The sequence below is a fragment of the Rhipicephalus sanguineus genome, chromosome 11 (genome assembly GCF_013339695.2).
Source record: "Rhipicephalus sanguineus isolate Rsan-2018 chromosome 11, BIME_Rsan_1.4, whole genome shotgun sequence".
Taxonomy (NCBI): domain Eukaryota; kingdom Metazoa; phylum Arthropoda; class Arachnida; order Ixodida; family Ixodidae; genus Rhipicephalus; species Rhipicephalus sanguineus.
Window position 1 is genome coordinate 69,691,948 of NC_051186.1, and position 123,624 is coordinate 69,815,571.

The 123,624-nt window shown below is 46.5% G+C and overlaps 7 protein-coding genes across 13 annotated transcripts; 4 read left to right on the forward strand and 3 right to left on the reverse strand.

Annotated features, from left to right (window-relative positions):
• Positions 1-8,736: 8,736 nt before the first annotated feature.
• Positions 8,737-33,117, reverse strand: LOC119375116 (delta(14)-sterol reductase TM7SF2; the record flags this gene model as incomplete). Of its 6 annotated transcripts, none has more annotated exon segments than XM_037645312.2 (7): positions 8,737-8,931; positions 13,014-13,288; positions 16,784-17,213; positions 21,082-21,114; positions 21,209-21,250; positions 25,296-25,469; positions 31,394-33,117. In XM_037645312.2, coding segments are annotated over 6 exon segments (1,134 nt in total), but the record flags the coding sequence as incomplete, so codon positions are not given.
• Positions 32,064-87,406, forward strand: LOC119373948 (transcription factor IIIB 90 kDa subunit). 2 transcript variants are annotated; one of them, XM_049411306.1, is made up of 18 exons: positions 32,064-32,191; positions 37,110-37,318; positions 39,123-39,197; positions 39,872-40,045; positions 41,131-41,235; positions 66,081-66,324; positions 67,853-67,953; positions 68,071-68,217; positions 72,517-72,843; positions 73,671-73,732; positions 74,348-74,429; positions 77,109-77,170; positions 77,927-78,094; positions 78,888-79,039; positions 79,589-79,631; positions 80,941-81,028; positions 82,169-82,252; positions 83,441-87,406. In XM_049411306.1, the coding sequence occupies exons 2-18, from the start codon at positions 37,135-37,137 to the stop codon at positions 83,494-83,496; spliced, it is 2,154 nt and encodes a 717-aa protein (XP_049267263.1). In that variant the 5' UTR covers positions 32,064-32,191; positions 37,110-37,134; the 3' UTR covers positions 83,497-87,406. The 2 variants fall into 2 exon arrangements, with proteins under 2 accessions (XP_049267263.1, XP_049267264.1); XM_049411307.1 differs by having other exon boundaries at positions 78,891-79,039.
• On the reverse strand, positions 45,773-56,438 carry LOC119373949 (BTB/POZ domain-containing protein 6-B-like). Its single transcript, XM_037644011.2, is given in 4 exon segments — positions 45,773-51,585; positions 52,066-52,133; positions 52,135-52,589; positions 56,092-56,438. Coding segments are annotated over 4 exon segments (1,659 nt in total). The 5' UTR covers positions 56,168-56,438; the 3' UTR covers positions 45,773-50,525.
• LOC119373947 (splicing factor 3A subunit 1) lies at positions 56,972-61,296 on the forward strand. Its single transcript, XM_037644008.2, has 2 exons — positions 56,972-58,665; positions 59,985-61,296. Exons 1-2 carry the CDS (start codon positions 57,076-57,078, stop codon positions 60,894-60,896), a joined length of 2,502 nt encoding a protein of 833 aa, XP_037499936.1. The 5' UTR covers positions 56,972-57,075; the 3' UTR covers positions 60,897-61,296.
• A 1,280-nt stretch (positions 87,407-88,686) lies between the features above and the next one.
• LOC119375596 (rRNA-processing protein UTP23 homolog) lies at positions 88,687-90,280 on the forward strand. The gene is made up of 2 exons (XM_037645814.2): positions 88,687-88,927; positions 89,665-90,280. Exons 1-2 carry the CDS (start codon positions 88,776-88,778, stop codon positions 90,269-90,271), a joined length of 759 nt encoding a protein of 252 aa, XP_037501742.1. The 5' UTR covers positions 88,687-88,775; the 3' UTR covers positions 90,272-90,280.
• Positions 90,281-94,360: 4,080 nt separating this feature from the next.
• LOC119374208 (AP-2 complex subunit sigma) lies at positions 94,361-100,156 on the reverse strand. The gene is made up of 4 exons (XM_037644264.1): positions 100,049-100,156; positions 99,624-99,773; positions 97,808-97,981; positions 94,361-96,004 (listed from the first exon to the last, which is right to left on the reverse strand). Exons 1-4 carry the CDS (start codon positions 100,049-100,051, stop codon positions 95,903-95,905), a joined length of 429 nt encoding a protein of 142 aa, XP_037500192.1. The 5' UTR covers positions 100,052-100,156; the 3' UTR covers positions 94,361-95,902.
• A 153-nt stretch (positions 100,157-100,309) lies between these two features.
• LOC119374084 (DNA-directed RNA polymerases I and III subunit RPAC1) lies at positions 100,310-118,723 on the forward strand. Its single transcript, XM_037644144.2, has 11 exons — positions 100,310-100,502; positions 100,795-100,866; positions 101,190-101,297; positions 102,980-103,112; positions 105,501-105,617; positions 105,712-105,761; positions 106,479-106,544; positions 108,142-108,208; positions 113,050-113,172; positions 116,448-116,564; positions 118,495-118,723. The coding sequence occupies exons 1-11, from the start codon at positions 100,443-100,445 to the stop codon at positions 118,611-118,613; spliced, it is 1,032 nt and encodes a 343-aa protein (XP_037500072.1). The 5' UTR covers positions 100,310-100,442; the 3' UTR covers positions 118,614-118,723.
• Positions 118,724-123,624: the final 4,901 nt, after the last annotated feature.

Genomic DNA, 123,624 nt, shown 5'->3' on the forward strand with positions numbered 1-123,624 from the left:
ACAAACCTCAGTTCCTCTAACCCGTAGTTACATCCAGTTAGACGGAAAGCCTAACTGCAGTTATTCCATTAAGGGGGGACGTGGCTTTCGGTACCAACTTTCTTATTTCTTCATGGATTTTGATGAAAATTGGCACACTTATTTGAAATGTTGTTTTAATGCTACTGTAGAAATTTCATAAATATATCTTTACAATTTTTTGATTTACAATATATTTCACCTTCTGCTCTGGTTCCGAGTCTGACTCGCTTAAAAAATGCGATAGGAAACTCGTTCAAAGTGCTATGCATTCTAAGATGTCTGATTGCGGGCGTGAAATTCTTAGATTTTTTTATTTGCAACAAAATTTCTTTTAGTTTTCATTTTTCATGAGGTGACTGCGCAACAGGCATCGAGGCTTTGTGCAACTCGTCAAATAGCTAATTATCAAAACACCATACTGAAAAAGCAAGAATGTCACGCCCTGAACTGTGCTTCAAGGAATATAGAACAAAAAACGGAACTGAAATAGACCCAGCGGTCAGTGAGAAATCAGCGGAACAAGCGAAGCAGGAAGCAAGAAAAGTCGTTTTGAGAAAATAGCTTTTAAAGTTGTACCAGCGATATTACTGCATCAAAAGGCACTGGGGTCGTAATCTTTTGAGTCCTTCGTAATGTGCACTTTCTTGAGTGCCCTGTTTTTAGTTTGAGGTGCCTTGCTTCTCTAAAACACAAGAAGATTGTGATCTTTAAGGTGTTTTATAAGGTTGGACCTCCTGCACATGTGGCCTTTCATCGGTTGTGCCTTTGTTTTCTTTCTTTTTTCTTAAAACCCTTTTCTGATATACAAAGAACATGTAGCATGAATTTTAAGGGGAGACACGGGTCTTCTAGAACAAAAAAATCGCCAAAAAATCGACTTTTTGAAATATTTTTTTTCGCAATCTAGACGTCCTAAAGAATCTATTGCTGCGATATTAACGCGTTCCGCCGAGTACAGTCGACGTCCGATTTCCCGGACCCTCAAGGGACCGCGAAAACGTCCGGAAAATCGGGCAGTCCGGAAAAACGAATGCACGTGAAAACGCACCTTTTTGGTAGGTATTTTTCGCTGACGGAGAGGGTCACAGCCGGAATACAAGATTCCCATAGCAATTCAGCCAATGCATCGTTTAGGTGGCTCTGAAAAGAGCCGTTTATAAAAAAAATACGACGTGGCCGGCACTACCTCATAGGTCAGCACTTGGGCGCAAAGAAGTCGCTTATTTTCTTTTGCACGGTCCGCTTGCCCGCGATTATGTCTGCCTCAATTTCAGTCAACGTCATGTTGCCGCTGTACACCAATGACAGTATCATCAGTGCTCGCGTCAACTCCGAGCTCGTTGGCTGTGTAGGAGCTGGCTCTTCGTTCTCGGTGTCGGAGTCATCGGAATCCTCCGTAACTTGATGAATGATTTCGTCATCGGTCAACTCCGCACATAGCTCGAGGTCTTTGTCAGCGTCGGCGAAGCCCTCAAGGGTTATCTCGGCTGGAATCAACACGCCGCCAGCGCGCAGATTGTCGAAGGCAACGTCCGCGGATGGCAGTTCGTCATCGTGAGCCTACGAGGTGGCTTTGTGCGCTTCGAAGGCGCGGACGAAGACGAAGGAGCAGTCGGTGCCATTGCGGTAAACGGCGAATCCGCTCGACGAAAAGCGCAGCACGAAACAGCTAGGAACTCGGTGGATGCTGAAGGTCGGGAAACGTGATCACTGAAGGTAGCGCGCAGCAGCAAACGATCAACCGCAGACACGACCGCAGAGCTGGCACAGCTGACAAAACAACACGTGAACACGTGAACGAACACAGTGAGGTTTGGCTTGGCTAAGCTACGGCTGGCAACGGATTGACACGTGCGGTTTCGAGGTTATGGCAGCCGCGGCGCGGTGCGGCGGTGCTGACCTGCGATGCGAGTATGGTGGGTTCAAGGATATGAAAATGAAAACAACCAAAATGGCGGCGTCGGTGGTGACTTTGGGTCGGCGGTTAACAGTAAAAAGTCCGGGAAATCAGATGGCGAAGGCTATAAGCGTCCGGAATTTCGGACTTTTTAATACATTGACTCTACGGGGAACTTGACGGTGCCACAGATGAGTCCGGGAAATCAGGCATGTCCGGAATATCGGGCGTCCGGGAAATCGGACGTCGACTGTATTTATTTTGTTATTGCGCTCTAAAGAGAGCTTCATGATCGCTTTCGCTCGAAAACGCCCCCCGAAAACAGGCAAATTCAATGCCGTCGCCTGCGGTAACCGTTGGCCGCAGCGCGGCCATTTTGGAATCATTCGAGAGCTGAATTCTTCTACATTCCGTTTTTAGCGAGAAAACACCTCTAGGTCTGGCAACTATGGAGCTGCACGCCACCGAAAAAAAGAAAATACTCGCACGGCATTGGCGCGTTTGTACCATGTGGGGTGAATCCTGCTCTCTGATTGGACGACCGGAGTTTCGTCTGCCCGACAATGCGAGACGCCTTGTCAAAAATTGTTCGGACGCGACGATGGCTGGCGGGCGACGCAAGTTCGCAACGGCTCATGCCTACGGCAAAAAACGCAAGCGTCGGTCTCGGATACCTAAAGCAGCATCGAGTGGATCGACGGCGACGAGCTCTGCGACATGCGCCAGCGGGTGTACGACATCCACCGAAGCTGCAGCCGCGCAAGCGATGCCTGTGGCCGACGACACGTCGAGGACAATGCGCGTTGACACGCTCCTTGTTTCAGAAGCTGAGAAAGTGGCGATTGAGCATCGCGCGGAAGCGCAACGCCAGAAGCTTTCTTCATTATCAGCTACGCGCCGAAAGCAGTCGCTTATCGGAGATTCCCCGGAAGCGGCGGGGTGCGGCACCGAGTTTACGCTGCTAAGCCTACCGCTGCTGAACCAACTGCTTCGGTGCGCGAAATGCGAATTCTGCTCCGGCCCTTTGAACGTTTCAAGAGGTGACCATGAGTACGGAGTGGCAGTTAAAATAGTGGTGAACTGTGCCGTCTGTGGAGATGTCAGCACCAGATGGAGCTCGCCGAGAGCAGGGGGGAATGCGACCTGCAACCCATTCGAAGTGAATGTGCTTGCTGCTCGGGCAGTTATGAGCACGGGAAATGGGCAGACCGTGCTAAACGACATTTTCTCGGCGCTGAACGTTTCTCGTCGCGGTATGCACAACAAAACCTACCAAAACTACGTAAAAACAAAGATGAACCCTGCCGCCGTGAACGCATCCGCGGGCGTCATGAGTGAGTGCGCGACAGCTATGAAGGCCATCTATTCCGAACTGAACTTCGGGAACCCCGGCAATATCGCAGTTTCATTTGACAGGACTTGGCTCACTCGTGGACACCTGTCACACATTTCTGTGGGAACTGTGATCGAACTCTTTTCGGGATACGTGCTGGACTTCAAAGTTCTATCGAACTTCTGTTTGGGTTGCGAAATCGGCCCCAAGGACGGTGACCCACGATACAGTGAGTGGCGAGCTCGTCATAAGTGCCAAAAAAACTCTTTGAGCAAGCCTGGCCAAATGGAGGTGGAGGCTGCCAAAATTCTGTTTGGCCGGTCCCATGAAAAACATGGACTGCGTTACACAACGATGTTGTGCGACGGAGATAGCCGCGCTTTCAACAGCCTTCAGGAGGAGAAAGTGTATGGCTTTGTGCCCATCGAAAAGGAGGATTGTGTTAATCACATTCATAAACGAATGGGTGCTGCATTGAGAAACCTCTTGCAGAAGAGCAAAGGGGAAGGTCGGCCAAGCCTCGGTGGCAAAGGCAAGCTCACTGCTGAGCTTGTTACAAAGCTTACGAATTATTATGGCTGGGCACTCAAGGCACACCAGGGAAACATTGATGAGATGGAGAATGCTGTCCTTGCCACGTACTATCATGTGACTTCCACAGATACAAAGCCACAACATTCACTGTGCCCAAAAGGTGAAGAATCATGGTGTGCACACAACAAGGCAGTGGCAAGGCAGCAGGCTCCTCCCAGGCACCGGTACAACCTCCCTGAATACGTTGCTGAAGCCCTCCTCCCAGTGTACACTCGCCTCTCTGATCGGAAGCTGTTGGAGCGCTGTCAACGAGGCAAAACTCAGAATTCAAATGAGAGCCCTCATTCAGTAATCTGGTCGCTTGTGCCAAAAACCAAACACGCCTCGCTCTTCACAGTCGAAACTGCTGTTGCGGAAGCAGTCGCCCGGTTCAATGCCGGAAAGAAACGTGCCTCTGAGGCCATTTTGAAGGAGCTGCATTTGAGTCAAGGCAGCACAGATGTTGAAAGGTGTCTAGAAAAGGACCAGCGGCGGCTAGCGGCATGTGACAAGAAGCATACCAGAGCAGAAAACTTCAGGAATGCCATGAAGAGGAGGCGTGTGAAAGAAAATGATAGTGATTATGTGCCTGGTGGCTTCTAGAGCGAAAAGGACTTCCATCTGTTGCTTTTTAGTAGCAAGAAGAAACCTATACCAAGTCTTCAAACTTCTTTCCGAGTTTTCTCAAAATCCGTTTTTCGCCTATGTGCTATACTGTTGCCCACAGTATCTTTTGATCTTGTGATCAGATTTGAATGATTCTTTTTGCAATTGAAAGCTTATGAGTTCCTATGCACAATAATACTACTAAATTATGGACTTGGTCAAGAGAAAATTTTTTATATGCTGATAAAACTGATAAAAATTTTCATGTTCCCAACCATTACATTACAGATGGCAATAACTTTTATAAAAATATAGCTAAAATTACAGTAATGGTTTAGTTGTGATCCTTGATTGTTCTAGAATATGGCCATATCAAGTTTTCTAGGATATTCAATGATTAAATTGCAGAACAATTGGGCAATTTGATCATTCATTATTTATTTAATATCTCAAAAACTACTTGAGCTAAGAAAAAATGGATTGCATATCTGTTTATAGCAGGTTAAAATATACATTGCCTGAAAATTTCATTTGAATATGACAATAAACAAAAGTTTTTTTTAGAAGACCAGAGTCTCCCCTTAAACGAAGTTATGAAGTGGTGTAATAGACATGACAAAAAACAAGATATTGTAATTCAAGTAGGTCATGTACTATGATGATTTGCCAGCTTTCTTGTATTCATGCTCTCATTAACATAATTAACAGTCTTGATTGCAATTGATCATTGAATCATTTTTATACGATACTAAAAGCGGCTCTCATCATGGCAACCTATCACTTCCTCCTAAATGACAGGCAGTTATGGCCAAGACATTGGTGGAATAGGAATTCCTTAGCAGTTTATTCAAGACGCGAACTGGGCAGATATGAATTCATCTCCCTGTTTCACTCGTCAAGCTAATTTGTAAACCTCACCTGCGATGCGCTTCATCATTCACCCGGTCGCGGACACGGTTTTCTGCGAGGCTTTTATTTTTTCAGATGATTCATGAGCGCTTACGGCGATACCACGCACGGCTCCAAGCGCGCCTAAATTGCATCAACAGTGCTTTATTTCACCTCTAAGTGCTCGGCCGCATAGTCCGGAAAATCGGCACGCGATGTGCTGGGTGGCGGCATTCGGTGACGATGCGCAATATGCCTAGGTGCGGTGACGAAAAATAGGCGCGCAACGTGTTTGGCCTCGCATTGCGGGACGCCGACGCGCGCCCGCTGCGCGACGAGCTTGGCCGTGGGGTCCGCTGCCGATGCGTAAAATGACCATCCGCTGTACCGAGAACCCGGCGGGGGAAGCGCTTCGTTCCTTGCGAAGAAGCACACTGCCGCGAGTCCGCTTACGCGTTGCTCTTGCCCGCAAAGTTCGAGGTTCGTCTCGTGTGCCGACGCCGTGAGCGGAGTTAGGCCTAGTGACGACTCCGAGCAGTAGACGCGCCGGCCGCGGTGCCCGATGTTTCAAAGTACGTAATGCGTGGTCGCGAGTACAAAGAGTCGTCCTGCGATCATCTTCGTCACGATGTCCGAAGTGCGCATAAGCAGAACCTCCAACCACGGATCCGACGAGTCAACGCTAGAAAGTCGGTCCGAGACGCGCGTTTGCGATGTTCGCTACGAGTGCGGCGTGCCATCGTAATCCCACCGAGCTTCCGCTAGTAGCTCCAAACTAAAACGTAGTTCTTGTTCAAAGTAGACGCCGTGAACACAGAGCGATTGCGAACACGCAACGAAGTAGCGCGACTTTCGACAGCCGTGAGCTCGAGACGCACGAGCTGCAGACGACGATCCCCCGGAGCGAGCATCGGACCAATGGCGAGGCGCGCTGGGGCAACATGGCGGACGCGGCCAATCGGAGGGCTCGAAACGACCTTCGAACATTTGCTTTTTGTGCGCTTGTTTTCGAAGGGAGGAGCCAGCTGCGGCGGGGAATTTGAAGACGGAGAAATGCGCTTTCCGATGAGCCCAAGATATCGGCGCCCGGTGGCGTCGTTGCGGAGCTATGATTTTTTGAAAATCAGTGTTTTTTTACGATTTCCCCAATAATTTCCGCCACCTCGGCAGGAGCAACAATTTTTTTTATAGCACTTCTACGCGGTTTTCGGTGAAGATACAGTCAAACCTCGTTAATACGTACCCGCTTTAAACGTACTAACGGTTAAAACGTAGTTGCGACGAATCCCCGACCGAGCCCCATAGAGCCCAATGCATTCGCTGACCGCTTAAGCCGTAGTGGTTCGCCCTATGCCTACCGGTTAGTGCGTACCCTGCGCCCGAGATAACTTTTTGTGCCATAAAATTTTACTGCACCGCTGAAATTCTCGACGCCACAATGTGCCGCCAAAGGTTTTCCGTGTTTTCTAGAAGTGCGGAGATCGGTCGATCACCGATTCCGACTTCCGCGTGATTGCGGCGACGCCTTTGCACGTAAGCATCGGGAAAGAACGAAGGCTAGGCGGCGGCCACCGACGAACGCGCCAGCATGACTTATCGCCGACAACCTTATCACAATAAGTATCTTCAGCTATGTGCCCGGGCGCGCGTGCAACACAGCGCTACCTTAAGCCTACTGCACGCTTTTACTTGGCGACAACCTCAACGCGCTGGGCTGTGTTCAAGCGCGCACCGCTTTGTAGAAACGAAAGCAGATCGCTGTTGCGGAGTTGAGCATTGCGGGTCGCGGACGCCGCGAAACCTCGCTGCATTGACGCTATCACGCTAAACGCACGCGTACGGTACAGCAAGCGTAGCGCTGTTGTAACCATATTGCACGCTTTTATTAGGCGACCACCGAACGCGCCTCCGTTCGCTGCCAGGACCGCTACAGCGTCGCGGAGGAAGCTCTACATCGCTGCGTTAACCGAACAAGCTACTCGCTTTATTTGTGCACGGTCTGGAACGAAGTGGGCACGAAGAACAATCCCACGACTGATGCGCGCGTGCGGTACAGCAAGCGGCCCGGTAGTGACGGCGTACGTGAGCCGAGCAGGCGACGCGCTGCACGCAACTACCCAGGAGACGATCGGCTCCACGCGGCCGTATCGCGTGTCAGTTTTCGTTTAGTAACAGATCGCGGTACAGACGCATACACATATATTGTGGAATGCAGACACTGTCCGTTTTGTCGCTATGTCGGTCACTGCGTATCCCGGACCCTTTAATAGTTTCGAAATGCTCTTTGGCGTGGCCGCCGCGCGCTATCGGGCGGTCGTGCGAGAGTGCTAGGATATTTTCTCCACTTTGGCAAAAAGAAAGAAAAGGCTTTGCGATGGGTACTTTAGACAATATTTGCTGTGGCACTCTATTTCTCTGCTGGCGGCGATGGCGTACGCCAGGAGAGGCAAATTTGTACTTGGTGGTTAATGCGTACTACCGTTTAGTGCGTAGTTATGCCGCGTTCCCGGCAGGTACGTATTAACGAGGTTTCACTGTATTTTGGAATCGGATATAAAAAGGGCTACAGAAACTGAAAATGTGATTTTCAAGAAATCGATTTTTTTGCCATTTTTCGCGATACGAAAGCCGCGTCCCCCCTTAACTGTGGTTGCTCCAAACTGAGGCAGACCACCTCAGTTTGGAGCTAACTAACAAAACGGTGGCCCCTATGTTGGTGGTCGAAGCAGCGGGCTCTAAAGGAGGCCGAAACGTCTTCCCAAAGCCGAGTCAACTGGCCTTTCTCAACAACAGAGACGCTGACACACGAAACAGTCCGTCAAAACAGGCCATGCACCAAACACGGAGATACCAAACGTATCAAGCAACGGGTTGTCTTGGCTTTCACACCAACCACAAGATGACTTCTCCCGTAGTTGTGAGAGCAGCCTTTACTCATGCCAAGTATTGTCAAAACATACGATGAAATGTGCTCGGGGACTGCAGCTGCAAGCAAGGATTTATTTGAAAGGAAATGCATTGTATTTGCCACTATATTTATGAAAACCAGCTGAACGTTTATTTTTATTCGCAAAACTGAGTGTCACATGTCCCGATACACAGCCTCAAACTAAGGACAACTTTTCCTGTGTTACCCAAGGACCTAAGGACAACTTTTCCTGTGGGCCAACTGCAGTTGGCGCTAACTGTAGTTTACTCCAGTTAACTGAGGTTTTTCGTAACTTAGGTTAATGTGCCCGTGTAACTAGAGTATTAGAGAGAGAGAGACCCAGGTGGTCGAAACAATTCCGAAGTGTCCCCCCCCCCCCCCTCTCTCCAATCGCGACGGTGTGACTGCAGCAACTTTTGCAGCACGCTCCGAGGCATGCACTGAGTGAGAAGACAGGAAGAACGCCAGAAGTGGTGGCAGCCCACTCACCTTCTGGCAGAGCAGGTGGAGTACCAAGGCCAGCGACGGCATCAGGAAGAACCAGAGCAGGGCGTTCAGTGACATGCCCAGGCGGAAGGGCAGCCGCACCTGCGGCATGCGGAGCTGGAAGCGTCCCTTCGGCTCGACAAACTGCACCACGCTCTTCTTGGACGTCGACGGCACCACCTCCTCGTCTTCTTCCAGCTGCGATGAGAACCGTGCAGAACGGGTGAGCTTTTGTTCGGGCAACGTCTTCAAAGACCCTTTTAAAAGACTCGCAGGGGCCCTTATACATTCGCCTAAGACAACTCGAAAGCAAAAGCCGTCTGGTGTAGCTATTTTGCCATTTTATATCGGGCAAATGCCACTTCGCTTTCGTTAACCTTTCTTAGTAATGCGAACACCGCAAAGATGAAGCGAATGTGCAGCTAGCGCAGTCACGTGATTTGAGCTTATAAAAACTTTCATAGTCTACTATGTATTAGGGCAAACTATTGGAAAAAAAAATGTTTACAGCCACGTGAACGCCACTTTCGTTAGTCAAGCGAATGCTGCAAAGACCAAGTGAGTGCGCAGCTTGCGTGGCTCAAGCCATGCTTGAGAGGTCACGAGGTTTTTTTTGTACCCTACACCGGCTTTTCATTGAGGGACCCTCCGCATGAGTTGTCTCGTGCATTCCGCTTAAAAACTGTTTCTTCAAAGGCCCTTTTAAAAGCTTGTGAGGAGTATTGTTTGAAGAGGCAGTAAGTGAAGTAGACGCAGAATGCCAGCATACTCTGATAATCTCGTTTTGATTCACTGAACATCACCATGGCTCCTGCACTTAGAAACATCAGAAAAAAATTCACAGCATATCCACGGGTGAATGATGAAGAGCTTGGGCGAAGCTCCTGAAGCAATCATGGTTACACCGTGAAATCTTCAGTGGTTTCACCCAGCAGTAATCAAAGCGATAGCCCAGTACATCATCAAAGACGTGACAAACACTGTATATATTTATACAAGAAATTTTGTTAATCATAAGTGGTAGCTGGACGTGGCTTCCGTTCCCCCTTCATTACAACGGCTTTATGGTCGGTGAAGTGATGGATTGGTGATGAATCGTAGTGGGATGTTTGCAAAGACGAAGTGGTGGGCAGTTTGCAAAGGATCGGCGATAGGTCGTAGTATACTGCCGGTTACGCCTTACGCGTGACAAGGTTAGACTAAGAGGAGCTTCGCCCTTAAAACATCCTACGCTGTCGATACCTGCAAACCTGCCACAATTGGTGTTAGCAAAGGGAGCATTACATCACTGACATGGGCCAAGCAAGCACAACACTGAAAACACACGCTACACTACCTATTCTTAACACCATGGAGTTTCTTACAATCACCTTAGATGGAAATCTGGAACTGTACACTGTTGTACACACGGGCACGCTAGGACATGTTTGATTAAGAGTGGTGCGATTCCGTGGAGAGCAAACACACCTTTAACGATGTGCCTGGTTAGCAGTGTTCAGTCTGTCACAACAGTTCATTTTGTACTGAAACAGCTGTCTTTCCTTAGTGTTACGCAAAAGCATGTTTAATTTAATTGGGTGTTCTTGCTTGGATGCAAAATTTTATCGAACGCAAAATGCACCGAGTGACCGGTAATGTTGGAGGATGGACTATGAGATAAGCATTGGTTCTGCTACAGTATGTCAACACTTTCTTCCTTTTTTTCTTTTTGCTTGTTTTAACGCATGAATACGTGCTGCAGGTGGGTAAAGTTAGTTCAAGTATGTAACACCGATCAACGAAAGCCTATTTACGAACATCTTAAAGGGACACTAAAGGCAAATAACAATTTATGTCAGAGTGAAAGCCCAATGTATGACAACTTCTAAAACGGCAGTATTATCAACAGCAGTGCCCTACTTACCGAGAAATTAAGCTAAATGTATCACATGATGAGCGCCACGAGTGGGACATTTTCGAAGTGATCCCGATGACGTAGGGAAGTCGGCCTACAATAAATCACTAGTAATCAAACTAGCAGCAGTAAAAAAAGAACATTCCGAGCAACAAAAGGCGTAATAAAATGCTGTTTGTTCGTTTCCGCTTGATTCATGGAAAACAAAACCTCCGTGGCGTTGCCATGGGGAACGGCGCGCGTGGTTCAAACATGGTTCAAAGGTTCCGTTTTCGCCGAACTGTGCCTCGCCCGTCTCAGTGGTAGTTTCGGGATCGCGTACTGCCGTGCGTGTTTTGCGCGCTCGTGAAAGTCGCTCTGACAGAAAGTTCGACAAAATGCCGCATGCGTGTGATATTGCCGGATGCCCGAATGGTGCACAACGCCAGTGCTGCAGCAAGGAAACCGGTGTGTCTTTTCACTGGGTGCCGCGGAATGAACCCTTACGCTCGAAGTGGCTTAGTGTCATGCCATTGCGCCTGTGTGCTGAACAGTCAAAACCTCTGCGTGTGTGTTCGCTGCACTTTCGTACTGAGGATTACGAGACCAACCGCAACTTGGTGACGGCTTTGAATGTGCCCATCCGAGCAAGTCTTTGCCTCAGCTCCCCGTTGTTGCTACTGTGGGTCCCGCTACTTCCGCTCGGCTGCTACTAGTGTTGGCGGCCGCGCAGTAAAAGCGGGCAACGTTGGGCACGGCAGCAGTGACGTATGAGAGTCGTATTTTCAGGCGGTAGATTTGAAGCGCGCTAACGCGATGCGCACCACTAAAAACGTGATTTTATTTCAAAATAAGCACTTCCTTGGCACAAAAGCAGCACTACGAGGTTTCTGGACCGCTATTTCAACAATCAACGTCGATTTAATATTTGCCTTTAGTGTCCCTTTAAGGAACCTCTCATTTGCGCGCATCCATATCTACGTTTCAAGTCGGGCCCCGCTCGACGCCAGTCAACGCAAGTCTCGCAGAAACATGCAGCCCATTCCCATGACGGCACAACACCTGCAGGTAAACTCACACAGATGGTGGCACCAAGTTTACCCCTAGGTATTATTGCGAGAAACTTCAACGTTAACATGCTGGATGGAACTTTAGCAATCGTTATCGTTCTTTCAGGACGTTATGCTAGCCACGGTTATTGGCAAAATCCCTCAAGCATGAAACTGGGAGTGGCCGGGTTATGCGTATGAGAGCAACGATGTACAGGGGTGCATTTTCTTGTGCTCCAAAGCCGTTACCAATGTAAGAAAAAAAAATAAATAAGAAAGGGAACAATAAAATGGACTGGCGAACAAACTTACGCTGCTCTCGCTGTCCTGTAATTAAAAAACAAACAAAAGACAGAAAGAAAAAGAGCAAAAGGTGAATGCAGGAAATAAAATGGCGCTTGAGTCTCTGCGGAGAAACAGAGTAAATGTTGACAGCTTCGTCCTACATGGAAGTTCAGTACATAAATCCTCAAAGCATTTTCATTCAAAGAACAGTCTCTTTAGGTGTACTTACGCTGTAGGTAACAAGCGGATCATCCCAGGATGTGACCTGTGCACGAGTGTGTGTCAAGGTCGTTAGCGATTTCACGCAGGCCAGCAAGAAAGATGGTGACGAGGCCAATTCACACGCTACGATTGCAGAAAAAATGTTCCCATCGCTCTGTTCGCAACCGCCGCTAAAGGCAGTTTCATTTCACATGGGCTGAAATTTTCACTCTGTAACTGCGTGGTGCGCAAGGTTGCTCGCTGCCATTCTTGGTGGTAGACGCCGCATAATTTTTCAAATGCAGCGTAGAAATTTGTGTTTATAATATTAAGTTTTCCTGAACGATACCAAGAAGCACACATGTTTTTTCATTTAAAAACACTTTTACAATATAAATTCAATTTGACGTGCGCAACAGTGGCCATAACCATAACAAACAATTAGTCGCAATTTTGATGGTTCAGCCGAATTGGCGCAATTTCAACAGGACCCAACCAAAATAAATCACTCTGCCGCGACTAGCAGAGCGAATAATTTCCACGTTGGTCGCTAGCAGCCATAGGTCGGCCAAAAATGTGGAGCTCACCCAAGAAATTTATTTTGCGCCTAGGACTGACTAAAAATTTTCTCAAGTGGGCTCACTCGGACTCCAACTCATCAAAATACTACTCACCCACACTCAGACTCCCAGCTCGATTCAAGTGAGTGAGTCAACACATGAGCGAGTTTGCCAACCTGTGCTTGCAGCTGACCGTTGTGAGGAGATAGATTGGTTGCATATTTGTTGTGAGTGAATTCGCAGCCGGAAAATCGCTGCGTTTTAGTGTCACGTGAAACGGCCTAGAGAAAGAATCGTCCAGCCACTACTCACCGAGGTCGAGTGCATGGTGGCGATGCGGGGGGAAGACCGCACGCCGGGCACGCTGTAGACATGTGGCGCCGTGCCCGTTGCGGGCGAGCTCACAACGCGTCGTGTAATCGAGTTGGCGCCAAGGTTCACCACGGGCTGCGAGGCGGAGGTGCCCAGGGGTGTGGAGAGGCTCGCGCGGCTGCGAGCTGGTGGTTGCGAGGCGGTTTCCAGCGATGACGAGGAAGACGAGGAGGACACCGGGATGCGCGAAGGGCCAGCCCGTGGCGAGTCGCCACCTGCGATAGTCAATGGTAGAAGAGAGGACATGAGAGGCCACGCGCTAAGTGCAAGGGCAACGGGAGCGTTTCAGTGCCATGCTGTGTGTGGTAGCTGCACTGGTTCCAGAGACGGAGTCACTTGTAGATATTGAGGTCATAAAACATCCACTGAGTACTAATACTCAAAGGTGTAGTGTGTCCGTAAAGTTACGATGCACTTTTGACCAGTCGAAGAAATCAACGAAGCAAGATAGAAATGTTCAGTGCAGTTCAACGTGGAACCCATTTGTCGCCCTAAACACGTCTAAACTATATTGCCACGCCCACTTCTTGTTTTATTTTGATGTATTCGGGTTTGACCAGAAAGGACGGTTAGCAGCGCTCGACACTGACCATGCCGCAGTGTTCGAGAAGCTTCGCGATTGTAGTAGATCATTTTGTTAAGATTGCGCGCAGGACGCGAATAGTCTAGATTATTCCGGAGCTTGCGCGAGCACCAGTGATAAGACTGGAAAGTTCGATGCGTGATGTATAAAAGACGGCGCGTTCTAGCCATGCGCAGATTATCAACGGCCGACAGTTCGCCGCTATCAGTGTACAGCGTGTATTGCTGTAGTTTTCGTTTTCGTTTTCGTGAGTTTTCGTTTCCCGGCCACAAGTTCGGCCAAATAAACAGTTTCATTTCGACACGCCGACTGCTGTCTTCATCGACGTCACGACCACGTGACAATATTCATGTTTTTCCGATACCCGGTTAAGCCTGGTGTAACAGAGAGAATAACGTCTGGGATTCCCTGTTTGAAATGATTATGGGTCGGTGATAGGTTCACTCCATGTTGCTTCACATAACTGCCCAAGTAAACGTCTAATGGTGACAGAACTTAGCAAGCCACAGCACACACTGAACTTTTATCTGTAACGTCCACATCTTGACTGGCATGGGCCGATCAGCTGCTGTGCTGTTCATGGTGCTGCGTCATCAGCTGTGTGTGCACACCCTTGCAAGTCATACTATGGAAACTAGGAGCGATTTCCTTTGATTTGGTGGAGGTTTCACATTTCTATCCTGCTTTCCTGTGAATGGTCAAAAGTGCACCATGGCTCTACGGACACAGTGTGTACAGTCAACTGCAGATTTTTCGGACTCCCTAGGGACCGCGAAATCGTCCGAAAAATCGGGCAGTCCGAAAAAACAAATTCATGCTTTTTTATTCCGCTTAAGTGGTCAAATCGCCACAGCCACGTCCGAAATAGCTTTAATGCCTCCCAGTACAATTATCAGGCATTTCAGTGCGCGCCCACGCTCTCGCAAATACATTCGGTACCTGCCGCGAACCCCGCTTAACTACGTACGTGCCAACCGCCACTTTTACATCTCGTGATGAGCGCCGCTGATAACAGCAAAGCGCGGAATAGATTACGGCTATCTCGCATGAAGCGTTTCTAAACGATGACGCGGAACACAAAGACTGTGGCGGAAGAGCGGACGACTCGTCCGGCATTCCCCGATGCGTGTGCGCATATGCGCACACACATCGCCGCTGATACGCAGCATTTGCTGCCGTATCAAGCCGATCGTTTCTAGTTGTGTGCAGTACATCGCCAACTAAACTGACACCGTCACTTTACTGTTGCTGTATCGTACGCACGCATTTATCATGAAAGGGTTCGTGATGCGCACTTAGTTCTTGACCGCACACGGGCGCGGCAATGGCGAGCTGGTTTCGTCCGCGAAGGCAACGCGTCTATGCGGCGCACTTAGCGGTCTCGCACAAAGAGGCAGCAGGAATGGCAGCGCGGCGCATTTGGGCTCTCGCCTATTAAATGCGTGCAGTACGCATGCAACTGCGCTAGGCCACGTGCACTACCGAGCAGTTAACTGAAGATGCTTATCGTAAGGGTTGTCAGCGATTAAGTCGTACCGGCGCGTTTGCCAGCTGCCGCCATCACGCCTCCGTGCATTTCCGCTGCTTATCCGTAACATCGCCGCACGGCGCCGCGATAGCGGCCCCTTTGAATTTCTGGTCTGCTTCACCCCATAACGCTCCGGCATTGCGGCAAAGCTGACTTTCGGACTCTGCTACTGTCTCAAACAGATCGACTCGCAATAGCGCTGATTCGAACCTACGAGATGATAGACGCGGCAGAGGTGGGGGCTTCAAATAATGCCTTGCGGACCTGCAATTCGGGCAGAAAGTCCGAAAAATCGGACACCGAAGAGTTTCAGCGTTCGAAATTTAGGACGTTCTTATACACTGACGTCTATGGGGCTGGTGACGGTGCCGCGATAGTGTCCGAATTTTCGAGCATGTCCGGAAAATCGGGCGTCCGAAAAATCGGCAGTTGACTGTAGTTGGAAGATATGAAGACGTGGCACTTTAAAACATTTTGTAAAATTCTTGATCAATTTTGATGAAACTTGCAAAGTTTTTGAATATTTGTGTGCAGATTTCAAATATGCAATTGTTTTTTTTTCTATGAAGTACTTCCCAGGATGTCACAAACACCTACTTCTTTGTTTAAGGCCTAATTAGCTAATTAACTGTAACCTGCACAACAATGTACAATTCACAGAATACACTGAGAATGTTTGTAGTGTGTCGTAAAGTATAAATCATTGCTTTAGGCTATTTCCAAGCAGAGTTGTGGTCTGTCGCACCTGATTTAAAAATGCCCTTATTTAATACTCGAAACAGAAACTTCATTTCGAACATTTTCTTATGAAAGTACTATAACAAAATTTGCCTTACGTCACATTGCATCTGTTTATCTTAGAAGCAAAAAAGAAATCATAATGATAACCCAGAACAAAAGACATTGCTCCTCCATCACAGGAAGGGCATGAAAAATTGCTTGCTTGCCCCTCAATTTAAAGGGCAGGATGCACAGTTTTGGTTTTTTTAAAGTAAGACATGGATAGAAGATGATGGTATGCAGCAATGAAAATTTGTAACTAGTTGCACAATGATGTCGGGAACGTGAAGAGGTGGCCAGCGAAATCTAGATCTTTTGGTTTATTTTCGGTCCCTAAGTGCCACATCCCCTCTTAAAGTGCTTGATCCTTTAATTACTGTGAAAGAAAAATTAATGCCTGAAATGTGCATGCCGGAATGCCTTTTTGCCAGAATCTATCCTATGGGACACACTTTAATTAAAACAGCACATTTCATTTCATACGTGCCTGAGCAGCATTACCACAGGCCAAAACTTGTTTGGCATACACTAAACCTCATTATGACAACATCGCATTTGACACAAAAATAACTTTGTTATATCTGAAAATTCGTTATAAACGTACATTTGCAACACTGTATGATGAGGCTACTCTTCATTTAATTTGTTATAAATGATAAATTATGTCTGGATTCGTTATAATGAGTCAGGTTTGAGTGTATACTGCAGCAAAAGGCAATAAAAACCGCAATGTTGGCTTTTCCTTCAACACTGCTGCAGCAAAGCTTGAGCATACGAGCAAAGCGACAGCCACCAGACCGCAAAATGAACTCCACGCACCTCTCTCTCTCGCAGGACTGACACTCTTCTTCCGCTGGGTAGCGGTGCCTGCCGGTGACTTCGACGGCGCCCTCGTCTTAGCCGGAGTCTTCCTGGCCGGACTCTTGGCCGCCGGCGACTTGCGCGCCGGAGACTTGGGGGCAGGTGATCTGGGCCGCCCTGGACTCTTGGGCCGTGTAGTCTTTGCCGGGCGTCCGGGGCTCTTTGGCGCTGGGCTTTTCCTGGCCGGACTTTTGGCCTTCTTGGTAGGGCTTGGCGACTTGGGCGCGGCGGCCTTCTTCTGCGGCGACCGGGGCGTTCTCGAGGATGTGGCGGCGGCCCGGGATGCGCTGCGGCTCCGGCTGCGGCTCGTGACGCGCTTCTTCTCGGGTGACTTGGACGACGAGCGGCTCCGGGTGGTACGGCTGCGGACCGTCACCGAAGTCTCGGTCTGTGCGGGGCAGGGACACACGAAAAGAAAGAAAGAGAAAAGAAAGAATGAACGACGATAGTTGGGAGAAAAGTGGCAGTCCCTCGAGCGATACGCAGCTAGGGCTGGGATATTGTTAAAAAGACACTAAAGTGAAGCATTAAATCAGTTTACACCCATAGTATTTTTCAAAGATGAAATTGTCGCTCATTTCCCAATCACAGGTTCGTTATTAAAAGAGAAAATTAGGGTCAACACTTCATTTACGAATTTTGCACTGTAAACCCAGCACACGAATAATGGTTCGAAGTCGCAAATTTCAGCCTATCTTCTCGTAATTGGGTCACAATGGCCCAACGAAATTTCCTGAAACGTGTCACGTTAAGCCTGTGGCTCCCTCAGAACACAATTTCATTTGTTGTTACCAGTACAAGGATAATGTAGGCCTCCCTAGCAGATGCCCTAAACATACATCTATGACATCTCAGCAAGTTGTGAAAAACTTCAAAGTGGCATCGGCACTCGTACTTTCATATTTTTCTTTTCGTGCCTTCTCGTTTACCAAACATCTTCCGAAGGCAAGAGCTGCGCTTCCTGCATTGTGGAACAACAACTGACCAATACAGGTTAAATTGGTTTTCAGTGCAGCACACCTTCCAAGAATGCCAGGTCAGTACCAGGGGCCACATTTGACAGCACGACGAAACGGCGCACGTGCAACGCTTGGGTCATGTACCTTCACAAAACGTCCATTACCAGTTGCACCATTTCACGCCGACATGCACAAAGACTATTCCCCTACATCAACGAGGTTTTGGACAGCGGTAATATGTTTTTTATCAACCTGTGTCAGACCAAACGTCATTTCACGACGTGAGGACCGGATTTCATTTACCACCCACATGTCAGTGGTAAATGAAATCCACTTGTTGGTTGCAAGATGCCGACGTAGCGAGCGAAAGCAGTGATTTGCTGCCACGGACGCGCTTGCGCGCGAACAGCGAGGTGACAACGATCTGCGCAGCAGCATTCGCAAGTTACTTAAAGGTGACTAGGTATACGTTCGTCATGCAACGAGTGCGTTATGCGGCTCTGGCACAACGAGGAAAAACGGTTACCGTCCCACTCACTGTGTAACTGGTACGGGTGCTGTACCGTGACGACGAACCGGACTGTGCGAGAAAACAAACGGTAATGTAAGCAGCGGTGTTCACAGCCAGAAGAGTAGCGTCACGTTGCATTGCAACCGGCTTCCGTCCTGCAGGGGGTTACTCTCGTCTCATAAATGTTGCGCTATGCACATTTCACACTCTCTCATGCATAGAACCTTGCTTGATGCGATAGTGTTTTGTCAAAGACGGCGCCAACTCCTTCGAAATGCGCTGGAATTACCTAAAGTACCTGAAACGTCCAAGGGCTTAATTATGCCGAATATACTATAACGAATTTTTTTGTTTCATTGCAGCTGGTTTCTGAAATGCTAAAGCTGACAGACACTGCAGGCACATGCTGCGACAGACGCCACACAGAATCGCCTCGACGACTATTAGTGGTCTGCAAGTTAATTTCTGCAAAAGTTAGCGATTCGGGTCAGATGAACAGTTATACCACAATGGCGATTGAGAGAGTTATGCAAATGTGATGCTGGAACCACATGGTGCACTTGAAGGGCACCCGGTATAATCAGTCAGAAATAGCACAGCCATGAGTTTCCACTCGGAGTAAAAAAAAAAAAGCGTTGCCTGTGCATCTGCCAATGTGAGCTCAAAGCGCAGTCACATGGCATTTTGGTTTATTCCAATGCGAACAGATGGCCCTGCCCTCCGGTCATGGAAATCTTTTGATGAGAACACACCAGTGATCCTAAAGTATGCCCGCACATCGTGTCCACCTTTCGCTTGTCACTGTCACTGTATAGTGTCTATATGAATAAAGCAACATTAAATGATTACACGACAATTTTTCTTGTTGCAGCGTTCAGTAATTTGAAAAGTGTAATGTGTATGCACACAATCCACGGTTTTGGGATTCACATCGTCTGCCAAACCAGCAAACACTGCGCAGGACTGTCACTGCATTTTAGTCACACGAGTGGCGTCGCAACAACGGCGATGTGGGCATTTGCCGCGCGTCGCATTTTTCACTTATGAAAGACATGCCAGGCAGTTCCAACATAAGAAACCAAGAGAGAAGTGAGAATGCTTCCTTCTTGGCTTCAGTCTCGTAGTGTGCTGATCGCCACAACTTCTGCACGCCACAGTGATTTCTGCCAAGAGTGCAGCGTCAGTCGAAGATGTCACTCAAAAATCTTGAAACGATGCTATCACCACTGTTGACATCAGTATACTGGAAATATGCGGAGATCCTTCTGCTGCAGTTAACTTCTAGGTTAATCTGTCCTCAGTATCGGGAATTGTGATAGCTGAGTTCATGAGCTGTCCGAGAAAACTCCGAACAGTATTGGCTGTTCAGTGCTTTGCTGCAACGAAAGAAATCAGTGCCATCACTTACAGATAAGCTGCTCGACGTCCATGGTGAGCGTTGCTGCGCAAGAAAATAGAAGAGGCATGAGCAGTGATATGCAGACGTGATCTGGGGATGTTACGATGCACTTGAGTTTCACGAGACAATAGAAAGAATTGTATCCCGCCACGCCTCTGCTGGCAGATTCCAATGTCGAGCTCGACTGTCCGAGAAGGTTTGAAGGACGCACACATTTCATGCTATCCGAATTTATGTTTGTTTGTCAACCCGGAAAACGCGATGCAGACTGTTGCTGCATTTTTGTCACCTGAGTGTCGTTGCGACGGCGGCAATGCAGGTGTTCGCAGCACGTCATGTTTTCCACTTACGAAAGACAAGCCACGCGGTTCCAGCTTATGAAATCAAGAGGGAAGTGAGAACGCTTCCTTCTTGGTTTCGGTCGTTCACACAGTGTGCTAACCACCACTTCCGCACGCTACAGTGCACGCGACTGTGCAAGAAGGTTTGACTCGCAGCATCAGTCAAAGACGTCGCTCTAAAATCTTGAAACGACGCTATCACCGCTGTTGACGTCAGTCTACTGTGTGGTATGCGGAGATCCTTCTGCTGCTAACTGCTAGGTTGATCCGTACTCAATATCTCAAACCGGTGTTATCAGCCAAGCTGGGGTACTCAGCTGACTGAGAAAACTCCACAACAGAATCGCCTGCTCAGCTAACGCCTCTTCCATTTCTTCAATGCCAGTCAGATGCACCCGATCCAATCATTCACCACCCTCCCCATATTGTCCTTTTGTACCCTACCCCGTCGGCTAGCGTTCGACACCTGCTTTGCGTTCATGGGGGAGAGTGCCCTCTAGGTGGTGCCTCGCGACAGAAGTCAGAGGGGGTAATGTTTTGTTCAGCTGTATTTCTATCCGTGAAGCAGCATCTTGCATCCCTCATGATGACTGTCTTGGCTGTCACGCTGGCTCTCTAAGAGAAATGGTTATTTTAAAATGGCGCATCTCTGTTCGTGGCACTATAAGCACTATCAATGGGGGCGCATCACTGCGACGCTGCTGCATGTGCTGGCGTCAAAATGTGCCACACGAGCGCTGTGAGGCGGCAGTGGTACTGCTTCGAATCACAAAGGAAGGAGTGCGAAGGAACAAATCTAACAGGCGTATGATGTAGGAGAGGGACGTCGCATCTACCGAATCTCCACGGGAACGCGCTCAGACACCCGTGTGACGCAAGCAGTCGTACCCTTTAGGTGGCATTGCACCACGATAATTTCCTGAACTAGTAAGGTGGACCAACGGTTCCCTCGTTGAGGAGAGAGCATTTGCACTGGCATAAAAAAAAAACAGAGGGTGTTGGTTCAGTGCTTCGCCGCAATGAAAGAAATTAGTGCCGTCACTTACAGATAAGCTGCTCGACGTCCACGGTGAGCGTGGCTGCGCAAGGAAGTAGAAGAGGTAAGAGCAGCGATATGTAGATGTTATATGGGGACGTTAAAACGCATTTGCGAGATAATGAGAAGGAATGTACCGTGGCCACGCCTCCGCTGGTTGACTCCAATGTCGAACTCGACTGTGCAAGAAGATTTGAAGAGAAAAAAAAAACAGATGGATGTTACTCAACATATGTATTCGAGAGCTGTGGAAGATGTGCTTCGTAGAGAAGGGGGAGGGGGGGGGGCATTTGCCTGTTCCAGGGATCCCCCTCGTTTCATACCCCAACAGCCCCACGAGGAAAAAAAAAATTCTTTCGTGCTAGATAGTCCTAACTTCCCTACTTGCCCTTCCTACTGTGGTCTAAAACGGTAATTACAAATCCGGGGATTGCTAGGTGCTCAATTCGCCCTCATTTTTGTCCTCCAAAACTAACGGAGGGTGCTGAGAGTGGACGCATTTGCTCCAGAAGCTGCGCTCAATGAGGTGGACTCCACACTGAGAATCTCAGGTGAGGACTCGCACATTAACCACAATTCATGGCTGCCTCTTTCATTAGAGACAAGCAAAGTTCCCAAATAAACGCTTATAGGTCACCTAAGGTGCTATACCTACATGCAGTTCATTTAACTGAATGCATTCTGAAGTTAATAGGTGGTATTTCTTGTTCAAAAGATAATCTTTGGCTAAATAACCCATAGTGGAAAGAACAGAAAAGAAAATCCCTTATGACAATCAAACCTTTTTTTTTTCTCTACACAATCTTGAAACATTCCCTAAGGTATGAGAATATTTACTTGCATTAACATTATTAAACGACAATGCCCTAATGCATTTAATCATTTGTCTGTTTCCAAAAGTAACCCTTTTAGAAGCACTCTAGCAATGGAAACCAAGTCTTAGTGCGAACAGCCACAACGACCAACTCGCACATAATGATACCTTGCTCTGAAACGCAGAACGGCAAAACCTCGCTACTGCGTTGTTTGTTCACATATGTTCAGTTGTAACATTGATGAAATCTGGTTCCTATCAAATAACTATTAGCATGTTTTTCGAAGCTATTTAAGGGTGTGCTTCTGTGGTTTCTTAAAAGGCAGAGTAAATGGGGGTGAGGGAGTGGTTCCAGTGAACCACAGCTGCAGAAAGCTGCGATATTGTAATGTGCGCAATGAGCAAACAACACGCATTTCATCGTGGAATGACACAAGGTGCGCAAACACGGACATGAGAGAAATTGCGCTGCACTGATGGAAAAAAAAAGACCCAAAACTTACTGCACACGCTCAGGAACGCCAGCACCGCCTCTCAATCACGCACATGTGCACATATATGTGAGAGGTAGCCAGTTCTTCTTTATGCAAGTTAATGAATGTTGTGTGCACTCACAGTCACAATGACGCAATGATTAGATAGTGATCCTCCGGATAACGACGTTTCACGCTCAATAAATCTCTCCAGTCCGCGCTTGCACACCTTGCTTTCTGTCATTCCATAATGTACGGTAGTTGTCCAACAAGGCCATTAAAAACATGCACGCTAAGTGCTGCTTGCCTGCAGGCACAAAGCAGGCCACTGCGCTTGGAGGTGCCCGTCATGCGATACCACGCATCAGTCGACGTGGTGTAGTGAAATGTGCGCCACACCGCGAGGCATGCTGCCAGAATGTGAAGTGCGTCAAGCCCTCATACGACTAAGAGGCAGAGAAAAAAGGCGAGACAGGCTAGGGTAGGGTGTCGATTCTGTGTCGAATGAGAAGATGTGCAAATTATGTTGTATGTAGACGCGATGCCACATGCATCTCTAGCATGAAATGCAACTTTCCTGTCACAACTTAAAGAAATAAATTAAAGCCGGTTCCATGCCTGTGAAATCTGAGTGAACAGTGAACCTGGCAAGCAAGCGCCACCGCCTGGCGAATGCAGACTCAGTTCTTTCTTCATCTTTATCTCCTTTGTCATTTTTATTTCACTGTCGTTCTATGTTGCCCTCTCTCCTCCTCACCCTCTTTCACACCCTTTGTTATACTATACACAGCTATGCTATGGTTTACCTCTCACTTCCCTTTCTCATCCCCTTGCTAAAATATACAAGGCCATGCCATGCTTAACCCTCTCCCCTCATCCTTTTCTTCCTCCTCACTTCCCCTTCTCATCCCCTTGATAAATATACAAGGCTATGCCATGCTTTACTCTCATCCTTCCTCCTCACTTCCCTTTCTTATCCCCTTGATAAAATATACAAGGCTATGCCATGCATTACCCTCTCCCCTCATCCTTTTCTTCCTCCTCACTTCCCCTTCTCATCCCCTTGATAAATATACAAGGCTATGCCATGCTTTACTCTCATCCTTCCTCCTCACTTCCCTCTCTTATCCCCTTGCTAAAATATACAAGGCTATGCCATGCATTACCCTCTCCCCTCATCCTTTTCTTCCTCCTCACTTCCCTTTCTCATCCCCTTGCTAATATATACAAGGCTATGCCATGCTTTACCATCCCCCTTCTTCCTTTTCTTCCTCCTCACTTCCCTTTCTAATCCCCTTGCTAAAATATAAAGGCTATGCCATGCTTTACCCTCATCCTCCCTCCTCACTTCCCTTTCTTATCCCCTTGCTAAAATATACAAGGCTATGCCATGCATTACCCTCTCCCCCTCATCCTTCCCCCTCACTTCCCTTTCTCATCCCCTTGCTAATATATACAAGGCTATGCCATGCTTTACCATCCCCCCTCTTCCTTTTCTTCCTCCTCACTTCCCTTTCTCATCGCCTTGCTAAAATATACAAGGCTATGCCATGCTTTACCCTCTCCCCTCATCCTTTTCTTCCTCCTCACTTCCCTTTCTAATCCCCTTGCTAAAATATACAAGGCTATGCCATGCTTTACCCTCTCCCCTCATCCTTTTCTTCCTCACTTCCCTTTCTCATCCCCTTGATAAATATACAAGGATATGCCATGCTTTACCCTCACCCTTCCCTTTCTTATCCCCTTGCTAAAATATACAAGGCTATGCCATGCTTTACCTTCTCCCCTCATCCCCTTGCTAAAATATACAAGGCTATGCCATACTTTACCCTCTCCCCTCATCCTTTTTTCCTCCTCACTTCCCTTTCTCATCCCCTTGCTGCTGAAGTGTACAAGGCTATGCCATGCTTTACCATCCCCCTCTTCCTTTTCTTCCTCCTCACTTCCCTTTCTCATCCCCTTGCTAAAATATACAAGGCTATGACATGCTTTACCCTCTCCCCTCATCCTTTTCTTCCTCCTCACTTCCCTTTCTCATCCCCTTGCTAAAGTGTACAAGGCTATGCCATGCTTTACCATCCCCCTCTTCATTTTCTTCCTCCTCACTTCCCTTTCTCATCCCCTTGCTAATATATAAGGCTATGACATGCTTTACCCTCTCCCCTCATCCTTTTCTTCCTCCTCACTTCCCTTTCTCACCCCCTTGATAAATATACAAGGCTATGCCATGCTTTACCCTCCTCACTTCCCTTTCTTATCCCCTTGCTAAAATATACAAGGCTATGCCATGCTTTACCCTCTTCCCTCATCCTTTTCTCTCTCATGCTTACTACACTACACATGGCTATGCTACGCTAGGAGCTACTTGGCACACACCCACTGTCTAATTATACTGTTCAAGGCTATGCCATGCTTTCTTTACCCTCTCCCCTCTTCCTCCTCACTTCCCTTAGCATTCCCTTGCTATACATGAGCTGCTTGGTACACACCCATCGAGTTTTTGCATCAGACGCCGGCCCAACCCCAAACAATAGTGCCCCACTTAACAGTTTGAGATAATTGTGAAGCATTCAAGAAGGTACTCATCTTTACGAATAGCGGCTGTTTGATCTCAAGACCGGATCAAATAAGACAGAATTCGATACTGGAATATTTGTAAATGCCCCTAACGATTAGATACATCCAAAAGTTGTTATCAGAGTAGCTGTACAATCGCAATGCGGAACGTTTCTCCAATAATTTTGGGGCGAAAATTTACAACACGAATGATGACGACGAAAGGGCAGACCTGATGCACGGATCTTGGATTTTGGTCCAACGGATTGTACGTGTGATAGAGGAGGCCCGGACAAGCAGCACTATACACATTTTTCTATCCTCTTCCACTCCGCAACCACCGCACAGCCATCACCTTCGGGGCATGCCGCGCAGTTTTACCTTCGTGACGGACGACAGGTGCACGACGGCGATCGAGTCGTCGACAAATTGGATTTGGCATTGGTTGCCCTGGATGTGGATCACTCGCGCAGGCAGCGGGTGATCCTTAACAACCACCTGGGAACCTACCTCAACGTTGCTCTTCCTCGGGGGAGCCATCCTCGCGTGCTACGCCTGCGACAACGGAAAACGGAGAGAGTCAGTCAGGTTGCCAGAGACAGTGCACCACTGGACGTACAATGCCCACAGAACAAAATGCATCAATCTATAGTCGGACACAACTTAAGTCCGGAGACGACCCGCCCATACAGCCGAAGCGCGGCAGCCGATCACTTCCGTGACTAAAGAAATAGTCCCGCTCCTGCACTTGGCAATGTTCTCCAAATGCGGGGTCACCGGCAGTCTGGTTCATGACGTCAGTCCACAGTGGACACCCATTGGTGCAGGCTTACGAGCATTCGCCCTTGAGGAGGAAATGCCTCGGACTTCTAAAGTTGTATCCGATTATAGGGCTAAGTAATGCATGTACCGGAACACAAAATGACGCGTAACCACCATAGGAAGGACACCAAATAGAATAGGGCACATTCTTGCTTGTGTCCTTCAAATGGTGGTTACGCGTCTTCGCACTCCCGTAAGCATGTATCAACCAGGGCTGGGCAGAGATACTCGGAAAAGTATTCCGGAATACAGATATCGAAATACATAGACCGGAAGCCTAAAATACAGATACTGAGATACATTTGCCTTTAGCGTAACGGGATATTCCGGAGATACTTTTGCAATATGACGAAAAAAGTATTCCGGAATTCAGATACTGCGATACAGATACTAGAATACTTTTTTATTTCAAAGATTCTCGTACTCCGCAAAGACATTTATAAGTGCAGGATAATGGTGTAAATAAAGTTGCAGTGCACTGAAACTTTTAGTTTATTTGTTTATTACAGTACCCTCAGCGCCATTAAGACATCACAGAGGGGCGGCAGCTTACAAAGTACATAATTAGTAATAATGACATAATTACACATATAAATCACAATAAAAATACACTATTTGACAGCAACAGTAACAAGCATTGGGTACCGAAATCGACATGCTTGGTGATAACTAAATGAGCCATGCTAGAAATAGCATAGTTTAAGCAAATAACTCGAATCACTAATGAACATCAGTGAATTGAGAAAAAGTATACATTTACTTTGCACATAAGATCGACTTTGCTGAGTAGGTTGCTGTGTGAACTTCTGAAGCAGGCTCTCTTCTAGACAGCGTCGATTCGGCCTCAGCACAAGACTCACGAAAGAAAAAAGTCTATGTAGCGTTGCAGAGAGGCACAAATTCGTGTTATAGTGAATAAATACCGCCTTCATAGCCGAATAGCCCTGGAGCGCGGCGAGACCTCTTCTCGGGCCATCTAGATACCGAAACACTTCCTCCCTCATGTGGGTTGTTCTGACCGCTCAGAAGCCCAAGTCAGTCCCCATCTTCGGAATCCTCAGCAGTCTGGCCCGGTCGGCGCCGGGTCAGACGACTGAGGATTCCGCTGCCTATATAGGCCGGTCATAATTACATACGCGCATTGGAGCCCAATACAGTGATGCTACTGGCTTAGGCCACTTTGGAGCAGCAAAACTAGCTTTTGGAGCAGGTGCTCCGCCTTCAACAATTCATTCTGAGCCGAAGAATTCTTTAAAAAGTAATAAACATAGACCAAAACCGCGGGCAATTGAGTTGTGCACTTTGTGCAAGCAGGTTGTAGCAGCCAGGGCACATTGGCGCAGCGGTAGCATCGCTGCCAATATGTCGAAACTGCACAATCCAAAAATTGGCTTCCTAAAATCACGTTCCTTGGGGGTGAGAGGGTGTAAGCCCTCCCAAGTCGCTCTTGCAAGCTCTCTAAACAAACGTGGAATCAGGGAGAGCTGCTCAGAGCGCCCCATCAGAAACTACAGCAAGTACTCGTCGCCTGGGCCGAAAGGGTCATTCTTCAATAAAGGTGTCACCAACACAGACGCTACCAGCACCCATTTCAGCAAGCCACAACACGCGAAGTCGCCTCTGGCGGTGGGGGAGCCTGGTACCATTTCACGCTTGTGATCAATTAGGAACGCACCCTGACACGCTGGAGAGGTGGCTGAAAGCGCGACAAAGATAGCCATCTGCTAGTCACTTCCGCCCTGGCTATGGGAACTGCTTTTAGAAGTGCCGCCGTTTTGAGAACTGAACGCACGCGAAGCATTGCAAAGCCTCTGTTCCAAGGCGGTATCCGTGCGGGGGGTCACGAAGTAATGGTTTGCCACCAGGAAAAAACTAGGCAAGCTGCACTGCCATTGAGAGACATCGACTTTTGTTGGCAGAAGCAGACAACACTGCCTGCGCGATTCTGCTGTCTGCGGCGTCGCGTGCTTTACCACATGGGCCATTCTGTGCTTGAGGGGAAAGCATCGCCGCCCTTTCTGTCGGCGACCGGCGGTGCGCCTTTGCTTGTTTTGGCACAAAAACAAATTAAAAAAAAAAAGTCATACCCCCTTATAAACACGCGTAAACTCATTTCTGACAAAAAGAAAATGTAAAAAGATACCCGTGTCCTGCATTGTATCACGATACAAGCTATACACAGTAAAAGTATTTCACTACCGAAATACAAATACATTTTGCAAATGTATCTCGATACAGAAATACAGATACTCAAAAGTATCTCTGAAATACTATCGCGATACTGCCCAGCCCTGGTATCAACTACTCCAGCAACAAGTGTTACCAAGTAATGCATGCACTTTCATTTCCACTGTCTTTCGTTCTTGTCACATCGGAGATAACACCACCTTCAGTGGCTCCAATCGCAACGACACGGTGTGGTTATCTTGAGCAATTGTGCGTCCCACTTGTTATACAAGTTTTTCATGGAGCATTTCATTCCACGAGTGCTGTACATACACACACACACACACTGGACTTTTAGTACATTTCCAAGTATCCAAGCATGCGTCATGACCTTGAGCGCTTTCCTTAGTTTTTTTTTTTTAACGGACGGCTTATTTTCAGTGCAATCACGAGTGTGCATAGGCATGCCGCGGCATCTCTTGGCAGCTGTGCAATAACCATGCAGCTAACAACGCTCAAGTCAGCCAATGGCCGTGGACTTTGGGTTTATGGTGCGGTCATTTTGGTTTAAGGCATCATTTGTTGAGAGAAGAGGGAAATGTTTCTAGCTTACTCTCAGAATTAATTGTAAATTCCAGGCCGTGTACTGCACTATAATGTTTGGCTCACGTGTTCTCAGGAGCCTCGACTATCGATCAGCAGCGTTTTCTGAACGTGTTTAAAAAGTGTTGCGAGGCCCTCTTAAATATGCTTGTGAGACAATGTTTTAGCCAATCATGATGTTGCACATATCGTTAGTGAAGGAAGACAGCCAACGGGGATAAACACTTATGAGCGAAAGCCTTCGACAATACAGCCCCCCCCCCCGATGTTTGCGCACACTCTTGCAAGATTTTCTTACATGAATAAATGACAATGACTTGATCTGGGGATTGAACTCAAGACCTTTTGTGAGATGGCCAGGTTACCACATCTCCTTCAGGCATAGTGTGCACATATGTGGATGCATTCTGCTTTGGAAGAGTTCAAGCTGCCTCGTAATCAATTTGTCTTAAATTTATTTTGATGCGTACTGCTGCAGACAATCACATTGCTACTGCAATGTTCAGTGAGTTGTTCGACCTGAAGCGTTTCAGGAGTCAAAAGTATAATTTGTATTTCCTATAAATGAAATGAGTGCTGTGGGAAGTGTGCACTTGGGTAGCAGACTACCCAAGTGTACGCTTGTTTATATGTCGTCTTTAATGCCAGACGCAAGCATCCCTCTTCCCACAATGCGTGTACAAAACGGCCGCACCAATAGCAGAATCCAAATGACCATCATGGTACGCATGCCTTGTCTTCATAATTACAACTATCTATGAATAAATGTCTCTTATATACGACGTGCTATACAACAAAAATTAACTAAATGTTTGTTTCAAAAAGATGCACTGTCTGTTATGCTGGCAGCCTTCTGATGGAAAAAAAGAAAAAAGGAAAGAAGAAAAATTAATTGCGTTGGTCAAGGTAACTGAACCTGGTAGTGAACACCTTACGAGACTGTTTCGACTTGTTCTCCATGCCCGAATGGTTTATGCAAATGGTTTTGGTTAGCAAAGGATTGCCTTTACATTTAGTGCTGTGCATAACTTTTTCCTTCTTGAGTTGGAACATATAAAAATATGCCGCATCTCCATTTGAAGGCACCGTGACCGAGAGGTATATACACATGTACAACAAAATCATCATCTATCTAGCCTGACCTTCCTTTCAATAATGCTGCACACATGGCAATTCCAGGTCACAGATGCCAGGCGTGCTGTCAGCGGGAGAGGGCAGCCTTGACAGCGGAGCAGCGATCGCAGAGTTTTTGAGAGGATGTGGAAGAAAGACTGACGAGGAGCATTGTTTGCAAAAAGAGATATGCTTCAAAGAGCGTAAGCTTTGTTCAGAATATGACAATCGGTATCATCATTGCTTGCCTGTAGTTCTTCATTTAAAAATAAACGGAAAGTAACTATAGTATCACTGCAAGCATGCAGCTACACGGTGTGGTGCTGCGCCCTGCAGACAACTAAAAGAAATAATGAGCACTTTTACTATAAAGGGGATACATCCATATCGCGGCAAAGGTCTATGCTGCACCGTTCTAGTTGTAGTTTATGAAATACAGCGTGAGGTATGTAGTGCTTTATGGTCCTAAATATGTTCACCCCCCTCCCCTCCATACACACACACATAAACACACAGGGAATGAACCGGGTGAATTGTTGAACCTGCATTAAGCCTGTTAAATAGATGCTATGATGAGAGAGTAAAGATGTCATCGTTTCATTTAAGACTTAAAATGAAGGCTAGCAAGTGAAGCTAATGGATTACGCCAAAGCGCAACACTATTCTGTCGTCGCTGTTATCAACGGTACCGCGTCAGTCGAGGTACCGTTACCACAACAACGCTGCTTTTTCAAAAGCGCCGCTAAGAAGCGACGGTGTCGATAGTCGCGAGTCGGACGATTTTTTTTTCCGAAAACGGCGCAGTTTTCGCGGTAACGATCTACACAGCGGGACTATTAGCGTGGCTCGTGGACTGGTCAACACGCTTTTAGCGAACGTTTTTTGTTTACAAGCTTAACTGAACGGTACACAACGGAAAAGGCTACGCCCACCGCGCAACGGCCCAAACTCGGGAACGCCACTACCGCCATCTACACCAGATTCGGCGAAGTTACGATTAGGCCTAGCGATGCAACGACGCCGCCGCTACACAAGGCAACGATCATGCATGCAACGGAACAAATTGGCGCTAACGCGGTTCACTCCTCGTAGGCGATCGCCTTGCGAATGCATACGCACGACTGTCGGCCCACCCCACCACAAGAAACGGTTAAATTGCGCCAAGTGAAAAGCGTAATCGAGGGGGGTAGCCCCGATAAGTTGACCGACGCCGCTAGCAATAAAAAAAAGAGACGCTCGGTCACTGAACTTGACCTCGAGAGTTGCATGTGCGCCGCAAACCGGCCGAAACATCGTTCAAACGCGTTGCAAATGCATTGTCCATTAGCGCCGTAAGGACGAACACCTGCTTATGCAACGAGTTGAAGAAAGCGACCGAGCGGCAAGGGGTTTGGGATGGTCGCTCCGGCTCCGAGCGCGCTAGTTCGGGACACCGCACGATATCGCAAGTCTCTCGCGTCTCAAACGAAGTCGTCGGTATCGCGCACACTGTGTTGCTGTTGCGTGTACGCTGCCGTAATCGCGCGTAGTCGGCAAAATTTCGCGCAGCTCGACTTACCTACTGCCGGTGCCGATCCGTTCAAAAGCCCCCTCGACGCTCGTGAACGCGCGCACACGGCTTCCAAGCTGATCGCCGATTGCGCGCGAAATGCAACGTTAAAGGCACGTGTTGCGGCGATCAGAAATCGCGGCTTGCGTTAGCGACGATCGGGACAAACAATGTGGTTAGAAAAAGAGCGAAAAATAACATTATAAACATTGAAGCGTGGACTTACCCGGTTCAAAAGGCTCGACTCAACCGACGCCTTGTCAACGACAAAGGTGCCGCCAGACGCCATTGGCCGAGTGGACGTAACGTGCCCCGCTATTGGTGTTTTTTTGCGACGACTTTTAAAACGTCGCGTTTCATTGGGCGTACTTTCCGTGACGTCACGCACGCATGACTGCGTTTGCGGAGCCTTCCCGAGAAGCCGCGAGGGCAAACGGAGGAGGCGGTCCACTTTCTTTTATTTTTAGCAGAACGCATTTGGAGTCAACAATGCCGTGCGTTTGTAACAACCACATGCGGTTTGAAAAGCGGCAGGCTCGCACGCATCTTTGCGGGTCAAAATGGCGCGCTTCGCGTTGCGAACCGCCTCAACTAGATGGCGCAGTGAGACATTAAGCCATTTGTACACGCCTCGAAGCACCGGAGTTGGAGTAAAATCATCTGTCTATTTGAGCTCTAGTAGCATGTTGCAATTTGCAGCCCCCCTTGGCCGTATGTTGGAAAGGCGGCTGCCGTCCCCTCACATGGCTTTGAATGGCGATAGCTTACGTGGTTGCGCAGATACATAGGCACACGGGCGTTTAACGCAGTTTCCCCTTCTTTAAGACCTCTGCAGGAAGCGCGATTCATACTCCCTGTCACGCGCAAGGCGCATCACATTGCCGGTGGTGAAGACGTGAAAAGAAGAAAAAAACTTCTCTGCAGGCTTCACTAAAGGCTCGCGCCGCCTGTGCCTCGCTAATTTGGCGTAGGCCCCAGTCTACCTGAGACGTCGTATCCTTCAACAGGCCCCACTGCCAGACTGGTAAGCTTATTTTTGTATCAGTTCGAGATTTGATCCCTAGCATAACCATATCTTTGAGCACCTACGTTCGATTCTGCGCTTGTGGCCGTGTTCGTTGAGGCGCCATGCCTTTTGCATCGAACCTCCGTGCCGCAAGTCCCAGGTTCGATTCGCACCGGGTGAAAACTTCGATGTCAAATTTTTTTTCTTTTTTTTTCTTTAAGGTACACGCAGCGCTCGGAGTGTTTACACACGCAAATAGGAAATTCGGACCACATTACTTTTCGGCATTTCGGTCGAATCTGGGACATCACTCGCGGCACTTGCAAACGAGGGCACCTCTTGATACACGTTCTTGTTTTCCGTACAGGGAGAGAAAACACGCTCTCATATCGGGCACTAATAAATCATCTAAGATGCTGCAAATCACACTCATCAGCATTTCACGGAACAACTTTTCAACTCGTTAGAAAAAGTTCCACGTGGGTACACGTTGCGGCGGTCACTTCGTGTGCTGCTCTTGCGAATTTTTTTCTTCATGTTCCGTGCATCAGGTTTCGGAGGTGAACAAGACAGGAGGGGTCCCTTTTTCTCGTAGTCTCTTCCACCGTAACGCGATCGCGACTTTTTGCCGACACGAAGCGATTAAAAGCAGAACAAAACGCCTACTTTTTTTTTTCTTCACGTAGTCCGCTTCCGTCAAACCGGATCCGCTATTCCGCGTCGAAGTTTCTTCGCTGATGCAACATATTGTTCGCGCTTGCGCGCCTTTGCGCTGTAGATCGTCGTGTTTTGAGTTTGTCAGCAGGTAGATGCGGGCAGGTGGGGTCTCCGAAGTAAAACTTTCCAGCGGTCATCGTTTTCCAGTGCGGCGCAGTACTTTTCATTCATCGCCCTCGAGATCACGTGTGGAAAAGCGCCGCGGTCGTTTCGTGTTTCACCTTCTCAGTGTTGCCTCCTTGCGACCTCTAGTTTCTTTTAACAGTTTGCGAGGAAAGCCTTCGCTCGACTACGTGCGCGTACTTTGATGAGTCGTTAACGCACGTCTTCGCTGTGATATCGATTTAAACTTAATATTGTAGAGCTAAGCTCGATGTTGTGGGGACGTGTCATTGAACTCCCATGTTGGGATTTTCGCAAGGGTGGGATATGCTTCATTCACGCTGCAGTCGAACCTGAAAGGGATCACAAAACGGTTCTGTATGTTTAGGTAATTCGATATCTAAAATGTGTTATATATCGAAAATATATTCGAGGGATATTACAACTATTCGATATACGCAATAATTCGTTATATGCGTGTTCGACGGTATCTCAAATGAATGTATGAGGATTTACAGACTATGACTCATACGTACCTGAAAGATACACGAGATGCATGCAACATACATGTGCACTGTGACATGCTTCTCCGTATCTTGACACTTTTCCAAAGATTGTTCGGTGAATGTACATTGATTCAGTGCGTTCCATTCTCTTATTCACTGGGGACCAGAAAAATGGAAGATACTGTTATGGCAAAAATGCTCTTGAAGTTTTCAGTTGTGCTCACGACACACCTTTCTAGCATGAAAGGTTTACCCTTGAACACGGAAGAAAATTTTATTTATGTTACGTGAAGAAATATAAACATCGCCATCCGATTTTTTTAATGGGTCATGCGAAAGTTTTCCTTGAATCTGTGCATTGCAGTTAACGCCAGTCTGCCATACAAAACTCAAGTTCTAAACTGTAGCACGCAAGTGAAGAGCGGTGAATGTGCAGTATGTATAATGTCATTTGGCTCACAATAGCGTAAAGGTGAGATGAAACCTCGCCATCAAGTTTCATCAGGTGTCGTACTTACCAATACAGTCAAACCCGGATATATCGAATCTGAAGGGGATCACAGAAGAGTTCTGTATATAGGTAATTTGGTATATAAAATATTTTATATCCCCTTCAGGCAGGAATTATGATGGACTGTCTGAAAAATGCGTCAAACTCGCATAACATAATTCCAACGCACTCAATATTAGATCCCGAGAAAGAAAATGACATAATATGTTTTGTGTGAGTTTCAGTAATTAATCATAATTAGCACGTAATTAAATATCTAATTTATTCTGCAACCAGTCAGGTTTAATTCTTGCATAAAAAGAATCAAATGTTTGGCTCAAAATGAATGCTCTGTTTGTTTTATGGTTGTATTCGTTTCGAGCAAAATATTACTCTGGACGTTGAACATGGTAGTGTTTCTAGCAAAGGGATCCTCAGCAGCAATAAGCAGCCCAATGAAGTTAAATGAGTGCTAGTTGTCCACCCAGGAAGCCAGTACAAATGTGTACACTGCGTTTCAAGCCATTTGAAGAAACACGCAGTGCGTGACGCCCCTCCGGAGTTGATGCATACAATTGTACAGACCGCCGCTGAAGGGGATATATTGATTGAAAATATATTCAAGTGGATATTAATCTATTCAATATACACAGTAATTTGTCATATGTGGGTTCATCTGTACTCCTTGTATATATGTGCATCACATAGACAACATTTCTCAGTGTTTAACTTAGCATCATTCAGTCCACAATCATCGAAGCTTTCAACACCTGTTCGCTTGAACAAATGCTTTTAATACATTCGCTTTGCCCCATGCCATATCATGCTGGAAACGTCTTCTAAATACAGAGTTGTGTGCAACCCTGATGCATTCCAATAGGAACTGCACTTCTTGTTTTTATATTGTTTCTAACTTTTTATTTCTTTTGACGTTCAAATAGTGACGAATATATAGCCATTGCATAACATTGTTTTGATATGTATTAATGGTCTTGTTTGAGCACTTGTTGAGTGAGGTCTTGTATATAAAAGCTGCCATTTACTGCTAAATTCCTCTATTTTTTTTGTTGCCTAATCAATAATAACCCAGCATGACCAGTGCATTTAATAGATTTGTTGTTTGCTTTGATGGTGTACTGACTACTTGTATGGCAAGCTCGTAAAACATTCACTCCGTGTTCTTGTTAAATTCTGTATAACCCGCTTCAGATAATGCTTCAATGGGAACCTAGGTTGTACTTGAATAAATAAATAAACATGCTGGACTCTATAGCTTCTGTAGTAATTGAACGCTCTAAACTTTTGAAAGACAGGCACAACTTTATCGCGCACACATGCATGGAAAAGACACAAGGGATCAGATAAGAGACCCAGTGCTGCTGATATTAAAGATGGGAATCAAGACGACAAATTTCTACGAACCAGGAACAGTGAAACAGCAGCAAGAAGGCCATCAGTAGCAGTGAATACCGAGTGTCAAAGGTAACTGTCAGGTGCGAACGAGTCACTGACGATACGAAGTGACACTGGGATGCACGAACACTGTTGGATCTTCTTTACGCACAGGTTCTTCTTTAGGCTCACCTAGTCATTTGCCTATTGCCTGAGGAATACCATCCCATGCTTGGGCTACCTTGTTTTGTCTTATCTAACCTTGGCTTTGAATAGAAGTACACGTTGCTGGGCTAATCGGTTCATGTTCAAGTACAAGCTACAAAAGTATGGCTGCTTTTGCGCAAGGAAACAACGACGGAAGGGGTCCAGGACCCCTTCCCTCGTTATTTCCTTGCGCAAAAGCCGCCATACTTTTGTGGCTTGTACTTGGCTATGAATGAAGGAGAATTGTTCAAGGGGCCCATTTCTTTGTTCGACGTAACCAAATATAAATCCAAAAGAAAAGCCAAGTAAATCATAGGGGGACACTATTTGTTGTTTTTAACTGTAGTGTAATAGTTTTGACAAATTAAGAGGAACTAAAGTGGACGAAAAAGCACCCTTTCCGCCGGTGGGATCCGAACCTACAAACTTCGAATTATGCATCCGATGCTCTACGAATTGAGCTATGACGGAAGACGCTTCTCTCATTTTATTTTGTTGGGTGTTTACGGGTTTGTATTCCCTGGGAGCGTTAACCAGCACCACTAGTAGCCATGGCGGCGTGCGCGGAACACTCTTTTTGCTAGGAGGCGTTGCGTTACGCATGATCTTTGCACAATGTGGCAGCTGACTAATAAACACTCGCATGCCACCTGAAGGCATTAAAGGGGTACTGACACAAAAATTTTGGCCTCGCACTTTTTTGCTGCATTGTGTTGCTGGGGGCCTGTTAGTCATAACACGGCACATCGTTTGCTGCAGCGCGTGACAGACAATTAATCACAGGCTCCTCATTAGCGACCAGTGTCAGTTTCGGTTTCAAAAACGACAAGCCTCCGGGTGCTACTATCACCACCCAGCGGGTGCAGCGTTCAATCACGTCGGCACACAAAACTGTGACGCAGTTCCACGCGATTCGCGAGCAGCCGCCGAGAAGTAGGCTGCTGGAGCGAACGTGGCAAAAAAAGAAAATGGCGGCTATGACGTCATCATAACTTGTTTCAGCGTGGTCACGTGAGGGAAGTAGGGGGTCACCGAGGGTCTCCTTTGAGGGTGTCAATAGCCCGAGGGTGTCGATTGCTCACGCATACTTCAAAATTCATTTAAAATACCTTCCAAGCTATATTCACCGTTGATATTTTGCAGATGATATACGCATGTTCACGGGACTCGATCCCGCAGGCTATCTCGGCCACGAAATTTTGTGTCAGTACCCCTCTAAGTCTGCCAGGATGAGGCTCTGTCTAGTGACCCATGGGCAACAGAACCTATCCTCCAAAGATGTTAGATGTGCTTGCCGGAAATATAATGGAGCTAAACGCATAAAAAGTGGGTACGCGCCAGGGCTGGCGTTTTATAACTTTCTGCTTTCATCAGTCATTTCAGTTTCCATCAACTTGTCAGCTTTCAGTTTCCACGACATTCTTTTCTTATCATGCTTTGTGCTTGCAGTGGCTGAAGCTATGCTGCGGCATAGGGTGATATGACTGTGTTTGATCCTTATTTCATCATCATTTCATTGCAGCTAAGCAGCACAGTGCCGGGCAGCCATGTCGTCGGCCAAGTCGTGCGCCAACTGCGGCTGCAGCGAGATTGACATCGATCCGAGCCGTGGCGATGCCGTCTGCACAGGTTGTGGCTCGGTGCTCGAGAACAGCATCATCGTCTCGGACATCCAGTTCGAGGAAAACGCACATGGTGGCTCGCGAGCTATCGGCCAGCTTGTCCTGGATGGTATGCAGCTTACTCCCCTAAACTGCAAACGCGTGAACAGAGTACTGAAACTGAAATTTCGTGTGCAGCTCACCGTTTTTTTTTTTTTGCTTCACTTTATTAGAACTATGGAACCATTTTACGAAGTTCTTCGAATGCAGGAAAGAAATAATAGATTAAACTTTTGGTTAACACTTACCAAACAGTCAAATATGTATGCTAAGTGCAGCAAGGGGCCACCTCTTGGTGTAGGACGTTTAAAATTTAACAAATTTTCTCTACGTGCAACGAATATAGACAATTACTGGTCTAATAGTATCATGAACCACTAAAGCATGCATTGATAAGCCTGGTGTAATGTTAGAAAGGCACACAGGTGTCAGCAGAAATGTGACGTGAAACCACCGCAACCATTCTTTCTTCTATCGCTTTTGGGCTTCTCTACATCCAACTTTTGTGCCGGGATAATTTAAGTCCATTACCATCGCTTTTTTCAAACCACACAATGCTGTTATTCTTACTCAGGCGAATTCAGCGCGACATAGGCGAAGACAGGAGACACAGATGGACAAAAACGAATGCCGTGTCTCCTGTCTTTGTCTACGTCACGCTGCGTTCGTTCGAGTATGTAGCAACTCACTCAAGTCAAGGTATTGCTGTTATTCTTGCCTTCTCTTGGTTATCACACTGGCCTTTAAAGCTCTTGACAAGACTGTGACAACGCAGCTTTGACCAAAACACTAACACTTGCAATGGCACGTGATATCACGTCACCCCTGTCCCTCAGTTTTTGTGACAAGCCGACGTAGTGAAATACGCCCTATACCAAGGTGCCGCACTCCATGTGGCACACATTTTGGCTTGCTTTCACTTTGTTTGAATAGCCATTTAAATAATCATTCATTGTGCTTTTAAGGAAACCCAGCTTGATGCTGCGTTTTATGAGGTATACTCGGTAGCATACTCCTACAACATGGGCAGCATTGCTGTACTTTTGAACTACAGCATGCCACCCGTGTAGTTTAGCAGTTTGTAGAAATAAACATCCTGCGAACTCCTACAGAGGTGATATAGCATAACTTTCAAAACCGATTGCTTTTACAGTACCGCCCAGGAAGACATGTACGCACTGTGAACAACACAAACTTACGAGCACACGTACCTTTCACAATGATGGTGGCGGTGGTGGTGGCGATTTTGACACAGGCAGGGTTAGCCTGGCCTACATAGCCGGCAATTGCTCTGCCTGAGCGACTCTTTCCACGCAGCATGTCTAGCCATACATCACTTAAACCTTCATTATCTGCTGGTTTTCATTAAGGTTGTGCCATCACTTAAACCTGTCTCTCGCAGAAAACGTGAAATAATAGCATCCGCTTCCTTGCGAATAATCCGGACACCTTCCGGAAACAATCTCTTCGCAGCATCCATGGGGAAACCCTCCTTTCTTCATCTTGTCTATTCATCTCTCCCTTTCGGAGCATGAGCACTTGCAGCACCAGATGTAGTGGTCTTCATTGCAACTTCATTGCACTCAGTACACAATGGGGAAGTAGCGCCCCCTTACTTTAAACCACCGTGCAGGAGTGTAGGCCGATCATGTTCTAACTCTATACAGCAAGGTTGTGACTCAGCCCTGTGTCATGAGCGGACTTCGTTGTACCTTTCACATTGACTCATGTGTCTGTTACAGAAAGTGTACGCGTACAAACTACTATTTTTTTTTCCAGTTTTGTTAAAGGTGCAGCGAGCTTTATTTTCTTCCATAGTGACCCCTTTGAAGTGACCACTCATTGATTGTTTTTTCATTCTTTTATTGTCTCAGGGACCAGCAACATCCATCTGAGCGGATTCCGCCACGGCACGGGGAAAGAGTCCAGGGAGCTGACGCTCATGAAAGGTTAGTGGGCCCACAGTTCTTTTGTGCGCGCTGCATTGCTTCCGTGTGTTGTGCGCACCTATTGGACAACGAATACCTCAGTTCCTGAACTTCAAAAAAGAAGGAAGAAAAGGCGTACTGTTTGGGACGCCTTTCTGTTGCGCAGTGATAATCGACGTCCAACCTGCTTGCGTTTCCAGTCCTGAAATATGTGTGTTCGCTAGTTTCCCACCAGGGAATGCTGCGTCGCAGAGATGACACGCATGCCATTAGTGACCTGAAAGTACCAAGCGTGCGCATTACTTAAAGCAAAAAAGAAAGAAAAGGTACACAAGATAAACGAAGATTATTTTTGTGTAACAGAAGGGTGCGCCCTTCCTTTTTAGTGTGCGTTTGTGCCAGAGTAAAAGAAGTTCCACGACTAGCACTCGTATAGCCCAACTACTTGCAGCACGCATCAGTCAGCGTGGTTTCAGCGTACACATCTTGCGAGAATAGCCTTTCAATCCTTAGCCGGGGAATTAAAGTGCACACAGTGCAATTTCAAGAGCATTGGTGTGCGATATATCATCTTTCACAGCTGCGACGTTCTTTCTAGATGGTCAATTCGTATCTGCCACGCTGGCCAAGTGCTGTGGGATTGTTCGATTCGCATCCTCTTAATGCAGTGTTTCCCCTCGTTTCTCGATCCGCAGCGAAAAGGAAGATCATACAGGTTTCAGAGCGCCTGCGTCTCAACCAGCACTGCATTGACATGGCCTTCAACTTCTACAAGATGGCGCTGCAGAAGCACCTGACGCGGGGCCGGCGAAGCTCCCACGTGATTGCGGCGTGTGTCTACATGGTCTGCCGCATCGAGAACTCGTCCCGTATCCTTTAAAAACAAAAATTATCGAGGGGTTTCACGTAGACCGCGATATGATTATATGCCTGAGGCAGGCCGTAGTGGGAGACTCTGTATTAATTGCGACTGCCCGGTGCTCTTCGACATGCAGCTATATATAAAGTACAATGCTGTCATCGCATTTCGTGTCCCCACTGAAATGTCACCTCGTATCTGGGGATTGAACCGGCAGCCTCATCTAAGCAGTGCAGCACCACACAACTGATCCATATCCTTTCTCCCTGCCCACTCGATGGCTTACGAGTTGTCTGCAGTTGCTGGTGGAATCTAATAATAGCTCACTTGTTAAGTGGTTGGGATTAAAGGGGCCCTTGCAACACTTTCTTTAGCATGGTCAGAAAACGCTGCCAATCGGTAGTCGAGGCTCCCGAGAACACATGAGCCAAACATTATAGCGCACCACACGGCCTGGAATTTACAATGAATTCTCGAAGTTAGCTGGAAATCACTCCCTCTTCTCTCGACAAATGATGCCATAAATTCAAATGGCCGCGCTATAGACACAAAGTCCACGGTCATTGGCCTGATCTGAGCATCGGGAGCTGCATAGTTCTCGCGGTCGTCAGCGGGATGCCACCACGTGCCTGCACACGCGCTTGTGAACAGACTTAAACTAAGCCGCAGCGTTCGAAGAAAAAAACAAAACGGAAAGAAAGTACTCAAGCTCATGACATGTGCTGACAAACGGACGTAGCTTCTTGCCCCCTTGTCATCCATCCCCTGCGTAGCTTTCAGCGCGCTGGTATAAAAGGAGAGAGAGAAAGTGCTTAAAGTGTGCGAGAAATCCGTGTAACTCCACTCGTGCTTGACGGCAGTCGATTTGTAATGCAATAAACTCCTTTAATGAAAACCATTCAATGATTACATGGAAAAGTGTTGTGGGGCCCCTTTAAGACAGCACAAGGTGTTGGTGATGAAAGATATGAGAACAAGTCTTGCTATCTTGCTTGCAATCTTGGCCCTGCCGACATCTAACCCTTAAAGGTAACTTTGCAGTTTATATAATTATGGAAAAAAGTTATGTGCTTCTTGACAAAACTGGTACTTCAGACATGCTCCTCGACCTGAGTGACGTCGTCCAAGTCAACGTCTACGAACTGGGCAAGACATTCCTCAAGCTGACGTCAGCCCTCTGCATCAACATTCCAGCAATAGGTGAGCTTTTACTGCCTCTACTGAGGACGAACCATTTGTGTGTTGAGGAAGGTGCATGAAACAAGCACGTCATTGTCATAAGGTTCATTTTTCCATCAGTATGTTCACGTCTACAAGAAAAATGCAGCTGGCGATTAGTAGCTGCTAGGGTGTGTGGTCCAGGAGGGGGTAGCAGGTGGGATGAGCATGCCACCCCTATCCGACGCCTCTGTTCACATAGTACGCCTCAGTGGTATGGCCGGTTTGTTTATACCACTGTTAGTGTACACCACAGTACACACGGCTGTGCTGTTATTACGCAGCGCACATGAGACACTTGCTGCGCGAGCAGTCCACGTTTTCCAGACATGCGCTTCGCTCATCTTCTCCCTCCGTGGTACACAGTTTCCTTCCGATTCAATGCCTCGCACGACAGCGGATGCCAACAGAGTGTTGTTTTTTCACCGACACGAATATTTGCTATGATGGAAGGGATCATAGTTACCATTAGGAGAAACGCACATGCACGAACGTACCATTCAGCATATTGAAAGTGTCAGTGAGCGTTTCTTTTTCCACATATGTGTAATACTGTCGTATAGTACTTTTGCGTGGGATTTTCTAGTGGATGTTACGACTATTCAACATATATAATATGTGGGTCTATCAATAATTTGATATACCTACCTTATACCAGGGTTGAACTGTATAGCAATCATATGGACGCTCCGGACACATCCACATCGCAAATGATGTCGTTGCTGTTGTGCTGTTACACTGCAATGTTGCACAAATGGCTCGCATGTGGAGTCCTAGAGGGTCTCCAGAGTTGCGGATCGTGGTTAACTGTAAAGCCCAACACGAGAAAGTGGACGTATTATAAAGCGATATGCTCAACTGCCAAGGTGTGGCGCAAAGGCAGCATTGTGCCTTCCCCTGCTGGAGTTAGCATTGCGCATACGCTGTCAAGACACTAGCGTTCCTGCTGGGCTGCCGTGTGTGTGCTGTGGGTGTTGAGCCTTGTGAACCACTCTGTGAATAAACCTTCCATTCTGTATCTCTTTCTTTATACTTTTGTGAATACTCACTAGTTAAATAAGAAATGAGCAGAATATTTGTGCTTGTTTCAGCTTGTGAGCTGTTATTAATATTTATTTACAAATGTGCACATTTCACGGTACGTTTAGATAATTTTCGACCGTGCTAATCTGCACTAGTTGGAGCTTAAACTAAGGAAACTGTACAAAACTGGTATTTTCTTCAGCTGCATAAAACTTATCGTACTATCAGTATGGTTGTTTCTATACCTGTCTGACAACGAGATATAGAAGTGGTAGAACCCCTCTTATACGTTCCTCACTTACATGTTTGCCTGCATGTAACGTTTCTGCCATCTGGTCCCAGCAAAATATCTACATACACCTATGTACTAGAATCTCCTTTTCAAATGTCGTTGCCACAAGGTTCCTGCCTAATGCATTGTGAACTGTCGCTGCACTGGATTGTGCTGAGGAGGAACATCAATGAGTTTAAGGCTGTATGTTATGGGAATACTGCCAGAGGGAACGCGGCAGAGAAGGGACAGACGATGACGGTGTGTGATTTGTGGTGCGTGCCGTGGTTGGTGCTTGGGGCTGGGCGCTGCCTGTACGCTGCTGGGGTGCTATCGCGTAGTGGTGCCTTATGCCTTATTCTATGCTGTTCTTATCATCCACCACTCGCGGCAGGCTGACCCCGGTGATAACGAGAGGCCAAGGGGCAGCCACACTGAGCGCACGTAGTATGACATTAGTAATGACCTGAGTACTCCTCGGTAAAAGCTTTCTCGCTCTGGGCGTTCTTGACGTCCAGAGCGTCATTGTCGTCCCGGCTCACGCGGATGTTGTACTCAAGCGAGCGCCGCCGGAAAAGGCCTCGAAAAATGCCGCTCGTGTACCACACCTTGCTTTCAATCGAGTTGCCCGTGTGATACGCCCCCTGTGAGCTCGACTTGGGGCGTTCTGCTCGTCGGTTATGTGCTTCTACAGCGAAAGCTGTTATGACATCATTTCACCGGCCGTTTTTGGCACCGTAGTTGTCCGCCGCTGCCGCCGGTATCCGTAACCAGTATCGCTCAAAATAAGAAAAGAAAACGAAATAAGAAAAAAATTCCAGGATGGAACGAGGTTCGAACCTGGGTCCTCTGCGTGGGAGCCCAGTATTCAACCTCTGAGCCATGCCGGTGCTTGAAACTGCTTTGCAAAAGGGTCCTATACAGGCTTCATGTCGGGAAGGAACCACATTAGCATATGCAATATAGCGTGGTAGAAGAGTAAAATAAGCACCAAGCGTCGCACAATGCGAATTCTGTAACCAGGCGTCACACAATGCGAATTGTGCAACGAGTAGCTTGTTGAATGCTTCCAACCCATTACAAAGGGCTCTGTCATAATTCTTCGTCGTCATCAGGCACAGCATCAACAAAGTGCGCATAATGCCTTTCATGCGTTTAGCAGGTACCACGGCTCTTCGTAGAATGACGAAAAATGGCACAGTGCCTGCTGCCCTACTTCTAAAAAATTACAATGATTTATAGCGTAGTGGGTTCCTCGCAAGTGCATTTGTATTGGTTGCCAAGGAAGCCCATAAGCGCGAGATCCATTTCCTCGGGGTCTCAGTAAAGTTCTTCCCGCCCCCCCCGTCTCTCTCCCACGCCAACGTATGTTATACAGCATGATGGGAGAGGGAAATAGCGACCGGGCGTCACCCAATGCAAATTACATAACTGGTGGGCCGTTTAAAGCTTCCAGCCCATTACATAGGGCTAAGCCATAATTCTTCATCGCCATCAGTCGTCGCGTCAACAAAGTGCGCATAATGCGTTACAGACGTGTAGCGGGTGCTTCGCTTCTCCGCAGAATGACGAATAATGGCTTAGTAGGTGCTTCCCAACTTCACAAAAATTGTGATTTATGTAGTGGGTATCTTTCTAGTATACTTGTATTGTAGCCCCAAGAGAGCTTACGATTGGCTCTAGAAACGCGGCTCTTCCAGCTTTCGCTGTGACTGTGCTGCGGTTTCAGCGCAGGCCTGGCGTTTTTTGGCAGTCTGGTGCCGTTGCCCCGGCTGGCGCGGTTGCCATACTCGTGCGACCACTGCCAGCAAACACCTAGAAAAACTGCGATTCTGCACTGGATCTCGTTCCTCGTGTGCCACCAGTTGCTCAGCTTCGCTGGTCATTGCTGTTTGCAATAATAAAGCCACGCCTAACTTTCTTTTTCTTTTTTTATGGTCTTGTGAAAAGCATACTAGAGGGGCTTTACTGTACATAGTAGCACTGTTGCTAGTGTGCCGAGTGCTCAAGTTTCCCCTAAAGTCTTCTGTCATGGAAGAAGAAAAAAAACGCACGCAGAATCTTGTTTTGGAGTTGTCTGAGTGCTGCATAAGTGCAGAGTTTTATCACAGGTTGTGGCCGTTCTTAGAATGCTGTTTCCAGGTGGCACCGGCATGGAGTCTTTTGCATTTATTCCTGTGTTCGTCAGCATCTGGAATGGCCGCCTCTGAAGGAACATCTTGCGACCACTGAAACGCAAGTTTGGCATTAAATTTTCACAAAGCATAAAGTTTTCTGATGTGTGTCGGCAAAACGTGCGTCATCACAGAATTCAATGAAGCCTTCTTAGAAAGTGTTCTCCTCCTACGTTTGTTTTGCACCACGAGTATAACGCAATTTATGGCGATGATCGTCTTACTTGACAGAGGGACAGATGGCTGGACGGACAATTGTCTTGTTGAGTCAGCATCGAAATGCTTGCGCACTTGAAGGAACAATAGCGCACAAATTTTACATCGTTTTTTTTTTCTGTTGCAATAAGTAGCTAACGACCCACTTATCATGGCTGGAAACCTCGTTTTCAAGCACGCGATGGTTGTTTGTCAACAGTTTTATAGCGCCCAGTCGCCGTTTTGGTTTCAGAGAGCACTGGGACAGGTGGGACCCAGTGGGGTTGTTGTGTAAACGCTACTGGCCACATGAGCACACAAAATAGTGAGCACCGCGTTCACAACTCTTTTCAATGAAGGCTTCCTGGGTGCTGCCATAATCCCCTCTGGGCAGTTCTAAATATGCGTGATGCCCCAAAACTGCACTGCCTTGGCAAGGACGTCAGCCTCATTCCCGTGCCAGTCCATAAAGAAGGTGCTCCCTCTTTCCGTTGAAAAAGTCTGCTAGGAGGGAGAGCGCTCGCAAGGAGCATAGCTGCCAATGCAAACATGTGGTGTAGGTGGTTGATGGTTGTTCACATTGGTACCAAGGTGTCGATGTCGCAAGGTGGTGCGTTTCACGTGCAGTTGCACGACACGTGCTTCAAATTTATCTTAATTACGTTCTAGGCTGTATTAGCCACTGGTATTTTGTAGATGACTGGCGTGTCCATCCAAATCTATCCCTTAAGTTATCTTGGCTTCAAAACTTTGGTTTCAGTACTCCTTTAAAAGGTTTTTGGCCTCCGACTGTACGTTAGTCGTGCACAAGAGGGGAAAAAACACAGTAAGAAAGTTCTGCAGGCTGTACAGAGCATTTATTATTGCATTCTTTTGGAACGGCTCGGTTCAGTCTTGGCCTTTTCATTACAGCGGGCGTCTTACTCAGGGGAAAAACAGTCAACGGTGCATAGTTGAAACACGTGGACAGCCGAACAGTTGGGGCCGCTGCCACAGGCGTCCACCGAGAACCTTTGCTCGTTTCACACACTGAACATGAGGTTCGGGGCTCTTTAAAAAAACAAACAAGAAGAAGCGTTCCGTCGAAAAATGCAAAAACAACCCTGATCACTACTGCAGCTTTTGCATTTCCGCAGAGTTTTCGAAAAGCCTCTGGTAGCTTTATTGCAAAAAAGGCATCGTTTTAGATGCTGCAGTGTCGAAGTCGGTGCATTGCCGGAGGCATCCACCCCTTCCATCAGGAACTACGTCTGGGTATTCTCAAGGACTCTTACATTTTACGCGTTTTTATGGCATAAAAAAAACTGGAGGAAGAAGTTTTCGGGCTTATAGCACGAATACTTGAGTTGCGTCCTATGAAACACCACAGTCACAGAAATCACTCACAGGTGTTTGGTCTCTTAGAGACAAGAAATATAGAAAGGTCTGAAGTTTTTGTTGCGAGTGGATGTACTGGGGGGGCTGTGATCGAGCTGAGGGACTTCCGGTGTGGGAGACGACACCAGTTAGCAGCAGTAAAGCAAAGCTAATGTGTCGAATTTCCTTGTAAGACCTGGTAATTAAATTAACTTTGTCTTTAGTTACGTTCTGCGCTAAGGTGACCCTCTGGCATTCTTTTCAGTTAGGACGTCTTTTGTCCTCGTTTCATAGTATCCAGTGCATGAAGTAAAACAGCCACCAACTAGCTCAGTTCATCACTCTCTTGATCTTGTCACCACTAACTGGAACTTCCAAAAGTAAATCATCGCCTCGTGAAGACGATCGTCTGAAAAGGACTGTATTTTCCCTGTCAACAATGAGTCTCCTGTCAACTCCGACGGCTCGTGGAAAAACCGGCCAACTGTCATTCGGGGTCAGTGTCCCGGATAACATATTTTTTTTAGGAATGGGTTTGAGACAACAATTTCACCACACACCCCATTGCGGGCAAACAGAAATATTGCAATTCGGCACACAGACATGTAAAAAAAAGAAAACCGACACTTCGCCACAAAAAACAAGGATGGTCACAACCTTTGTGGACATTTTCCTCAATGCGTTGCTTCACATATTAAAAGGAGCCCTGCAGCACCTGCCGAAGTTGCCATAGAATGAGCTTACCGTTGGACTCTTGTGGCCACGTGAATTTCCCCATCCACCTATCCATCTAGTATAGGTGGAGTTATTGCACGCGTGCTTTCTCTCTCTGATGTGACGTTGAGGTGAAGAAAAGACGCTATTCCTGCAGCCCCAGTTGCGAGTGCAGCTCGGCGTCTCGCGTCAGGGTTTAGAGCATTCTCTCTTCTTTTCTTCTTGACCGTATTGGTTGTTACTTCTCGCTCAGACATTCGCAGTGCTGGCAAGTTGACGCCCCATGGGCGGCCGTGGCACCTAGACAACACAGCACATGGCCCACGAGATTGTTTGGGCGTTCGTGAAATAGGCCACTAGCGGTCGGTTTTGCTTGCCGCGTTGTTGCAGGCATTTGCCAATGAGAGAAGTTTTGAACGTGAAATTGTAAAAAACTTTCTCACTGCGTATTGTGCAATGATGTCTGGCTCGCACGTTCACAGGAGCCTTAACTGCACATCAGCGTTTACAGACCACGTTCAAAAAGTGTTGCAGGACCCCTTTGAAAAAAATCGACATGTTCCAAGAGCGATCATTAGAGGTAAATATCTGTTGAGCTTGCAGGAGCGGTCGAAAATAGAAACAAGGTTTGGTTATCTTGTGGCGACCTTCTCACCACTGGTCTTTTAAAAGTGTTCAACATTTTATACACAGCTGCCCGTGTTCACTACCAGAGATGAAATGATGTTCTGCAGTTTAAAGCGTGAAAACAGTGCCGTGGATTTTTTTTAAACATATATTATTCAAACAGAGCAATGAGTACCAAAGTGTTTTTTTTAAATGAATCTTTCATGATGCCCACACCGATAAGTATGTTATGTGCATAAAGACACCACGCATTCTTATCTTCATCCTCTTTCTTCACTGCCCACCTGTACAATTTCACATAGCTCTTTTTCGGCCGAAAACACATCGAAGCAGTGATAGCCGCAATGTTATTTATAAAGATTTGACGATGTTCCTGCATAATCTTATTGCATTAGGATGGATGGTGATAGTGCCAATGTCTTTAGTAAGCATTGGTTTCTAGGTGTTACGGCATACAGTGCAGACCGGCACACAATGCTACAATGGAGGATCAAGTTATGAAGACCGTCGCGCTCATGTTCGGAGAATGTTCATTCGGGCGAGATGTGCGTTCATTAGGGGCCAGAAGAGATGAGACGCTTTCTTTAAAATACAATGTAGAAAAACATCTGGGTAAACATATTTTTGTACCCCTATACTAGGATAAAAGGGAGCTCAAAAAGTTTTAAAAGTTATTCTTAAGAGTCATGTAACGTCACTTGACTTATACGAGTCAATATCGTTGTGAACGAATCGCTAGCCGCTGAACACACCGGTACACGTTGGAAGAGGTTCCGTTCTGCAGCTTCTCTTCAATATTCTTGCATCCTGCTAGCAGTGGCTTTCTTTATCTAGTACGTGCTACCCTTTGCGATTGGAAAATTAATGCAAAACTTGTTAATCTGACATCGTTAAACAATGCATGCAGTAAGTAGCGTAGAAAGCCTGCCTCCTAGCTGCACTACGTCCTACTCGGTATGTACGCTTACACGAGGTTATTAAAAATAGCTACGAATTTCGTGACGGATCACTCGAAAACTACGGGTTATACAAGCGGCAGTGAGCAAAAAGGCGGTGTGTGAGTCGCAAAGCACAGCTAGCTGCAACGTCTTGCGGCCCTCGCGAGACTAACGTGGCGCGCCCGGGGTCGAAAAGAACGGCCGGCGCTCGTTTTGAGCACTGTTCTCAGCAACGCGTGAACGCGCGAGGTATTGCGCGCTTGCAAAACGATCTGGACATGGTAACGAGTGTGGCGTTTCTACAGAATACTTTGACTGTTTAGGTTGCTACAAGCTCTCTTATTGGATCTACTTTGTTGCCAGGGCATTTTTATTATTTTTCTTTTTTTCTGAGGGTGGGGGAAGGGTGTTGATGCAAACTGAAGAGCGTGGCGCATATAATGTAACTGGCGTTAACGTTAACAGTCGTAAGCGGAGCGTCAGTTCTTCGGAGCATTCAGAGACTCTCTTTCCAACATCCACTAGACGTAGCGATCGGAAGTATTTTCACTCTACTTGCATGCGAAATAAATATCTGCTCCGTTAAAAAAGAAACTCCGTAACAATGCAACCGTTGCCAGATTGCTTGCACGATGCCTTTAGGGCAGCCTGAGGCATCGACCAAAAGGCCTCCCGTCACATCACGTTCATCCTTTCCTCGCGAGCATTTGGAAACTGGCTAATGCGAAGTCTTTTGTACCCGGATAAACGCGAGATAATATCGCTCGACATTGTCGTGGCGGAGCAGTTTCCGTTACCCGAGTCTAACCGGCTTTGCCGAGCAAAGTGGAGACACCGCGGCGACATTGGGCTGCACGGGAGGACACTGTGGCAGCTAGACACTTTTCGTAACAATCCTTTCGCCACATAGCTGCCCATGGGACATCACATGCAGTAAATCAGCTGCGCCTTTTTTTTTTTTAAGTTGCATCCGTAAAGGAAACATCGTGCGGAGATATTTTAAGACAGAGTATGAAGGGGAACGCCACGACTCGTCCGTCATGGCCGTTTTTCCCGTCGAAAACTGTGCTGCACGATGGTAACAGGCTCCTGCAACCCCTTACATCGTCAGAGAATTAAGACAAGAAAGAGTGCTGCGCGTAGTAGATGCCAAAAATGGAACACTTTAGGGCAGTTTTACATTTCTGGACAAGTATGTATGAAACCAGCATCGCTAGGAGCAGGTGCGGTTCTTCCACGTCTTGGAAAAGAATGAGAAGGGCACACTTCAACAGTGGGAGCATTGGCTGCTGTGCTTTACAGCATGGATTCAGTGGCACCAAGTTCTCACTTGAATGTTCTGTGACTTGCTTTTTTTTATGTGAAGTAAAGGGAAATCAATCCTCTGTGTCATTATTGCATCATCAACCATCTTGCGAGTAGGTGTGCACTCGTGTCCAAAATTTAAGTGCGCAACGAAAAACTGTAATCTTCAAAAAACTTGGTTTTCGCTCCTCGCTTCTTGGTTCGATCTGTCGTTAGCTGCCCCATTACCACAAAACACGACATTTACCACACACAAACACACACAGGTTAAAAAGAAAAGTAAAAGAAATCCGTATAGAATTGGGCCCCGATGCAAACTCGTTTCGCAGCACAATGCAACTCTAGCCAAGGGACTATCTGTGGGTTGCAAAGGTCGCTACAACTTTTGGGCAGTGGTCCAGAGGAGTCCAGAGAAGCACCTTGGAGTTTGGCAGGGCAAGTTCTGTGCGGGCACACTGATTCAGCCCACTTTGAAAGAGAGAAGTGGGCACTTGTATTCCTCCTCAGTGGTGCACCTTCTGTGAACGTCCACTCAGCTGGGGATACAACGAAGTGGGGTGGTCCGGTTTGCCACGAGAATGTTGGTCGCTTAGGTCACACGTGGAGAAAACGGACAGGTGTAGAGTCGCTCGTCGACCTCGCGCACCATGAACACCACCACCGGCGTAGCTACGAGCCGTGTTCCGGCGGATTGGCCGCCCCGTAGAAAACAAGCTCGGGGATCTGCCCGCCCTGGACTCCCGTGCCGTTGGTCGAGTCCGAGGAGCTCTGGAACTGGAACGTGACGCTGCCCACTGACACCTCGCTCATGCCCTCCTGGCCAAAGTAGCTGAGCTCCGAGCCCTCCAGCACGGCCGAGGCGGTGTAGTAGGTGTCGGCCTCGATCTGGACTGGGTGGTCGAAGTACACCCGAAAGGTGCTGCTGGACCCGTCTGAGTGGAAGCGGGTGTCGCACTGCGCCAGCGCCTTGCCACCCCGCTTGAGCTCGATGCGCGAGCGGTATTCGCACGCGCCACTGCTCGAGCCGTACAGGCCGAACCCGGCCAGGAAAATGCGCTGGTCTGCGCAGAACTGGACGCTGTCGCACCGGCCCCGGTAGCGCCACTGGTTGCTGCGATAGGCACACGACTGGAACCGGCGGCAGACGCGTGTCGGCAGGCCAAGACGTGGCTGGATCGGGAACGGCACGGCAGGCTTGCGGCTCGCCGCGAAGTGCAGGAACATGTCGGCGGTTTCGCGGAGAGTCAGGACGCCGGACTGAGCCGCGCCGTCAGCAAACTCTTGAAGGGACATGGAAGGGAAGCGGACGAGGTACAGCGCTTCCCCTAGGCATTCGCGCCGGTTCTCAGGGGTCGGTTCTATGCCACGCCGACTGCACTCTGCACCGGCCCAGGCGAGGGCCGCATCAAAGATGACTGCCTCGCGAGTGTTCAGCGATTCACGCGACAGCACGGCCTCCAGCGTGGGTCGATCGACATCGGGAAAGCCGTCGGAAGAGAGGGCGAGGGCCGCCTGGGCGTCGATGATCTCCCAACAGCGTTGGGCCAGCACTGGTTCTTCGAAAAGGCGGCTCTGACTGAGAAGGACGCAGGCATTTCGAGCGGTCAGGCTGGTCTCCAAGTAGGCAACGCAGGCCCTAGCAAGGTGGGGGACCAAATACTTTTTGGCCGCGTACAGTGTGGCAAGCACGGTGTCTGCCTCTAGCGTGATGTCATCGCAGTAGAGGTACCTGCAGGAGTGAAAGACCCCGTGAGGAAAGCCCATCGACACGTGATGTGATAAGGTTGAAAGTCTCTTGGAGCGTATAAAGAAAGCTTGCTGTTCAATTTTGATGTACAACAGACAACTCTAAGAAATTTGTAAATCCTGCGTTTGCTTCAATATCAAGCGTCATAGCTTTTGTTGAGACAGTATAAAATATTCTGATAATCACTTGTGCAGGAAGCAGCAATACTAGCTTGGTCTACTGATCTGTTGGTTGAATGATCAAACATTTGGCTGACCGATTATTTAAATAAGGGCCACCATTAACGAAGAGTACATTTAGCATGTACAGACATCTCAACACGTTCACGCATTGCTCACTACACCGCTCCCTTGAAAAATTAATACTGTGGCCCTTCAGTTGCTACGGTGGCTCTCATTACTTTAGCATGACCTGAAAGTCTAGAGCAGCAAGTCATCTTCCACGTAAGAAAAGAACACTGACCTGAGGAGTACGAGGAAGGCAGCCGGCTCCACGTCAGGTATTTCAATATCCTGACCAGGCGGTGCAGCCTAGTCCGCCGTAGAACATGGCGTGGAACACCGAGCTCCCCGTGGCGAGGACGTACCGGTGGGCCGGCACCACCTGCTGCTGCGGCCCCTTGGGCCCGACCAGAAAGCGCACGTCGCTCATGAGTTCGTTGCGAAACATGGCTGCGTTGCGCTCCCGCACACTCGCCCGCGATGCCTGCCAGTTGGGGTCCCGGGTCTGGCCGGGTCCGAGCCGGAGCGGCGCGCTCAGCGAGTCTCCAATCGCTCCGCCACACGCAGAAGACGATGATGCGGATCCATTGCTGGAGCCGCCAGGAGACCGCAGCGGTCCCGGCGGCGGGCTAGGGCACTGCAGGTAGGCGGGCGGCGGGGACACCGAGTACGGAGGCGGAGAGACCGACTGCTGCGGAGGCTGCTGCGGCGGCAGCGTGGGGCTGGTGGGTGACTGTGCGCCGCCCCCACCACCCAGCTGCTGGCCTGCTGATAAAATGAGATAGAGGGAGGGGGGAGTATGGGACGCTTATAAACCCACAATGGAGCGTGGAATGTTAGAAGTGCCCATGCTTGGTGCAATACAACTCTATGTCAAACAAACGTGCAGTCCAATAATTGTAATACTTAACCAGAGAGCATACTTAAGCATAGATGGCAACACTAGAGCTCTCTCTAGTGTTGCCACAGTATTGGTGCAAAGTGTATCCACTTGGAAACAGTTATGCAAGCGAAAAATAACATTACTTGAAATGAAGAAATTATATTTGTGAAGGAATGCGTTTTTCACGTCATTCTTCAGTACTGTACATCTGTATGAGAGGGGCATGCAGTGGAAGTTGAGCTTGGAGATTTTTCCTTTTGTGTAGACCTTACGGACATGCAGCTGACATCGGGAGTTTGTGGATTGTGGAATCTGAGATGAAGTTGAAAAACCTCTACAGGCTAAGGCATTGCAGGCTGGTATTTATATAGTTCCTGGCCTGTGTACTAGCGTGCGCACTGAGCATATTGAAAGGTCACAGAAGGCTTCTTATGGTGGCTGTGCATCTTGGGCTGCTTCAGATTTGATGTCATTGTGTTCACCCGCAGTGGTGTAAACCCATAAAAATCACAAGGGGGACAACAAAGACCTTGCTACGGTAGCCATTTTGTTTTTATAAATATAGGCATTTATTTTTAACGATATAAAAAATTCGAATCATGCTTTGAAATAAAGAACGAGGCTGGGTTCACATCTCATGGAATTGTATTGTGCTATTGAGTCTTCTTGGAAACAGGTCGAACGGCAGTTTCAGTTTCGATGCGGTCTTACAGAGCTGAAGGTATTGAACACATTAGGAAAATTTTTGCAGCGCAAAATTACACAGGGACGAGAAGGGAGGACACGACACATGCGCACGTGTTGTGTCCTCCCTTCTCGTCCCTGTGTAATTTTGCGCTGCAAAAATTTTCCTAATGTCTTACCAACAAGGCCGAATTTCTCCCCTTGTATTGAACACAGTTGCCACTACAAAATAGGCACACATTAAAAAAACTTCAATACGAAATGTTTTGTACAGTATGTGTAGTGACCACCTGGAAGATCAAAATATGCATTCCACTAGCATAGTCAGGCTGTACGATGTTTGAAACATAAATCTCAAAGGGGGGACACTTGCAAGGCTGTTCCCCTTCCCCGCCCACCGAGCCTGAATACAAGGGAGGTCAGGACCCCACTGAACCCCCTCATACGTTTTCATACATAGGTGGTCACCTGTTTAGGTGAAACACTACTGACGAGTTTGGAGTCTTTCATGTGGCCATTAGCAAGTTTGTGAGTACCGTACTCTTGAAAGATGGCATGGAGGTATTACCATACAACGCAGTGTATGCTTTGGCATCGTCAGCGGTGATGATTTCGCGCAGCAGAAAAAAAAAAAAACCCCACCTCGATACTCCTGCACGCGGTACGTCCGCCTTGCGCGAACCATATCTCTTCTTTTCACTCTGTTGTTGTTGTTGGCCTAAATCCTCGCGTGCCGTTCCTGATGTCGATGTCCCGAAGGTTCATCTTGCGCGATGACCGATGGCTGATTGGCGAAGAGGCGGGCGCGGTTTTGCAAATCCTCGCAACAGGTTCGCAATCGCGGGATTAAGCTTGGATTAGCGTGGTTTCGAGAGAGAAAACTTTCACACTTTCACTTTTCATATCGGGGTCAAATTTCTTCACACGCGTGTGACACGTGAGGAAGAAGCAGCAGCTGAGCTTCTCACGCCGACGAAAAGCGAAAACTGGCGCGTGGAGAAAACAGTTTTCGCTGGAGGCGTCGCAAGTTAGGGAGGTCGTCTTCACGCACGCTTTTTCGTGGTCTTCGTTCTGACCGAGTCGTACGTCGCTCGGGGTCGTCACGAAAACCACTACAACCACTCTCGAAAACACTGATAACAACAACACATAGGAGGAAGAGATAGCACGGAGATTTCTTCGCAGCGCGTTTTTTTCTCAACGCTTTCCGCGGACTTATCGGCAGCACCGATCGAACTACGTCGCGAAGGCAACTTTCGTGTAACGCACTAGGCACGTGTGTCACCTCTGCGAGCTGCTATCTCGCAATCTCCCGGCGCGTCCGTAGGTGTGCTTACGGAGACACCCGTCGAAAAAACACGTTTCCATTTTAGATAGCTGCTGCTGCGTCCGACGCCTCTTCGTACGCACGTCTATGCGTCGTAGGTTGCCACCGCGCCATCGACACCTGCACGGATTAGCCGTTTGAAGAGTCCACTGCACGTACGGCACACAACTCGCACCATTGCGTAGTGTTTACTCAAGCAAACCCGGCCTAGACGAGACACGTCCGGACTCCGGGGTGGCGTTCTTCGTTGTTTAAGCGATCAAGGTCGCGAATAGATGAGTCGACGCGATGTGCGACCGCGGGTGGGCGCGTCGCGTCAGCGCGTACAGCGTGAGTGAGCTCATTGCGAAAGGGAACTAGGAAAGCCAAAAGGCAGTATTGCGGTCTCCGTACGACACAGTGGACGGTGTGTCACCGGCAATTTACCCGACGTTGTAACGTCTGCGTACGCTTGCAAGCCAGCAACCATGTATGCAATACCGTTTATGTAGCATGAAAAGTTTGTCCCGTGCAACGCAATATCTACTACAACAGAATGACGTCCCGCCAATTTTCTCAAATGTACTACGAGAGCATGCATTTGGACCGTGCATACGAATGTCGCCGTATCCGACGTTTGAAACATATCCATGTGTACGCGTTACACAAATGCGAGTCTGTAGGTTTGCCTTTGGAATCCTAGCGACGTTGCAACTACGGACGATATAACGACGCTCGCAAATGGATCACGCGCGCGAGTACGCTGGCTCCCGAAAAAAAAAAAATGTAAATTTGCGAGAGCGTATGCACCGTGGGTGAAACGTGTACGCACGCTGATGCGTTTGCGTTGAACTCGTACAAGTGCTCGCCAACGCGTCTCATAGCTAGTGGAGGGCAAACAACTTCTGACACTTTTCGGAACTGTTTTACTTCCTCCTGCAACGCGTCGCCGCCATTTAGACGTTGGTTTCAGAATAGTGCGGAGAAGCAATGCCTCAAAAAGGATTGGATCGAGACGCGTACTAAGTATTTTTTTTTTCTTTCATGGGAGGGTATCGTGAACTGACGTGAGAGATTTTAAAAGGAGACATCGTATACCCGAGGGCTACATCTCCCGACGTTTTAAAGACTCTGGAGTCTCCGTGGTGGAACATACTACGGGATATAAAATATGACGAATAGAGAACTGAGGTGTAGCGTAGTGTACGCGGTTAACAGGACGTAAGAGCATTTAAAAGGCGGCGGCGTCTACTAGAGGGTGTAGTGGTGCGTCTCCCGAGGTTTTATGAGACCTGGGAGTCTTCGGGGGCGAAACAACTACGAGAAATAAAGAAAATTACGAATAGGGAACCGAGGTGTAGTGTAGTGTACGCAGCACGAGTGTTAGCACTCACCGTGGAAGGTCCACTGCTTTGCCGTCGTGACGCTGTTGTTGGACTCTTCGCGTCGTCGCGTCGCCCTTGCCGACATTTCTCGGCGAGACCACGACGCGATTCCTTCCTTCGCGTCGTTGTAGGACACCACACGTCTTCAGCGATAACGTAGTAGATCCATGGGAAACGTCCCGATGCCCGAGACTTCGACGTCTAGAGAAGAAGGGGAGCGGGCTAGAGCGGCGGTGTTGTCGAGCTGGTTTTGGTTTTCTTTTTTGCCCTGCGCACGGCTGCGGAGGCCTCCTCCTCTCGCGGCCTTTGCGTTGTTGCGGCTGTTATCGCTGTGTTGTTTCTTTTTGTTGTTTATCGCTTACACGCCCGGAAACCAGAACCAAAACCCACAATGCAGCGCGGCCGTATCCTCTCCGTGCGCCCGTGCCCTCCTCGCCCGCTAAACTCCCGTGTTTGGTGCCGTGCTCGTTATATCGCTAATTTTGTGGCTTGCAGCGCGTTGACGTTGAGTTTTGTCTTGCGTTAAAATTTTCACTCGCGATGATGCAGTAAATGTTCTCCTGAAAGCGCTATTTGAATAGGCTACGTGACTGCGGCTTCTGTATCTGTCTCTGTGAGAATAGTAACCATGATAGAGGAATAAGGACACTTTTGTCCGAGTGACGTGAATTTGGCTCCCGCAGTAAAAATTGTGATCCTTTGGCTGTCTTCACATAAACAGCAGGGGTTTTTCCCTGGCTGAACGTATCTCCGCGATCATCTGCGAACGCTGAAGTGATCTCGAAGGCCGTGATTTCAATAAGACAAAGTGCGTGGCGGCGCTGCTTACCACGCCGTTACGCGACGTGTGTGTAGTGCAGCGTAGCGGGCGTCTATTTTGTAGCATAAACAGTCTTGACGACGCCATTTTGCTGTAGCGTGTGTTGTTTGGTGCGCTTCGCATAGAGAATCGCGAAATAACGGCGTGAAAGGCGATCAGAGCTCGCAAAAGTCATGCCTCCCACCGTGGAGGACGCCGTCGTGCTTCCTCCAATGGAGGAGCAGGCGCCCAAAGAGGACGCGGCGCCATCGACGGCGTCGGACACCGCAGCCGTCGACTCGGCGGCGCCACCGAAAGAACCGGCCGCCGCTCCAGCAGCTCCCGAACAACCAACACCACCGCCGGCACCGGCACCACCAGCCCCCGCTAAAGCACCGACGATTGGCATCATCTACCCGCCTCCCGAGCTTCGCAACATCGTCGACAAAACCGCCGCTTTCGTAGCGCGCAACGGACCCGAGTTCGAGGCTCGCATCAGACAGAACGAGATCAACAACTCCAAGTTCAACTTCTTGAACTCCGGTGATCCGTACAATGCCTACTACCAGCACAAGGTTAAGGAAGCCAAGGAGGGCAAGATACAGCCCGAGCTGGCGCTCGCTCCGACCCCGACTAAGCCAGGTCAGCAACAACAGTCAGGCGCTCCCGCCTCTAAGCAGGACCTCATCTCTAAGGTCGTGGAACAACCAATCGTGCCTAAGGAGCCTCCGCCGGACTTCGAATTCGTCGCCGACCCGCCCTCAATCTCTGCTCTAGACTTGGACATCGTCAAGTTGACGGCGCAGTTCGTGGCTCGCAACGGTCGCCAGTTCCTGACCAATCTGATGAACCGGGAACAGCGAAACTACCAGTTCGACTTCCTGCGTCCGCAGCACAGCCTCTTCAACTACTTCATGAAGCTGCTCGAGCAGTACACCAAGATCCTGGTGCCGGGCAAGGACCTGATGCCGAGGCTCAAGCGCGAGTCCGAGGACCCCAAGTCGATCCTGGACCAGGTACGCTACCGCGTCGAGTGGACCAAGCTGCAGGAGGCGCAGAAGCGGCGGGAAGAAGAGGAGGCTGAACGCGAGCGAGTCCAATACGCGCAGATCGATTGGCACGACTTCGTCGTTGTAGAGACGGTCGACTACCAGCCCAACGAGCAGGGACTCTTTCCGCCTCCCACGACTCCGGACGAAGTCGGCTCCCGCGTGCTGGCGCAACAGAGGATGGAGGAAGAAGGGGAGGAGGTCGAGATGGAGGTCGAGTCCGACGAAGAGGGCGGAGGAGCGAGCGACAAGGAAGACGAGGACACCACGCCGACATCGACGGCGACCTCAACGACCAACACGTCGTCGAGTCTTCCGGCCCGGGCTCCGAGCCCGCCGCCGCAACCTCCGAAGGAGGCGCCCCCTCAGCTCCCGCCCCTACCTCCGAACCCCGAACAAGTCGTCGTGCGTAAGGACTACAACCCGAAGGGCGGCAAGCCCTCGAAGCCCTCTTCGGAGCAGTACCTCATCTCTCCCATCACGGGCGAGAAGATTCCCGCGGACAAGATGCAGGAGCATATGCGCATCGGACTCCTGGATCCGCGCTGGGTGGAGCAGCGCGACCGCGCCATCCAGGAGAAGATGCAGCAGGACGAAGTGTTCGCTCCCGGATCGGCCATCGAGAGCAGCCTGAAGCAGTTCGCCGAGCGCCGTACGGATATCTTCGGATTTGGTGACGAGGAGACAGCCATCGGAAAGAAGATTGGCGAGGAGGACAGACGCCCCCAAGAGAAGGTGAGGAAACCCTTATTTTTAGTTTCATAAGCGTGAGTTTTTGGGCGAGTTGATGCGACATTTGACACAGCGCAGTAGAAGACTGGGACAAGGTGTGTGTGTCGCCCTTTCTTGTCCCTGTGGTCCTTCCAACATTTCGCCAATGCACCCAAGTTTCTGCACTAAATATAAAGGTAGACGATTGCTGATGCTAAAAAATAGATAACAGATGCTCATTTGCATCTTTCCTGTCTGCGTCTGTTTTCCTTTGCTCAGTCTCGGCACTCATCTACCTTGAAACTGTACACTTTTGTTTGTCTTGGCTGCTTGGTTTACAGAGGCCGTAAAGTAGGAATAATGCACTTTGGGATGGGTAACGACTGCCACGAATGACAGCTACTGTTAGTGAGAACCTAAGAATTGCATATGAGGCTTTGCCACTGTCAGTGACAGCCAGAGACTATGATGGCTTAGTTAATTACATTCGCCCCGTTTCAATGACGTCAGTAGCTCTTGTGTATCTTGAGACTGTTAACGTTGCCGTATAGATGAATCTGTGTTTCTCCTTATGGGTTGAAGTTTGAATGCCCTGGAAAATATTGCAGAAGATTCTGAGGTCGTTGTTCATCCAGATATATTATGTCCGTTAGGTTTGCCTGCACCACTTCAAACCGGTTCACGGCAGTGTACAAGAAGCTCACAAATTTTGCAGCTGAAGTTCAGTGGTGCAAGAACAACGAGACACTAGAAACGAATGGAGAGCCTGATGCTGTGAAGGTCTTAATTTTGTTTTAGGTTGTCGCCTTTTGCTGAATATAGTGAGTCGGCCCATAACGGTTGCAAGTGACGTGTGGTTCTTGCAAATGGAAAAGTTTTTAAAGTGGTAACACTGAGCTGATTTATTTCTGAAGTTGACGGACTCTGTGGTGTAACTGCGCCTTGAGTTGCTTCAGATGACTAGAGCATGGCACTAGTGGTAGTCGGTCATACATATTAAGCGTACGCCTGAAAAGTTAGGTGCAGTCGTGCTCTTCGTGTTGACTAATGGGACCTGCTACGTTGAATCGGTGCCTCAGATAAATTAGCTGTCCAGCTATGGTGAGGTTTTTCTGGATGTTGCTCAAGAGTTCAAAGCATTTGCGGACTTGTTTTCTTTTTTTGTAATTGCGCTTGCACCACACTTAATCTGCAGCCTCTTGTGTAAACACTGCCGACCTTGTGCATTGCCCATTCACATTGTTGAGGCGTTCGAGGATTACTGTTTACATTTACATGCAGTTTACTGTTTACATTTAACTCGCCCCTGTGTGACCAAGTTTTCTCTGTTTCTTCTTTTAAAGGTGACTTGGGATGGCCACACAGCCAGCATGGAGGCGGCCACACGCGCCGCTCGTGCCAACATCACTATCGAAGAGCAAATCCAGCAGATCCACAAGATAAAGGGTCTCCTTCCCGACGAGGAGAAGGAACGGATCGGCCCAGCCAAGCCACAGCACGGCTCCCAGCAGCAACATTTGCCACCGCTTCCGCCGTCCAACCTCCCACCCCTGCCTCCGCCGCCCGTTTCGGCCGCCCCGCCGGTGAGTGCGCCAAAGCCACCACCACCGAAGCCCCCTCCGCCGCCGCAGGCTCCGCCTCCGAAGTCGACGGCACCGCCGACGCTGCTCCCGCCTGCGGCGCTGCGGACCCAGATGGCGCCCGTCATCGCGCACCCGCCCGTGCCGACGCCTCCGCGTCCGATGATGGCCGCCCCGCAGGGCCTGCTGATGTCCGCCCACCTGCGTCCTCCGCCGGGCATGCTGGGCATGCCGCAGGGAGCTCATCCGCCAATGGCGTTCGCGCCGATGCCTCCGGCCATGGCGCCACTGCCGCCGGAGATGCCTCCGAGCCTGCCGGCAGACGACGAACCACCGAGCAAGAAGAGCAAGACGGAGGAGAACCTGATTCCAGAGGCAGAGTTTCTGGCAAAGAACAAAGGGCCCGTCACGGTGCGGGTTCAGGTGCCGGGGGCCCAGGAGAAGGTGGAATGGAAGCTGAACGGCCAGGTTCTGACCATGACTCTGCCGCTGACAGACACAGTGTCGGTGCTGAAGGCGAAGCTTCACGAGGAGCTCGGCATGCCGCCCGGAAAGCAGAAGCTCCAGTACGAGGGCATGTTCGTCAAGGACTCGAATACGCTGGCCTATTACAACCTCGGCCCGAATTCGACCATCGTGCTTCAAGTCAAGGAGCGTGGTGGCAGGAAGAAGTAGTGAATTGTCATTTTGTTTTCGTTTTTCTGTTCGAGGCATAAGATAGCTGTTATAAAGGATTCCAACAGCTGGCCCCCTTTCATCTCGGCCAGAGTAGCCACCATTGTGCCATGACTGAGGGAACAAGGTGGTCAAAAGAACCAGTGAGGAAACGGATCCCACTTTTATTGTCCTGCATTTGGCTTTTTATGTTAGCCCATGCGTAAAGTTGTCTTGAACTGCCTTGTCAATTGAAGGTGGGTGGAATGTGAATGCCTGCATTGATGCTGAAATATGTGGCATAATGAAATAAAAGGACAGTTGGTCTGTCAGAAAATGCGTACCTTTGCCCCGTTTTGCTGCTGTACTGTTTGTATCTTTCCTTTCTTTGTGAAATTAAAGTGTAGCACATCTATATGTACTCAATTCGGTGTTCATGTATTTCACTTAGGTGTTCTGATGCACAACACAAATGAGCATGCTTACATGAACATACATGAACAGTCTGTTCATGTCTTACGTGGCACTACTGTGGACAGGTGCATCTGTTTTTTAGTTTTTGTTACCCGGATTTCTTGCAAATAAATTTGCCGTCAAGTGCTGCACATAGCAAGGACCAGTGCTACAGATTTCTGCATCTTCACCTCGACGCATCAAAACTTCAAGCTTGCGAGCTCACGTGGCTTGGGGGCACATTTTGTTATGACTAGGCCTCCATGTTTTCGGATAAATCCGAAAAAATCCGGTAAACACTCACCGGTAAAATGTTTGACAATTCAGATTTATCCGATAGACTCTGATTTTAACGGCCAATATGAACCCCCCTTCCCCCCCCTTTTTCTTGTGCTTCACTCTGTCTTTTACAAGATGGGTTATTCTGTCAATAAATCCGGTTGTCAGTCAGCGCTGGTTAGTACACGTCGTTTTTCTTGTGGGTGTGTGTTCACGCTGGTACTTCCTTGCTCCATAATGAACCAACTCGCCCAAAAAGAAGCGTTGATCACTATTACCCTGTTCCGTTCTTTATCAAAGGAGTATGTTCTGAGCGGTAATTCATACATCGGCCAGTTTGGCCGATATGAACTTCACCTCACGTCAGCAGTATCTCGCAGACCGCATCCATCGCACATTTATCAAAGGGCTTGTCGCACACGGAGCGAGAGACGTCAAGGTACGTAGGGCCCCCGGGAGCGCGACACGGCATTGAATATACAGACCTCGAAAAGTATGCTTGCTTCTATTACTACTAGCTTTAAGGTTGTAATGTGCACAAACGTAGGTGTTTTGTATTCAAGTATTTATGCTTGTGTGTATATGTGTTTGTGCATTCAAACCTTCCAGACAACTAAAATATGTGTCGTGTTTTCTGATGTTTTCGTGCTCAGATATCATTTCATTTCAGATATTGGAGTATTAAGAATAATGCATAATTAAACTCCAAATTTCGGAGAATTGGGGATTTACGAGAAATAAACTCTGATAAATGCCGGATTTCCATCAAAAATATAAACTCCGAAAAACACCCTCCGAATTTCAAGAAAAATAAACTCCAAAAACACTGAGCCCTAGTTATGACATGCAGCCAGACCTGTAAACCTTACAGGAAAAAATAAATGATCACTATTCCTTAAAGGGACACTAAAGGCAAATATTAAGTAAACGTTGATTGTTGAAATAGCGGTCCAGAAACCTCGTAGTGCTACTTTTATGCCAAGGAAGTGCTTATTTTGAAATAAAATCTCCTATTAGTGGTCCGCATCGCGTTAGCGCACTTCAAATCACCCGCCTGATGGCGGTCTTTCTCACGTCACTGTTGCCGTGCCCAACGTTGCCCGCCTTTACTGCGCAGCGGCGTGCACTGGCGGCGTGCACCATTCAGGCATCCAGCAATATCACATGCATGCGGCATTTTGTCGAACTTTCTGTCAGAGCGACTTTCACGAGCGTGCAAAACACACGCGGCAGTACGCGATACCGAAACTACCACTGAGACGCGACCGCGAGAGCGAAGCAGGGCGCCGGGCAAAGCGCAGTTCGGCGAAAACGGAACTTTTGAACCACGTGCGCCCTTCCCCATGGCAACGCCAAAGAGGTTCTTTTTTTCCATGAATCAAACGGAAACGAACAAGCAGCATTTTATTACGTCTCTTGATGCACGGAAGGTTCTTTTTTTATTGCAGCTGGTTTGATTACGACTGATTAATTGTAGTCGGGCTGTCTCACGTCATTGGGATCACTTCCAAAATGTCCCACTCGTGGCGCTCATCGTGTGATACATTTAGCTTAATTTCTCGGTAAGTAGGGCGCTGCTGTTGATAATATTGCCGTTTTAGACGTCGTACATTGAGCTTTCACTCTGACATAAATTGTTATTTGCCTTTAGTGTCCCTTTAAGAAAAGTAATGCATTTCGGTTGGCATTTACTGCCAGAAAAAAGTAATTTGGGAATAACTAAATAATTCATTACTTCTGCCTTACTTCATTCCAGTCCTTATTAAAGGGGTCCTGAACTGCTCTTCTAAGTATTCATTGATTGACTTCAGTAACTTTGCTTAGTGCCTCACAAATAGATCATTGCAAAGATTTCTCTTGTCTTTTGTCCTGACGAGCATGCTGTAAGCCACATGGGGGGGAATAACAAAGGGGAAAGAAGCTATGTCATACGAGCATTGTGACCAGGAATGTGTGTCATGAAACTCACTTTCTCCTGGTGTGATTCTTGTGTGCGCTGGGGGAGGGTACTGTGTAATTTTAGCGCATTATAGGGTGTGGTGGCAGCACCCTGTCACCAGAAACACAAACACCACTCTTGATCTATGTTGGCTATCGGCCAATAGCAGCAATCTTTTGTTCCAATGAAACATCTATGGTATGACAGCACTTTGAAGATTGTAAGTACGGGCCTCTTTTTGTAAAGAAGCCGCTTCAGAAAGTGGCAACTTTGTGCTCCACTTGCGTCCTATCCTCGCCACACACAACCACAGGATTTGGCTGAGCTGTTCACAGCGTCTGCTCTCCGCTGTATGTGTTTTTTCACCAAGTGCCAAGTGTGGCTCAGGAACCCTTCAACATAGCTGTACAAACACACCCAGTAGACCTGGCTGCTTTATGGTATCCTTTGCAGCGCTTCACACCTTGTAAACTTCATTGACAACTTTTCATTAGTCATCTTCCCTCTTGTATTTTTGAAAGCAATTGGCAAAAACACTGAAAACACACTAGGTGTGCATGTGTGCTGGAGGGAAGGACTCGTGGCATGCTGTTATGGGTATTGTGACATTTGTGCACCCAACCGCGTTGTTGCAAATCATGATTTCCTATGAAACGTAGAGCTTTACAGTTTTATTATCTCGCACTCCCTTGGAGGAGCGGCTCCCGATATTGCCACTGAAAACGTGAGGTGTCATTGCTGTTGGACCACATTAGCTTTGGTTAAACTATAGACTCAAGATGAAGTAGCACCTTTTGGGGCTTATTTTTGTCTCGCAGCTATAATGATTGGCTATCCTGCATGCCATGCTGAGCCACTGACCGAAAGGTCACAGTTTCAATCCCGGCTGGCAGCATTTGAATTTCAAAGGAGGCGAAACGCTGAGGGCTGTGTACTGTACTATGTCAGTGTACGTTAAAGAACGCCACATGATCGGAATTTCCAGAGCCCCTCCACTATGGTGTACCTCATAACCATATTGTGGTTTTGCACGTAAAACACTGCAAATTATCATCTTGCATGCCTTTCATTTGCTTTACCATTCCTGTGCCTGGTACTTCCAGATAACAATTTGATAGGAAAGTGGCGAACGCCAAGTTTTTAGGGAAGGCAACGAAAATCAAGTCGGATGACGGTTATTCTTATGGGACAAACTGACTCCCCCGGCTCAGGGTGCAAACTATTGCTGGAGTGTAGTCAGTCAACATCTGGTTGGGCATTGAGACAAAGAGTGAAACAACTGCAGAGACTCTGCGTGGGTTTGCTTGATTTAAACATGTGCAACCACGAAGCTGCTTGCACCACTGCCGGGGCCATGCCGTTGTGGTTCCCACCAAGTTCGGGTACACAAAGATGTGTTTTTCATCGTGCTTTCTTGTCAACAGAGCAACTGGTTACGTTTAATTGAATGACAGTGATAATTAGCACAGAGAGAAAAGAAGGTAACTGAATTAATTACAAAACAGTGAGAAACGTAACTACGTGTTATTCGTACAATTCTGCATACAGTTTTCGCAAAGTGTGCGCAGCATGCGTTGTAGAATAGTGTGAAAAACACTGGGACACAGGCTGCACAGACGATACACGACTGTGTCCCTGTGTTTTTCGTGCTATTGTACAATGCATTCATAGCAACTAGCTTGGCTTTCCTAACTAGTGCATAGCATGACTGTGGTAGTCTGGGCGCAGCTTGGTCAGGTGCTACTATCCACAAAAGGGTGCCACTGAAACCTTTTTGGGGTATTATATGGGGTGGCTGTGACACTTGTATCATGTTGGTTTCACTTTTCCAAGCATAGTGGTTGGCTACGAGCGATTACTTTTGATGTTTCTAACTTTGCCCCATCGCACAATTCTTGCCTGTCATCCTTGTCTTCTGCCTGTGCTGCTTCCAGTTCCGGACATTGCTAACACAGCAGCACCGCCTTGACGCCTGTAAATAGGAACTTGGTTAAAACGTAGTTTCGTGATGCTTCTTAGGAGAAGCTGAAAGCGAGAAACATTTATATTGCTAAATAGCTCTGTTATGTTTATCGGAGTCCAGCTGGGTTGCGAGTCTGTTTAAAGGTCTTTGCATGGTTGTTTTGCTCATCACAATAAAGCGGAGGCTTACACCAGCGTCACATGGCAGATGTCATGGAGTTTACTACAAATGACGTCCCTTGTTAGCGTAATTAGTTTGCTGTCACACAGGTAAGCAAAATGGCATCTGTATGACAACAGTTGCCAATCGCAGTTCGAGGAACTCATTTGCATTCAACTTGGGTGTCTGAATGCGTCTTGCCGCATTCAAACAACAACAAATAATGCTTTCTTTGGCTTGATTGTTTGTTGGATTCATTTGTTGCTTATGAGTGATGTCATAACGGAAAATGGATCGTCCACGCATCGTAATCTATCGCGCTAGCCAAAGAAATGCTGTTTGCAATCAGAAGCACGAAACGCAGCGCAACTGTTTCGTTCTGGTCACTGTGAGCCGTACCACTTTCACGCAGACCCGTGCTTGTACATCACACGCTTCGCCCACCACTTGGAGTTCGGAGACAAGACGCACGAGGTGTCGATGACGGCACTGCGCATGGTGCAGCGCATGAAGCGCGACTGGATGCACACGGGACGTCGGCCGTCGGGACTGTGCGGCGCCGCACTCCTTGTCGCCTCCCGGCTGCACGACTTCAACCGCAGCATACGCGACCTTGTCCGCATCGTCAAGGTGTGCGAGACCACCATTCGCAAGAGGTGAGTGACCACCCCCCCTGACCCGAATTGTTGCGAAGGGTCGATTGAATGAGCTTGTTCTTGGGCAAGTCGATTCATGCCCCTTTCCCATTTCAAACAAGTGCAGCACGTCCTTGCCAAGCTGTCCCAAATCTGTTTTGGACGAGTGTAGCTTGTCTGCTTGGCGGAAAAGGTTTCCGTCGTTTTCGGAATGATTAAAATTGTCAGATTGATGTAACTGTTTTCAGAATGCTGAAATTTTTAACAGCATTGTTGTGCTTGTTTTCTTCTTTGTTGTTAATTATTAGCAGGTATCCGGCCTTTTTTCTAAGTAATTGAAATTAAACTCCTTTAAGCTAATTTGACTTCATATATGCTTTTATTATTTTTTTTTCTTTCATTAGCAAGAACTTGCTATTAGAAGAGAAATATTCAATACCGGTACTTAAAAAAATTTTTTTAAGGAGTGAACTTATCAAAATATCAAAGTGGTTATGGGGTTAAAGAAAACCGGTCACAATTGGAGGATAAGCAAGTGCATGCACTTGTGATCCTCGGCTTTATGAGATTAAGATTATCAGTAGAAGTGGCAGTACGAATGCACATTTGGTACTTGAAGCTTACGCTTTATCAAAGAAGGCAAATGTTTTGTGTTAGTGAGCCTTCCGTCAGCCTCTGCAGTAGAGGGGAGGTGTTTCTGGCTCCACACGTGTAATTACGCATCTCATTCTTGTATGTGCCTGTGCTGTGTATTTAGGTATGTGTATGTGCATATCTTTTCCTATTCATTCAGTGCCTTCGCACATGAATAAGCAGTGTGAGTTTTGCACTTGTCCCAGTAACCGCTCTTGTGAAAGTGCCTCTCTTTCGCGCAGCGTCTTACTTCCAAGTATGCATAGCACACTAGGCCGTCAACGAGTTCTGCTAGTTTCTGAGTATTGGACAGCTGTTTTAGCTACACTCAAACCTCGATATAACGAACATGAATATAACGAATTATCGGTTATAACGAAGTAAATGAAGAATAGTCTTGTAATAGATACAGTGTTACAAATAAATGTTTATAACGAAATTTCGGATATAACGAATTTCTTTCCGTGGCAGGTGTGACTTTGTTATAATGAGGTTTGAGTGTATTATTATAAAAATACGTCTACGCCCTAGTTTTTATAATTTTAGCATTAAAGGGAGAAAAGGAGCATCGGGAACAAATAAGCCGGTTCTATTCGCATGCGCAGAACTCTTCAGAGTGTGAATTATTGTTGTACAGTTGGCAAAATATAGATCCTCGAGCGACACCAACAGCTGCACTACACAAAAGCTCTCGTGTCTTACGCCCACAGGGATGAAATCTGTCATACTTCACGTGGCGTTTATTTCATTGCAGATTACATTCTGAAATATTCTTAAACTATTCTAAACATATTCACTCTTATGAATCAGTGGCTGTTCGTTTATAAAACTGACTTGAAGGAGGCACCGTTCAATTCAATATTTGGCATTTTTTGGGATATTTGCAAACCCGTATTAATATGCAAGTTTTGCGCAGGTTGACTGAGTTTGGGGAGACGCCATCGAGCAAACTGACGCTCGATGAGTTCATGTCGATAGACCTGGAAGAAGAGCAAGACCCTCCCTGTTTCAAGGCAAGTGTGTACTTATTGGACCTGGTTTTTGCCTGTTGATTTTTTTTTGTCGCGAACAAGGCGTCAACCTCGTAGGATTGAAAAACCAATCTCCCCTTCTGTCGTGATGGTGTGCAGGCAGCACGGAAGAAGCAGAAGCAGAGCGCGGAAGAGCAGGGCCGTATCGAAAAGGTGTCCGAGGAGATCTCGAAACTGCAGAAAAAGATCGAGGCTGAGCTGGAGGAACGGCGGCGAAAGGTTCGCGGTCGCTTTGCCTCATCCACCAGAGGTGAGACCGACATTCTCAATTCCGCTACAGTGGAGCGCCAAAGCGGCACCAAAGCACCATGGATAAATTGTTCATTGAGAAATCTATTGTCGTTATTTTTGAGCACATGGTTAATAGAACAGGAAATGAAGGTTAAAAATTAGGGATGGGCGAATATTCGGGCGTTTCGAATATTCGAACGAATATTAAAGAATTCGAATTTGCTTCGATACGAATTTATATTGTTCGAAATTTCGAAGTATTCGAAATGAACGAATATATGTATATATTTGACTGCACATAACCTCCTGTAAAGCTGGTTTCACTGCAGCGTATAGTTGCCGTGCCGTGAAACCACCCATCCAGGGGAAATCTGCACTGCCGCGAAGCCGCACTTCAAGGTTAAATGTACATTTTTTTTTAAGTTTAAAAGCATGTTATATGTGCTTATATGCTGCCAAGTATAGTTACTTTTAAATTGTAACGTATTGTACCACTTGAACTTGAACCCTACTGCTATTCAAATCTTGATGCCTGTCGTTGCGAGGAGATCCTACACCGCATCCTGTGCGACCGTCCGGTATAAAATGTTCAGAGACAGTCGCGGGCATCCGTTATAGCGCGCCTTGACGATAGACAAATGTCTATTGAAACTATTCTTACATGTCGTCAACAGAAGACATCGCAGCTGAAGGCGACGAAGGCACTTCTCAGGTTTTTAAGAGAAACGGACTTGGACAAATGGCTGTGACCGTAATGACACGTACCACGCAAGAGTGACGGACTGTGACTGACTCTGTGTGAGCTGTGTCATGTGCTATCTTTCTCTCTCTCTTTCCTCTCCATCTTTAAATCTCCCCCACCTTGTTCCCATGTGTAGGGTAGCAAACCGGTTTTCTTGAACTGGTTGACCTCCCTGCCTTTCCTTCTCTACTCTTTCTTCTCATTGATACTGTACAAGGTTGCTTCCACTTCATTTCAAACCAAAAAAGTGACATTAACTCGTACCTAGTTCCAATTCTTAAAAATATTGTACAAGGGTCGTGACAAAAATGCTCATTTTTCATATTAATATGTGGTACATGCTATTCGAACTATTCGATTCGAAATTATTCGACCAAATCACTATTCGCTTCGGATTTGCTTCGAAACTCAAATTTACTATTCGCCCATCCCTATTAAAAATGTTTCATTGTTTGAACTTAACGCCAAAACACCAGTTTTGAATGCGAGTGTGATGTCACAAGCTTCAGCTTTTATTTTTCTGTGCTTTCGCCACATAGGTGCAATAGAATTTAACGAAACTCACTGTGTTAAGGGGAGATGCTACTCGAAGACACTTTTTCTTTAATATTCACCCTAGAGCAATGAAACTTGAGCTGCTTATAGAACTTTTTATGCTGATTTCAAATATATAATTAGTTTTCTTGCAAGTTGCATACTTTTAGTTCTGCAACATGACAAAGTGAAAAACTTAAGCCTTTTGCCCCCCCTCTTTTCAGACCTAAACTTCAATAATTTTTTACAATTGATAGTTCATAATGTTTCAAATAAAGTGTGGAATGCAAATAACTAATTAGGAAGTCCATACAAAATATGTACTAGACGTGAAAAATTTTAACGTGGGAAGTTCATATTTCTCCTACCCTAGTAAAAGCTTACATAACTTTTTTTTATTATATAATAAGAATATTGAAACTTAAACAAGATAATTGCATTTAACGTACTTTGGAAAAAATTTGGGAAAAATTTCATGCAGATCTGAGCACCAGAAGTACCCGAAAAAGGAGGGGCACATTGACAAAAATGGCAAAATTTGTGTTTTGAGAAAAACGAGTTTTAAAGTCAAAATTGCGTGTTTATTTATCAAAGATGTCATTGAATGCGACTAAATTTGTACACAAGAAAGAGCAATCCTCCTTGTAGTGGCCACTGCCATTAAAATGCGCCAGCACCATAGGTTTGGCCCTCACAGCTCTTTCGAGCTGACTCCTCGACAAGAGATTTTTTCTTCAGCGCACGGCGACGAGCCCTTGCTTCTCTTGTTAGTTTTTGAGACATTTTTTTCTGGCGTGTGCTGTCCCGTGATGTGCCAAGAGTAACCAGATCATGAGGCGGGAGCACGCCAAGCTCTTCCAGAACACGTTCAAAACTTGAGTGCCCTCCATTAAACCAACATGTTCAGTGCTGTCATATCAGCAATCAACGAAGACTCGTCGTCCTGTGATTTTTCTTCGTCTTCGAAGAGTCCGATCTTTTTCTGGGAGGCACTCACACATTCGAATGCCGCGGCAAACTCGCCGGACGCATCGGTGTCACTGCCACTATGCCTTGCGGCAGCAGACGCTCTTTTCGTGGTTTGAGTGTTCGGCTTCGATTTGCGCCGGCGTCCTCGAAATTTGTGCGCCGCGTGAAACTTAACAGGCCGGTGACCGCGCTTCCTACGGCTTTCTTCATCCATAATGGATAAGCGCTCGAGAAAAGCGTTGTTCAGCTGTGCTGCTCAACGAGACACGGATCCTGCAAGTAGGCTTCACAGCACACACAGGCGCGCAGCGGCCAATGGCGGCTCCCGATCCGTACCACGTGATTTAAAGCCAGTCGCCGCGCTCGAAAAAGGCGGCAAACACGTGCGTCTCTATTATTTCTTGCGCTGCAGCAGCGCGGGAAACCGTCGTTATTTGAACAGTGAGGCTCGGCTCTTCGCCTCATGCGGTCGACAATGGCGAGCGGCGGCGCATTATCGGCGGCAAGGTGCTCGAAGATGACACACTTTCGGCCTTTTGACAGCCACCTTGTGCTCTTTAGACGCAATTTTAAAGCGTTTCCAGTTGAGTCTCGGCATTGATTTCTTTTTTTTCAGAACAGTAGAGGTACTAATCTTAACAAAACAGGTGAAAACAAAAAATCGATAATTTTTTAGAAAACTCGCGTTTTTCGACCCGCATCTCCCCTTAAGTGTATGACTCCCTTAGAACACAATGTAATTATTATTTAGCCATAAAGACTTATGCCTAAGTAGACGCACTGAAAAAAATCTATGACGTCACGATAAGTTGGCGTGGCAACTTCAGCGGTGGCGTCACCACAAGGTACAGTGACCGCGGATTGAAACGCGACATCCCAATTTTTAGTATAACAACTGGTATGCACGACTGCTTGAAATAACCGTGTCATGTTGCTCGGAATCTGGCCACTAAAGTTGATATTGGCTCTGACATAAGTGTACGAGCCAATATTACGCAAATATGTCACAAACAGAAGACAATGCAACGTAGTGCATTACGAAGCCCTAAATTATTCGTACTTCAATCTGTGAGCACTGTACTTTCTTTGTATTTTCTGACTGACCAAGCATCTTCTTGTGGTAACACGCAAGTTTAGCCAGACTTAAGTGAAACTTTATTGCCGTTGGCATTAGAGAATGCACAATGGTAGCTTATGAATGCCCAGCACGTCATTTGGTGGTGCGAAGATGTATGCGCAGCTGAAGGAGCGTCCACGATAGCTGACTTTAGAGGCAATGGAAATGATTGTTGCATGCCACTGGGGAGGGAAGCTTCCGACCACATTATGCATTGAGCAGTTCCTGAACGCCGCCCAGCTCTTCTAACACCCTGGAAAGCATAATTGCAAGATTATACGGCCCGAAGACTAAAGATAGTTGCACCGTTGCTACTATTTTGGGCAAGAACTTAAGCGTTTGCAAGAACTTCAGCAAGAACACCACTGCAAGAACTTGAAGGGCCAGTAAACAACCCCGTGGTCCAAAATGTGTGATGAAGCGATAACTGCACACTTGTACGATGTGAACATGCTGCCTCAAGGATTTTGTGAATAAGTGCTGTAATAAGGAAGTTACAGGTTATAGAACAACCCGCTTCGGCTGGTTTCGGTTTCTCGCTCGTCCTTTCCACCCTTCTCGGCAGCCAAGCACGGTGAATGTGTGGCCAGAACCACATCACCGCAGGGCCAAGGTGCGGTTTCGTAGTGCAGAGGACCAATCGACGAAGTCGGTGCTACGTAATGTTGCCCATGGCCAAGTTTACGTTACTTTCGCATACAGGGAGGATTGTTCAGGCACTAAAGAGGGGCACAGTAATTGTTTTTTGAAATGGTGCATCTGCAGAGTGCTGTGATATTATAAAATGGGATTGCTGTGGCTGTCTGCACAAATTGGCGAGCTCGTTTGTAAAGAAAAGAAGTCTGAGCCTATTCACTGTTAAGCGTTTGGCAGCTTGAGTGTTGCTTTGTTGCTGCGTCATCCCTTCCTCCGATGACAGCTGACTGTTTGCTTGTTTGTTTTTTTTCCATTAAAAGATGAGCATCTGAGTGAAGACGAGGAAAATAGAATATCGAGCGAGTTCATCATGGGCAACACCATGGAGACCATCAATGCGTGCCTGGACGACTCTCGGCAGAGCAACGAGGGTTCCGCCGCGTCGGGATCGGCTGCGGAGGATTCGTTGACCGATCGGTTGGCGCCGCGGGAAGATGAGGACAGGTCTGAAGACGGTGAAGTCGAGTGCATCGACGTAGACAAGCCCAAGCAGTCGAGCGGCATCGTTAGCTCTTTACGACCGACGGCCGCCACGTTGGGGCTGAAGGAAAGCATCGAGGAGTGCATGAGGGTCAGAGACGCTGTCGGTGAGTTCGGTTGGTTCGCTTGTTTATTTGACCACGTGCATTCATGGGAATGTTGGCAAGCCAGAAGCTGCCCACCAGAAAACTGAATTGCTTTTGTCGTTTCCCATTTCGAAATGGCCTTTGAAAAAGACTGTCTTATCAAGTTACGGCATCTAACCTGACCTTTTCAAAACAGTGAAGCGTAATAAACAGGAAGCACGAAACAAGACAACAAGGACGAGCACTGTTTCATCCTTGTTTCGCCTTTGTCTGTTTATTGTGCTGCTGTATTTTGAAAAGATGTACCAACTCACGACTTTAATCATACCTGACTCCACCACTACATCTTTCCCTCTTCGTACCCACCCCTCATGTAATGCCCCATCCGACACACGCAAGTTGTGCAAACATGTTGGGAGGAAATATGTGTAGAATGGTCGCTATGACAACTGAGCAAGTCCACGTCGAACATTTCAGGTATTATGAATAAATAAACATAAATAAGCTTCAGTAGCCTTTTTTCGTGGCAGTCTAGAAAAAGGTTCTGGTCTTCACTGAAATGCATTACCATGGAAAAAAAAAGGAAAAAAATTAAATAGTTCCTTGACTTGTATGAAGCTAATAACAAAGCTAGAAAACTAAGTTGTAAAATGCATGCTTGGTCACTTGAATTAGGCATTGCAGAAACATGAACTGTACGGAAAGTACTGTATATGGTAGGCTCTGCAGAGTACCAAAGTTGAAGAATTGTGTGTAACTGATGCCCATTCGACCTTCTTTTTCCTTGCAAGTTTTTCTTTTTTACATCTTCATGGCCCAGTCTTCAGTGCTGCGTTTTTTTATTATAGAAACAACAGCGGAGTCAGGTGTCCTGGACTTGGAAGGACTTGATGATGAGGAGCTTGACGGGGTGAGCAGGGTCTCTTGCAGTTGGCTTCTTTTTTTAATGCTGCACGGGAACACTGCAGATTGAAACAGAACCTGCAGTCTGTTACAACCTACGAAAAAATATAAGCTGATGAATTAAATATGAATAAAAGATGACTATTGAACTGCTATAAAAAGAATTAAAGGCAACGGTTCTACCTGAAATGTGTTTGGAGCTTAGTGGCTTGTCTAACCAACGTGAGGTGCACTGACGTTATCCAAGAGGCAGCGTGGAATGATTTGCACTGCAGACATTAATAGACACATTTTCATCAATGTAGACAACAGAGTGTAGTAAAATTAGTGGGCAACAGAGTGTAGTAACAATTGTAGTAACAAATTAGTGGGCAACAAACTGTGGACAACAGAGTGTAGTAAAAAACGATGTTCAATGGAGCTATTCGGTTCATAGCTAACGCTGTGTTGTTAGTACAGCGATATCCTTGTCTGTCTTCTCTCTGTCTCTCGTTTTCACTTTTGTTGCTCAAACCAGCATTAACCTTATCGCTTGCGTAGCTTGTGTTGCAGTGTTGCACTGCGATTGTTGTCTTGTCATGTGCTGGTGCTTGTAGCTTACTTTCGGCATTTGTGTGTGCAGTACATCATGACAGATGCCGAGGTTCGACTGAAGACCAAGTTCTGGATGCAAACCCACGCAGAGTACCTCAAGGAGATGGAGGGTATGCATGTTGAAAATTTTCAAAAAACGCTTTTGTGATATGCTTTACAGATGAGTTTTAAGTAGGGGTGTGCGAATATTCGAAATTTCGAATATTTTTCGAATAGTGTTTGCTATTCGATTCGCACTGGAATTTTACTATTCGAACTATTCGAACTTCCCAAAAACAAATACAGTCAACGTCCGATTGAAAGTGACCCCTTCAGATTTTCAATATGCTTCACCTCATTACACTCTCGTATTGCGGCAAAGCTGCCTTTCAAGCTCCGTTGCTGTCGAACTTAGCCAAGACACAGTCAACGTCCGATTGGAAGTGGTCCCTAGATTTTCAATATGCTTCACCTCATCACAACCCCGTATTGCGGCAAAGCTGCCTTTCAAGCCCCGTTACGGTCGAACTTGGCCAAGACACAACGTCCGATTGGCAGTGGTCCCTAGAATTTCAATATGCTTCACCTCATCACATCCCCGTATTGCGGCAAAGCTGCCTTTCAAGCTCCGTTACGGTCGAACTTGGCCAAGAGGCAGTCAACGTCCCTTTGGAAGTGGTCCCTAGAGTTTCAATATGCTTCACCTCATCACACCCCCGTATTGCGGCAAAGCTGCCTTTCAAGCTCCGCTACGGTCGCAAATGTATTAACTCAAGAAAACGCTGGCTCCAACATGGAGATGAAAGATGTGGCAGAGTTGGGGGCTCAATTAATGCTGTTTTGGGCCTGAAATTTGGGCAGGAAGTCCGTAAAGTTGGACGCCGAAGCTTTTTAGCATTCAAAATTTCAGATGTTCTTATATATCAACGTCTACGAGGCAGATTTGGAACTCCGGACTTGAAGGGAGCACACCCTTGTCCGCCACATCAGTTGGGCTTCCACAGAAGTTGAAAGAGGAGGAGAGGCTGAGGAAATGGCATCTTTGCCTATCACGTGTAAAGTGTTGTCGGCAACACATTGGTTGCACCAAATCATGTACATAAATACAATTCGTCCTCTGAATTGCCTCATTATTGATAAGACAACTATGAAACACCACCCCATGCCAGCGCTTCATCAACCCAGCAAAAAGAAACACTTTCATGTTGCTATCTGATGAGAACATACTTGGGGATTCTCTACAACTTTTCTCTGTATTTCACTTCGAAGTATTCGAAAAATGTTTGAGAAATATTCGAAAATTATTCAAAAATTATTCGATTCGATTCGCACTCAATCTTTATTATTCGAATTCGCTTCGCACTCAAAATTTTGCTATTCGCACAGCTCTAGTTTTAAGTAAAGGCACCATGTTTATTTATTCGTTTATTTCTAACGTCGCAGAGTCATTGGCATTACAGGTGGGAGTGCAATTGGAAAAAGAAATGATGCTTACGAGAACGGATAACTGGGCTAGTTTGTGGGAACTCATGTTAAGGCAGCTAGCGCAAAGAGACACGGACACAAGCGAAGAATAAGTGCACAAAGTTGAAGTTGGCGCTTGTCCTGTACACTTATTGTTCGCTTGTGTCCGTGTCTCTTTGCGCTACCTGCCTTATCATGGAAAAAGAATTAGAAGAAAATAATTGTTCAAAATAATTTATTCAGAGCACCAAGAATTATAAAGTCCAGTAATACATAGCACTGCATACATAGGCCAGACAGGAGGGTGTGTAAATGTTAGAATAAGAGAGCACGATGCAGGTTTACGTATCGATGGCCTATTGCATATTGCTGCGCATTGTCAAGAGTGTGGCTGTGAACCTCATTTAAGCGAAACCAGCATTGTTTCAAGGCATCCTAACCAGACAACTCGAGAGATAATCGAGGCTTGGCATATACATAATCAAAAAGTCATACATCAACTTCCCATCTATCGCCTTGCAATGGGTAGAGGCTGTTTCTTTTTTTTTTTTTTAACTTGTGTGTAGCCACATGCTGGTATGTATGTTCTGCGCATGTGAATAAAAGTTCAATTGATAGCTCAGCGCTTGTGTTTTATGTGCTCTTTTGCGATTTTGTCTAACTTTGTGGCAGCGTTTCGTGATCATGTAATTACGAGTAATAACGAATCGCACAATGCAGAACAATAATGTATTAATAATATGTAATATGTGGGTATTATTACTGAACAATAAAGTAATATATTTATAAATAGAATATTGCAAGACGAAAATGAGTGCAACCGTGGAACAACTTAATAAACACATTGGAAAATAAAGTTGTGTAAAGTGTCTTTAAACTTTTACCTTGAACTGTAAGAGCAGTAGAGATGGGAAGGCAGTTCCAGCCTTCGGGTGTTTGCAGAACGAAAGAATGTGAAAAGGTGATGATTTTGCATGACTGAATGCCGACTTTGCTATGGCAATTAAAGCAAGACGACCTGTAATGGGGCGCGTATAACGGCTTGTGCCACCGTATCGGAGGATGAAATTGTTTATGAAAGACAGAGACGTATAAATTTATGGCGCGGCGTTAGGGGTGGCAACCGAAGATCAGATTTCATTTTGCTGATTCTTGCCGTCCAGTTGTAGTTTTAGGGCATAGAATGAGGGGTATTGTTTTGTACCATTTCTACCACACATATTCAATCACGCATGTATGAAAAGATTTAAATTCGGAAGTGCATCAGTGAGCGTTGAAACGCTTAGGTGTGTGAGCTGCATAAGCACGTTTGTGATGTGCACTATCTCATTTCCACACATTTTCAGAAAAAGAAGCAAGAAAAGCATTAGAAGCAGAGGAGAACGCCAACAAGCCGGAGGCCAAGAAGGTTGGTTTTAAATTAAAATTTTTTTTTCTTTTGTCAAGATAAGATTCAGCTGTGAATGACAGCCTTACGCCACTTGTAGTAGATTTCCTTTCAGAATTGCTTCCAAATTTGTCTTCTTGAAGCCACTAAGCGAAATAAAACCATCACTCTACTGCCAAGCCAACTAGCTGGAATGTCGCAGTCAATCATTATGGAGTGCTCCAGTGGCTAAGTGCCTTCAGTGGCTAAGCACTCGCCTTTACACACTAGGTTACTATAGAATCTCTAGTGGCCCCTGTGTTACTGCAGGATGCCCAGTCCAATGAATGAATGAACGGATCAATCAATCAATCAATCAATCAATCAATCAATCAATCAATCAATCAATCAATCAATCAATCAATCAATCAATCAATCAATCAATCAATCAATTCAAGCATCCACGTGGCTTACTTGTTCCTTCACAGCCAACCCACTTGTGTCAACTACGCACCACTTTTGTCTGCAACAAATGCTTATCAGTGTCACAGTATTGTATGTTTCTCTAGTGCCCAATTACAGGAAGCTAACAAAACGTTAATAGACACTGAACTAAGGCACCAATGTGACTTCCAAAGATTTTTGTTCTTTCCTGGACTGTCACACTTCGCAGAACTTGTCAAGCAAGAAACATTGGGAAATGCACAGCGACGCGCATTTGCTGATCGTTGACCCAAACCATACTGGCGTTTCTTTCTTGCTTAGTGATCTCTACCGTCTCGCTCATTTTTCACTCAGCGCAAGCGCAGGAAGAGGGCGCCGATACATGCCAACACCGCCGGCGAGGCTATTGAGAAGATGCTCCAGGAAAAGCGCATCTCCAACAAGATCAACTACGATGTCCTCAAGAGCCTCAACAGTGAACTGGGCTTCCCCTCCAGCGAGCCGCAGCAGGAGAGCTCCGAGGTGAAGCAGGCAGCACTGTTTTCTAAAACAGCCAAAAATGGCGTGTAGTTCTTATCAGATGGATAGGATGTCTCTGTCCTTGCTTGTCATCCCGTTTCTGTGGTGTTGCTCTTGGGCGTTTTAGCCACGCGGTGTGAGCTTGAGTACGCGCCGGTTTGAAGCTACTGGCTAACAAAGCTGGACTGCCCTGTATCTGACGGGCGCACGAATAGACGATGATTTGGGAAGGGGGGCATAGGCTTTGAGCACACCACATGGGTGCTCAGTTGTTTGTACGCCTGCATTATGCATACTGCTGATTTCCATCTCGTTTTTGCGCTGTTTCCACTATTATGTCTTCTTACCGATAAGCTTGGCTAAACACCATTTTGAAGATTATTACAGTCCATTCGTTTTTTCCTCAAAAGGCAGTACTTAATTATAACTCATTATAACCTCATTATAACAGTCACATCTGACACGAAAATAACTTCGTTATATCCGAAAATTCGTTATAAAGGTTTATTTTTAACACGGTATCTATTACAAGACTGTTCTTCATTTATTTTGTTATAATCGATAATTCGTTATATCCATGTTCGTTATATCGAGGTTTGAGAGTACTTCGTTATAACCGATAATTTGTTATATCCGTGTTCGTTATATCGAGGTTTGAGTGTCGTGCCATGTTCTGTGTTTTAGAATAACTAATGACAATGATGATAATGCCTCTATAGTCCACAACAAGTGGGAGGCTGTTTTTCTTGCCAGTGTAGGCTTTACTCTTTTTTTTTTTTTCTTTCTGCATTTGCAGCAGCAGCAGCAGCCTTCTGCCAGCGAGGCTGACAAAAGCGAAACGCAGTCGGTCGTTTCCGAACCGCCGAAGAAGAAGAGCCGCAGAGAGCCGCCACCCATCCCGGCTAGCGCATTCAGCTCTTTGATGTCGACGGTCAAGTCGATTGCCCTGTACGTTTGTGCACCACTTCTAGCATTGAAACCATCTCTAGCATTGAGGCAGGGCTCAGATTCTTCCCTGAATAACAGAAACCTGATGCAGAACGAGATCTGTGTCTATCTGTGGTTGTAAGGTGCTTTGGCATGCATGCTACGGATGGTGTCATGGGCATCGGTCAGTGGGGGGGGGGGGGGTGGAGGAAAAGGGGCATTTGCACCAACACCAACACTTGCCCCCCACCCAAACCACACCAGCGCTCCTCCCTTCCACCCCACGATGGAACACGGGTTTGCACACACACCCCTTCTGAGACAAAATCCTGCCAATGCGCATGGATGGTGTTAAGACCTAATTTACTTCAATCCTTTTCACCTCGCTTCTATCTGAAGGCTTGACCGCGGTGGTGTCTCTTAAAGTTGCTAGTGTTTTCCGACCTGCTTTTCGGTAGGGACTTAGGTGCAAATGCAGGAAATAAATAATTAGGAACATATTGAAGATAAGTAATTCTAGGCCTCGTTCTTGATTCATTGCTCGTTTTTCGTTTGTTTGTTTCTTTACAGTAGTCAACAGAAGGCCAAGTCTGATGTGATCTCTGATGACGAGGTGAGTACGGTTGCCAGTGACATCTGGCATGCTTTTTGGCAAAAATTAATCCTGCCACTAATGGCTCTTTTGTTTGAGTAGCTAATGTTCATAATTGGCTTGTTGTATCTCTTGCATTGACATAGATGATACATCCTGTAACATTGACGTGTTGCCATGTGGCAGGTTTTTCTTTATATGACATACGGTGAACACAGTCTGGCAAATGTGGAATATTGACCGTAATGGCAATCATGGAAAATTCTTTCCGGAATCACGGAACAGTCATGAAACATATAGAAAACAAAAGGACTTGACGAAAGGAATGTGCCGACCTGTAGTGCTGTTCTTATCACCGAAGGAAAGAATATGACTTTTAAGGGCTTGTTTCTTAGTTGGACACAATATTAATGAGAACTAACAGACAATAATGCCAAAGAAAGTATAGGGGATGTTATTAATTGTAATTAGGATAAAGTGTAAAGAAAGTAAAGTGGATGAAAAGATAACTTGCCGCCGGCAGGGACAGAACCTGCGACCTTCGAATTACGCGTCCGATGCTCTACCACTGAGCTACGGCGGCGGTCATCCTCCCGTCCACTCTATGGGGTTTATATGTGCATTTAAACCTAGGAGTGTTAGTCAGTGCCAGTCACAGCCATGGCTGCGACTTTGCTCCTCCTTTGCATCGCTCCTTTTCATCGTGCATTAGCGGTGCTTGGAGCACCCTGAGGATCCTCTGAATAAACCGGGTTGCGGCCAAATATGACCAGATTAATGAGTCATGCCATTGAACGATACATATGCTTGCTGGGACCAGAAGTCTGGAAACCTTCCAGATTGTTTTAGAATCTTCTGATGAGTTGAGCACACAATGCAATCAGTACAGTTTATTCTGGAACTAACTCAGCCATCAGTGATAACTCTGGAACCTTGTATGTCACGTGTATAAATGACTGCTGATCAGATACTCACGTGTATAAATGACTGCTGATCAGATTACTCGTCGGCCGACGACTGTTCTCGCCACTAGTGTACAGCATGAATTGCTTGTACTTTGACCATTCATTTTTGGGTACAAGTTCGCCCAATAAAGAGTGCCGTATTTCCGAGTCTTGCTGGAGCCTTCTTCACCGTCGCAACCACGTGACAGTATCGTTACCTTACACCGTTAGGTGCAGGCAGCTGTGGCATGCCTCTGTGTCCGAGCTGACCTGCTGTTATCTGTACAACCAATGCTTTTTTTTTGTCGCTCGTGCTTCTTTTACTTAAATGTGTTTAAAAGTTTGTTTTACACTTCTAATTGTGCATGATTTTGTTGGTCAAACAGGACGACATCGGCAGTCCAGCTGCTAAGCCTGCTGCTGCTGATGACAGGGCTGCCATGAAAGAACTGGAAGAGGAGATTGAGTACCAAGGTATGTGGTACCTCTTCAACTGTTACTACTGTGTTTCGCTTGTGACCTTTTCAACTAGGCCTTTTTTCTTGTTGGCCCCATCTGTTAAGACAGAACCACCAAATGTGAAGGATTCAAAGATATTGTTTAGTTCTGCTTGTTCAGTAAACTAACCACTCGGTGCAAGGTCAACGGCTGAGTATTCAGAATTTTAGCTTCCTCAACTTTGCAGTGGTAACTGCCGTGCTTTCCTTCAGTCGTCGATGTACCCGCATGCCCATTCAAATTTCATACGTAAGCAAAGCGGTTAGTGATAATTGCAGCGAAACGAAAGCAAGTACTACATCACTGGACTTTGCACTCGGCACACTCGCCTACAAAATTCACATCAAACACATGTACGTGGGACTTCAGCAACAAGTAAATTGAATTATGTTGATCAGAGACAACGCTTGAAGAGACGACATAAAATTGCAAGTGAATTGAACGTCGCACATACGTCTCATGCTTCACATCTGCACATATGAGGCTGCACGTATGAGGTATGACTGCACATATGAGGCACGTATGCACGTGCAAGTCTGAGGCTTAGCATGCTGTGTAACCTGAGGCACATCGAAGAATAACGTAATTTCAAAATGCGTATTTGAACTGCTAGTAAAAGAAGAGTCTGAGTTAATAATAGGTTCATTCAAAAGCACCGGCACCTGGCAAAATAATTTGTTAAGCATAATTTGTCCGTTCTACCATACACTCAAACCTCGATATAAGAAATTATTGGTTATTATGAACTAAATGCAGAATAGTCTTGTCATCGATACAGTACTACAAATGTACATTTATCAATCATGAATTTTTCGATATTAACAAAGTTATTTTCATGTCAATTCGCGACTTCGTTATAAGGAGTTCTGAGTGTATTGCTATTTCTTTTCGCAAATGTGTGTATATGATCTGCTAATAGAGGAAACGTTTGAGTTAAGTTCATTAAAAGAGCACCGGTAAGTGGTAAATGATTCAATACTAAATTTAGTTTGTCCATACTGCCCGTGATTTTTTCATTTCTTTTGTCCGCAACGGCTTACATGCAAGGGCTGCCCAGTCCATGGAGCGAACAGACCCCTTACAGTTTTTTTTTCTCTTCGTAAACGTTCACTGCAGAAGAAGACGAGGAGGAAGAAGAGGAAGAGGATGCTGACGACGAGTTCCACCTGGGCGCGGGCCAACTTTTGAACAAGCTTCGAGGTAGGCAAATGGGGAATTTTCCATGCTTGTACTCGTTCATTCTCCGTCGACATTTCTTGTCGGATTGGCCTGGCTACTCCTCTAGGCGGCTGCTCGAGGAAGAAAGCTACTGTCAGATTGTGTCCAGCCAGCTGAAAGGTGCTTTCTTGGCACGTAAAGCAACCAGGAGAGCGCTTCACCTAGCCTAACCCAACTCAACCAAGCCTAACCATACCTAGCCTATCGAGCAGCGTGCGAGGTTGGGCTAGCCGGTAATCTGTTGTGAGGAAAACAGCACGACAGTGAACGATTTGCTAAAGAAAGTGAACGATTCGCTAATGGATAGGAGTGCTTTTCACACGTTATTACTGGTACCAGCGAATCCAGTCTTGCTCGTTCCTTCAGTGCAATTCTACGTCGTTGCTCTCCATTAATTGTGTTCACCACTTGTCTCCATCCTCCTCCCTTAGTCTTATCTTTCACAGTCATGCTTTTTCAACCGAAGCTTGTTACATGTCGCAGATTTCGGTGGCAGCATCGCACACAAAAAACCCGGTGCGAGCGATCATAAAGAAATGCGGCCCCTGAAGGTGTGCCGGTCACATGCGTATTTGCTTGCGCCGTTTTCCAGTGACCGATGCTCTCTCGATCGTGGGCTTGTCGGTGATCAGCCGTTTCTGATACGGCAGTCTGATTTTTTGTCGAGGCCACTTGTCATTTCACGTTGCCACATTTGATTGTTGCCTGGACACGAATGCGTGACCGTCGTTGTTGCCTGTAGTAACCGAAGCGTTGCACTGCTGAGCTCATGGACGAAGGTCCAATTCCTAACATGGAGGAAGGAAAAAGTTTAGAGGGAGGGAGCATTGCGCAACGCAATAGAAAGGAAGAAAAGCAGTGCGTCAGGCACGTACGTACACGCCAAGCTTCGCTTGCCCCCATTTTCCCGATAGGGGAAGGGCTCACAATTTTGGAGGGAAACAGCGCGAAAGACGAAAGACCGGGCCGAGAAGGACACAAACAACAGCGCTGACTTACAACAAAAGTTTTATTCGTCAAACCACGCATTATATACCTGCACAGTTGAAAACGAAAAGAAGACTTTAGCTCATAATTTTCTTAGTTCCCTTTTTTTGTTTCTTCATAGTGTGCCAGCTACATCTCGGAAGCTTCGCTAATTGTCCTGGGCATCTTTTGTTCGCATTGCAGGAGAAGAGCAAGACGAGTTTGCGTATCACGAGGAGTACGACGACTACGGAGACTGACGGCAACCGCAGCTGCATTTTAGGATTTTCAAATTCTCATTGCTTTCGCGGGCCCGCTCTTCAAATTCTTGTTGGTTGGACATCCGCAACTTCGCAAGCGTGTATGTGAAACCGTGGCTACTTTGGTTAACGTACAGTGTGCTGCGAACAGCATTGTTTTCCCTAACCTGGACTCTCGGCACGATCCATTCCGAGAACTCGCCCAGTGTCAAACCTGAAGCGGCGGTGACGCGGAGAGGCAAAGCAAATGTTTTGTTGCAGGCACAACAGTATAAAACCATGCCAAATTGTGGAGACCTTTTTCCTTGTAAAAAGTTAAAAGTGTGTGTTTGTGGTTGTTTTGCTTATGAATGCTCTAAAGCAATTTCTGATGTGAGAATGGTGAACATGCTTTCCTTGTAGCATGCATTGTTGCCATAACGTTGAAGCAACGTTTGCGACATTAGTATTCACAACGTTGCGGCAGTGTTACATCAACAATTGGTGCTGCTAGGGTTGTTACACACTATATGCACATAGTGCAAGCGTATGTAATCGTGTTTAGTGTGTTGGGAACCAACTTTTTTTTATTGCCATTATTTTACAGTTTAGATATTAAGGGCAAGTGTGACATTTACGGAATACTGACAAAAATGTGTATGTGTGCCTTTGAGGTATGTGCTTTATTAGGTTCATTAAAACATATGCAAGTCATTTTAAATAGTGCTTAGCATTCTACATGACTAAGCAATTTTGTCAAGTACTTCTACTGTACCAAAATGTAATGCCGTTTAAGCCAGCTGCAGTATATTGGTGAAGCGAACTATATTATTAAGTAGATTTCACATAAAACACAAAAGCATGTCCAGACATTGCTTTTGTTTTGGTTTTGTAATCGTGTCTGCCAGCACCAAAACTTTTGTTAAACATGTGCGGTAAGGTTTCTTTAACCTGAGCTGGGATGTGTCAAAAATTGTGTTGTTTTGTTTTTCAGCGCTGACATGGCATGCTTTTCGTCCATGATGACATGGTTATAGCAGATCGCAAAATCAAGGTTCTATTGCTATGCAACATAAACCAAAAATACGTTGTAAACACGTTATGTGCGTAAAATCTTCCGCACCACTTTCTCTCTATCTGAGAGTAGACTCCAGTAACATTTTTTAAATCTTTTGTCTTTAGTGGTTGAGATTTGTTGCAGATGGGAATGTAATTATGGTAATCTTTACGTTTTTTTTCCTAGTGGGAAACGTTTCTTAAAACTAACGGTTTGAAAGATGAGTTTTGAGAGCACAAACAAAGCTCATTTCTGTTCCAGATGCAATCCCAGATTTCTGCGAGACCAAACATTTCGTTTAAGTCATCTTTAAGTTAGAATTGGATTAGCTGATTTATCCGTAGCTTTTTGGAACTGTTAATGAAATGCATTGGATTTGAGTGTACACAATGTCCGTGATGACAGCAGCACTTGTGTCAGTTTCGCATCTCCTGAGACTGGTTGAATGTTTTTCTGCAACAGTTTATATAGTCATTATTTATTATTAGTTATCTCTAGTTCGTTATTTTCACGAGATTCGGCTAACACCTGTAACATGCCGGGGAGTCTTTATTCATTGCAAGTATTTCTCCCAATCAGGCCTTCACAGAGCAACTGTAGCGCATAAACACTGTGATATTTAAATCTAGCATGATGGATCGTGCATGGTTGAATTATATGCGTGCTTTGTAATGGGAGTTGCACAAAAAAAAAATCTTTAAACATACTCGCTCATGAGTATTGGTATTACTACAGGGGTATTACTCAGGGCTTCAGTAGCGTTTTCTATTTGTTTGTTAATTGCTAAACGAGTGGGTGTCACTATGTATTGTTATCTATTTATTACTTTGTTACGCTCCTGTACAAATGTATATGTCATTAGGTACGGATATTTCTTTTTATACGGCTTTCTTTGCACACGCGTAACCTGATATTTGGGAACATACTGTCGTCTATGTGTGTATGATGGTGTGTTTTGAGGAGCACGTATTGATTGTGGATGCATGGGGGAGCAAGTGTTTAAAGGTACCACATTTGTTATGTTACCCGTCCCCATCTTGTTTTCTTTTCTTTTTATTTTTCTCATGTAATAGGGAACTCTGAAAAACCAAAGTATGCTGAAATCATGTACTGTACTGCTGCCTATTCTGAAATAAGATAAGAAAAATATAAATGGGTGCTTTGAATTGAAAAGTTGCAAATTTCAATAAGTATGGTATATCTAAAGTGCTCCGGCGAGGAAAAATTGCACAAATTCGCTACATTATATTTCTATTGTCTCCACTGTTCCCTTAAAAGAAGGCAGTGTTGCTGTGTTCACTAACGCATAATGTTGCTCCTGAGTATGGAGAACCTTGCTTTTAAGCTTTTTCTGCCAGTAGCACTTGAAACTGTTGGTCTTCAGACACTTGGCACCATATTTCAAAGTTGCAGCAGCACCTGAAGGTCAAAACAAATGGGATTAAGGTTTTCTTTATAATTTTTTGCTACATACTTTAAATTAATGTAGATAGGAAAGTTAATGCATGCATCAGTCGTGATATTGCGATTAATTTTGCACAAGTTCAGTAAACAGACAGCTTGTTTTGAGTTAGACAGATGAATGCTGCACAGAAAAAAAGAAGTCTCTTGCACTACTATATACGTATATATGTACGTGCACAATGCAAATACTACCAGTTTGGATGAGGAGGACAAGCATTCCTTGTAGACAATGCAGTGGAGTTGAAAATATTTCTCCTGACAATGCATCATTAGTAGCAGTAGACATCAGCGTGCAGGATTGTGATAATCAGTGAATCATTAACTAACAATCACTATTTCAACTTTTAATTGATTGTATCTAAGCTCGAGCGTAAATCGAAGAATAGGAGGTACTATTTGGTGTTCACGACACGTTCACTTGTGACCCCAAGATGAAAACTAGTAGTTTCAGTTCTGTATCTTCAAGAAAACGTTGTGGATTATGTACATTTATGTAGGCTTCGCCCTTCAGAAACAGAAGGAGTTAAAGAGTTTGCGTGGAACGTTGACGCATTTCTCCATATATTGCAGAAGGAATGTCTCGATTCTGGAGTGATTCGGAACTCTTATTAAGTATAGACTTGTCTCAAAAACTTAATAGCTTCGATTAGTAATCATTAGACTTAAATGTTTACACCAAAGTGAGCGAGTAGAAGGATTGAGGCTGGTACTAATTTATTGTTATCCGCGCTTGTTGGCATAGCAACATGATACTGCAAACAGCGTTACCACAACATACGCCTGAGTAAACTTACAACACAGTTGTCCACATTATCTGGTTTCTCCGTTTCTCTAGTCTTCCTTGTTTTCACGTTTGTGCCAGTTGCCGTACTGTATGAATGAAGGATGTCGGGATTGGCAGTTATCACATACCTGCTGACGTCTGTGACTGCTATATTATTCGTGCATTATCTTGTAAAGATGGGCTATATTATTTCACTCCACTGTTAATGCTAAAAGGAATTGGCTGCTGCTCTGCCTTGAAGCAGCTGATGTATGGTACTACTATTGTATATGCACGTACAGAATGTTAATATGTACAGCTGAGTGCGCTTTCACTTACTAACTCATATTTATAGGTAAAACGGGATGTTGATTGAGTGATGCATGTATGATTACGAGTATTTAAAGTGAGTTATGATTGTCGTCGTGTGAAGAGCGTATAGATTTTGTTCTCGAAGCTGTCGGCAGCGTGAATCTATTTTACAGCATTCAGACATGATTGGAAGCTTGCCACGCATGTGTCTGTTTATACATGTGTGTGTACTTATGTGTGTGTGAGGGTAACATGGGCCTCTGGGTGAATGTTGCGGAAAAGATGAAAATAATTTTTGTGTGTGTTTCTACAAGCACAATAAACAGCTTTTTCAAAACAAGTTGTTGGGCCAGTCGGTTCATTCTTGATCCAAACGATTGATCCGAGATCCTCACATAATCAGAGCTCGGTTGTCTCTGTACATATATTTTCCAGCTCCCTTCAACGCTTGATTCTACGCACTGAGTGAAGATATGAGAAGCTCACTTTGGTTGGATGTGCGAATGCATTGCCTCATTGACGATGTGTTTCCAACCAGAACGTGCCAGTACCTTTATTAAAAAAATTACACCATTTTCCGCTAAAGGGGACCATGAGGCGATGCGAAGCCGGTGCACTTGCACGATCGCGTTCCGTTGGCGTTCTTTGGGCATGCTACCGACCTCGCGTCGTGGAACGCGAAGAGGAACGCTACGCGCGTCTTCCCTCTAGCCTGGCCGTTCTCACAGGGCGAGCGGGGAACGCAGTCGGCAGGCATGCGAGAGGGGGGCAGCGTAGGAGAGGAGAGAGAGGGGGAGGGGACGCGCATGCGCTGGTGCTCATCGCGGCGTTGCGCGGGAGAGAATTTCGGCATGTCTAGCCCGCGTTTCAGAGGAAGAGTGGAGAGGGGGAAAGGGGAGAGTGGGAAATGAGAAGCGGAGAGGGTATGCGCATGCGCAGTAAGGGTGGTCACGCCGCACACCACCACCACCGGATTGAACTCCGCCCTAAGATACTTCGCATCTAAAAACAATTTATAGAATGTATGGGAACCACATCAAAAGTGATGGAGCAAAATCTTCATGGGCGTGATTGTGGAAGAGGCATTTCAATTGAGTGTTAATGCCTGAATTGATTGACACTTTGCAGAATAGTGAGCACCCCTTAGCTTACACATTGCAAGCATCTGTAACTTGGCCTTCCTGGAAGAATATTTTCCACACGAAACCTTTTGTTCTCAGACTCACTGTAAGCTCCATAGCGTGCAGAGAGAAAGGAAAGGCAGGGCAGTGTTGAATGAAAAGCAAAACTTTTCTTTTTGTTCTGCTAGCCTGTGGCAGAGGCTACTTGTTTGGAAAACATACTTGCTGGCACATGCGCAGCAACTATTTTGCAAATTGTCAATTGACTGTAGCTAGACACGCATTAACTTGCTCTGGAGGTCTCAGTGATGTGCGCAGGATTCGAAATTCTGAGATTAAGCGCTAGTTTTTTCATTCTTTTTTTTTTCTTCGTAGCCAAGGTCTTTCGTTGTTCTCGTTGCTAAAACCTCGTAAACGCCACTAGCATCGGCATTAGCGTTGTTTCGACGTCGATATTCGCGCGTTTGCTATGCTCACGTCTTGTTTTCCTGCGCTGTGTCGACACGTGTGTTTGACGACGAAACCGACGAAACTTCTCGTGTGGTTGACGATGCCGTAGCGCACGCTTTGAAAACGGGACAGAATGAGGATAAACCGTTACAGACGTGTCCAGAGGAACCTCACCTTCTACAAAAATGCCTTCGGATTCCGACCGCCGTACCAGATCCTCGTGGACGGCACCTTCTGTGCGGCTGCGCTCAAGTACAAGGTGAACATCAGAGATCAGATGCCGAAGTGAGTTCTAGGTTTCTCTATGCTTCTCTGTTGTACGCGAAGTCTTCTCCCTATGAGACATAGCAAGAAGTGTTACATTGGGTATTCAGAACGACAAGCCTATGCGATGTTGATAAATTGTGCACAACACTCCAAGCGCGTCTCACACCGCGCCGTCACATGGCCACTTTCGATCGCGATCGTGTCCGATACGGATCGAAGAGATGATGAGGATGTTGTAGGTTGCCTGCGCATCTAGCCTTGCGACGGATTGAAGTTTAGGACCCCGATTGGCTTCTTTCTGTAGCTTGTGCAAATGAACCGATCGCGATCTGCTAATTCGATCCCGAACGGGCTCGATTGCGATCAAAACTGCACCGTGTGACAACAGTGAAAAATGCCTTGTGTCCGCCTGTCATAACATACAGCAATATATCAAATTCTGGCTGCTGTGTTCCATTCAAACGTGGAAGACAGTAAATCCGCTGCTTGGCAGCTGTCGTACTGTGGGATCTTGTGATAGTGTTCCATCGACGTAGTATGCCTTACATCATAGCCAACATCAGCGTTAGTTGTCAGATTGGTGGTGACATGGCGCGGGTATCTCGAGCAAGCGCGCGTACCTTCTAGTTTTGATGTCGCGTTTGAATCCGATTCGTGAGCACTACATTTATTTGGCATAAAGTGCTGATGCACCACGCCACAACTTGCGTGCAAGTTTGCATTTTGCATCCCATCATATTTTACTTCCCTCGCAGGTACCTCGGGGAAGAGGTCAAACTCTGCACCACGGTCTGCGCCGTGACCGAGACGGAGAGCCTGGGCCCGCAGCTGTACGGGGCCACGCTGGTCATCAAGCAGTTTCCCGTGCGCCGCTGCGGCCACGAGAAGCAGCCAATCACGGCCGCAAACTGCTTCCACAGCATGGTGCGCAAGCGCAACCAGGACCACTACATGGTCGCCACGCAGGACCACGACCTGAGCGAGAGGCTGCGCGCCCTCGTCGGCGTGCCGCTCCTGTACCTCTTCAACGCCATCACCCTCGAAAAGCCGTCGGAGAAGAGCGAGAAAAAGGGCATGGAGGCGCTGCAGGCGCAGTCCCAGGCCCCCGAGCGTCAGATGGAGGTCATCAAGCAGCTCAAAAAGAAAGAAAACCTCCTGGAGGAAACGACGCCCAAGAGGAAGCGGAGGAAACCCGGCGGACCCAACCCGCTGTCGTGCAAGAAGCCGAAGAAGGCCACGAAGAGGCCGTCGGCGGAGGCAGAACGGGAAAGCTCGGAGGCCGGCAGGAAGCGGAAGAGGCACAAGCGTGTCAAGCTCGCCAAGCATGTTGTGTCGGAACTTTCGAAGTCCTCTGCCGAGTAAAGTGTTGCACGCCACTCTTTCTGCTCGAAGTTGCTGCTCGTTGCCACATGCAGCGCACTGGTGATGCGATGGCATTGAAGGGTTCCTGAACCACTTTTCCATGTAATCATCAAATTACCTAGGTATATGAGTTTATTGCATTACAAATCGATTGATGCAAAAATTGGGGGGAGAGTGACAAACTTAAACCCTTTGCGGTCCGAAACCTTTTCCCACCTTCCGTCCGTTCTGGTCCAAAAGTACAAGACTGAAAGCTCAAGTAAAAGAAGTTTACTTACTCTTTTACAGATGGTGCATAATGTAGTGAGAAAACGCATGCGTGAATCAATCGTGATAGAACTTGTCCAGCAGTGTCCGACCACGGACCACTGCAGCCATGTTGCGTTGTCGGGTAGGGGCCGTCAATGGACCGCAAAAGGTTAACACACAGTGTAATATTAGCACACTATGGAGCATGGTGCTGGAATGTGGCAGCACCCCGTAGCAAGAAGCGCATCAGATCCAAGCGCCACTCTCGATTTATGTCAGCTATCAGCAAATAGCAGCAGTCTGCTAAATGACAAAATCTGGCAGCTGCCGGCAGCTTCGAAGAGAGTGAGAACGGGTCTCTGTATGAAGACAGCGCACTTGAGAAAGTGGCAAACTCGCGCTCTGCTTGTAACTATGCACCATGCAAACCACAAAATTTGGATGAGCTGCTCATAGCAGTGTTTTTGCTGTTCGTGGAATGTGTTTTTTTACCAAGCCCGAGGATTGTTCCAGGACCCCTTTAAAGGGTTTCTAAACCACCCAGAGGTCGAAATTTAGTTGTGTTGCAGTTGTGCACAAGTAATAAACACGTAGCAGCGAGAATTTTTCAAAATGGTGCCATAGTAGCGAAGTTATGTACGTTTTATGGTCAAAATGCGGCCCTCACTCGGTAGCTACATTCCCTGCTTGACGGCTTAACACTTCATGTCCCTTGCAGTTAAGCATTGTGCACAAGAGGACGCAGGTCAAGCAGCACACAAAGCCATTAATTAATTCGTATCGCTTTTAAATATGAAGCATTTTTTAGCGAACCTTTGGCACTTTGAGCGTTTCTATCTACGTATCTATCTAGCTGCCTACGCCTGGGTGCTCTCATGATCGACTTCTTAACTTGGTGTAGACCAAAATTGGCATGGGAGGGCAAGAGGTTTTGATGAATATGACTGTCTGGTCATCACATAAGGCGAAAATCCTGTAGCGTACGTCGTCAATACCTTTCCTCCAGACACGTGTGGCACATACCCATTTACCATGGGCCGCGGTGTATGGGTATGCGCTACAGGTGATTGACAGTTTATATCTACCCAGGAACAGCGAGAACAGCCGTTGGTAATGTAAATGCGAGAGTGTTAAGGAAAGTCGACATTGGCAGCATTGACCCGGCAAATGGAGAGAAAAATTAGGATCCAGCAGGAATCGAACCTAAGCATTCTGCATGGCAATCGGGTATTCTACCACAATGCCACGCCAGGTCTATTAACTTGTTTGGAAAAACAGCCTATGCAGGCGTAATGTCGGTGCAACGTCAGTTGTTGTGGTACTGGCTATCTAAGCCAGGTCTATAAACTGGTTTGGAAAAACAGCCTATACAGGCGTAATGTCGGTGCAACATCACTTGTGGTTGTGGTGCTGGCTATCTAATTTTATAAGAAAGCAATAAGCACTACATATGTACTTTTACGATACAGGCGTCATAGCAGATTAACATCTGTGATTCCAGTGTTGGCTCCGCATTTATAGCAGTCTATTAACATTACATTTGTATTCCTATGATTCAGCAAGCTATATTGAAGCATTGCTCGACCCCAGAGGAATACATTAACGAAAGTTACGCATGATATCCACACCAGACTGACGCCATCGTGCGGCACCACAACAGACAGAACCTCACGCTCACCGCTCTTAACATCCAGTCTCTGCACGCGCATATTCATGACCGTGACAAAGACACTGTGCTCCAACAAACTTGCATACTGGTCCTCTCTGAAAGCTGGAGCGATGAGCCCATTTACATCAGGGGATTCCAGTGCGTCGCCCACAGCAAGCGGCCTCATTGCAGATGGCCATATATAAGAACACAGCAGTGTGCAACTTCAACATTGCCGCCATCGCACTGTGCCAACCTCCAGACCACGAAGACACAGATGCAACCAGCCGAATTGGCGACTTATGTCGCGCACATGAATTAACGACAGCAACATCACGCTCGCCTGCCATTTAGCTGAGCCCCGGAGCGCAAAAGGATTCCGTGAAAAGCTTCTCATCAACGTTTCTTGGAAATTACGCCACAACCGCGGTGACTACTCGCAACAACTCTGCCGAGAGGATAATTCCGCTCATTACCAGTGACTACAATGTGGATGTGTCAAAACCCAACAACACCTGGCTCACACAGTACATGAAAGACGCTTTCGATGTGGACAGGGCCTGCCAAGACCTCGTGCCCACTACGAGGAGCAGAGGTGTCATTGATCATTTCTTAATAAGAGGCATCCACAAATTTCAACAGCTCAACTATACATCATACTTCAGTGTACATAGGCCCCTCGTCGCCGCAATAACAGACGGATAACTCTTGCTCTGCTGGTGGCACTGACTGATCACATTGATGGTGCCCAGGTTAACAATGCGCTCCACACATGGACGTGTATTCGCGACACGTGTGCGTGTTAAACCACCACCACGGACGAATTCAAGAATAACATTTGAGCCTACCATTGCTGGTGCTGGTAGTGCCCATGTTAGTCGTGGCATCGTTACGCAACTATGAAAACCACTTCTACACCCTTGCGTTGTTTCTAGATACGTCAGTGCGTATAAAATATGTAAATATATTTACTGAGTACTACACCCGTCTGCCTGAAATACACGATAAGTGGCTGATGTGGTGATGCTGATATTAAAAGAGCCACATAGAAAACTTCCTCATGCATGCTTCGCATATCATTGATTCCCACGGTGCGTGGGATCTGCCAATTTTTTAACAATAGCCCATATTCGACTGACTCAGCAATGTAAAAAAAAATAGTTTTGCCGGAATGGTGAAGCAGTGATTGGGGTAGCATTGCATCCAACAGCTACAGAAAGGTTCACAATTTTCTCAACACTACATATTACAGTAAATGTTCAGGTACTAACTAAATTAATGCACATGGTGCTTACATTGTGTAGGCAAACCCAGCACATATTACTCGGATGACTGAGAAGGCAGCCTTTCACAATGCTGGCATTGTGAACGTGACAAAGACAAGTGAGCAAACGCATAAAGTTGCTCCTTGCTTCTTTGAGACGCGAGCTGCAACAATAGGCGTGCAGAGACAAGTCGCATGAATCTGCCAGCTACCTCGGCTTGCTAATCCTTGGGACCACCAGTGGTTGCTTGCAAAATCTGGCACGTGCACCACTCCGACCTGTGCAACAAGGAGGGGCAATGACTCTCGACTTTGACCTCCCCATGCCAGGCCAACGAAAGGAGAGACGCCTGCACTCCTCCTGGCGTGCTCGAGCGTTTTCTCTTGGTTCCACAGTGTACTATCACGCCTAGCATAAGCTGCACTAGACGAGTGCGTGGCCAAGCGCACTGCAAGGTTGTACAGTGCCACCAATTGTGGCATATTTTAGAGTTATCGGGAGATAGTTTGGCTGTTCCTGCGAGTGTGCATCACACCCACTTGCTTGCTTTCACCCTTGAAGTTATTTTGTAGCCGATATCGCCACAGGGCAAAACGACGGTGAGCGTAACAGCAAGTGAAAGCAATGCATACTCGCAGGAACAGCCAAGCCATCCCGCGATAACATGTCATGATCAGCGATACTGTACAACATTGCATTGCGTATGGCCACACGCTCCCGTGGTGTAGCTCATACTGAGTGCAACAGCGCTACACGCTAGGCGAGATGTGATTTTCTTGCACTCTGACCTCGGACGAACCACAACGGCAATGCTGTCGGCAGATCTTCACTTATAGTGTCCCTACAATTGGGATCGCAACGAAATGTTCTGTGGACTACGCGATCACTTGTGCCTTGGAAAATGCAAGGAAGAAAACACGAACAAGGTTATCGGTAAGGATAGGCATTTTATGTACACATTTGTTATACAGGTTATGACTTTACATAATACTACACACCACTGGTACAGCTTCCCACAACCCCCCTTCCCCCGAGTCCCTCCACAAAAACCATCACAGTGCCACACGCAAGCCGTACGAGTTGACCTGCGGTGCACTCCATAACCAAGCAGTCAACATTACCTTGGATCGATGTACACGAACAGCGAGCGACACAGAAAGATACACGTTAACTCTTGTGCAGCTTAAACTATTACAAGTGAAGAGGGAGAAAGCTAGTTAAACTGTCGATAACAGCATTCGTGCAGCGGGTTAGTGTGTCAAAAGAGGCAATGCTCTCTGTACAACTGCCTTATTTCACTCAACAGAAGATACAAGCTAGACGTGTTTACGGAAAAGCAATGTTTGCAATTAAGTACACACTTTCGTTTGCGGCAACCGCCGTGCCGTAGACGTTAAGTTAACGTTGTGCTCGTGAAAGTGGTCACTGACACGCGTTCTTTGAGCTTCGGCTGTGCTGCTATGCAACAAGCGTCGCTGTGTCCTGAACTGCACCAACCTGAAAAGAAAGAACTGCTAACTTGAAAAGAAAACCGACAAACTCCTAAAGAAAAAAAGGTTTGATAAAAAGAGAAAAAAAAAAAGCAGGGCAGCCAGTCTTGCACTCTAATAACAGTTGCATGCTTTGGAGAACCTTTGTCACACAACAATAATCGTTTTCAAGCTCTCTTGTGTTTGCTTCGAAAAACCTCGCCACTTACCTCTAAAGAAAGCTGTCGCAATGATAGCCTGTGTGACGCCCGAGACATGGCAGTACCGGAAGTGACGGTGAAACAAGACCGCAGATGATCATTGCTGTGTGACAGAAAGGTACCCCCCAAAGATCACAGCCGTTTTCAGAGTGCGGTTTTGACGCTTGCGCCGACCAAAAACAAATTTGTCATCGTCGAGCTAACAAAACGTCGGCATAGCTGCACTCGCGCTGGCATTTCGAATGCGGCTCCCCATTGCAGCTTTTTAGTGACCGCAAAAGAAGTCTGACGGGCCCGACAATCCGTACCGAGAACCTAACCCTTCTGAAACAGATCGGCAAAGAGAAGAAAGCATGCATCGCACTTCAGAGCATCGAGGTTGTGAGGGGGACGGGCACCTAGAGTTTGGGAAGGAGACGAGTATTGCTGGTGCCGTTGGCGCGCGAGTGCTAGTGAGTAAAACGGAGAGGCGCGTGCAGCGGCCAGGCAACTGCAGAACGAAAAGAAAGGAGGGATGTACTCAAAAGGCGGAAGACTCGGCATGCCAGAGAGTCTCTTCCGCAAACAAACGCGCGACGTGGAAGCAGTTCAAAGGGGAATGTGGTTGTTTTGTCGACGTGCGCGCCGTCACTGGTGCCGCCGGCCTGCCGCTGCCTCTCTTCTCTCCCGGTCGAACCTGTCCGTTTTCCCTTCTGCATGCATGTCAGTGCGTGGTGAGGTGGAAGGAGAAGCGAGCTTTTTTTTTTTTTCCGTGTGTGTGTGTTTGCGCCCAGCCCGCTTCACTCCAGCGAGTTGTAGACCAGCAGCTGTTTGAGGACTTTAGTCTGGCTCGTCTCTCGGATCTCGCCGGCTAGGAACATCTCGTCCACGACACTGTACACCTGCGTGGTGAAAGAAACAGAGGGTGGGGGTCACGGACAACTATATTCGATTACAACCCGAAGTGCCAGCTCTGCCCACAGAACCGAGGCACGCCCGCCCTTTACCCGTGAAAAGACAGTCGTGCTAGCCGCCTAGTGTGTTGAAGTGGGCTTGTTGTTGCATGTTGAATGGCCGGTTTTCTGAGCGCAAGGAACGACAAGGATACAAGACGGACACACGGACGCTACTCACATAAATAAGTTTAATTCCTCGATGTGAATTCCTTGTCCCGTGTGTTTTTCTTGCGCCCTTGTCATTCCTCGCACTCAGAAAACCTGTGCTAGCTGATTTCTACTCGCACTTTAGGTACTTCTGCTCTGCTAGTATAAGTACCTAAAACCAGCCAAGTGAATCCAACAGACAGTTAGGTCAAGGTAAGCATAGGGGACACCTAATTGTTGTCTTTAACTGTATCGTGCTAATTACGATATAAATTGAAGTGAATTAAAGCGGACAAAAGATCACCTTACTGGGGGTGGGATCCAAACCCACAACCTTTGGATTACGCCTCCGATTCTCTACCAAATGAGTTACGATGGAAGGCACTTCCCAGTCCAATTCGTTGATATTTCTGTATGTGCAATCCCTGGGAGTGTTAGCCAGTGCCGCTTGTAGTCGAGGCAGTCTTTGCAAAAAGAGTGTTCCACACTCACCACCTTGGCTACGAGCAGAGCGATTCACCCTATCTTGCGCGAGCTAATTCCATTTTATTTCTGCGAATTTAATTTTGTTGCAGCAGTAGTAGCTACAGTAGAACCTGTAGACACGAAAAGACACAAAATATCAGTGTCTTTCGGGTCTCTTGTGGGCCAGGAGCCGAGTACCTAAGCATTAAAACACCGCGATGGCTACAACATTAAAGGGCCCCTTCACCAGGTATGGCTATTTTTGAGCTGACAAGCACAATGCTTATACTGCGAGCTCACGATCATGTCTGGCAAGAGTTACATTGCTACGTGCCACGGAAAAAGCTTAAATTTCAATCTTAACGTCGTCTGCTCTTCTCCTCACGGGCACCGCGTTCCAAGATGGGACGATGACGTACGACACCGAGTATAACATAGTTAAAGGTTCTGCACCGCGCAGCAAAGAGAATCTCGATGTCCTCCTTGCCCGCTGCATGAAGCGGTGGGTGAGGTGGACATCGAGGCACTCCAGCACAGCATAACCTGTGGAGAAAGAAGGAAGGTGCGTCTCGCCCACACACTGAGACGCGATCCTCCGGCTCTGGTATGGGAGAATGCAGGCAAGGAGTTTGGCTTGCGAAGGCTAGAAAGGGCAAGTGTGTGAAGCTTGCCTTTTCACATCATGGTTGCGTGCCGCTTCAAAATATTTTTTTTTATCGCTGCTTGTACTGAACCAACTTGAAAAATTCTTGCTGTAGAATGCTCCCTAGTGGGCACGTAATTAAATCCAGTCAGTGAATTAACTAAAATCTGCTACGTGGCCTGGTGAGGGACCACGCGTGAAATACTACAGAAAACAACTCCTAAACCTATGTTAAGAAATCGCAAAAGTGTAGTTAGCTGGGCCAGTTGGTATGGATCCATGGTAGTAAGCAGCGCAAAAAACAAGAAAACGCACACAGGAAGGAATGACAAGAACACTGTCTTGACATTCCTTCCTGTGTGCATCATCCTGCTTTTCGCACTGTTTACTACCAGGGGTATGTTAAGAAAATCTGGGACTGCAAGACACAAATTTTTCTTTTTCTTCCCCTGAAACCAGCAGCGCAAACGTCATGAGGGTGCCCTCCGTAATACCTTGTAGAAGTTGAAGACGAGGTCCAGCTCACAAACGTTGTGGAAGTACTCGTTCAGCACTTCCACAAAATTGTGGATGGCCTCGAGGTAGGCCAGGTTGTTGTCGTGCACGTCCACACAGATGCAGAAGTAGAGGCCAGCGTAGCGCCGGTACACTATCTTGAAGTTGCGGAACTGCACAGACAGGAGGATGGCAGAACGACCGTGACAATGTGAGACGGTTAGCGAGAAACATGTCAGTTTGCACCAGGAATGTGTCAAAACCATAAACAAAGATAAATGCCTCTGCTTAGATGTAAACGGCATGTTATCCGAAGTGGATTTCGGGTAAATCTGTTTATTGTAAAGGCTTTCTAACTGTGCCAACAAACATGGACTAAGAGGTCCTTACGATGAACGTCAACCAACCAGATAGACTCTGTGCTTAAAGCTGTTTATGCCTGATCGTAGACTCAATGAAGCCAACTACGACAGAGAGAGTGCAAACCTTAAAATCCTTGTCTTTCTACCGGAGCAGTAGACCCTGTTCCCTAGATTCCTTTTTTTTTAAATTCAAGGCATTTGCTGCATGGCACAATGCTACGAGTGGTGCACATCTTTTCTGAAGAAGATAATATCTGGCGTTTTACGTCCGAAAACCATGATACGATTGGGGCACACCGTAGTGGAGGGCTCCGGGAATTTCCACTGCTTGGTGGTCTTTAAACGTGCGCAGTACATGCGCCTCTAGCCTTTCGCCGTCCCCATCGAAACGCGACCACCACATTTTCAGAAAAATAGCCACCTTGCTTACACAGTAGGGCTTGAGCTGTTTCGACCCACAGTTCTGTGCCCCACGCAGCACTGCTCGACGTCCTGTGCAATCCATTGATTACGTCACATAGTCCATACAACTAAAATGAAAAAGGTTTTGACCGGCACCAAAGATGGAGTGCATAACCTATCACACTTTGCTTTTGCCGTTATCAGACCAGCTTGAGTTATGCATTGTTTCGGCAATACGCCAAGCGATGCATCTTTTCTCTTTGTGCATTTAATTCTGACTCTTAGTGCTACTAACGAATGTTTCAATGTTGAAGGACAATTTCAACATGTTTAGTTTTCGAGCAGTTAAAAATTTTTTTTTCAATTTTTTTGTTACTCAATTAAAACTCGGAGGAGGTTTATAAAACTGTTGTGTATTACAACACAGCACTGCGGTAAACCAAGAAAGAAAAAGTGGCTAGCCAACTGATAACACGCACTGCTCATTGCAACACAATTGATGGATACACCAAGCACATACAAAAAAAAGTTACCTTTAAGACTTATCTCTACGTGGCGCTTTGAATACCAGACGAACGTTTACATCACTTCGCCGTAACTTAAATCTCTGGCTAAAACCAGCTGCAGTCAATCAAATCATTTCAATTCTGAGTTTCGCAAACGCCGCGATGTGATTATGTAGCACGTACAGGGTTCTTTAACGTGCACCTAAGTCAAAGTATGCGGGCGTTCTTGCACATCGACCCCCATCGTTTCGCAATGCGACCTCCGTGGCGGCGGGAATCGAACCCGCGCCCTCGCGTCGCAACGCCCTCTCCGCCAAGCACGCAACGGCGTGTTTTACATCACTTCGGCGTAACCCAAGCCACAGGCTAAACATCCGACGAAGTGAAGCGCGCAAATCAACAAACTGCCGGAGGGCAATCCGATCAACGTCAAAGAAAAACAAGCATTTATATGCCGGGTGTGAGGATGGTTTGACGTCATCTGAAGCGCAAGCAAAACGAAGAGTCGCATAGATAAAAGCCACGATGATAAGGAAGGAGCTTACCTCGACGAAATTCGTGTGCTTGGCATCTCGGACCGTGACGACGGCGTGAACTTCTTCGATCAGCTTTTGCTTCTCATCGTCGTCAAAGTTCATGTACCACTTGGCTAACCTCGTCTTGCCGGCCCGGTTTTGAATCAGAATGAAGCGTATCTGAAAAAACAGAGACGCGCAAAACGTTGAACAGCAACGCTAAAATAACGAAGCGTCCCGAGATGAACCAGAGAGCTCTTGTTGGTTTTTATTTTTCTCCGAAGAAAGGCGGATCATTGCCATCCTATGGGTGACATAACACCCGTCGGCGAAAGCCGAGCAAAAAATGCGACTCGCAGGCAATCGCCGATGGTCGTATAACCACTCTAAGAGCTGCGTTTTAAACGTGTCCCTCGCCTGAAAGCGCGTAAACAGCGAAATTACCGGCCACTCACCATATTTCCTGAGTAATAGAAGATTTGCCCAGCGGCTACCGCACCAAACCAACTACTCCGCCTCCCTACTCGCTGGCCGCCCCAAAACCGGAAACGCAAAACGCCGCCTTCACGTGCGGATATGGAATAGACGGCGCTTGTCAACTACCTACTTCTAGACATTTTTACCTACTTACCACTTGTCTAGGCGGTTTGCTAGTCTTTGTTTACACAGTTCATCTGTCCACTGGGTCCACTGCCTCTCTAGCCTCTCCTTCATATGCTCTCCTTGCGGCATCTGCGTGCACGTGCTTTTGCAAATGCATCGTGCTTACGAACTTCGTGTTTTCTGCAGACTACCCGTCCCTTAGTTACGGCGCTTCGCACCTGCCGATCAAGATAAACGACGCGAATCATGGCTCATGTGGAGCGAATGCGAACGCATGTTCACCTGCGTGAACATGACTTGCTTCACGTAAGTAGGCGCGCTATGCTTACTTTAGTTTGACGAATGCACGCGCTAGCGTTTGCATTCGGGTAACACGCCGACTGCTTGCCATGTTGTCGGGGAATCCATAGATCTGATTAAGATAAGCGTTGCTAATCATGACGCGCTCTCGGAGGGAACGCGACTGCCTCGTCACATGTTGCATGACAGCATTTTACCTTCGTGTTGCCTGTCACAGTGCTCGCGTTTCGCGTCATTTTTTCGCACTTGCGAACATCGCGGCGATGTATATATTTTCATCTTTTGCGCAACTTTGCAGACTGAAACTGTTGACCATTGCGGTGCCAGACCTGGCGTAGATGACAGCTGGGATTTCGATAAGTTTGTTAAGGTAAGTCAATTCAGTTATTCGCCAATACTGCAGGTCTTAGCAAAACTTTTCTAGGACATTGTATTTTCCAGACATAACGAACGCAAACCAGAACTTTGCTGCACCGAAGACAAGAACAACAAAGCATATGCTTGTCCGTTGCTCACGAAGCTGTCTAAGGTTCCAAAAATGTGATACTTAGCTAGGAAACAAAATTCTTTTATATTAATCTTCTTAGCAAAAGTGCTTTGTATGACGTTCTCCACAATGCCATTTGTTTAGTAGTTTGTTGTCTTTTAACAACGAAAATGCACTGACAGCTATCTTTGGCCCCTGTTCTTTAGAAGTTCCGTGTTGGAATCATCTCCTTGGACGACACGACCATAGAGTTTGACTTGGTTGGCCTCAACCCGGCAATTGCCAATGCCATTCGCAGGATACTGCTCGCAGAGGTACGTAGCTGCGTTATTGCCGTTCAGCGTGTAAAAAAATGTGGGCAAGCCATTTCACACGGGGCCCGTGGAAGCATGCACTCTTCGAATTGCGTGGTGTAACTGCAGCCACAGTGTAATTTCCCTCTAGCGGTAGCTAGTGTGGAGTTCCCATTTTCCATGCACTGGTTGCATCCTCATTTGTTGGAAAATATCACGTGGTTCCATAAGAAACCATGCAAAGTGGAGAAGCTGCGGCTAAGCGCGCAGACAAATCATGCTGGCTATGGTGGATTCTACACGCTACCGCTGTTTAGCGCCACTTTGCCTCAATAACCAACATCCCGACAATGTGCCTTCGAAATTACTCAGACTTATTCCTACTTATCAAAGAAGTTGTGCGACGAAAACACGGGCATAAGAAGACAAGTACAAAGACAGCGCATGTGTTTTGCGCTGTGTTTGTACCTGCCTTCTTATGTCCGTGTTTTCGTCACGCAATTTCTATGATGACATGGATCACCCAGCTACCCAAAAACGGTGCTCTCATTTATCCCTACTATTTACACCATTATTATTAAAAATTGCACGGTAAACACTTTCTTTTTTTGTATTGTGAACTCGTTTAGGTGTGGCCTCTGCAATCCATTTCGACGGGGTGCCACTGCTTCGGCCATTCTATTCACATGAGGAGAGCGCAGTCAGAGAAAGAAGTGCTGTGAGAGTCAGAAGAGAGTTGCTGACCTCGGGCTGAGGACGCCACCTTGCGGCTTGTTATACAGTTTATAAAAAAGAAAAAGGAAGAAAACATGGCCGGGCTAGAGGTGAGACGCGGCACTCGTCGCGTTTCTCCTCTAGCCTGGCCGTGATTACTCATAGTAAGAGCGTAAGTGGAAAATGTGATGCGACAGCCAGGCGAGTGTCGCAGAGCCATTTTTTAGATGGATGGATGCTATTAGTAAGCTTTGGGCTATGGTCGCCACCTCGTGGCATCTTAAGGTGCTAACAAAATCGCACTTCTTCGCTTGGAAACATGCTGAATGAGACGGCTGTACCGACGGCACGCTGTGGGAGCTAATTGCGGAGACCACGGTTCAGGGCTGCTTATTGGCATGCTTTTCAGCAGATGGCACCACTAGGTTGTGCACAACAAAAAGTTCAGTGTACTGGTTGACAAGTCAGTACAGACAGGGGGATACTTCTCTTTGTTTAGATGAAACTGAACACTTGTGGCAGATGACATGCGAGATTATAATAAGTGGTTGTTAACTGTACCCAATAAAGATGGTAATACGTGGTGGTAGTGCTGGTCGACCACGATCGTTTGTGTCACGACGAGCTTGCCTCCTGCAAACGTGACACCTTGCTTTCCCTCAGAACCTTGGCTTGTCTCGCACGCAGGGCAGTGTGCCTTTTTGCGAATCTGCTCCCGTAGGGAGCATACACAGTCGTTCTAGCAATAACGTTCAGGGAGCTCCAGTTGAAAGATTAGCCATACACTGATTGGTTAGGTATGCTTGATTGTGGTGCAAAATACATTCCAGAAAATGTATTTTGCACCACAGTAAAGCATACCTAACCAATGTAAGCACCAACTTGCCCAACAAAAAGTCCTTTTGTGATACAGTGATTGGCCTGTCTAGTTTTGGCAATGACCGCACAGTTTGTGGGCTTTGAAGAACTCCTTTCGTCGTGTCTTGCAGGTGCCGACAATGGCGCCCGACAAAGTGTACCTGTACAACAACACGGGCATCATTCAGGACGAGGTGCTGGCCCACCGGATTGGCCTGGTGCCTTTCAACATTGATCCCCGGATGTTTGAATACAGAGAAAGCGGTAAGATGCTGGACTTATGGTTTAACCTCGGGTGGTCATTGCACACATTGAGTTTCTTGTGTCCTGTGTGCTCTGTGCAGACCCTCACAAACGCGAAACTCTTGCTGGAAAAAGTGCTCTAGGGTTAAGATTGGCTTGAGTGGCAGAACTGAAAATGAGGGACAAAGGGTGGACAGACAAGGGCTTCATTTAGCCGCGCGCATAGAGATAAATTTAAAATTTTTTTTGTATTGTGACGTCTCTGTCAGTCTTCTCTTTGCTCCTCGTTTTCAGTTCCGCTGTTCAAACCAGTGTTATACCCCTGTCACACAGGCCAACTTAGCCCATATATGCCCAAACTCAGAAAAAATGACACAACAAATATTTATTTTCACAAAATGTGTACTTCTACCCTCAAAAGAAAGCACAAGTTCTTTATTTACTGCCAGGTAAACGCAACACTGTTTTTCAAGTCGTCCTATACATATAGGACGCTGGGCATTAGGGGTGCTATGTGCGGGTGTGGTAAGCCTGTAAACATTTCACGTGCACACCGACATTGCACTTCTTCCTCTCCATGACGTCTTTCATACAAAGCACGCGTTTGCCCTGAGAAACCGGTCGGCATTTCACGTGCACTTCCTCTCCATGGCGTCTTTCACATAAAGCACGCGTTTGCCCGCAGAAAGCAGTCGGCACGTGGCAGCATGAAAAGCCAGCAATGTCTAGGCTTGCACACGTTGAGAATGAGGCCTGCTTGATGCGCTGTAGGTGGCGCTAGTCATCATCTAAAGAAATAGCGATGTTAGAGTGCATCAAAGAAGCGTCCTATATGTAGGACACTGGGCATATATGGGTTAAGGGCACTTTGAGGGAGTGCACTTTGCCACTAGTGTCATTTGCACGCTGTCACTCAGGAACACTTAGTGACACTAGCTGCAAAGCGCATTTGCCTACTAGTGCGTTCGCCTAACTCACTTTGCTGCGATGGAGTGTCTAGCCTTGGTTGCAGGGGCTCGAAAATAAACAAGTTATTATCGGAAGCTGAGTTCATAATATCTTTTAAGCTATCGTTATTGCTTTATAAATATTCTTATGCATTAAAACATACCGTACCATTAGAAACTACTTTCCTATTCTTGCTCTTGGGCAGTTTACAGCCACGGCCACAGGGGCATGCCCAGCGCACGCTGCGCAATAGTCGCATTCGCCGCGTTTGTACTTAAAGTTTATTTCAATGGCTGCTTATAGATGTAACATATGATTACTTAAGAAACATTGCCTTAAATAACGAATATCTGTTGTGCTACTTAAGTGCCCATCGCCATTACGATAATTTCCAAAGTACACTTCCCTTTCTCGTGTAGCAGCTCGCCACTCAAAATGACACTAAATTTGCCAGTGTGACTGGGATATTAGCCACGAGGCAACTAGCTCCGATGAATGCCGTTTTGACGTTACTGTAAGGTTTATGTTCGTTATAGACCGGCGCACAACTGCCACTATGTAGCATTCTTGAGCTCACAGCATTTCTGGGGGAGGTCTTTAAGATTTCATTAAGGCTGGTAGAAGTTGTGTCACAATATTACTGAAGTCATATGTACTCTGACACGTTGGCAGCATGTTAGTTTTCTAGCCACGTCGTCTGCGGAGAGACACACTATGACATGTCTTTCTGTGGAATAGTTCATTGAGTTTCATAGTAGTAAACTAGAGGGAAATCTGGTGCTAGTGTCTCTATGGGAGCTGCAACGCATGGCGCTTCGGCCAGTATGGGAATGATGGGTAGTCCGTGTATTTACCCTAAGCTTCATTCTATCGGCCCAGTGTGGCCTGCGGCCGCTTCGTTGCAAGACGATGTCCAGCTAAAGTTCGGCAGTGCCACTTCACCACCTTGACCCTTTTAAGGTTCACCAATTCGAATCAGCTCACGAGGTTCACGACAAGCCATTATTTTATCCGAAACAAAAGCCAAAACACAACAATAAATAATGCCACAAGTGCGTTTGAAGATGCAAGCACGAAGACTAGGCAAATCCATGTACTGCCCATCATTCCCATGGTGGCTGAACAATCCCAGCACCACAGTTCCCTCTAGCAAATACTGTAGGAAACTCTATGGAATAGTTGAGCGTTGGTGTAAATTTCTCATTTGCAACACAAGCTGTGAAAAAGCTGAAGCACTCTATTTAGCCTAGCTTCGTTTTGATCAATTCTAAGTTTGTGCCAAGCAGGATAGGATTTTAGTGGCTAAAAGTGAGTGTCTGACTTAGATTTGTATCACCGTTACATTGTGACTTTACGACTGTGAGTGTTGCTACATATGAAGTGTGCAGTGCGGTCATAGTCTTCTTGGAAGAGATCCAAGCAAGCTGAATTTTCTTGAATTTGCGTATATTCATTTTTCAGAAAGCGATGGTTCTCCCGAGGACACAGTCGAGTTTGAGCTGAAAGTCAAGTGCACCAAAAATCCGCAAGCTCCAAAGGATGCGACCACACCCGACGAACTCTACAGGGATCACCTCGGTAAGGGACGACAGTCCGCCTTCATGTTCGCGTCTTGCAGCAGAACACGCAAGAACGACCGACGTTATCCGTTAACGGCTTTCGCTTGTTGCAGTGTACACAAAGCACCTCACCTGGGTACCCCTTGGATCGCAAGCAGAAATTGTGAGTCAGATTTTTTGGCACTTGAACGTTTCTGTGACTGCTGGAGTAATGTGAAATTTCATATAGTATATCCCCTTTTGGCACAAATCATAGCGGAATGACTGCAGATGTGTCAAAATTACCCAAATTTATTCCAAAGCACTTAATACTATTCAATTGCAAGTAATCTGTTGATTTGCCTTCTTTAGTGACCCATCACATTGGAGTGTAACGAAATATCTGTTTATTCTGAAGCCACTCATGCTGCACTTTTGCTTTTAAGACTCAGGTTTGGGCTCAAAGTGTATGTACAGTTTATATTGTTTGTATCCATTTAAAGCAAATTAAAGTTATATACTTTTGACATAGCTGCCAGAACGCAGCACATTCGAACGACTTGTTGAACATGGTAATGCCTTCAGCAAAGTGATAGTTTGCAGCAATATGCAACACACTGAAGTTAAATGAAGACACATTGAATATGCAGCTAGTTGAATTAATCTGTAGAAGGATTGAAAGCTGGGCTAGTTGGTGCGCTGTTTCAAAAATGTTCAATTAATCTGTAGCCCAACATTTCTTGCTTTTTCTTGACCACCAGTCGATGGAACCGCGAAAAACAAGTTGCTTCCACAAATGTGGATGCCGCACCCCTAGGGAATGTCAAACTGTATGCTTGTCTTTGCTCTTTGTACTAGCTGCATTGTTTTGTTCTTTTCATTTCTTGTCGCCATGGCGCAGTTTGGGAACAAGCCACCGAAGCCCGTGCACGACGACATCATCCTAGCAAAGCTTAGACCTGGCCAGGTAAGGATCAAGTTTGTGACCCTTGCGTCAGCAACAAAGAGAAGGAGAGAACAGCCTGCTTCAAATTGAGCCTGTAAATTGGCCCTTAAGCGGTTGTAAAAGTTTGTAATCCTATTTCGCATGGCACAAACCTAGCCTTATAACTGACTATGCCCTTGAAAACTGTTTTACTGCTATATTTATTCCTTACTTCAGGTTTAAACACATTATCTAGCCTAATTTAAGGAACACAGTTTACATGTGTAGTATGGTCCATCGTTAAAAAGAGAACCTATAATTGCATAATGAAGTTAGTAGAACTGGAACACTACCTAGCCTGTATTGGGGAAAAAGGTAGCTATGGTACTACATAATGAACTGCTTCTACATTGATGTGTAAAATTAGTCTCTAGGCCTTGGTGCTACATCTTGGCTATAACTAGTGCCATATTACAGACTGTGTCATCTTTAGATTACTAACTGTATGATTGCCAACAGTTATCGACATTCCTCAGCCTGCCATGTCACATGCAGTGAATGTAAGGCATTGTGCCTTCGTGTTCCTAGGAAGTTGAGTCTGAACCATGTTTTAGACGAGAGTTGTTTGAAGAAAATGAAGTGCAACTTTTTGGTGTCGAACTGTGAAGAAGGTCACTTTCAGTCACTCTCTGGGACTGCAAATGCACGACTTCCAAACTGTTTGGTGACTTCACTTCGAAAACTAAAAGAAAATGGTGCAAATGGGTGTGCAGTGCAAGAGGATTTTGCAGCATGGCCTCGGGGATGATGGTAGCATGTGTCGCTTGTCGAAGTTAGAATGCAAATGTCTTGTCTGTGCGTAGACAAGTATGAAAGAATGGGAATGGATCAAGGGCTTGTTTCTTTGTTAGACGCGAAGGTTGCATAGGCAAGGATACGACACTTATCTAACCATATTTGAAGGACGCTACACAAAGAGCTTCTTGATGAAAAATTTGTCCTGGCCTGGTTTTCTTTTTCTTCTTAAATTGATTATTTTTTGCAACCACGGTGCTTCCTTTCTGAAAGATTTGTAGGATTTTCTTTGTATTTGTAGCTTCATGCTACAAATGGCTGGATGACAATTTTTTTTTTCATTTTGCAAAACTTGCATTACCTTTTGGTGTTTCGACAGAACTGATTCACTATAGAAAAGCAAAACAAGACAGAAAGTTGTGGGCAACATAGGGGCTTGAAAAGCTGAGAATTCATTGAACGGGAAGTGTCGCTGGAGACAACATTTTGGCAAGTGGACTTGCCTTCATCGAGCTGATGATCAGCCTGATGAAGAAGCATCTTTAAAAATGTTGGCTTCAGCGTCATACCTTGTTGAACAAATTGTCATCACTTGTCATAAAGAGACATGTCGTTGCAACATCCTCAACGCTGCGTGGGAGATCGGACATTGCCCCCAAGCTGGGTGTTTCCCTGCTAATGTTTGGCTAGCGGTTTTTATCTTCTGGCAAAGACGAGCAAAAAAAATGTATTGAGGGTGTGAGATTCTTCGGTTGAATCCGAGCGTTGCCGAGTCAACCAAGCTATGTAATGTTACATGGGGTGCATTGCTTCGGCCTTTTCTTTGCTTACATGGTCTATGCAGGAGATTGACTTGAAGCTGCACTGCGTCAAAGGTACAGGCCAGGTTCATGCGAAGTTCTCCCCTGTCGGTGAGTGGCATTGTTTGTGGACAGACAGGACGGTGCTTAGTGTCTCTTGTAGACACTATATTTTCGACTCTTCATTTCTTGCACTGCATGAAAATTGCTGATTTTTAAACCACGAATAAGAAACACTGGCAAGCCTCAGAATGCTCTAAATGATTTAATGCAGCCAATTTTGGTTTTGCTTCCCAGGAGGTGACACTTATGACGTTTACGCAGGAGGCGGTCCGATAGGAGAAGGGCGTTTTTGCACTTGCTCCAGTTCCATTGGTTTTCTATTATGCGGCTACTTGTTTTGAGGACTGATGTAGCAGCGTAGAAGGTGACCAAAAGTGCTGAAACAATTGCCAAAACGTCATGCTGTCCTGCTTCCGTGTGACCGCTTTCCGTGTCACGTCACGAGTTTCATCCCCTGAGAAGCAAAATTGAAACTGGCTGCAGAACAGATTACAATGAATTTATTTGAGTGTTTACTGTCTATTGAAACTGTCTAACGTGATGTACATTGTATTCAGTGTCGCCCCGCCACGGTGGTCTAGTGGTTAAGGTGCTCGACTGCTGACCCCAAGGTCGCAGGATCGAATCCCGGCCGCGGCGGCTGCATTTTCGATGGAGGCGAAAATGTTTGAGGCCCGTGCACTTAGATTTAGGTGCACGTTAAAGAACCCCAGGTGGTCGAAATTTCCGGAGTCCTCCACTACGGCGTCTTTCATAATCGGATCGTGGTTTTGGGACGTTAAACCCCAGATAATATTATTGTATTCAGTGTCAATTCAACAAAATTACCGTATTTACTCGAATCTAACGCGCACCTTTTTTCCGGAAAAACGAGTCCAAAAATCGCATGCGCGTTAGAATCGAGTACCGAAAAAAAAAAAGAAACTCGGTTATCGTATTGCCATCGACATTTCAAAATGGCCGCCTCCTACGCGCCTTGGCATTTCTGCCATTTTTTCAGTTCGTACGTGTGCTGAGGAGATTGTCCATCCCGTTCTGCGTTCGCATCGACGGCATGGAAGTGCCGACTCCAAATACTCGACGAGTGTACCACGATGCCGCATTTAAAATAGTTATTACATGTGCAGAGAGACGGACGGAAATCGGGCCGCATCGCGGTCGTTCGGATATAGTTCTGGAGTTCCCGAAACGTGCGTGCGAGACTGGCGGCAAACAGAAGCAGAAGATTTTTTACAGCAAAGCTTCACGAAAAGGTTTCAGTGGACCAAAGCAGGGCCGGTTTCCCGAAATCGAAGAGTGTTGACAGCGACAAGGAGTTGTCCGACAGCGACGAGGACTGATCCATTACGCGACTCGTATAGACGTCAGACTCTGGAGTTTCCAAGACGTGTGGCGCCACCTGTCGGAGAAGTATTGAGTAGTGCATAGACCGACTCTCCGCACAGTTTGCTATGGGACAGGTGCAACTAGCGAGTGCGAAACAACGATTGAGCTTAATATCGCGTGTGTTTGCGCATTTAACACAGAACGAAAGCTGTGAATTGCTCTCCGCTAGTCGGACGCGCCACCGTACCGTCGTGAAGTGCTTGCTGGATCACTCGCCAGACGACGGCGAAAACAGCAGCAGACGAGACCCCTCCGCACGCTACGAAGAAACGCTGCAAAAGACGCACTGTTGCGTTGTGAATTGCCACGGACGTAAAAAACTGAATAACAACGTTCAGTTTTACCGATTTCCATAGTTGTCGTACGAAGAAGAAAGGCGAGAGCGCTGGATGTGGGATTGCTGCGAGCGTGTTCGGTAAGCGAAGTATCCGCGTTCTCCACAGCCGGTCGCATGAGAAAGTGTGATAAAGTGGCTGTGCTGTTTTGCGTAGCCCTGATGGAGAACCATGGTAACCTTGACTATGAAGCTCAGCAGAGGCTCTGACAGCGGTGCTTGTCGTGTAACACGAAAGTGGGCAGCTAGAGGCAGTCATACGCACACCGCAACGAGTTGGTCGTCACAACACGTCATCGCGGACGTACGTTTTGAAGGCTCGGAGTTCTGGTTCTAAACTAGCTAACCCGTGCGTCATACAAATAAATCGCAGAATGTTGGTCGTGACCACCTACAGGTTGTTTTCGCCCGTGCCCTCTGCGGTTGCCGTAGCTATCTCGGAGGCCACGGTTTTGCCTTTCGTTGTATCCCGCGAAAGTGGACGCAGGTATCCCCATTTACAGTACACACAGCGGAAGACGACCATCAAGAGACCATTTCATGATGCGTAATAAAACAGTCCAATGCAGAGGAAGCGAGAGATGAATTAACGGAGAACGCAACTGCAAGGCGAAATTCACCGGGCCCATTCGTCCCTGATGAACGGAGTTTTGTACCACTGATCGTAGATGTATAGCTAAGTAAATGATCGTGTATGTACTTTATCGCTGTGGCAACGTATATACCCGATTTTAACGCATTTAGGCGCCAGAGAACGGATGTCGGAGGGCTTGCCTCGAATTCGATGTCGTGTGATGCTCGCTTGTACTTGCGAGTTGCAGCGCGCGGGAATAACTAAAACTTATTTTGCATTGTACTCGCAGTTCGCTTTGATCAGTTTCCTTTGTTTCTGAAGCGTGGATTGGCGGAAGAAGCTTTCCAGGTCCTTGATTTTCAGGAAACAGCGCCTCGACACCAACGAAAGAGGAGGGATATATTGTGGCCTATGCACATTCGCTTGCGGACGGCTCTCTTTGCACTACCCAGTTAGTGCCAGGGCTGCGATGAGGGCGCTGGTGGCGGTGTTTTTCGTAGCGCCGCCTGGGCAGAGTCTGACGTCTATCGCCGCCGTAGTGGTGACAGTTTTAGCGGCAAGGCCCGCTTTTTGACTTTGTGTTTTACTTTTTTGAAACTTCAGTTCTTTAAAACCCAAATACTTGTTCTTCTGAATGTGCGAAGTTTGACTCCTACGGACTTTTTTTGTTCTTTTCTCTCACGAAAAATGGTGCGCGTTACAATCGATGTATTACTTTTTTTTTTTTTTTTGGTCGCGGAAAACGGGTGCGCGTTACAATCGAGGGCGCGGTAGAATCGAGTAAATACGGTATATGGCGTTTGCAGATATATTAGAAGCAGGGTTGCCAGGTGCCACAGAGCTAACAAGCAAATGGTCATCCCAAAAGAAGCCCACAAACAGTGGCACAAAATTTTGTGAAGAAGCCCAAAAGAAGCGAAACTTTAATAAATTTTCTCATTCTTGAGAATATTTTTTTATTATACTGTAAAAGTCACTCAAATACAAAGTGAAGGTAAAAGAATAACTTTAATTATTTTGTGCAGCAAAAATATGCGCAACTTTGAACAAAAGCACATATTTACGGTAGTCTCTGCTCTGTTCATTGCATGTTTGGCAATGCATGAATAACATTACTTGTTAACTCTACCAACGTATGTTTCATTTCAGTGCTCAACGACACAAAGTCACCGACAAACTAGCAATTAGGGAATGACAAACACGCTATTAGTGAACGTGACAAGCACTAAAATACACTCAAACCTCATTATAACAAAGTCACATCTGCCAAGAAAATAACTTTGTTATACTCAAAAATTTGTTATAAACGTTTATTTGTAACACTGTATCTATGACAAGACTATTCTTCATTTACATTGTTATAACCGATAATTCGTTATATCCGAGTTCGTTATATTGAGGTTTGAGCGTAACTATATTTGCAGAAAAAAGTGAATAAGCCCGAAAAGTGCGACAGGCGACTCTGTAAAAAAAAGAAGCCCAAATCTGCTTATTATAAGCGAAACTGGAAACTGATTAGACCTGTCATATGTCATGAATCATTTAAAATATGCTAGTGTAAGCCCTTTCACGCAATGGATGAGCTGGGTGCATCCGCATGTTCCTTGCAAAAATGGCCCACGAGTAGTGGAAATTATCCTCTGTAATCTTCAGTTTCATGCATTTGAATTTACCTTATGTCAGTGATATTTTTTAATTTTTGTGAAATGCTTCTTATAATGCTGTTTCGCTGTGCTACTCTTGCCATAACTAGTGTGGATTTCACATAATTTCACGTATGATTTCAAAGGCCTAATATTGTCTGCATAGTTAATGTCGATGTATTCATCGTATTCATCAGTCAAAATAAATACTGGTCATAATAAGACAGAGTCCAGGATAATTGCGTTATGATGATATCATGATGCAGAATTGGTCAGCCAGGGACGCAATCTTATACACATTCTGTGATGGGACATAACGCAACGTCACGAGAGAATGAGAGGGAACAGCCAATAGGCGAAGGGCAAGAGCACTGGAAGAATGCATCACGTTTTGATCATCTGCTGAGGGAATTCAGAAATGTTTTCAATGCATGCAGAAATGTAGAATTTTTTTGACTGAATATCAGTATTTGTTGGCACTGTTTTCAAAGCATAAAATTGAAGAGTGCTATGAATTTTTTGTGTTAATGTCTTGATTGGGCGCTAGGTGGTGTCGCAATTTCACGAGACATTTGGTGGGGTGCTTGTTGTCATCTTAGCAAACCGTCGGCGCAAGATTGGATTAAACCAGACAAAAAGCAGGCTAATTCGCTTCTCTGGCCTGAGTCCTTACGTTTCTATCCAATCCAAGTCGTCTGGAGAACAATCTGCGTCCATTCTTGCCTAGCAGACGACAAAATTATCGACAGCACTGCCTTTTCCGGTTGCTGTTCGCACGTCTGACCGCCAGACGAGCCTCGATCAATGCCGCGCGACGTGATAGAACGTTTTATCACAGAACGTTTACACGATTGTGCCTCAGCATTCTCGTCGCTATAAAGTATGTGATTGCTGCAACGCTACTCGTCACGTAGATTTAACAACCAATTCTTGCCCCCTCCTTGCCATGCAGCCACGGCGTCTTACCGCCTCCTTCCGGAGATACGACTTCTACGGCCAGTGCGGGATGAACAGGCAGAGCGGCTTCAGGGCTGCTTCTCCAAAGGAGTCATCGAGTTGGACGACGACACGGACGGTGAGTTGCGTGAAGCTGTGTCGTTTCCTCCAATTAATACGAGCACTATAATGGCTTGGCGCTTGAATTTTCACTTGAATGCTCACAACAAAATTATGGCAGTTTTGCACTGGTGGTTCCAAACCTGAAGGAAATGCAGAGCTGGGCGGCCTTCCTGGTTTCTCTTTGTTTTCTCTTCCTTTCTCGCTCTCTTTTTTCCATTTTCTTTCTCTATATCTTCTCCTTCATACTGTTTTTGTGTTCCCTTTCTTTCTGTCTGTTTCTAGTTTCCCCTTTCTCTCTCTTTCTGTCTTGCTCTCTGTTTTTTCTATCTCTGGGAGCAAAGCAGAAGATGAAGAGGATGAAGAGAGTGCTCCGGCCGGGTTAGTGCATTGCATGCGCTAGCTGCAGCTGTGCCAGGCAGGGTTGCCACTCACTTTCGAGTAAATGTCGCCAAATGACGAGCAAAAAGTCGCCAAAAGTCGCCCATTTTTTACAAACCTCGCCAAAAAAGTCGCCATTCTAGATATGTGCGTCATACCTAGTAATAAAAATTTCCTCTCACGTATAGCCCCATAGAATACAGTACCATCCAAGACCCTTGAATTATATCGACGTTTCTCAATGCCAGTCGCATCGCCCACTTCACCATGGGAGTGCATGGTGCTGCTTCTTCGACTAGACGCAAGATAGATGCGCGTGGTGGCGCAAGGGTGAATGAATGAAACGCTCATGATATCCTTCCATCCCTGTCCGCTCGTTTCAAAGGTAAAAGTGTCGTAAACCTTGGGCGAAAACCTTGAAAGGGTTGTTTGTAGACAGCGTTACATACCCTTATATGAATTAAAAGGATTATAAAAGGTTTATTGAAGGTAACACGACAGAAGTCTTAGAGGAACCGATCATTAGTGAGTCTTACACCTTTTCAGTGCGAACTAATATGATACCGGACGCTACCAACCCTTTCTTACAGTCACTTATATCTACACGCGTCAATCCGATGCGTTATTAATGAACAGGTAGGCAATGTAAAATGTTGTATAGCAATTGTTGTCATTGCACACGCTCACCGAGAACAGTGGAAAATGCCTCAATGAATATTTTTTTATTGCACAAATAGCCGCGTATCCTCCTCTCTTCGCTATTCTAAAACAGTCTTTACCAGCTGTATTGGGGGTACTGCAACAGTGAATAAGTCGCCAAGCTATTCAGAACAGTTGGAGCTTTGGTGGAAGAAATGGTCGGAACACGCGGCCAACCCGTCATCTAGCCCCTTCAGAAGCAAAACTTTAGCTTAAAGCGCCGAAAGCTATAAACTTATAGTCAAACACTGCCCCCTCGCGGTTTACATTCTGCTAGAATGTCTCTGGTGGACATTCCCGTGTCTCCTGCCTCTAGATGAATTGAGGAGATACACACGAGTTGCAGGACGGACATACAGAATGACGCGTAATGTGCACACTCTACTCTTAGGTCTAAAACCAAGAAAAATACAGTGAATGTTGCCGCTCATTCGTTGCGAAGACACTGAGCTTAGGATGTATAACTCGGTGGAGACCAAAGCCTAAAATCGCCAAAAATTCGCCATGTCGCCATTCATAATTTTAGGTCGCCACGGGCCCCCCAAATTCGCCAATTTGGCGAAAAGTAGCCACCATTGGCAACCCTGGTGCCAGGTGCTAGGCGACGCGAGATGCTATATAAGGCAGACTCTGTTCATGATGATGATAGTTTCTGTTCGCATGAAACGGACAAACGAAAAGCTTAACAGCTTCCCTGTGAAATGATCTGTGTTTTGTCTTTAATGAAGCGTTTACAGTGACAGCAACGTACTCCTGTCAAACTTTGTTGTAATAAAGTCCCACCTGACACGAGGAAATAGATTTGTTATATATTTGATACTCATGATAACAGGTACACTTCACACTATTGTTGCAGGAGACGCCTTTTTGTTTGATTTGGCACACCAGTCTTCACTGTGTTGAAAATTGAGCGTGTTAGAATATTACACTAAGTGAGGTTCTTGGTTTTATGGACAACATAAACGGTCGTAAACGTTCCCTTGTAAACTAAACAGGCGTGGTGTCACGCACCCAAATATGCACATGAAGATGTACACTCGATGACTGCGAGCCTTCACTGTCAAAACAATGGTGTGATGAGGGGCGCTCGTAGTTGGGAGTGTGTTTGCTCATTGGGGGGTGAAAGTTTTGTGATGCCAGTCCCTTTGCCATTTCGTCGTGCTGCAGCACCTCAGGAACTCTGAAGGTCATGTGATCTTCAGGCTTGGCTCGTCCTTGCATGCCTGCTCTTGCACCCATGACATATCACGCCAATCACATGCAGATATGCCTTCACCATCTCTTCGATTGTTATTGAAATGAAACCCAAGTTTGACGTGGCTGGTGCTGCACCGGTCAGTAAAGGCCACACTGAAACTGCATTTTGATTGATCGAACAAGTGTTTTATTTTGCAAAAGGATGGCCTAATGCAGGGAACAGGAATGAAAAGAATGTATAGATTTATGAGTTGCGAGGTGAAGTAAGCACCCTAAGGCACATTTTTTGTGAATCTGAGCACGTATCCCTAGAGGTGATCAGCAGACGGTTCATAGCTTTATACGTCTTGTGCTCTCATCACAAAGTTTGCATTGAAGCCATGACAGCATGACGGTCACTTGGCTTATTGCAGCGGTCGCGTTCCCAAAAGGAGTGAGCTGCTAGCCTTACTTTGTATAACATTCGAATTTGTTGCCGTCACATTCATTGCTTCGCCCTGGCAGCAAAACTGTGACTTTTTATTTTTATTCTTTCAAACTTTTGGGCATTTTTTGTCATGCACATTATGTGAAGAGTGGTGCTGCATATTCCTATCTGCACTGAATGTCTTGTTGGTTGGGTTAGGTTACACACATTTTCATTTACCTCATCTAAGATTGCTGCTGAGTTCTGTTAATCAACCACTAACCATTTTTTATTTGTGTAATAAAGGAATGAGACAGTCAGTGAACTTTGAGGGACTCCCCACTTTGTGTCTATTACCACTGAGCTTGAAGGTCATGGGTTCGATTTCCCTGTGGCTTCATTCTGATGTGTTTTTGTTTGTAGCTTTATGAGTGCTTTCAAGAAGCCACAGATGGTTAAAAAAAAAAAAAATCTGGAGCCCCTTGATTATGGCATGCTTTGTAGTGTACATGCTGGTTTGCGACATTCAGTTGTAGTTGGGCTGTCAACTTCTTCTTTTCTTCTTATTTTTTGAAGTAACGCTTGGTTGCTGCATTTTATTGTCGCTTCAGGTCACAAAGTGGCCAGGGTTGCCAACGCGAGGGCTGACACCTGCAGCCGCAACGTGTTTCGATTCGACGACCTCAAGGATGCTGTCGAACTGTCACGGGTCAAGGACCACTACATCTGTGAGTGGATTTTGTTTCTCTTACTCTGAAGACGCGTCTCAAGTGGGAACATACACTCACAGGGTTACTTTTATTTATTCTTTTTGTGTTTGAAGGATTTTTGAGGTATTATCGGTTCTGCCACAGGTGGAAGTGATGGCTGTTGACACAAGCTCTGTACTTGGTGACCAGCACCAAATACTCTGTACACTGTGCCAGCATCACTTGGTGGCTACAGTGTTCGACAAAATTAAAGCTTCGGGCTTTCTACACTTTAGTTCAACCACGGCTGTGGCTAGTAGGAGGATTCTCACAGTATTTTGTGTTCCGCATCAGAAGGGTCGACTTCGCTGCCCGCGCTGGCTGTCAAGGAGACATTTGAACGTGTTTCGCGCAAGCGTCATCAATACTACAGCGTTTTGGGTACAGACGCCCGCAAGTGCGCTAGTACCTATTGACAGCAGATCATTGTCGTAGGAAGTCGTTTTAGAGTGCAATGCTTAAAGCCGCCGTAGCAAATGTCTGCAAATGCTATATTTTCTCGTGTATAACCCGCCCCCGCATAAAACCCGCATCCCCAACTACAAAAGCGTGAAAAAAAAAAATAAATAAAGAAAAACTAACGCGTATCGCTGTGAAGGCAACCACCAAGCAGTGCTATGAAGCCAACTTAACTTGCACACCGAAATTCGCGTATAAACTGCGCTCCAGCTTTAGCTCCAAATTTTTTGTATGTTTCATGCGGGTTATAGCGCGAATATGATACATTATATGTGCGAGGAAATACGGTACATTAATGTAAGTCTTGCGAACAACTAACTTGCATGACTGACTGGAGTGCTAACAAAATGTCATCCTGTGCTGTGAAAGCAGGGATATGTATGCATGTTCTCCATTTCTATCTTTCCTTCTTATTTTTCTAGTCCCTTCCTCCAACCCCCCAGTATAGGGTAGCAAACATGATGTCCTTGTTACCCCCTACCTCTCCATTTTTTCATTTCTCTCTCTCAGGAACTCTATTGGAGCTTGTTTGCAGAGCTCACAGTGCATGGAACCGGTATATGAATTTTCGTTTTGGCAGTTTTTCTTCTGTACTGTTGTTGCCCTATTTACATTTCGCCTTCACTTGTAGTTGTATGCTGAGTTTAGTTATGCAATTCAAATTAACTGGGCAGCTATTACCTGTCTCGCTGTTGGTTTTTTGGTTGAAAAACTCTATTTGGGTCCTGCAAGGCGCGCGTCAGCGCGCAGCGGTGTCTGAAAACATTCCTGTCGACATTACAATACACTGTAACCTCGATATAACGAACACGGATATAACGAAGTATCGGTTATAACGAAGTAATTAAAGAATAGTCTTGCAATGTATACAGTGTTAGGATATACATTTATAACGAATTTTCTGATATAACGAAGTTATTTTCGTGTAAGATGTAACTTCGTTATAATGAGGTTTGAGTGTAGCACGTACTCTATTTGCTCTAATCAAACTTGCATTTTAAAAAGCAAAATTTATAAAAGTGTGACCTGCACATTAGAATAAAGTGCAAAAGCAAAACTGCGATAAGCAGCTAATACCAAAAATCTCGAATTCTGTCTTCTAATCTCGAAAACTGTGTTGTTTACCGTGCCTAGTGGGATCTCGCACAAATGGCGGAATTTTCTCATCATTGAACACTACTGGATGGTTGGTGTCCAGTTGTTTCACTTCCAGTAAATTCAGATTTTTCTTTTTTCTTTTGAGAAATAACAAATTGCTACTTCTTTCCGGTATCGTAAAATTATGAGAAGGAAACTCCACACATTGCCATTTTGCCTTTCATGGGTTACAATAATTGAGCTGTGGGTTTAGAGTCGTGTAGATGTGGTGGCTTTTACATCAGGTTGTACTTCGGCTTACTCGTGTTTCTGAGAAAAAAAAACAAAGGTCTCCATCTTGTGTTATTTTCAGTTTCTGTGGAATCAACGGGTGCCTATGCACCCGACACTCTCGTCACGGAGGCCATCAAAGTGCTCATGGCCAAGTGCCAGATGTTCTTGGATGAACTGGAACATGTGCAGGACTCATGACTGACTGTTTGTGGATCACATTACAGCTGGGGATGTTTGTCCCTATCTATCATCGAGGGTCGTTGGTTGTAATAAACAAGGACTGGTACCCAATGCCTAAAAAATGTCTGTTTTTTTTTAATGGCAGAGCTGTTTGAAGCTGAGGTAAATCTCCGTGGATCCTTCGTCCTTACTTTCTAGCACAGCTGCGAGAGCGAAGCCTCACAGCTGGGCTAGAAAAAAAGGAGAGCATGGATAAAGCGAAGTGGGTGAGAGGGAAGCCTGGTGTAGCGGGTTGAGCCTGGTAGAGAAAGGGTAGCGACGTGGAGAGGGTGAAGCTTGGTAGAGAGGAGGAGAGCACAGGCGGAGCTATGGTGGGAGATGAGCAGCTGGTGTGGAGAGAAGTGTGATTGGCTGTGCTGTTGAAAGAAGTCGACTAAAGCCCCTCCACGCGTTTTTTGCCGGCTAGGTTAAGTAGCGCCAACTTGTCCTCCCCCTTTACACCAGTTCCCCTCCCAGCGGAAGCCGAAGCACTGCCATGATGTTTCTACTACTTTTCCGGTTGATGCACCCGCCCTGTGCCCTCGCGACGCAGAAACACCGAGCGAAAACTCACTCAGCGACAGGCAGTTTACAATGAACCTCAAAATAACAACACTTGCAAAACGGAGAAGGAAATATTTGCTTTCTCGTGTGTGCAGAAACAAGATGGAAGGAAAAAGTGGAAAGAAGTGGCTCAAGGACTTCCTTCCGGAAGCTCCAGAACTGGAAATGGGCGTTGTCGTCGAAACAATAGATGGCGCTACTTAAAAAAGCGGCAGCAAACGTGATGGAGGGACTTTAGAGTCGACCAATGGTAGCATGCATTCAAGCTCAGGTGGTGCTGGTGAGAGAGAAGGAAGGGTGCGCTTATGCCATCGGCTCCACTGTTTGGTCACCCTTCGTGACGTTAAGTCAGTTGTAGCTGTGCATAATTTTTTCTTTTTCCTCAGAAAAGGAACTGTGGCAGCACCAGCAGTCTACTGAATGGTTAGTGGGAAAGCGAACGAGTGGCACAAGTTATTCTGCTGGGAACTGCAGGGAACACCTGCATGGCAATTAAGACCGTGCACGAAGCACCAAGTGCATGAAGCAAGCCAGATAAGATGCGTGCTGCTCAAATGGAAAAATTTAAGGAAGCATACATTAAATTCAAAAGGGGCTTTCTGGACAAACATTCCGGATTTAATTGCAGGGTGTGTGAGTGGCTATGGTTTGAAATTCAGTGTTGCCTCTGTGCAGTGTGCTACACAGCTTTGCTGGTTATCTGCCTTGACAGAGTGGTATGGCTCCTAAATTTTCAAAAATTTCCAACCAATCCATCGTTCTGTGCTTTCCTTCAGAATATTCCAAATTGCTTGGTTGCAAGATCGCGTTTTTTAAATGCTGGAGCATTGTTTTAATGTGATTATGTTTCGGGCTACATGGAAGCCAACCAGAAATTACGTCTTCCCCAATTTGTGTCGAGGCCCCTCCCCCCCCTGACTCGCTACTTAACACTTCCAAAGCTTCTTTCCGACAATAAGTTTGAGCTGTGTGGATTTACAGAACTGAGATTTGTATTCTGGTAAAGAAGAGTTAAGTAAAAAAAAAACACGGATGATCCCTCTGTCATAGGAATCGGTATAACACGAAAGTGAAACGTGTCTTCACAGACGTAGTTGAGCGTTTGTTGCACATTCTTTCGCCCCAAGGGCGAAGGAATGAATGCTACAGCAACAAAAATGTAATGTCACGCGAAGAACGGCAAGCAGCTCGAAACTTGCAACGCGCTGCTCAAGCAGAAAGGACGCACGGAACGAACATACACAGGATGAGAGCGAACTAACTGTCACATTTGTAACTTATTTCTGCGTGAGCACCGCGCTCCTTTCGCAAAAGCAGCCGCTGCAGTGGGCCAAGTGACCTTCGTGCTCTCAACGCGAGACGTACAAACCACCGCGATCACGAGATAAGCGCCCGCACAAGCGACCACGCCCTGCAGACGCGGTCGCTCGTCGCAGCGGCGACCTTTCGAGAGCGCTCTTCTACGCTCTTCTAGCCCGTCGCGCCATCTCGCCAGTGATAACGAAAACACTGTAACACAGATCTCTGAGTACAGGCGACCACGCCCTGTAGACGTGGGCGCTCGTCGCAACAAGTGCGCTCTTCTAAAGTCACTGGAACGGGAAAAGTACCGCGACCGTCGTGCGCGCCGCCATATTTGGTCCAGCGCCGCCGAAGCTGCGGCGGTGTGGTGTTGATTTCACGTGGAGTAACGCATGTTTTGCGCATTGCGTGCGCTTTTGCAGCCCCGAATGAAGCATACCGTTGTTCTCTGACTGATTAGGAAAGAAATAGCGGCAATTTTCACTTGCCTACATGCGCACGCACGCGTACTAACGCGATAAGAATGCGAACTGCGCGGCCATTTACGCGCTCGGCTGTCTGGATTTATTAAATGCGAAGCATTTCTTAGCGAATTTCTGTGACTATCTATCTATCTATCTATCCTATCTATCTATCTATCTATCTATCTATCTATCTATCTATCTATCTATCTATCTATCTATCTATCTATCTATCTATCGATCCATCGATCCATCGATCCATCCATCCATCCATCCATCCGCTCCCGACTTTGTGCTGTCCTGGCCGCTTCGTTAATGGGAAGTACACCAAATTTGGCATGGCATAACATGACTGTATGACAAATTTAAATTAAGCTGATAACATGAAAATAATTAATGCATGCCATGTACGGCATGATTTACATGCCACGTTCATGGTGCGCTCGCGACCGCTTCGATAGCTTGATACACAACAAAGTTGGTATGGCGTGACAAGAGTATGACGAACATAACTGACTGGTTATAACGTGCAAATCATGACAGACATGCCATGTAAAACGTGATTTACATGACATTGTTTCGGGGCGCTCGCGGTCGTTTAATGAAATGCATATATACCAAAATTTTTATGACGAGCTATTTCTGTATGACTAACGTTAGTGTTAGGTGGTAACATGAAAATCATGACTTCCATGTCATGTACGGCATGACTTACTTGCCACGCTCATGCTGCGATGGCGGGTAGTTAGCTAGCTTGAAATGCACCCAAATTGGTATAGCGTGAGGTGCTGTATGACGAACACGAATGACAAGTAGTAACGTGAAAATCATGACGGTATGTTGGTCATACAGTCGCGTCACGCAATACCGATTTTGGTGCATATCAAACAAGCGAACCGGCAGCGAGAGCATCATGGGCATGGCGTGTAAATCATGCCATACATGACATGCGTGCCATTATTTTCATGTTGCCACCTGTTATTAACGTTCGCATTACAGTCACGTCACGCAATACAGATTTTGGTGCATATCAAGCAAGCGAACCGGCCGCAAAAGCATCATGAGCATGGCATGTAGATCCTGCCTTACATGACATGCGTACCATTATTTTCTTGTTACCGCACAGTAGTTATGTTGGTCATACAGTCACGTCACGGAATACCGATTTTGGTGCATATCAAACAAGCGAACCGGCCGCGAGTGCATCATGAGCATGGCATGTAAATCATGCCTTACATGACATGCGTACCATTATTTTCATGTTACCGCACAGTAGTTATGTTGGTCATACAGTCACGTCACGGAATACCGATTTTGGTGCATATCAAACAAGCGAACCGGCCGCGAGTGCATCATGAGCATGGCATGTAAATCATGCCTTACATGACATGCGTACCATTATTTTCATGTTACCGCACAGTAGTTATGTTGGTCATACAGTCACGTCACGGAATACCGATTTTGGTGCATATCAAACAAGCGAACCGGCCGCGAGTGCATCATGAGCATGGCATGTAGATCCTGCCTTACATGACATGCGTACCATTATTTTCATGTTACCGCACAGTAGTTATGTTGGTCATACAGTCACGTCACGGAATACCGATTTTGGTGCATATCAAACAAGCGAACCGGCCGCGAGTGCATCATGAGCATGGCATGTAGATCCTGCCTTACATGACATGCGTACCATTATTTCATGTTACCGCACAGTAGTTATGTTGGTCATACAGTCACGTCACGGAATACCGATTTTGGTGCATATCAAACAGCGAACCGGCCGCGAGTGCATCATGAGCATGGCATGTAAATCATGCCTTACATGACATGCGTACCATTATTTTCATGTTACCGCACAGTAGTTATGTTGGTCATACAGTCACGTCACGGAATACCGATTTTGGTGCATATCAAACAAGCGAACCGGCCGCGAGTGCATCATGAGCATGGCATGTAAATCATGCTTTACATGACATCCGTACCACTATTTTCATGTTATCAGCACCGTATATATGTTGGTCATACAGTCACGTCACGCAATACGATTTTGGTGCATATCAAACAAGCGAACCGGCCGCGAGTGCATCATGAGCATGGCATGTAAATCATGCCTTACATGACATGCGTACCATTATTTTCATGTTACCGCACGGTATTTATGTTCGTCATACAGTCACGTCACGCAATACCGATTTCGGGGCATATCAAGCAAGCGAACCGGCCGCGAGAGCATCAGCCATTATTTTCATGCTACCATCTGTTATTTGTGTTCGTCATACAGTCACGTCAGGCAGTACCAATCTGTAGCAGTCAGTTTTCATGGCGCGCTGATCATTATATGTGACCCCGAAGGCGTCAATTCTACGCCAAACATAATAAAATGTTATTGTGCATGAACCTCCTGCGACAACCACGCGAAACAAGCTGCACTAGTGCAGGGTAGGCGCCAACATTCCCGAAACATTCGGAGAATTCTCAATGAAGCGCTACCTCACAATGCGGGTATCAGTCGTGGGAACAAATTTTTCCCGTCTAATTCTGTGCAGCCACACAGCCCGTCGTTTGGCATCCTTTTTCCCGCAGGGAATGGGAAAGAGGGCCTTACCCGGGCATTCTTCGATGCCTCGATAGGCTTTCGATGAAGTCTCAAATGATACGGATGT

What these genes read in the sequence shown, in the direction of transcription:
- LOC119374084 (XM_037644144.2), top strand. Translation starts at nt 100,443, where the DNA reads ATGGCTCATGTGGAGCGAATGCGAACGCATGTTCACCTGCGTGAACAT. An exon ending in GTGAACATGACTTGCTTCAC is followed by an intron (nt 100,503 to 100,794) that starts GTAAGTAGGCGC and finishes GCAACTTTGCAG; the next exon opens with ACTGAAACTGTTGACCATTG. An exon ending in GTTTGAATACAGAGAAAGCG is followed by an intron (nt 103,113 to 105,500) that starts GTAAGATGCTGG and finishes TTCATTTTTCAG; the next exon opens with AAAGCGATGGTTCTCCCGAG.
- LOC119375596 (XM_037645814.2), top strand. Translation starts at nt 88,776, where the DNA reads ATGAGGATAAACCGTTACAGACGTGTCCAGAGGAACCTCACCTTCTAC. An exon ending in ATCAGAGATCAGATGCCGAA is followed by an intron (nt 88,928 to 89,664) that starts GTGAGTTCTAGG and finishes CTTCCCTCGCAG; the next exon opens with GTACCTCGGGGAAGAGGTCA.
- LOC119374208 (XM_037644264.1), bottom strand. An exon ending in AGCACACGAATTTCGTCGAG is followed by an intron (nt 97,982 to 99,623) that starts GTAAGCTCCTTC and finishes CTGTCTGTGCAG; the next exon opens with TTCCGCAACTTCAAGATAGT. An exon ending in TCGTCTTCAACTTCTACAAG is followed by an intron (nt 96,005 to 97,807) that starts GTATTACGGAGG and finishes TTCACCACGCAG; the next exon opens with GTGTACAGTGTCGTGGACGA.
- LOC119373948 (XM_049411306.1), top strand. Translation starts at nt 37,135, where the DNA reads ATGTCGTCGGCCAAGTCGTGCGCCAACTGCGGCTGCAGCGAGATTGAC. An exon ending in ATGATGAGGAGCTTGACGGG is followed by an intron (nt 73,733 to 74,347) that starts GTGAGCAGGGTC and finishes TTGTGTGTGCAG; the next exon opens with TACATCATGACAGATGCCGA. An exon ending in CGCAGCAGGAGAGCTCCGAG is followed by an intron (nt 78,095 to 78,887) that starts GTGAAGCAGGCA and finishes CTGCATTTGCAG; the next exon opens with CAGCAGCAGCAGCCTTCTGC.
- LOC119373947 (XM_037644008.2), top strand. Translation starts at nt 57,076, where the DNA reads ATGCCTCCCACCGTGGAGGACGCCGTCGTGCTTCCTCCAATGGAGGAG. An exon ending in ACAGACGCCCCCAAGAGAAG is followed by an intron (nt 58,666 to 59,984) that starts GTGAGGAAACCC and finishes CTTCTTTTAAAG; the next exon opens with GTGACTTGGGATGGCCACAC.